This window comes from Eretmochelys imbricata, chromosome 14 (assembly GCF_965152235.1).
Source record: "Eretmochelys imbricata isolate rEreImb1 chromosome 14, rEreImb1.hap1, whole genome shotgun sequence".
In the NCBI taxonomy this organism is placed as follows: Eukaryota; Metazoa; Chordata; order Testudines; family Cheloniidae; genus Eretmochelys; species Eretmochelys imbricata.
This window is the reverse complement of record NC_135585.1, coordinates 14,654,350-14,756,370: the sequence shown is the minus strand read 5'-3', so window position 1 is coordinate 14,756,370 and position 102,021 is coordinate 14,654,350. Positions and strand designations below refer to the sequence as shown.

The following is a 102,021-nucleotide window of genomic DNA, read 5'->3' as shown; positions in this document are numbered from 1 at the left end:
TTGGGAAATTGTTAGATCCAGTAGGTATCACTAAGTGGGGGGAGGGGAACACCAGATGTTGTGAGAAGTAATTTCATCTCATCAGGATCACAGATGCTCTGGGGAAGAGGGTAGATCCACAGGGCACCGCATGGGAGCCAGTGGGGGATGAAATTGTTTTGTTGGGAAAAGGTTCCATCGACCAGGAATATCATGGGATCCGGTGGAAATTAACTGGCTGTTTTGGGGAAATTATTAGATCCACCGTGTGCTCACACAGCATCTAGTGGAGGGTGTGAACTGGAACAATCCGGAGCTGTTTTGATTCACAACGGGTTGTACAAGATCTGCAGGAGATACTACTGGACCAATGCCATGTTCATCTATCCAAGCAACAATGTCACAGGTTAGGGGGGAATGGGATGGTCAAAGCAGGATGACTGAATCCAGTGGGAGAAGTCCAGATCTGTTGAGGATTTCACAGAACCAGCTGAGGGAACTGAGTGGGAGATGGATGTCGAGATCTGGTAGGGATTTTCACAGGCATCTTTTGGTAGTCTTGAGATCTGCTTGGAAGGGGATCAAATTATTTACATTTCTTCAACCTACCTCATTGGATCTAGTAGGACCGGAACTACAAGCTACAGTCGCAGGAGCTGTGAATTCAGAGGTCCTGTTCAGGATTACTTTGAAGCAGGAATAACAGTGTTTAGTGAGAACTTTGGAGACTGTCTCCCCAAAAACATTCACTAGTGCATGTTCAAGTGATCTGAAGATCCAGGTGTCCTCTTTCCCAAATCCCAGGCTTCTAACTCTCCATACAGCTCCCATATCTCTAAACAAGTCCCTTAGAATCAATCCCCTATTCTAGCACCTCTGTGATGGGGTGTCTACTTAACAGAGGCGGGCTTGGGGGGCCAATTTATCCACCTGTTGCACATGGAGGGTGGGCCAGGCCTAATTAAAGATGAACCCCAGCTGGGTTAGAGCTGGATGCAGCTATAAAGAGAGGAAGCCTGGAGCAGACCAGGGCTATAGGAAGAGAGCGATAAACTCTGTAGCCATTCTTTTGGTAACAGAGCAGCCTGTGGGGAACAGAAAGGCTCCTGCAGGGAAAGGAAGAAGCCTAGGGAGGAAGATGTTGGATTAGAGCATGCTCCTGTGATTGACCCTGACACAAGGGTAAGAGCCAGACATCTGGTGCGAAGCCTTGGGAAGTGCTGCTTATTACAAAGAGTCTAGGAATTCGCTGGGGAAAAGACTGAAGAAAGGCCGGTAGTAGAAAAGTGTCCAAAGAGACAGTGTCTGATAAAGCAGACCTTGGCTGCCCATCCTAGGACCCATGAACTGGGACCCAGTGTAGAGCATGTGTTTGTGTTTCCCCACCAGTGAGGTGGCCTGAAGCCCCCCAAAATACAGGGCTGAGGATGATTTAAACCTTGAGGAAAGGGTAGCAGGCCCATGCAGCCAAGAGTTGGAGCTGAGAACCAGATGTAACGACTTTGGATTTTTGTTGTTGGATGTTCTGTTACCCCCGAAGGGCGTGGAACTACAAGTGACTGGGTGGGAGGAAGAAGTTGTGAGAAGAGAGACTCCCACAGGACCAAAACAACTGCTGGCCGAGGGTGCTAGAGCGGGAAAACCAGGAGGTGCCAGGGGTGAGTCCCCTCTTTTGCAATCTTATTCTATTGTTTACTCTGCTGTGCATGGTGAAATTTGTATGAACTACCCATTATGAAATGGTATTGCACAACACCGTGCATCTGATCAAGGGATAATCTACTTCAGTGCTCTGTCTCTGAGAGTAGCCGCTTCTGTATGTTTCAAAGGAGAATATAAAATCCCTATGCTGTCATCAGTAGAAACTTCTTCCTGATCCCAGGTGATACTCGTTTATGCCCTGAAGCAAGAGGATCGAGAGCCTATTTCACTTTACGTCAGCTGCAGATGCTGAATTCATTCATATGTGTCTGAAACTCTTCAGTAATATCATGTGGCAGTTAGTTCCAATGCTTACACCTTTATGTTGGGTAGAAAAAAAAAGTCTTGCTCCTTCTCCTACAGCAGAGTATCGCAGTGTGGGGGTGGTGGGAGTCAGGAAGAAACCAAGACCAAGGTCCTCAAAACTATTTTAGTGCCTAGTTCGCATTAAAATCATTTGTGCAATCACTGGAAGTTAGGTACCTAAATATTTTTGAGGATCTGGACCCAGGTGCTAAGCCAGAGCTGCAGGTTATCTGACACAGAGGTGATATGGCACTGAAGGGAGATGAAGTTTGATACCATGGTATTCATTGTAATTACGTGTCCTCACCCCTGGGACTGAGCTGTTTACTCCTCCACAGAACACTAATTGGATGTATAATCTGATATGACTTCTGGCTGCTCCTGGGCTGCAGTAACTAGACACCTCTCCCCAAAACAAGTTTCAGAGTAGCAGCCATGCTAGTCTGTATCCGCAAAAAGAAAAGGAGGACTTGTGGCACCTTAGAGGCTAACAAATTTATTTGAACATAAGCTTTCATGAGCTACAGCTCACTTCATCGGATGCATGCAGTGGAAAATACAGTGGGTAGATTTTATATACACAGAGAACATGAAATGATGGGTGTTACCATACATACTGTAACAAGAGTGATCAGGTAAGGTGAGCTATTACCAGCAGGAGAGAAAAAAAAACCCTTTTGTAGTGATAATCAAGGTGGGCCATTTCCAGCAGTTGACAAGAACATGTGAGGAACAGTGTGTGTGGGGGGAATAAACATGGGGAAATAGTTTTACTTTGTGTAATGACACATCCACTCCCAGTCTTTATTCAAGCCTAATTTAATGGTGTCCAGTTTGCAAATTAATTCCAATTCAGCAGTCTCTCACTGGAGTCTGTTTTTGAAGTTTTTTTGTTGAAGAATTGCAACTTTTAGGTCTGTAGTCGAGTGACCAGAGAGACTGAAGTGTTCTCCAACTGGTTTTTGAATATTATAATTCCTGACATCTGATTTGTGTCCATTTATTCTCTTAAGTAGAGACTGTCCAGTTTGGCCAGTGTACATGGCAGAGGGGCATTGCTGGCACATGATGGCATATATCACATTGGTAGATGTGCAGGTGAACGAGCCTCCGATAGTGTGGCTGATGTGATTAGGCCCTATGATGGTGTCCCCTGAATAGATATTTGGGCACAGTTGGCAACGGGCTTTGTTGCAAGGATAGGTTCCTGGGTTAGTGTTTTTGTTGTGTGGTGTGTGGTTGCTGGTGAGTATTTGCTTCAGGCTGGGGGGCTGTCTGTAAGCAAGGACTGGCCTGTTTCCCAAGATCTGTGAGAGTGATGGGTCGTCCTTCAGGATAGGTTGTAGATCCTTGATGATCCGCTGGAGAGGTTTTAGTTGGGGGCTGAAGGTGACGGCTAGTGGCGTTCTGTTACTTTCTTTGTTGGGCCTGTCCTGTAGTAGGTAACTTCTGGGTACTCTTCTGGGTCTGTCAATCTGTTTATTCACTTCAGCAGGTGGGTATTGTAGTTGTAAGAATGCTTGATAGAGATCTTATAGGTGTTTGTCTCTGTCTGAGGGGTTGGAGCAAATGCAGTTGTATCATAGAGCTTGGCTATGGACAAATGATCGTGTGGTGTGGTCTGGATGAAAGCTGGAGGCATGTAGGTAAGTATAGCAGTCAGTAGGTTTCCGGTATAGGGTGGTGGTTGTGACCATTGCTTATTAGCACTGTAGTGTCCAGGAAGTGGATCTCTTGTGTGGACTGGTCCAGGCTGAGGTTGATGATGGGATGGAAATTGTTGAAATCATGGTGGAATTCCTCAAGGACTTCTTTTCCACGGGTCCAGATGATGAAGATGTCATCAATGTAGCGCAAGTAGAGTAGGGGCATTAGGGGACGAGAGCTGAGGAAGCGTTGTTCTAAGTCAGCCATAAAAATGTTGGCATACTGTGGGGCCATGCGGGTACCCATAGCAGTGCTGCTGATTTGAAGGTATACATTGTCCCCAAATGTGAAATAGTTATGGGTTAGGACAAAGTCACAAAGTTCAGCCACCAGGTTTGCCGTGACATTATCAGGAATACTGTTCCTGATGGCTTGTAGTCCATCTTTGTGTGGAATGTTGGTGTAGAGGGCTTCTACATCCATAGTGGCTAGGATGGCGTTTTCAGGAAGATCACCAATGGATTGAAGTTTCCTCAGGAAGTGGATGGTGTCTCGAAGATAGCTGGGAGTGCTGGTAGCGTAGGGCCTGAGGAGGGAGTCTACATAGCCAGACAATCCTGCTGTCAGGGTGCCAATGCCTGAGATGATGGGGCATCCAAGATTTCCAGGTTTATGGATCTTGGGTAGCAGACAGAATACCCCTGCTCGGAGTTCTAGGGGTGTGTCTGTGCGGATTTGTTCTTGTGCTTTTTCAGGGAGTTTCTTGAGCAGATGGTGTAGTTTCTTTTGGTAACCCTCAGTGGGATCAGAATATGGCTTGTAGAAAGTGGTGTTGGAGAGCTGCCTAGCAGCCTCTTGTTCATATTCCGACCTATTCATGATGATGACAGCCCCTTCTTTGTCGGCCTCTTTGATTATGATGTCAGAGTTGTTTCTGAGGCTGTGGATGGCATTGTGTTCTGCATGGCTGAGGTTATGGGGTAAGTGATGTTGCTTTTCCACAATTTCAGCCCGTGCACATCGGCGGAAGCACTCTATGTAGAAGTCCAGTCTGTTGTTTCGACCTTCAGGAGGAGTCCACCCAGAATCCTTCTTTTTGTAGTGTTGGTAGGAAGGTCTCTGTGGGTTAGTATGCTGTTCAGAGGTGTGTTGGAAATATTCCTTGAGTCAGAGATGTCGAAAATAGGATTCTAGGTCACCACAGAACTGTATCATGTTCATGGGGGTGGAGGGGCAGAAGGAAAGGCCCCGAGATAGGACAGATTCTTCTGCTGGGCTAAGAGTATAGCTGCATAGATTAACAATATTGCTGGGTGGGTTAAGGGAACTACTGTGGCATGTAGTAGTTTTTCTTTTGTAGGGTCCTTCTCACATGAATGCCCAATGGATGCCCCACCCCACTCCACCCCCAAATACTCCAGTCCTAACCCCCCCCCCCAGCAGGAGTTGCTGTAGCAAAGAGTTCTGGCAGAGCTGGTTTTAGGGGAAGCTTGACCCATGTGGTCACACAGGGCACTTGGAAACCTGGCGCTGATGTGGGGAGAGGCATATGGGACTGTGGGGTGCTTCAGCGTCTGTCTACTGCAAGTGGATAGCTAGAAATGAGTCAAGCATGAAACTTGGGATGTGGGGTGGGAGGAGAGTGTGTGGGAGAGGAAGACAGGTAGGAGACCTTGAGGGAGAAACTGAAGTCTTCTGCTAGAGAAGGGTGAAATTGCAGGAAGGTGAAAAGCAATTGATGGAACAGGGGAAGGCGAGGGAAGGAAAGACTGGGGGAGGGTAGCTATGGAGAGAACATTTGTGAGAGGAAAGAACATAATGTAAGGAGAGGAAGGGGAGAGGTATGGAAGGAGAGACATTAAAAAGAAAGCAGAAGACACCCAGTTAAACAGTAGAGGGAGGGATATTATGTTACAAAACACGAACATACAAGTGTGTAAACCTGTCTGGCCATACACCTCACAACATTCTGCCATAACCGTGCCTCTAAGCATGTGTGTAATGAAAGGATATTTTATACAACCTGTCATAAATATAAAGGGAAGAGTAACCACCTTTCTGTATACAGTGCTATAAAATCCCTCCTGGCCAGAGGCAAAATCCTTTCTCCAGTAAAGGGTTAAGAAGCTAAGGTAACCACGCTGGCACCTGACCAAAATGACCAATGAGGGGACAAGATACTTTCAAATCTGGAAGGGTGTGGGGGGGGGGGGGGAGGCTTTTGTCTTTCTGTGTGATACCTTTGCCGGGAATAGATCAATGATGCAAGCCCTCCAACTCCTGTAAAGTTAGTATGCATTCTAGCTAGAAAATGTGTTAGGTTTTCTTTGTTTTGGCTTGTAAATTCACTGTGCTGGAGAGAATGTGTATTCCTGTTTGTGTCTTTTTGTAACTTAAGGTTTTACCTAGAGAGATTCTCTTTTTTGAATCTGCCTGCCTGTGAGATTATCTTCCATTCTAATCTTACAGAGTGTTTCTTTTATCTTTGTTTTGTTCTTCTAATAAAGTTCTGTTTTTTTTTAAGAATCTGATTGGGTTTTTAGGGTCCTAAGAAACCCAAGCTGGTCTGTGCTCAATTTGTTTATTCTCAAGCCTCCCCAGGAAAGGGGGTATAAGGGCTTGGGGGGATAGTTGGGGGAAGAGGAACTCCAAGTGGTCCTTTTCCCTGGTTCTTTGTTAAAGCACTTGGTGGTGGCAGCATACCCTAGTCCAAGGGCAAAGTGTTTGTGCCTTGAGGAAGCTTTTAACCTAAGCTGGTAGAAATAAGCTTAGGGGGTCTTTCATGCGGGTCCCCACATCTGTACCCTAGAGTTCAGAGTGGGGAAGGAACCTTGACACAACCATATGTGTAAAATATGCTGCATGCACACTCAAGTGTGTGTAAACTGAGAAGAACTGTAAAGTTGTCTGAAGGAGTGGCTAGCTTTGAGGTTGAGTGTTAAATCACCGTGTAATAATGCTCTGCCCTTCTCTGGTGCCTTCCCATTCTGAGCTCTCAAAACACTTCACAAACGCTAATGAAACAGTTCAACACTCGTATTATTAACAGATACGTATTATTATCGTCAACTGGCTTGTGCAACCTCACCCAGTGAGTCAGTGGTGAAGCCAAGTATAGAACCCAGCTCTCCTCACTCCCAGTCCTGTGTTGTGATCACTGGGGCCTGCTGTACAGTGCTGTACACAAATCACACCTTAAACTAACTTGATTTGTGTGTGAGTGACCGAGTTATTACTTAAACATTTTGCTGTGCACATGTAGATGGCAACCTGATTAAAATATGGTAGGAGTATGTGATTTATAGAGTCGTTAAATCCTGTTCTGAACCTACTTAACCACTCCTAGCAAGAGGCATGATTAAACAACTACTTTGGGGCTTAGAGGAACCCCCATTTAGGATCAATAGTTTATTTTGAGATAGTGCCTATTCCAGAACTGATGTGTAGTCTAATCACAGATGGCTTTAGAGAGAAACTAGTGAAATTGTGTCAGTGGCCTACATTAGTAAACTCTCCTTGGAGAAATGGAATCCAGTGATGAAACAATTTGTTCAATTACTTATTTTTTAAAAAAATCAAGGAAATAAATCATACCTCATCCTTCTGATTCCAAAATCACTTTATGAACTGCAAAAAGAAAAGGAGTACTTGTGGCACCTTAGAGACTAACCAATTTATTTGAGCATGAGCTTTCGTGAGCTACAGCTCACTTCATCAGATACATACCGTGGAAACTGCAGCAGACTTTATATATACACAGAGAATATGAAACAATACCTCCTCCCACCCCACTGTCCTGCTGGTAATAGCTTATCTAAAGTAATCGTCAGGTTAGGCCATTTCCAGCACAAATCCAGGTTTTCTCACCCTCCACCCCCCCACACAAATTCACTGAACTGCGTGTACACAAGCATCATATCAACCGACCATTGAAATGCAGTCTCCTCTGGGGTGGAATAAGGCAGCTGTTTAACAGGGCACAGCAAAAACCACACAACACTTCTGGACAGGAAGTGGAGGATGCAATATCCTAATGAAACTGCTTAGCAGAATTATCCCAGTTGCAATTTTAGTTAAGATACCTGTACTCCTATCAAAAGTACCATGGGATATTTGACAAGCACAGGTGGTCAGAAAGAAAGGTCCACTTTTTTATCTCTGTATGTGTGTAGCTGGCGTTAGAGAAGAACTAAGTGATAGGTGGAGGGAAGGAGGCTTCTAGATTCCAAGCTGCAGAATGCTGGATACAAAGGATACCTGTGTGCACCCCTGGCTTCTGTTGTGATAACTGGGCCTACACATTTACCCTAATTGTGAGTTTGAGTGAAAGTTCATAAAAATGTCGTCATACCCCCTCAACATTTGTTATAGGTTATGGCCATTGGAAATTAGGCCTAATTGGTGGTGGATAAAATAATTCCACCTATCGCTCCCTTTTGGAGTCCTTAAAGAAAGATATGGCGAAAAAGTGGCTCCTGGAGTGAGTTTCACCCGCCACCCATCTCTTGCAACCTTAAGACTACTTCATCCTGATTCTGAGCTGTCCAGACCAGATTGGTCATCTGAGTCCCTCTCTCTGGCCATCACCACCTCCACTGGCTTCAGCTGAATCCCAAATGCCCTCTGGGATGCCAGGCTTTGTCAGTTCTCCCCACTCCCCAGCATGTTCTTTTCCTTCCCCACCTTATTTCTTTTTCCTATCTCTCTCCTTTTGCTTCTGTTTAATAAGTATGGCTTAGCTGGCCAAGACTGCATATTTGCAACACTGCAGTAAGCCCGCAGCTAAAAGCAATACACTAAACCGCCCAACGCTGGTACAAGTTTGCCAGGTCTCGAGCTGACAAGACCGTGTGCTGTCAGGGTCGGATTAAGACCTTTAGAGGCCCTAAGCACTGAAAAGATAATGGTGCCCCCCCATATGTAATTCAAAATAAAAACAATAACTATACCGTAAAATTTTATTTTTCAAAATGACATAAAACTTATATGTATGCTGAAATTAAAATAGCTTCTTTCTAGATTTTCTGATTGCAAAATTCTGGATAAGTTAATTGAAACTGACTCGACGAACCATGTCCGCTTCCATACACAATAGGGAAAGTGAATCAAGTCTGTCCTGACACATTGTTGTTCTCTGAGGGTTTTTTATTCTTTTCAGCTGAGAAAAAGATCATTCTGTGGAGCAGTTAGTAATCATCAGTGTTAGAAAAATACGTAGTGCGATCTCTACATTTGGAAATACACATTGTATTCCGTCTTTCAATATTGTGTCATGAAGATCAATGTGCCTGAATTTCATTTTTCCTGTTTGATTAAACTTCGCGTGCATATAATAGTGGAATTGCTGTACTTCTCCACAGAGATTCATGTTCAAGTCAACAGAGTATGAGTCAACTAGCTTTTGGGAACCTTGTGAATACTGTTCGTCAGATAAGTCCATATTGTTTAGAAAAGAAAATCTACTTGATACTACTTTGTACACTTCACCTCTCCTCTTCATATGAGCTTCAAGTGTATCAATTATAGCATAGTATGTAGATACGTGAAATTACACAATGTACACTATTTTTGTGTGTGTGTGTATGTATAATATAATATGAAAGAAAACTAATCAAGTACGTATAACTCAGGAGAATAATAAAACATTATTTATCAATTTCAAAATTTATCAATAATAAAACAAATTTATTGCAATACATGACAGGATCTGATTTCCTCACATTATTTCGATCTACGTTAGTAGAATGCCCCATGGTTTAGGTGGGGATAAATAATAAAAAGAGAACAGAAAAATGGGGGAAGAGTGTGTAGTGGAGTGTAAGGAAGTCTAACAAAGTTCTGGTTTTTCCCACGATGACTACTTCAATGCTTTTTTTGAAATATCAAATATCCAATTTTTTTCAGAAAAATCTTTTTTTGGTGCCCCCTGCTTTGCTGGTGCCCTAAGCACGTGCTTAGTCTGCCTATTTGGTAATCCAGCCCTGCGTGCTGTGCCTGTGTTTGTCCAGAAGCGAGATTGCAAGTGAAAGTCAACACCAAAGAGAGAAACTGCATTTTCTGTCTTTGCTGTTCTTTTTTCCCCTTTCTGTGTGTCTTGTTTTGCCTCCTAGGAAATGAGATTGGATGTTAATAACAATGACTGCTCCAGCCCATCTTTCACTAATTTCTCTTTTCTCCCAAAAGACATTTAGTTATTACCACCTTTAATATCATGTAAAAGAGGGTCAAATAAGGGGGGTTTCCTTCTAAGGACTCCCTCCAGCTAAAGGGAACAAGGGATGTTGTTCAAATGAAAGCCTTACTTAATACTTTACATTTCAAATGCTTTAACAGTTCCCCCCCCCACCCCTTTTCTGTATCTTTAATGAAAGGTTAAAGGGACTTTTCATGATGTTTGCCATGACACTAAGCAGGCTGAGGTCTTCGTATATCAAATCCTGAACCTTGTTTAAAACTGTTTGGATGTTGGACAGTGACTGGGTTATGTTAACACCTTTTGGCTCTCCAGGCCCATATATTCCATCTAAATTAATACAGCAATTCTAACCGAAAGGGTTTTGAAAGGGTTTTGTGACTGAGTAGCAGACGTCACTCTGAAGGATCTGTAGAAGCAATGTTGTGAAGGAGAGTTTTCTCTGCATTTGCGCCCACCCCAAGCATTCAAAAACCATGAGTCAGGCTCCCCAAAATCATGATTGGTTTAAAGATCATGGCAGCTCCTTAAACTACAATTTTCCCTTCTGGTTTCTGAGCCTCTACGTGCCTTAAAATCACATTTTCCAGCTTTTCTCCATGACAATGAGGGTTGGAAACTTACTTTTCATTTAAAAATGACAGCTGAGATTCTCTCCTAATCGCATGATGCCAGCAGATGGGACACTAAGAAAAGCGACTCTCACAAATGTATCTAGTGCTATTCGGTGCAATGCTGCACCCGCAAGACTACCCCCTCCAGTAACACAGCGCTCTCCTGTAGCCAGGCTCAGTACCAATGCAGAATGCTGCCCACTGAATTCCCAGCCTCATTTCCTGCAGTGCTGGAACTTCCTTCCAAGTACTGATTAGACCATGTCCTACTTGGCTTGTGAAAATGGGAGGCAAAATAGCCTGAGGTAGGTGGGATGGGGGTGCAGAGAGAAATGAGAAAACATTTTCTTTTAAAGTGCCTGAAGACTAGGCCCGGGATAATGAGACATTAACTCAGGCCCACTTTGCAAAGCAGCCATAGAACTGCCTTGGGAGACAGCCACAGAGCTGCACTGGGATGCAGCCAGTGCTGTCATCCGAAGCAAACTGCCTGCACTCGCTGCCAACAAAGGAACAATTAACATTCAAAAGATCTTTGAAGTTAACTTGAATGTGCCTGTTAGGAGGCCATGGTGACATAGGTCTGGTGAAAAGCTAATTTAACCAGTACAGGGGCCACCTGACTATTGGTTAAAGACCACAGAGGAGCCTTTAAAGCTAGCCAAAAGATGTGGAACTTCATTCTGCTGTATGTTACACTAGTTCAATCCCCACTGAAGTCAGCGGGACCACCTGGGGACAACTGACTGAAGGATTCAACCCGCTGCTTTTGGGAAGAAACAAACTGTGACATGCTGTTTTCTCCATTTCTCTTGAGGTTTTTAATGAGACACACATTGGTGGAAGATTGCCAAAGACTGCAGGGCAAACTGAACTACTACCACAGTACAGAGAGGAAAACCTGGCTTGAGCGTGCTTCCTAATGGCTGACTTTTCCTGATGAATATAGATGCAAAAAAACATGAACACAAATTTTGGCCATGAGATAAGATGGCCTTCTCACTGAGGCTGTGGTTAGGGACCTAAGTGAGGTTCTTTGGAGGAAGAAGCTCTTCTGATCACTTGATATGTTTTATCTATCTGTTCAGTCCCCTTGAATCTCACTCAAGCCCTCATTCTATTTTTAGATGCTAAAGAAGGCATTTGACCAGGTTGAGAGGAACCTCTGTCACTTAAGACAGAGTGGGCAAGTAGCTTAGGTGCAGAACCAACAATCCTCCAGTGGCCAGGTCTAAGGCTACATTTATATCTCCAGATGAGTGCAGAGAAGCCTTAATGGAACACAGAATCCAGCCACAAGGAGGGAGAGAAATTGTGCAGGCTAGTAAAAAGGGAGCACAACTTGGAATAATGGGTTAATATTAAGAAAGGGAAAATCTAAGGTGAACAATGGGAAATACTTTGATAGATCAGTTGGCATATGGAATAATTTCCCAAGAGATGTGATGGTGCTGGAAATGCTGCCCCTTGGGATATTTCAATCTTGGCTTAACAAAAACATTAAATGTCAAATAGGGAACAATTTTGCATTGGCTGGAAGGTAGACTAGATTTCCTAGGCTCTTTAGTCAGCACGCAAACAGATGACACCAGCACTCTCACTGACACCAGTTCAAAGGGGTACAGCAGGATCTGTCTTGCCCTGTTATTTGTCCTGGTGATAAAACTTCTGGCACGCAAGATTAGAGGGAACCCTGGAATACCAGGGAGAGAACACAGTAGTGGAAAATGTAAAATCACCTTGTATGCAGAAGGCAACCTCATTACCAGTACACAATATTCATTCACAGTTACTTGAACAAAAAGCAAAAGATTCTGGGTCTGATCCATAGCTGGTGTAAATCTGTGTAGGTCTATTGACTTCAGTGGAACTAACTCAAATTTATAGCAGCTGAGGATATGGCCCATTGGTACTCCTGGACATTTCATAGACGCATAGAATATCAGGGTTGGAAGGGACCTCAGGGGGTCATCGAGTCCAACCCCCGAGAGATTTGGATGAGAGTTCTTCAGAAATGAGTTGTCAAAATGAAGGATATCCTTCTATTGGAAAAAAATCTGTTGTGTTTGAAAGGGGACACATGCCTTAGGGCCCCCAGACCCCACCCCACTCCTGACTTGGACAACCTCTGTTCAGACATGTTGAATGCAACCTGGAAATTGAGTGAAATCCTGGTTCCACTGAAGTCACCAGGAGTTTTGCCACTTGGGGTTAGGATTTCACCCAGTGTGGTCGGCACGTTTGATGCCAGATGATAAACCCATACTGCAAGGCACTGAATATATACCAGAGTTAAGTAACAGTGAGTTTGGGAACAATATAGCAGGCAAATTACACAGGAAGAGGCTTCACAAATGGATTTTGGTCCCTGTCTTTCTTTGTTCTGACTTGCGGTATTTGCTGTCAAGTGGTTTGCTCCATGCTGCCTTGCAAGCTTGTACTTAACTGACATCTTTTGTTGAATCTGGTATTTTGCTGAATCAATGTAACGGGAGGAAAAATTTATGAAGATAAAATGACTCTTCTGGAGCATCTTGCATCTGAAAAGCCTTCGTAAGCCCTGGGCTAAGGTTTTCAAAAGTACCAAAATTTCACCTGCCTCAATTTTTAGCACACTCAACTTTAGGCCGCTAAAAGGAGCCATTGTAACCCACATATCTTGTGGGTGTGGTGTTCTGTCCCATCTAGTGGCACTGAGACCACTTAGAGAGATAAAATGAGTCTGCTCTACAGCCTCAGCTATCAGCCAGCTCGCTTTTAGCTCATGCTGTAGAGGCTCATGCACTAAGCTCCAGAGATCCCTGGTTCAATCCCACCCACCAGGGTCTGTCGGTGTTACACCTGGTTTCGTTAAGGTGGGTGCACAGCACTTTCTGAAAATCAGGCCTCATTAAGGTGTCACTTGTTGTGGCACCCCAAATCACTAGTCACTTGAAAATCTTGGCCTACCTGAAGAAGCCTTGCTACCTCCTTGCAAAACACACATGTGTCACTGGTTTTACAGACGGGAGGGCAGGGGAGAAATGAGGCACAGAAAGGTTACATGACTTGCTCAATGTCACACAGTGAGTCAGTGGTAGAACAAGCAATAAAATCCAGGAGTCTTGGTTCCCAGCCTCTTCAGAATTACAAAGGTAATGGAACACCAGGGAGAAATGGTGCATAAAGGAAAGGCTGGTGTAAACAGGTGGATGATAGTCCCCTGTCACCTCCAGATGACCCTGAGTAGTGAAAAAACTTCTCCCAGGGGAATATCAAGTGTAAACACCATTTTGCATCACCTGCTTTTTTACCTGTAGCCAAGCAATTAAAAAAACCTACCTCTGCAGCCATAAGGTAGAAGTGAATTTTATTAGCAACAAAGAGCCCTTGTGGGCTACAGGGAGCAAGTCTGCCCTTACTGCTTCAAGGTAATGGATGCTGCTTCAAGGTAATGGAGCCGCCGCTGCTCACCATGACTGCAGGATACAGTGGCTCTGTGAACGTGGTCAGGAAGCGGTAGATGAGGTTCATGGTGTTGGTGACACCATAGAAAGTCAGGGAGCCAGCAGCATAGTCCAGGAAGACGCCGATGGTCTTGTAATAGCTGCCCTTCACCACGGTTTGGATGCTGTTGTGCCAGACGGAGAACTTCAAGGAGTCCCACTCCAAGCACCAGGAGGTATTGTTCCGGCCAATCAGGTAAAAGATACAGCTCTTCCCAGTCTTGTGCATATAACTGTAGGTTGCTCCCAAGCAGACCCATGAGTCTGAGACCTCGACTTCCCAGTAATGGCAGCTCTCACACAAGCTGCGGGTACACAAGACCTGTGGCCAGTGGTTGAATCCCTGGCAGGACCCAAAGAAAGACTCCATCAGGATGCCCATGTTCAGCACGGAGTGGGTCTCCTTGAACAGCAAGAGCTCCTCGCTGGCGGTGTTGGGATCGAAGTTCAGATTGCAGTAGTCTGTTTCACAGGAGGCAAAAGGAGATACAGCCAAAGTGAATCCACTCCTGACAGGTGTGGGGAGGGAGGCGTCAAACTGTGTCCTGCTCAGTCTAGTTCCATTCCCAGACCAGAAGGGTGGGGAACACTATGATGAAGGGACTGATATTAGCTATTCCTACCATGAAAGTGGCAAGTGGCTGTTTCCTCTCTCCACAGAGAGGATTTGCAGCTAGTGGTAAGAGAAGTGGTGGTCATGTAATGCACTAAAAAAAATCCAATACATGCCCAAGTTACTCTGGGAAGGACTATGGCAGATTTCGTCTCACCTACACTGGCATTACCCCAAGGTTATTCTGACTTCAGTGCTGTTAACGCCTGAGTTTTCCCTGGTGTGAATGAGAGAAAGCCACAAGGGCTGCTGCTCATGTCCTAGACAGCACTGAGCATCCTGTCAGTATTTAAAAACATACTACTGCTTGAGACACGTACAAGCTTCCCTTCTGGCACAGAAGTAGCCTGAAAGAGCAAGCACCATATGGAGCTCCAGATCAGAGCCTTAGCTGCAAATTCAAGTGGTCCATGTAGGTCATAGTGTATGGTCTCTTTTCCTTGTGCTCCCCCGTCTGTATCCACCTCTTCTTACCTTATGCTTAGATTGTAAGCTCCAAAGAGGTATGTCTGTTCTTTTTGTTCGGTTCATACAGTGGGAAACACAATGGGGACCTGGCCCATGACTAGGGCTCCTAGGTGCTATAATCATTCAAATAATACTATGAACATTTTTTATTACTCTTCTGTCCTGTGCTCTTAAAATGTAACGTGCTGTGTAGGTAAAAGTGTGCTTTTTTGCAAGAAAATGTCATATGTATCTAAAGTTAAAGGAAAAAACCCACATGGTGTAATATTGTATCTGAGAAATAACATATGACCACATACGTGTAGTACACTGCAAGGGAGAGGAGTCAAAATTGCGTCTACAACTGGCCTGTCCTATCTTCCAAATATTTAACTGTGCAGCCTTAATTGTCTCCTCCTTGGCTTTTATTAAAATAATAAAAAAAAAACAGTGAGGGGGAGAAGAGAGGGAAGAGGAAACCCCCCAGTAAAACAAAGCCACTTTCCTCTCCAGAACGTTTGAAACTCTCTGTTGGCCGACAAATTGGTTGTAACAAGTGTAAATTCCATAATATAAAATTATTTGGCTAGACACCTCTAGGAACACCCTATCCCAAGTAATTTAGGGGGAAGCTTCTCTACTGTGCAACTTAACTGGTGTATGGGAGACAACAACACTTCTCCTTCCAATTCCTAGAGTGAGTTACAGCAGGTGTCCCACCTGTGACCCTTAAAAGGTGAGTGGCAGCTCTCCCTGAGCTTGCCACACCTTCAGCATGCTGTTCACTCTTCTGCTAGTTTAGCCCCACGTGATGTACACAGGGCTTGCAGCCTTCCAGAACATCACTCGAGGTCTGATCCTGCTCCCATTCAAGTCAATAGGGATATGGTCATGTCCATCATTAGCCTAGTTAACCCCCCTCTGTAAGATGTCCTGGCTCACATGCACAGTACATTTTTTATTTTTTTTTATTTTTCAGTCAAAATAAGCCCAGTTTTCACTGAAGCACTTGGACTCTTCTCATTGAGGACTGTTGACACAGCAAAGCTCAGTTTCTATCCTGAGCTATTTTGGCTGTAGAGTGGCTTCAGAAACCTGCAAGATTATTTTTAATAAGTGTATTTTCCCCACTCTCCTGGTACGCCAACAAGCCAATCTGATTTTTTTGAACAAAATGGATCTTGAAGCCAAAACAATCTTTTTTCTAAATTTAATTTAGCTTGAAAGGAGAGCGTTTCAAGAAGTTCTGAATAACTATATAAATAGGGGTGTAGAATGGATACAGCAGCTTTAAGTATCGCAGTTGTCTCTTCATAACAAAATAATTTAAAAGTCCTATAAGATAAGACCCCCTTCTACCTTGTCTCTCTAATCAAGAAGTTATGCATATAGGGCCCAGTCCTTCTCTGAAGCCAGATGCAAAATTGGGCTTAGGTTTTTTTTTCTTTTCCCTCCAAAGACAACTCCCACCCAGAACTTTTCATTATTTATGCTGTGGGCTAACTTTTTGCTTCTAATTCAGCCAATGAAAATAATTCTAGTCAGTTTCACTCTCCAGGATAGTGCTGCAGGGTTTGGGTTGTTGGAGAAAATTTTAATTCAAACAAAACCCTTTTGATAATTAAGAAACTTAAAACATTTCCCTTCACTTTAGGGTTTGTATAGGAAAAATAATTGGTCTCAAAACTAACTTTAGTCTTAAATTCTCTTTTGTGCAATAGCTAACTTTAAATTTGTAACCAATACTAAGATTACTTCATATCACTTTTCCTCTTAACTCCTTTCTATTAAGACATGGTAGATCCAATTCGGGACAGATACAGAACACAAAATCCTAGTACTAAGTAGAAATGAATTGTGTTTTTTTTAAAGTACTTTCTCAGGTATTCTTCAAACTAGGCAGAGCTACCTGGCTTTGCTCTATTCTGAATATAAAGGAATACTTTTTTTTTTTATGAGCCTGAATCCAGCCTTAATTCTGCAAGCACAGTTTAGACCTACAATTAATTGCAGTTGCAAATGTTAGACTAGATCCAGTTACTTCATTGTGCCCACAAATCAAGTACTTAGGCTACTCAATTTTATCACTTGTGCCTGCAATTAGTTGCAATTGAAAAAAACCACAAACAGACAATTGTGTCTGCAAAATTAGAGATAATATTTCAAAAGCAGACCCATACTGTTAACAACATGATATCTCATCAAAAATACACTAACGATTAAAGGAACATTGTTAGTTTTTTTAAAAATACCCCTAATTTATATTACACAAACTTTAGATTATTACAACTGAAATAATTTTAAAAATCTAACTCACCTGTTACTATATTCATTTTATTTTTTGCATTTCTCTCAGCTTAGATAGTTGTCAATTTCACTTTTGTTCAGTCAGCTGCTAGTCTACTTCAAGCTGGGTTTTATCCCAGAATGCCTTGACACTTAGGTTTCAAGAACCAGGGAACCTGTTTCCATTAGAATTTCAAAACAAATCCATAGAAACATGGCTTTTGGTCTTGAGTTTCTGAAAAACTAATTTTTCTTAATTTTTTTACTAAACCTAAATTTTGGGTTAAACCTGACCTGATGGCATCCTCTGGGTCTATACTGAAATCTCTCCTGATATCAACAGTAAAACTACAGGTCAGGCAACCTTTGCTTTAGTCTGAAATTGTTTAAACAAGATGCAACTAGTAAACTGATTGGAAAGACGCCTATGCATTTCCTGCTTTGACAGACATAGGGTCCATGGTGAGGGCTTCTTTGGCCCCTGTCATAGTATGAGCCAAGGCAGCTCTAAACTCTAGCTGCAACAACCTCTGTGGATTATTGCTCCCCTGTAGTATAGCTGGGCTTCGAAACACCCCAGCACCACCTGGTGTCTTGGAGGTTCTGCAGGTAGGGGGTGGCTGCATAGAGGCAGATATTTTGGTCATGTGCCTGCCAGTAAAGCTCCCTACATAGAGGGGTTCTTTATTGCTGGTTTGCCAATGAATTTCCCGTAGGAACTGTGTGGAAGCGGGTACCAGGCATCATACTGTGTTCAAGTAAGTGATTAGAGATCCTCTGTTCTCATTAGACTGAATGGCACACCATGACTTTCGCCCATATTAAAAGTGGCACTTTGGATAGATAGTAGGGGGATGGGCTATATGTGTGTGTGTGTATGAACTTCATAGACATGAGGCTTTCATCCAAATAAAAGCCTCATGTCTATGAAGTTCATACACAAACACATAGCCTATCTCCCTACTATCTATCCAAAGTGTCACTTTAATATTACTTGGCACTTCTATAGAGCCTTTCATCTGAAGAGCCCCAAGCACTTCACGAAATCTTCACTAAAGAAGCCTGAAAACCTCCCTGTGAAGTAGGTAATGGCCACGGTCCAAATGGGTGAAGCTGACACTGGGGTCTTCCCAGGGTCACCCCAAAGAGTCGGTGTCAGAGCTGGGAACAAACCCCCGACCTCCTGACTCCCATTCTCTTCCCACGAAACAATGCTTCCTTTTCAACGGGAAGCGTTCTCTCCATTAAGGGCCAATCCTACCCTTGTTTAAATAACAGCAAAACTCCCATTTCCAGCAGTGCCGGGTTCAGGCCCTTCGATTACACGCTCTTTGGGGCAGGGACTTTTCAGTCCCGTTTGGACGGCACCAGCTACATATGGAGATCACATGACACACGGCCACTAGTCTGTTGCCCTGCAGATGACCATTGTGTCTAGAGTTCTGCTGCACTAGCCAAAGTGGCCCATGTCTGCTCCGCACAACTCACGTTGTTCTCGCAATAAACATTTTGCTGCATCTTTGGCTGGTCTGCCCAGTCTTGTGTCAAACTGTGGCAACTTCAGCTTGTTGAGCTCCCTCAGTTGAGGACACTCTCAACTCGAGCAGTTACCCTGCACCCTCCCCAGAAGCCAGAAAAAGAAGACTGGTGAAAAGGACAAATGTTGTACCAACACCTACATTTCAGGAGGCTCTTCCTGTCCATATCTGCTGGTATCACCTCATAGGGTTGCATTGTTATTCCTGTAAGATGAAAGAGACACAGCAGGGGCTTATGCTGCTTGGGAAGTGCAGGTGGATGTGTGAGCTCTGAATCAGATGGGTGGGGTGGGGGCAAAAAGCCACCACCTTTCACTGAGGACCTTTATCCCTCTCCCAAAGTGAAGTGTGCTACAGGCTGGAAAATGTTCAGTTAAGGTAACTGGCCCATTTTGACACATCTCTGCATTTGTGTGCTCCTGGCCAGAGCTGGACCCAGAAACCTTGAAATACCACAAGAGAAGCTGTTCTTACAGTATTTCCCAGCCTGGTCAGAAACCTTTTAAGTCTGTTCTCCTAAGATTTCTAGCAATAGGAGCTTGGACAAAGTACCTGACTTTGGATGTGTATTCAAACTGAAGCCTTGTGAAATTAATCCATCCCTATCATGTGTGACCCTGACTGGGTGCGCCTCTGTATTCATATCCTACACAGTTCTATAAAAATCTTTGCACAAAATATGCCTTGAGGTATCATTTGAAAACTAATCACTCAATGCTCAATAACCTCATGGTGAAATGTATGCAGCAACATTGCGTGTAAAAGTATGAAATCTCCCCTGTATAATGTTAAAGCACGTGTTCAAACTCACATAGCCCTGATTAGATAAAACTGGTCAAGCAGGTCTTAATCACAGGGGTGTGTATTTACCTCAATTTGCATGTATGCTGTATACAGTCCTCAGACAGTGAGAGGAAAAAGGAAGACCACAAAGAAAATCTGAATCTCAGCAAACAGAGGGGACAGAAGGAACCACATGAACCTCTTCCCACCCCCAAGACTCCATGTCTCCTTGCTCAGCTGGAAAGAACTTTATCTAGGGGTCACACTCAGGGAAATGCATTTCAAAGGGTGACTGTACTCTAAAAATGAGGGGCAGAAATACCCCAAGTTCTCTCCCTATCCATCTCTTTTCAACCTAAGAATGCAAAAGAAACAGCCTATGGACTTTGGGGGCAGATCCTGACCTGAAATTTGGTCAGCAGTGATACTGGGAACCTGTGGTAAGAACTTCACCTTGAACCACATCTAGTCTGTTTAGTACTAGGAAGTGTTTTATCTGTTTCTTGTAACCATTTTTGCCTTTAATGCCTTATTACTTGTACTCAAAGTCTACCTCTTTGTAGTTAAAGAAACATTTTTGTTCTTTAATCAAAATTAATCCAGTGTGGGTAATTCCATTTAAAAGGGGCAAGTTGTTGTATATTAGTCCCTTACAGGGACAACCAACCTTTGTTATCTGAACTGTCCAGGAGAGGACTGGACAATGCAGAACAAAATACACATTTTTGGGGAAGGGCTGAGATTGGGAGTGTGGTGGAGTCCCCCTACAAGTGATAATTAAGCCTGGTGGAAGCCAGCATGTGACTGAAGAGAGGCTGCAGTCACATACACATGCTCAGGGTTTTACCTGCATGCTGGCAGGCTGTTGGTGAGCTACCCAGGTGGGAGCTACAGAAGTAAAGCATTAAGAAGCCTCTAAAGTTGCAGGGCAGGGGTGACACAGCCCCGCCCCAGTCTGATTGCATCTCAAAATGCCATAGTGGCATAGTCAGCAGGATTTATACACTGCTCGCTATCTGAAATGAGATTCATACTTTAAGTACCCGGGTCACAGTTTTAAGTGGCTGGGAACAGTCAAAGGTTAGTTTTGTTGTTTTCTGTTTGCATATTTCAGGTAAGGGAACTAGAAACAGTAAAGCATAAACAGGAGTGAATACCAGCAAAGCATCGATAAAGCTAGGGCTGGCCAGGCTGGAGAAAACACCAGCTACCCCCAGGTTAGCTGATAGCCACTGGAGGATGATATGTAGAGGTAGTGGTGGGAATTGTCATAGACCCATTGAAGTGAATGGAGCTCTTCTGACCTATGACAGTCAAGGGTCTGGTCCTTGGTGACTGAACTGGAGGGACAGTCTGTTCTGACTGGAGCTAGAGGAGGGAGTCCCCACCGTGGACTCCAGCCCCCTTTTCTAGTGCCCCAATCGAGAAGTTAATGGGAAGACGCTGGTGGCTGATAGCACATTCTACGGGCAAAAGCATGAGCACTAAATGGGAAAGTGAGCTGGAGGAGACAGTAGGACTCAGTGTAGGAACAAGAGCCCAGAGATGAGACTTCACAGGCTCGGAGGTTCCTCAATAAAACCCTGTGACGGAAGTGGGAGGTTAGTACCCCTGAAACTGGATACATGAAATTATGAGGAACAAAGTTTTTCAAAGCCAGTGGGTGACTAGGTAGCTAAGCAATTCAAGAAACTATTCATCAGATGTATCTTCCAGTCTCTTGCTCCGTAAAGGGTCTCTACTTGGGCTCCCAATAGAAGGCTGGTGGTGCTAGATCCATAGATGCAATCTCTGAATGCTCTGCAAAGCAGCATCGAGGGAGTCAACCGACCTATTGTCTAGACCAGCCAGATATAAGTTCACAGTCATTCATGAGAGGAGGAGGAGTTCAAGGGAGGAAATGGTGACCACCCTAGACCGGAGAGGCAGAGGATATTTTGGAGTCCCGACCTGGTCTATAGTCCATGGCAAAACAGAATTCCCCACTGAAAACCTGGTGAGGGTGGGGTATTCCCTGTTTGAGCCACTAAAAATGTATATGCCATGGCCAGAATTCTGTACAGGGAGATCAGTAAGCAGGATGCTTTCCTAGCCATCCAAAGGAACTGGAACCTGGGAATGCATTGCACAGAAAATGCCCCCTTTGGGGGGAAAACATTCAGATCTCAAAGGAAGAAGCTCACTCACCTTTCATGAGGATTTTATTGATGAAGCAGAGGCCAACCATCGCTAGCTGAGCCTTCAGGTCACCCAGAGTCTGTCTAAGGCTGACAAAGCTCGAGCTCTCCTCGCACTTCAGACTGACGACGGGTTCAGTGCAGGCTCCCAACTTCTTGAGCTTTGGGAATTCCTAGCAGGACAGAAACCCTTTTTTTTTTTTTTTTTTTTTTTTTTTAAAAAGAAACCTCAGCGTTCATGGAAACCAGGCCACGGGACGAGATCTGATCCCCTTCCTTCCATGGACTCCACAGAGTGAAAGGGACTTCTTGGAGAGTAAGGAGACCCTAAACTGGGGTAAGCACACTGGAATCTGACCCATAATGAATTTTTCTAACTCAGCCCTCTCACCAATCTGCTCTGAAGAAGGATCCAGAGTGTAGGTATGAAGGGGTACATGTCAAGAGGACCCCCTGGCTTAAAGTGGTTTCCATCATATACAGGGTTTACAGTTTGGTTCAATGGCTCTCGGCACCCCCACTATACACATTGTTCCAGCACCCTGGGCTGGGTGACATTTGCCTCAGTGCAGAGACCTACTCTGCAGCCTATGCACCACTTAAGTTCCACTTATGCCCTCAAAATAGGGTTTAAGTAGTGCACAGGCCGTGGCACAGGGTGGAATTGCCCCTTTCTGAAGGACTTGTTTGGATGAAATAACAGACTTTATAGCCACTCGAACGGCCAGACAAGGTCCTTTCCTCCATTTTGCTGGAGTCTTTGTTATCCAAGTAAATCCTCTTGGATTTCACTGAAACATTGACTTCTTTTTTTGGTGTTAAGAAAAGTTCCCCGCTGCCTCAGAACAGAAGCATGCAGTCCAGAAAAAACAAACAGTTGCGCTTAAAGCAAGGATTAGTAGCATATGCAAGAAAGAACATTTAACAGCTCTATGTGGCTTCTGTGATGGTCCAATTTGTTACCATCTCACTGGACGATTTATTTCCAAAGCTAAAGAGGTTTTTTAAAAACAAAGTGAGTTTTAAGCCTCTTTCGATTTGGGAAATTTGGCCTCACTGTTAGCTTCCGAGGGGGGTGGGGGAGGCTATGTTGATTTACATTAGCCACGGGGCTGGCTTTTTGGCTCATTCAGTCTCAAGGTGGTTATGGTCCTGTTGCTTTGATTGTAGGAGGGTTCCAAAACTTCAAATGGAGTTGTGGGAAAAAATTCCCCCTACTTTGTACCCTATTAAATTCAGAACCAGGCAGATGTTTACCCAGCATGACATGGCTTAGCTTTCGAGTGCATAATATTCCTCATAAATGTTTGAATTAGAGGATTCCCATCTGTTGATTTCCATATAAAGCCTGCAGTAAAATATATTCAGTGTGTTTCTCTTGTCCCTACCTTCATCAGTCAGACAGAACCAGGTTTTTGCAGAGCAACTGGGATGATTTGTATTGGTTTCCTGTCTTTCTCTTGGCCAGACCAGAACCTGCTAATCTTAAACACGTTTAGTAATGAATTAAATATTTTGCATCCTTGGACTCCAGAGTTTTGGGTTCAATCTCTGCTGTACCACAGCCTCTGTGTGAATTTGGTCAAGTCATTTACACCCTCCATGCCTTGGTTTCCCATCTGTAAAATGGGGATAACTCCGAGACTATTTGGACTGTAAGTTTTCTGTGGCAGGGGCTGACACTTTCTATGTGTCTGGGGTGCTAGGTCCTGTACGATGACTCCCATCTTGGCTAGGGCTTCTAGGTGCTTCTCTAATAATAGATTCACAGATTAAAGTCAGAAGTGGGGGAGGGATAGCTTAGTGGTCTGAGCATTAGCCTGCTAAACCCAGGATTCTGAGTTCAATCCTTGAGGGGGCCACTTAGTGATCTGGGGCAAAAAATGGGATTGGTCCTGATTTGAGCAGGGGGTTGGATTAGACCTCCTGAGGTCCCTTCCAACCCTGATATTCTATGATTAAGGGGCATCTCTGGTGTCTAGTCTGACCTCTTGCATAACACAGGCCATAGAACTTTGCCCAGTAATTTCTGCCTCATGCCCCCACCTTCTGTTTGAGCAACAGCATCTCTTCTAGAAAGGTTTCAGAGTAACAGCCGTGTTAGTCTGTATTCGCAAAAAGAAAAGGAGTACTTGTGGCACCTTAGAGACTAACCAATTTATTTGAGCATGAGCTTTCGTGAGCTACAGCTCACTTCATCGGATGTGTTTCCACAGTATGCATCCGATGAAGTGAGCTGTAGCTCACGAAAGCTCATGCTCAAATAAATTGGTTAGTCTCTAAGGTGCCACAAGTACTCCTTTTCTCTTCTAGAAAGCTATCCCAGTCTTGATTTAAAGACTCTCAGTATAATAATCTGTCAGCCTTTAGCTAAAATAAAGCAAATGCAAATAGATGATCTTCGCATTTGAAGTTTATTTTACCCCTTCACATCAATCAGAGGGCAAAGATGATACTGTAACTGTTAGTTTGTGATTATAATGAATAACGGTTGCATGCCATAATATTCCCCCTTATGTTCCTTGTCCCCATGGTTCTGTTTCCTTGGCTGATAAAGTGAAAATGATCAATAAAAATCGGTGCAGTAGTGATGGCTACAGGGTGTTCATAACTACTCTAATCTGAGAGTACATCTGCACCTGGAGGTGGGGGTGTGATTCTCAGCTCAGAGGTGTACTTGTGCTAGCTCTCCTTGATCTAGCACGCTACAACTAGAGCAAAGTTGGGGCAGCATGAGTGGCAGGGATGGGCGTTGTGTACGTGCCCATCTGCGACCCTAGGTGTGTACGCAAGGTGGTGGGGCTTTATTAGCATGCCAACGCTCTTCAAGCTGCCCTGTGTATCCTCAAGCTGGGAATCCCACCCCAGCTTCTCCCTGCAGAAGGTGCTGTAAGGAATGATCCAGAAAAGCGGTCTGTGAGACCCTTCTCAGCTACTCCAGCCATAGCCTCTACTCACCAAAAGTTGGTATAGGAAATTCACCACTACTGTACTTCTTGCCTGTAGCTGAAGTAACTGCAGGGGGCAGTGGTTGATGATGTGGATGCTAAGCATCAGGCCAGACCTCTTACACAAGGACAACTGGGCCATACTGATGGGTGCAGTTTACTGTGGTCACAGGTTGGAGGGGTGAACTCTACCTGCAGGAACTGTTGGTCACTTGCATTGTCAAGGAGGTCTGTCAGCCAGAGGTTCTGCTTGTTGAGGTCAGCAAGCTTCCCTTGCTTTTGCTGAATGGAATTCCCCAGATGGATCAGGGCTGCTCTCTCCTCCTTGTCCAAAAACTCCAACACCTTCACCTGCATTCGTTTGATCTCCTTTATAATCTCTGCAAAGCTTTGGTTCACCTCGTCTCTTGAATTCTTGACCACTTTCTGGGTGGGAAGGAGACACACACACACACGCACTCCAGTCACTGCTCTTTGTAACGCACATGGATTCAAGACTTGATGTGCTGATGCGCTCCCAAAAAGGGCCTCCCTCACTCTCTCCGAGCAGGTTCTGGGCTATTGGCTCAGTAAATAGGATAACAAGAGGAAAAGGCCTCTGCCCTACAAGGATAGTTAAAGTACCTTTGGGCAGATTCTGCTGACCCTAGCTCATGCTGAGTAGTAGCTCACTCTGCAAGGGGATCGCTCCCACAGCTCCTCAGCATGTTAGGGGATCGGAATCTGACCCTCTTGAGGATCCTGCCTTGTAAGCTCCTTGGGACGGGGACGGTCTTTTGGTTGTGTTTGTACAGGCCCTAGTACAGTGGATGATGGGTTACTGTTGGGGCTACGGGGTGATACAAATGAACAATAATAAAAAAAGAGTAACTTTGTTCCTTCCTTGGAAAATCTTCCAATATTTTCTGTAATGTACACAAATGCCATTGAATTGAGGGTCTCTTTGCTTGCTCAGTTACAGGGAGAGACCCTAATACTAGGTACCTCTGAGGGTAGAGACCCGCCCCCCAAATCTCTGGATCTCATGTGATACAGTGGCTCTTGTTTTAAGATCCACCATATTAAAGACCCCCTGACAGTTTGCCGTTTGGGAAATAATTTGGTTCATGCTGAGTCTAATGTATTCAGAGTGGAAGCAGCAGTTTTACCGTGAGATAGATCACCCTCCCTTTGTGTTTGTGACTGTCTGATGCCATCATCAGGATCTGGTTTTCCACATTGGCTTGTATTCTCTTGGCCTCCACCTGGGAAAGGAAGAAACATAGGATCATAGAATATCAGGGTTGGAAGGGACCTCAGGAGGTCATCTAGTCCAACCCCTTGCTCAAAGCAGGCCCAATCCCTAATTTTTGCCCCAGATCCCTAAATGGCCCCCTCAAGGATTGAACTCACAACCCTGGGTTTAGCAGGCCAATGCTCAAACCACTGAGCTATCCCTTCCCCCCCCGTGAACATATTTACATTCACTGTAAATATATTCTCACCCTACATGTAGCATTCCATGACTACACAAATGCAAAATTCTCTGCAGAAGCCACAGGTCACTGAAGAATTGTGTTCCCGAATCTCAGCTTTCACTTAAAAAAAAAAAAAAAAAATTAAGTTCCGATGGTTGGGAAGACTTAGTAATTTGATGCAGTGTTGTCCTGAACCTGAGACAGCCTGTAACAATAGTTCTGAGTTGTCAGCTACTCCCATTCATCAAGGGAGTGTTCAATCTGAAACCTAAAGAGGATAATTTACATATCCATATTGTCAGTGAGTTATCTGCTAATCACTAATAAAAATATCCAGCTAATTGGCCAGTCCCTCAACAAATGTAAAGCAGCATAAGTCTATTAATACATATTTTCCATTTACATAGTGCTTCCATTTCAAAGCATTTTAGAAGCAGGAATCAGTAGGGCTCGTCAAAAATCTTCCATTAATTTTTTTTTATAGAGTGAAATGGGTTTTTTGACTTAAAAAAAAAAAAAAGCCAGCTTTCCATGGGAAAAATTGATTTTTCAATTTTAAAAAAATCAATGCTTGAAAACTGAAATATTTTTATTCAGATATGCTCCAGCCGTGCCTCAAGGAAGAGGTGGTTAGGTGCCTCATGCTACCATTATGCACCAGGGCCCAGGACTCCCACGATGCACTGCCTTCTCCTCAACATTGGGAAGACTGTGATGCATTAAGGGAAATGTAGTCTGCTTGGGAGCCTAGCCCATAGAAGAGAATTCAGACATGAAGTAACCAGACTACAACTCCCATGAAGCATTGCAGAATTTCCAAATTGAAATATTTTGGATTTTGATTTTTTTCACTGAAAAGTTGAAATTTCCTGGGGAAGCCCATTTTCTGGCCAGCTTGAAGGATCATTTAAGTGCCTTGTGTAGTGGAATGGGGCAGCTGTTTAACAGTGCACAGCTAACACTACACAACAGGTCAGGTAGGAAAATGAAAATTACCAGATCCACTTGAAACTGGAAAGGGTATTTAGATTGGCTGAATGTAACTGGTCAAAGAAAAAACCTGCCCAGGAGACAGGGGCTAATGTCCCTAACTCTTATCAAAAGAGGCCTTTCATGACCACAAGTGATCCTTGAATTTATATCTCATCAGAGAGGTGGTACTTTCAACAGCACAGTCCTACACACAAACACCTTCCTGGGATGTTGGTTCAGTAGTAACCATTAAGGAATGCCAGCTTCACAGCTTCTGGTAGCAGCCTGTGTTTCCTGGGTGGTCTCCCATCCAAGTGTGATTAACAGTAATAGTATAATAAATGTACCATAAATTCACACTGTGCTTTACAGAACATGGTCTCGTCCTGCAAAAAGCTCCTTGTACGCAGACCTCTTCACTCCCCCATACGGCCTTGAATTCAAAAGGTGCTCTACAGTAAGAGATGTTCTCTGCCTTCAAGAACGTATTGCCCGGGCCTCACCCTTCTTAGTCTGAGCTCTAACAAGCTCATAGCCCTGAGGAGCATGACCGCAGAAAAGCATCTGGCAATTTCTCGGCTCAGCTCCCTGCAGACTATCAAAACGCAGACTATCAAAAACCCAATGTTCCAACTGGCGCATCAGCCAAGCCTCTCCTAGGACACTATTACAAATGACAGATCCACTGCAAATTAACTTTATTCCAAAGGAGCAGATCAACAAATGGCCCTGCTTTGGCTTCAGCAGTTTCATTCTGTCTGTTTCTGCACTGATTGACTTCTAAACAACCAGAAATAGAACAGACAGAGGAATACCTGCATCTCAGGGAATACTGGGCTATTCATTGCTAAGCGCTCAGGACCAGCTCCTCGTCTGCTGCAAGTCAGCGGAGCTTCTCAGATGTCAGTGGAGCCGGGCTAATTTACACTAGCTGAGGCTCTTGGCCCACGATACAGATATAAAAGAGCAAAGGCATGATATCCGGAGTTACAATCGGTTTCTGCCACGTATTTATAGCTGAGCAAAAGCTCTTTCCTATTCTATGGGCTCTTCCTGGCGCCCATAACAGTGCTACGTGGGCATCAGTTCTATTAACCCTTCCCTCCAGCACTATCCGATTTCCGCAGAGAAGGCAACGACTGTCAGGAATCCGCTGTGCGCGGTTGCCGTTGTTCCATCACAAGATAAGCATGCTCAAATCTTGTGCTTCAGCATGGCAGCTGAACTCCTTGCTGAGTCCAGGAAGGCCAGTTCAACAGCCTCCATCCCTGTGTCTCTTTGCCTGGTTGGCCAGGTCCACTAAAGAGAGGTTTTTGCCTTCCTCTGAAGCATCAGGTGTGGCCACTGCCAGAGACAGGACCTTATGGGGAGTTGTTCAAGGGCATGTAGATGCCCGATTCCCATCGACTTTCAGAGCCTTTGAAAATCTCTGTTCCTAAATGTGAATCATGTCTCAGGACATTATAGTTAGATGTTATTTTTTTAAAATTAAAACTTGGCATTGAAGACATGGATACAGCAGGCAGGAAGCAATAGATGGGTAAAAGAAATGGGCACATGACAACCGGCATATGGGAGAGCTTTAAGCACACACTGTTGAAAAGAAAGGATGCTTCTGTGAGCTCTTTTCCAAAGCTCTCAGCAATGGCCTAATTCTGCTCTGACTGAACTCAATGGAAATTTTACTATGGACTTCAATGGGAGCAAAGAGAGAGGTCATCAGGGGGTGCTTCTGAAAATCCTATTCAACATATTTATACCAGGCTGCTGAATCTTAACCAGGTGCCTTTTTATGATTATTTCCCCTCTTTATAGTATTCTGAAGTACGGAAAAGATTTATTCCTTCCAATCCCTGCCCCCTCCCTTTTCCCTATTCTCTACTCCAAACTAATCAGGAAGTGACACGGCTGTTGGAGAACCCAATGGGATTACCTCCCACTGTAACCCATACACCTCCTGGGTGTGGTGCTCTGTCCCATCAAGTGGTACTGAGACCACTTAGGGAGAGATTAATGAGTTTGCTCTACAGCCTTAGCTAATGGCCATGTGGCTTTTAGCTCATGCCGTGGAGGCTCACGCATTTAGCTCCAGAGGTCCCAGGTTTGATCCCGCCCACCGATGACTGGGGTCTGTCAGTGTTACATCACTACCAAGAATGCAAAATTCCATTCAATGGTTTCCTCCTCGACGCTTCTTATGTTCACTTGCAGATGGGCCTGTCTTTAGGGCTCCCCCCCCCCAAGAGTTTAGCTTCCACCCTCATCAAGTTCAATTGTCTCAGAGGTCTTCATTTGTTCAGAGGATAAAGATGTGGGAGGCCAAGTGGAGGTGGAGTGCTTTGATCCAATTTAGTAAGAAGCATTACGTCCCCTTCAATAAGGCTGGGGAAAAAAGCATTTTCCTCACATCTGGTTGGTGGTGTAGCCGGGCATACATGTTCCCCAGTAGACAGAGGCATGGATTGATTAGATCAGTTTTTCCTAGGGAATATTTCAGGTCTCTGCATCCCAGATTTTTTTTTTTTTTAAATCTTGGGACAGATCCAAGCAGTTAGCAACTTGTTGCAGGCATTTTAGACAAGCTGCTCTGGAGTTAGGTACAAATTTACTTGTTCTCTCAAGAGAGCCACCTACTTTAATATCCCTGGAATTGCCTGCCCTGGAAGGAGACTGGGAATTGACTATACAGAGAGTGTGTCTCCACTAAAGGCCTGATCTAATTCTCCTTGAAATCAATGGACCAGACCCTCACATGTGGAAAATCAGCATAGCATCATTGATAGCTGATAATTACACCCATAGTCATCCCATGGATTCCAGTGGGTGTTGTATCACTCTGTGAGTGAAGAAACTATTGCAAAGTCATTAACTGCCGGGTTGGTTGTCCTTGCGATGGTCACACATCTGCATGGTGATGTGTTTGATTATTTTGGTGCATTACATGCACAGGGCACCTTACAACAGTGGTTGTACCAGTGCATTCTGGGGGATTCCTGAAACGCCTATCCCATAATGCACAGCACTGGCTGAAAACAAGAGCTTCTGGGTAATTTTCAAAAGTGAAGTACTCCACTGTAGGCTGGTGTTAGAACTCTCTGAACCAGGACAGCTTCCCATTCGTACTGGTTCAACCAGACTTCTGCTAAAGATCTGACATAGGTGTTGTAACTAATTATTATGACCAGAGGTCTGGGGTGGCTGGTTTGTGTGGGTGCAAGTCTTTGCACAGGTGTTGCAAGCACAAGGAGTTCCAAAGAATGGTTCCTTCCCATGCTTTTTATGCAGTGTAGGCAGGGCTTTATTTCAGATCTAGATAGCTGCTTTTCTAGATAACCCCACTCTTCTTCTTTATTAAACCCCCACCCCCCCCTTAGTCTGGGCTCAGAGGAAGAGAGACATCCATACTTACCACTTTCCTGGCTCTCTCCTCTTGTAGTGGGATTGCATCATGGTTCTTGTGTTCCTCTCGGATGCAGGTGTAGCAAACTAGCCCACCCTCTGTCCTACAGTACAGCTCCTGCAGCTTGTGGTGCTTCTGGCATAGTCTGGCTTTCAGGTCACCCATGGGTTCCAGCAGCTGGTGGTTCCTAAAAGTTTTGTCTTCATAGTGCAGCTGGGTATGGTTTTCACACAAGGAAGCCATGCACTGCAGGCAGGACTTGATGGACTTCACTTTCCTAGAGCAGCAAAGATCACAAGGGACGTCATTTGGACCCGCTATGGGAAGCTTGGCTGTCGCCTGAGCCTCCTCCCGGGTGAACTTTTCTGCTATTTCTCCAAGGCTTATATTTTTGCGGAGTCGAGGCCGTGAGCTGAAGGGTTCTCGGCACTGTGGACAGTAGGGACATTCCCCAATCACAGCTTGGTGGTCCCAGTAATCCTGCAAGCAGTCCATGCAGAAGTTGTGCCCACAGGCGGTGGTGACTGGGTCTGTGAACACCTCCAAGCAGATCGGGCACACGATATTGTCCTCAAGGAAAAAAAAATTTGTGTTGCTCATGGTGACAGAAGCCTCAGCTGGGACGCTCCCTCCCAGATCTGGGTATCTAGAGTTCTGGGAAACATGAACAGACACAGGTTTACTCATTGTATTCACCTTTCAAGACACTCTGTGGAAAGTGATTAATAGATTTGTATCATTTTTATGAAGCTAGATATTCTGATGTGAGAGATCATTAATAGATTTTTAAGGCAAGAAGGGACTGTTCTGATTTTCTAGTATGGCCTGGATAATTCAGGAGGTCAGTACTTCTGGTGGAACTCGGGCATATCAATTGATGGAGAATCCATAACATCCGTAGGTAACAGGTGCTGGAACTAGGAGTGCTGGGGGTTCTGCCACACCCCTTGGCTTGAAGTAGTTTCCATCGTATACAGGGTGTTAGGATATAGATATTCAGGCCTGTCTGTAAAGGCCTATAGGCTAAGAATTTAGGTGTATTCTTATCACTTGGCTAGTTCTAGAGGTATAAAAAAGAGAATCAAAATCACTGTCTGCTGGTGTAAGGGCCTTCTCTTACTGTGACAGTCTGAGGCCCTGTGCTTAGGCTAAGGCCTTTGGCTAAGCAACAGAGGCCGCCATAAGCTGGGAAGCGACCGGTCACATCCTCACATTCCAAACTAGTCACATTGAAATAAGGTGCTATTGGGCTGTTAGGCATTATCAGGACAGGATTGTGTTCCTATCGCCTCCAGAGAAAGGGAAGTGCCTAGAAGATGTAAAAGGAAACTTAGTTTGATAGCATCCTGTCTGGCAAGAACTCACTTATCAATAGCTGGGATGTGAAATCCTCATTTCTGTGTTTGTTCTATCACTGTAGTCCCCATTTCCCCATTGTTTGTCTGTATAATCTCTGTCTGGTTCTGTGATTGTTTCTGTCTGCTGTATAATTAATTTTGCTGGGTGTAAACTAATTAAGGTGGTGGGATATAATTGGTTACATAATCATGTTACAATATGTTAGGATTGGTTAGTTAAATTTCAGTAAAATGATTGGTTAAGATATAGCTAAGCAGAACTCAAGTTTTACTATATAGTCTGCAGTCAATCAAGGTGTGTGGATGTGTGTGGGGGAAATGGGAACAGGGAATGGGGGTGGGGAAATTGGAATCATGTTTGGCTAAGGGCAGGAATGGGAACAGGGACACAGGTGTAAGGCTCTGTGGTGCCAGAGCTGGGAAGGGGGACACTAAGGAAGGAAACTGGAATCATGCTTGCTGGAAGTTCACCCCAATAAACATCAAATTGTTTGCACCTTTGGACTTCGGGTATTGTTGCTCTCTGTTCATGCGAGAAGGACCAGGGAAGTAAGTGGGTGAAGGAATAAGCCCCCTGGTTCAATGGCTCTCAGCACTCCCACTATACAAATTGTTCCAGCGCCCCGTAGGTAAGTTGTTCTGATAGTTCCATTACCTTTACTGTCAAAAATGTGCACCTTATTTCCAGTGTGAATGTGTGTAGCTGCAGCTTCCAGCTGCTGGATCTCATTACTCCTTTATCTGCTAGGTTAGAGTCCTCTCATTTCAGTTATCTTGCACCCCCCACATGGGTGTGTATTCTTCTTCTTCTTTTTTTTTTTAAACAACAAACAAACCAACCATGTGGCCCTTCTCTAGTCCCTTTCATTTAAAGATCTCCATGCACTTCCCAGATGTTAATTAAGCTTCACAATCACTAAATAAAGTATTTGTCATTGTCTCCAGCTTACAGAAGTGGACACTGAGGCACAGAACAGTCAAGTGACTTTCTCACAGTCACTGAGAGTACGTCTACACAGCAGCTGGCCCACACTGCAGGGCTCAGTGTAGATATTTGGGCTGGAGTCTGGGTTCTGAGATCATGTGAGGGGAGAGGGTCTCAGAGCCTGGGCTCTAACCCAAATGTGAACATCAACATTGCTACTTTATAACCTGAGCCTGCATCAGCTGACCTGGGCTCTGAAATCAGTGCTGCAGGGTTTTTTTTTATCACAGTGTAGACATATGAGCTGGGAATGATAGTTGGGAGTCCTAGGTCCCATGTCCTACACTATCGATAGATGTACTTCTCTGTATCTAGGCAAATAAGCTTCTGCTTGAGCAGTTCCTTTCTGTGGATCAATCTGCCTGCATGGCTCTTTCCTTGCTTCCTAGCTTGGAGGGCCTGTGGGGACGGCATACTCTATTGCTGTGTGATAATAGTGAGGGAATAGTACAAGAACTCATAATGTTGAATCTTTGTTAGCTAGGAGAAGGATGGTCACAATAACAAGACCAGAGACACTAAGATCAGCATGAACAGTCATAGTTGGAGTTTTTCCCAGTAGCGCCACATAGAGGTTGGCTACTACAAGTCTATCTTTTTGGGGTATTGGCAGCCCACCAAAAAGACACAAGGGATCAGAGCAAGGGGAACATGAGGAAATGCAGGACCCCAACCCAGGTGTGGACTGTTCTCTAGCACAGTTGAGCAGGTGCAGAGACCATATGTCCCTTTCGAAAGCCTGAAGGACCACAAACAGGCTACTTTGGAGAGGGCAAGAGACAACCCTCCTCATTCAGCTGAGGTACTCAAATTCATTGGGCTGAAAGACTCTCAGGGAAGAACTATTTTTCCGGACAAATTCAGTTTTGGACTAAATGAGCTCATCTCCCATTGCAATCAACAGTGACTGGCTTATGGCAGGGCAGAATTTAGGCCATTCTCTTGACATGGCAAAAACCGCCTGTAGAAGATGATAGTTCATCATGTCATTACTATATTTTTAAAGACATGAAATCTTGTTAATTTCCTATAGAATATTCCAGTGGGTGGTAGGTGGTGACCAATCCAAAGATTTACAAAGTGAACGGATTTTATGGGCCTACCAATTCTGGGTCAGTGATCATTCTATTGCAAAACCAGACTGTGTCAAATGCCCCATACTTACCTGATCTATTTGGATATGAGGTCACTCATGCCTCCCCATGCCAATGAGGAAGCAGTTACATGGCAATACCAAAGGATATTCCCTGACAGTTGCCACTTAGACAGCCTGGCGCCCCTTCCAATGACAAGTCACTGATTGGTTTTTGTTCTCCCTGGCCCTTTAGCAGCTCCCCCTGAGGACTCCCTTCCAGTAGGCAGCCCTTCATGGGACAGCTAAGTCTTCTGGATGACCTCATAATCCAAACTCAAGCTTCACTGAATATTCCAATTATGATGCCATCAGACAGCGTGATCCACTGGAGAGGCTGACTTTACTCGTCCATTTCCTTGGAAGAAGGGTGCTGGAATGAACCTCAGAGGAGCTGCACAGGGAGTGGAGACACTAGACTAGCAGCAGGCACTGAAATGTGGCAGTGTTCCTTTCTTAAGAGTTCTGCTTCTTAAAAGCTCTTGGGCAAAGCTCCAGACTGTAACTGGAGGCCAGCTATGTTGCAACATGCAGCCCAACTATACTCCCTCCTTCAGGGTTCAAAAAAGAACTAGATACATTCATGGAGGATAGGTCCATCAATGGCTATTAGCCAGGATGGGCAGGGATGGTGTCCCTAACCTCTGCTTTCCAGAATCAGGGAATGGGCAACAGGATGGATCACTTGATGATTACCTGTTCTGTTCATTCCCTCTGAAGCACCTGGCATTGGCCACTGTCGGAAGACAGGATACTGGGCTAGATGAATCTTTAGTCTGACTCAGTGTGGCTGCTCTTATGTTCTCCCTCCCCTACTGCACTGGATCCGAACACTCCTGAATGTTAGAAAACTTCAGAGCCTATGCCCATGCAGAAATAGTAAGAGCTGTATGTATGTAGTAGTAAGAGCGGGTTTCTTCACATGGGTTCACTTTCATCTCGTGGTTAAAAAATAGCTCACAATAGATCTTGTAACATGCCTGCTGTGGGGAGCAAAGAAATGGCTTGAAAACACAGAGATAAATATTTGGAATAGCTCAAGTTTGAGGATAGTTAATATCATAAGGGACAGATTTCTTCCCCAGATTCCACCAAGTTGTGGTCTCCACAGCAACCCACCTAGTGACCATGTATTTTCAGTCTGATGCAGCCGTATTAAACTGTTAGTTGTGGAAAACCATCTACCTGGCTGACAAAGATTCTGAACTATTTTTCTGATACTGTACTCACACGAGTCAGAATCCGTAAACGCTTTAACAGGTTAAGCAGGCAAAAGCTGAGCAATTGAGGTGCAGTTATAAATGGACTTCCTATTTTGAAATGCTGCTTACAGGGCTTGCTTTGTTGTGAATGCCAATGAATGTACAGAGACAGGGTGGGTGAGGTAGTATCTTTTACTGGGCCAACTTCTGTTGGTGAAACACACAAGCTTTTGAGCATACACAGAGCTCTTCTGCAGGTAGCTCGAAAGCTTGTCTCTCTCACCAACAGAAGTTGGTCCAATAAAAGATATTCCATCGCTCATCCTGGGAGCAACACTGCATACAATGAATGTACATGCAGACACAACCCAACTTCCTATTCTGCCAAAGCAGTTGGCATTTTGAACCTGAAACTATTGCTAGCTGTGGTCTGTCACCTTCCGAGGTCAGGGGCTTGGGAAAAGCTTTTGAGTTCAGTTTGCCAACAGCTCCTGGACCATAATCGAAATAATTTAAGACGTCTAGTTTAAAGAGATCTTCATAACCAGAACCCCAACATAGATGACCTGATAGATGCTGCTAATGTTACGGTGATTAGACACTGTTAGGTAAGCGTTCAAAACTCCAGCAGTCCTCCTCCCTCTAAGGCTCCAAACATGCACCAGTGGAGGCAAACTTGGGGGGAGTCCCTACTGTGGCCAAGGCTTTGCCAGCTGCAGGAACAGAGTTGGTGGCAGATTACACACATGCTCAGAAATGGACCTTAAGAAGGAATATAGTTTTGTGGTTAGAGCAAGAGCCTAGCAGTTCCTTGTTCCTAGTTTCTTTTCCCAGCTTTGCTGATTCTCTGCATGATCTTGAGCAAATCACTTCTCCGTTCTGGTACTGATGGGAGGCTTATTTTACATTTAGTACTTTGAGATCCCAGCACAAGAATGAACATAGACAGAAGTTTTAAGACAGCCCCGAACTCCCACATGCTGATCTCCTGAAGCAAAAGCCATGAAAGGAAAAAAGGGGATAGTGACCTTGCTCTTGGAGGTAGGCTGTCACCAGAGCAGAGGTATTAGTGCTAAGCAGAGAGCCAGAGCAGCATCTGGAACAGATGTAGGAGGCAGCAACAGCTTGGCTCCAAAATTCAGACATTTATTTTCTGAGGGGCAGTTTCTGTTTGGAAACCTGAGACAAAACACACACTGGCTTTCAGGCTCACTACAGGCTGACTGAATTTTTAAAACTAATTTAGTTCCTTCCCTGCTCTCTCCCCCACTCAGATTGTCCATCTGTTGGTTCCTCTGTGTTTCAAGCCTTTCTGAAAATCAATCCCTGTAAACAGGAAACAAATTGAATCTCTACTAATCCATCAATCCTGCTTAAGAGACAAATCAGGAAAATGCTGGGTGCATTATGATAGGGGTAATGTAATAACTATTTAAAATACCTTCAAGAAGTAATGAAGACCATTTTTACTGTTAAACACTGATGTGTAATCTCTTTCCAAATGGACACTTGTAGATCACCACTTTTATGGGGCGGGGGGGGAGAAAGTGTTTTTAGTCTTTTGTGCTTCATGATGTACAGAGGTCTAAGAGGTGGTGGTGTTTGAGGGTTTTTTGGTCATTCTTCCCCTTTGCTTTTTACCATGTAACCTCTACAGCTGTGTACTGTGAGTTTACACCAAAGCATCCTTCCTTCCAAGTGTGTGTTAGGCAGTGGAGTAAAACAGGTGTTCAGAAAGTTCTCTGAAAAGACGACAGCCCAAGTTGAAAATTCCATACAAACAACGCAGCAGGACACAAGACATTAGGTCAAACTTCCAACCCATTTCAGAATCTTTATTGAAAAAAAAATTAATCACAGCATCTGAATCATTATTCAAACACATTTAATAAACAAAGAGAAACAGTAGCAAAGGGCACTGACATGTGACAAACTGTACAAAACCTCTGGGTTTGCAGGCAAAACCTGAGGGTGAGGAGCCCATGGCCAAGCTGCAGAGGTCTGAGGAGCTGGGCCCCCACCCCTGTGGCTAACCCCCCCACTTCCCCTCGGACCACTCAGTCACCCCTGAGAAGATTGATTTAAAAATGTGCAGAAACAAAGACACTTTCAGAGAAGGTTAATTCCAGTCTCCCCATAATGGAACGATTTAGGCCACTGGGAAATTAGATAAAACTCACTATCCGTTCCCAGTGCTAATGCTTTAAGTGAACCTTCCCAAGAGATACAAAACCCCACAGCTATCTATCAGACCTCCTACCACTGCTTCCCCCCTCCCACTCACCATAATATACTGCCCTCTAGGGTCAACAGGAGTGATTCGATGTGATCCCCCCCACCCCCGGCCAGTTTTAGTTTGAGGAGATAGTTGCGACTGAGCAAAAGGAACTGGAATGAAAAGCCCTGTCTCCAGCAGTGCAGTGATACAACTAGTTTGGAATGTGGAGACCAAGCGAGACCAGTTCTTCAGACTTTCATAGGGCTAAAGGTGACCTATGACAGACAGTAAAGAGGAGAAACTCCCAGCTAGGTGATCTGGGAAAGCATCCTGCTCTAGATGGACTGCAAGTCCTTGTACCTACAGGAGTCCATAGCCTCCCAGGAGACTAGAACAGTCCCTTTGTATCACCAAAGAACTTGAGATCCAGTGAGGATGCAAATGACAGGAATCATTTTCTACAAGATAACTCATTCCATTGGATTTAAGAAGAAGAAAAGGCAATTTGGGTTCCAGTGGGGCATTAAATCCACTGACAAGCTCTAACAATTCTCATTGGAGAGGGAAGTTGGGGAGAGAACAGGATTTAACTTTTATAGTCTGTTCCCCAGGTATCTGGCAGAAATGTTCAGTCCATTGCAACTTATACAGGACACACTGAACCGGTCTTGGCCTGTTGTAACTATCAGGTTCTTCTTCTGGTTTGTTTTACTGGAGCCGTTCTGGTGTGGAGAAGGTAGGGCGGTAATATTTTTCAAACTGCTATTCTGACAGCAGGCACCCCTCAAATGGGCTTCATGAGGCATGGTGTTTTGATGACCCAAAAAAAAAAAAAAAAAGCAATGAGGTATCATTCTGTCAACTCCCACTGTACTGGATAAAACATCACCCTCCAAGCAAACCTAGCACTGCTTCGTACCCACCAGCTTGAACAGCAAGTCAATTGGGCTTGTATTGACTGTGTCTGACAGGGCAGCTAAGTTACTCCTGCTATCATTAGTCTGATCTTTCTTGACTTTCCCAACTTCCCCTTCTCCCTGGGGGGGGTGGGGGAGAGGAAGATAGATGATGGTCTGAAGGCTAGTGTGATATGTGGCTTTTATGCTGCTAAACTGCATAATGCATTTTTTTATTTCTCAGCTGTGACCACAAACTGACAAAGGCTGGGGCTACAAGCTACCCATAGATAAGAGCTATATGTACACATCACAGTGTTGTTTAGGCCCAGCCAAGGCATCCAGTCCAATCACACTGACACCATTTCATCACATGACAGACCGGGAAAATGGGGGAGTAGGAGAGCTAGATTATTGAGTATGGTGCCACACCAACTGAATTTCAACAGTCCAAAACTGACACAATGTGAGTTCAAAGACATTTGGCACAGTCTGTTACCAAGACTAGGTACTACAGATAATCAACCCTCCTTCCTGAGAAAGAGGTGAAGACCCCACTGGAGGAGGTACACTGACAGCAGTGTGGGGAAAAGCCGGACTGGAGAGCATAGAGGGGTATCCCTCTGAATTTCTTTCCTGCACCTTGTTCATTGAAAAGGTCATCCATACCCTCAGAAGCCACTGCTTGCTGCCCTCTGCCCCAAATCAACAAGAAGACCGGATGGGAAACTTCCCTATGCACAAAACACTGACAAGACCACAGTGAGCCCAATTCCTTCAGGGAGAATCCCACACGCAACAATCCAAACAAGGAATTCTGTGCTCATGAGCCTAATCCAGGAACTTCCACGATGGCCTTGCCAATGCCAGCGAATTCCAGTGTACCTGGAACTTTGGTTCAACAGCAGTTTGGGACTCTACTCAACAGCCCAGGTGCCAGATCACTGGGCTACAAAGGACAAAGCCAGGACGAAGGGAAAAACATGCAGCAAACTCCTATGAAATTCCATTTACCAGATAGGAGGGACATGAAACTGCTTAGGGATGGCACCCATTCATTGAAGGGACCAGTGAGTCCAGTTTGGCTAAGATTAGAATTAAAGAGAGAGGCACAAACGAACATTTGCACGTCCATTCAAGGCATTCCAAAAAAAGTCACAAAAGTCGACACGTCACTTTGGACAAGAAACATTACAACACTTTGGCAACTTTCACCAAGCCCTCTGAAGTCTCTGCAATGCCCCTTGGTACTTTAGGCTGACCTACTGAAGGTGGAAAACTGAGAGGGCTGCAGATGTGGAATCGCCATATGTAAATAGGGGCTCTCCTCCCCAAACTGTCTGGATTTAAAACAAACCTACCTGCTTGCTACAGTACAAAATAAAGCCTCCCCTAACTGCTCCTGCTGGGAGAAGACAGCAGGAGATCAAGGGAGTCCATGCTGCTGGAGACAAACAAGGCAAAGCTGAACGTGGCAGCAACAAGTCCCTAACCTGGGTAAATCAAGTAACAACATCATGCCAGGCTAAGACAGAGCTGTGGCAAGGGACTGGAGGGGAAGTGGGACAGGATCCCTGTCACCACTCTCATCCAACCTGGAGAGAATAAAGGACAGAACCATTTACTGTGTCACTAGCATGGGCCAATGTAGATTTTTAAATATGCGCGAAGAGCACTGGGCTTTGGGATATGCCAAGATCCCATATATAATAGTGCTAGCAGTAAACCCCTCCCAAGGCCCACATTAGACAGAAACACAATTCCTCTCCCCACTAGGCTTATTTTGTATCTAACTCAGCTCTCAGGAACCTGACAAGTAACAAATACAAAGCAAGAATGAAAAAAGTTTCAGTATAAAAAAAAAAAAAACCAGAAGTTCTTGTTTTTGTCCCTCACTTCTAAACCCTTTTCACCTGATTTGTGTGTGGGGCCAACTGGTGGGGAGGAACGCTGCAGGATATCTCCAAGTTTTCTACTTGATAAACCTGGGTGCACAAAATGGCACAGCTCTAATACAAATCCTCTTTCACCCACTCCACCCCACGGGAGATTGGGCGGACTACACGGGCTCATGGACCTGAGCAACCCTCCCAAAGGCTCTGACTGGGAATCCGGCCCAGCCATTGTTGGAAAAATTCAATACAGCGCCGGCCAAGAAAACAAAAATAAACATTTGAAAAAGGGACTATCCAACTGGAAGAGTCTCTTCTTTCCTTTGTTTCCTGGGATTAGGGGGAAGCCTTTGGTTTTGACCAGAATTATTCTCTGTTGGCAGGACAGGCTCAGCTTTGCTTTGCGTTAGCTTGGTTATTGTACAAGAACAAGGCTGAACTGCGAAGAAACGCTCTGCCCAGCTAGATTGCCCTTTTGACATCTTGGAGTATAACAGAATCAGACACGTGGATCACATCCGGGATCCTCTCTCCTGAAGAATCTGAAAAGAGAAGGACCGGTGTAATAAAGGTTGAACTTGGACAAATTTGGATATTAGTTCTCATGTTTTGAAAAATGCTATTTGTGTCAATAGGGGAAGGAAAAATTGATGGAGGAGGGGAATGTACAAAGAATCATCCAGAGTGGCTGCTGGTTTTTACATAACTTTTATGAATGACTGATTTCCTTAGAAAAGACAGGCCTGTGATAAAAACATTTGGCTTTTGGTCACAGCAAGGCATAAAATTCTGCTGCACCTTGACAAAATCTTGTATTGTTTGAGGCTGTGTGATCTGTGCATGTTTAAAGATGCATAGTCTTGGTCCACAATGCAATTTTCAATTTTTCTACCCAGATACCTCACCCACTCAAATTCAACAGCATGAACTGTAGAAGGATTTTTAAAAAGCATATATTGTACTGCACAAATGTTAAGACTCTAATCCTAGTCACTTCTGTGAGGTAAGCATTATAACCATTTTATAGCTGGGAAAACAGAGGCACAGATTTTAAATGACCTGCTACCGAGCGTGTATGGCAGAGCTCAGAGTGGAGTCACTAGTTCTAAGGTCTGTACTCAAGACCACTATAACCTTTGAGCCTCCCTCAGAACCTTTAGAGAAACTGGAGATAAGAGATGATAAAGCCTCTTCTAGAGACAGGTCAGTTGCATGCAGGAAGTTCAGAAGGATAGTTTCATATTTTTAAGATCCTGATCAAAGGTTGATCAAAGTAAAACAAACAAACAACCTCCACTCTCTGCAATGGCTGTCAGCTAGGAAATGTGATCTGCTTCAGTCTTCCTAGTTGTGCTAACTCTTTCTTCCCTCCTTTTTACACATTTAAAAAAAACCAAAGTTCATCCCTTTTTCCCATATATCTATGGCTCAAGCTGAAATGTACAAAGAGCTTTGGATCTGGATAGATTTGCTGTAATGTCATCTAGTAAAACTGCAAATCTCACTGGAGGATGTGGGGGCGGAGGGAAAAGTGGAAGAGAATAAGTGTGTGCAATGAATTACTACTATCATCCTCATGGCATCATTAGAGCACAGAGGAATTTTTTTTTTCTGTGTACAGGGGCATTTAAAGACAACTCTCTTAACTAGGCTCCTCACCTTTGCCTTCTCACTAGGTTCGATGACAATGCCATTGGTAGAATTATTGAGCTCCCTTGAGACGACACAGAGGAATTCTGCCTGGTCCTCGTTTCCATAGTTATAGGAAGATCCAATACTGATTAACTGAAGAACAGGAAAATAACAGAGAGGATGTAAGGATTAATGCAGCAATAGCCAATGGATTTTGCTTTGTCCTTGTTATCACCTTGTGAGTGGCTGGTTGAACCCAGTCAGAACTAAAGTTTCAACAGGACAAATCTCTGGGGTATGAACTTGTGTAATAAGCTTTCCTGTCAAATAGTATGTACATTCTTGGTCCATGACTGGAAGTGCTACAGAGCCCCCTGGTGGTGGTTGAACTTGGAGAAAATTCCATGAAAAAGTAACATGGAAAGCTATGATCAATTTTCCAATTCATGAAAAAATTGAAAATATTGATCACATTTTGCAATACAAACCCTTAGCCAAATACTTCAGAGAATGGATATGCCAGGCAACGTAGGCTCTCAAGAAGGAGTCACTCCATCCAGACAATACACCTATTTAACGAAATTCTAGGAATACAGCTTCTGACTTTTTGATGCAGAAACACAGGACAGGCAATTTATTTGTCACAAAGGTAGAACAGCATATTCCAACAACTAAAGGACACCTGGTAAACCAGCACAATTCCTTGATAATTATTACATTAAAGTGACAGCCTGGAGTAAACAGCATAGCAGTAATTTGTATTTCTCAGCCCTGCTCTTCAGACCAGCCTTGGATTTCACATCCTGAAGAAAAACAGTATGAATCTTATGTGTATTTTAATGGATACACTAGTTCTGCACAAAGGATTTTAGAAAAGAGAACCTCACACTTATAACAAGGGATAGATGCAGATCACTGTCCCCTTAATATAATAATCATATTCATTATTCTGCAGGTCTGAAGGAGGATTAGCCAAGCTATAATAATGGAAATGGCTTGTACAATGAATGGTGGCATTGATTCACTACTGAGGACAAAAGACTTGGTTTTAGGATGTCAATGGATTGTGTTTTCCCTTTGTATTTTACCACTTGATTGTCTAAACTATAATGAACTTAAACAGCTGCACTTCAGACCACAAATCACTGTGGATACATAGAATGCATGTTAACTAGGAAAGATATATAGCTGCTATCTGTCCTACCTCAGCTACACTGCTATTTATACTCGCCCTAGCTCTCATTGAGCTAGTGGAGTATGTGTACATAAGCAGAGGAATCACAGCCCTAGCTCATAGCCATAGAGAGAACCTGTCAAGGTATGACAGGGGAATTGAATTCCTCACCCTAGTCAATCCTTGGTGTCTGTGTTAAGACTGCTAACAAAGAGTAAATAGTGCCAAATGTGATATGGATGCTTGTCCACTGGAAAATGGACACTGGACCATCACATTTCACAGTCTGCTAGCTGTGCAATGTCCAGTTACAGCTTTTGGTCACTGTTAAACTGGGCAGGATTTAAACAGATCTAGAACTGAAGGCTGTAACCTATTAGTCCTATGAGCCATTTGGTGTCATCATATTTCATTGCAAGCTGATGTTGCAGATCTATCTTGGCTACAGTTCAGGAACTGTCATGATATATAGACTAGCTTGGTGGCTTAAGTCCTTTGTACATCCACACAAGAGAACTGTTTGTGATTTCTGATACCAAAGTTGGTATCAGCTGATTTATGCCCTCGGCAACTCCCTTGAAACATGGCCAGCAAACTTGTGTTGTAAATGCAGCATGTTTTGCATTTGCAGGGAAAGGTATTTCTCATGTCTCTCAACACTTCTCTGTGAAGGGGTTGTGCTGGTGGGCTCTGAAGAAAGTAGTTTTCACTTCTCCTGGATCCCATTCATTCTCCTTGGATAAAAGCTCCACAGTGGGGCCAGGAAAAGTGGGAGGAGAGAAGAATTACTCAAGAGTCTGACAAGGATACAATAGATCTCAAGGAAACATTATTTCCTGTTCTGGGTTCAGTAAGCTACTGTTGTTCCCCTACCAGTTATTCCATATAAGGTGGACTGATCCTGGATACAGACTCCCCGCCCCCAACAGGGAGGAGTCGTAAGAGGGGTAGTTAAACAGAAATCTAAACTCATTCCATATGCTGTTCCCACATGGGGATCCCTTTCTTTGGATATAGGAATGGCAATCATTAGCAACAGTACCTGTTCAAATTTCCATCCATCAGACATAGTGGACACCATCTGTGTAAGCTCTTCCTCTTGGCACTGCAGAACTCTGTACACATGTTTCACAGGTCCCTAAAGCACCAAGGGGGGGAAAAAAACCAAAAAGCAGGAATTTTAAAATCAGGAGAGGGAGTTGGCTTAGCTGTGTTTGCTTTCAAACAAATACAGCTGAGGCTTTAGTGTCTTCTTGTAAGGAAACCTGATCTCTTTTGTGCCTTGAGGATTATAATAGAAGAGGAAGAGTGAGTTGCATAGACTTTCCCAAGCTAGTCTACATTATATAGTTGAATTTTTTTTCCTGCTGAGGGTAGTGAGGATTTTGAGGTGACATTGTCAAAAGCATGTAAATGATAGGAGCCCAAGTCCTCCAGGTATGTTTTGAAAATTTTACTTTTCTAGTATTGAGTCTACAAATTAAAAATAACAGTTCAGCAGCAAAAAGAATTGCAATAAAGAAATGCTGAGAGAAGATGCTGTTCTGAAAAGGCTTATATTTGATGGAAATATTAAAATTGTCTGGGAAGGACAAGACAAGCATACCCATAGAGCTCATTTTGTAAATATAATGGGAGAGAAAATCACCCAAGTTTCCTTTCTTAGGGTTGGCTTTAGGGAAAGAGCCACCCCCAATTCAGTAACGTCCCATACCAAGGAAAGGGAGATAGACTACACTAGGCACTCACACAAACTGTTTATGCAACTTAACAATTTCTGCCAAAATAGTATCACTGCACTTTTATTAACTGCCAATTTAATAAAACATATTAAAGCAACTCCCATTCTCTAAATGGGATGCATGGCCCACATACTCATAAGATCTTCTAGTAGGTCAGGTAGCTATTCTGCTTTTTGGATCCCAAAGTCCCATCTACTGCCTTTGAGTCCTCATTTTCATGCCTTGTTTCAACTGACCCTATTTCCAGCCCCCTTCTATTCAATTGCTCCTGACCTCTACCTGCAAATATTGCGGAGTAGATTTGAGAGCCTGTGCCAGTAGCCATGAAGGATGCGCGCTCTCGATGATATGTTGGATCCATCAGAAAGTAGGGACACACAACTACTTGAGAGACTAAACACCAAGTCTGCTGCCATATGTCTTGCCCTGCAGTGCATTGTCCCTCTGTCACACCTTTATAAATGACTGAATCCTGATGACTGAGTTTTTCTACTTAAGTTTTAACATGCATTACTTGAGAGGTTCTGTTTTCATTGTCCCGTATCCGCTCCTTCACCAGACGCACCAGGGATGCAATATTGTAAAACTCTGCTTCTTCCAGTACCCCTACAAAAATCCAAAGCAGAGGAAGGAATTCTGTTAATCAACAGAATAAGGACAATTTTATCAAAAGGATGCGGTGCATGGTATTGATTTGTAGTTAACTTTATATTTGCAATCTAGCCTGCATGTGGTACAATAAATGGATGCAGAATAGATAGTGGTATTGATCAAAGTCTGGAAGAAAATGCTGTACTCAGATGGTTATAGCCTCCTTATGTGAAAGCATATGCTATCTAACAGAAGCATACTCCCCCTTCTCTAGGATTATAGTAATCCACCAGCCTGTAATAGGGAAATACTACTCTTTTATTGGAGGCTTTTGGCAAAATAGGTTTAGCCATCTCAAATCAACCTGTTTCATTATCTCAGCATATTACAAAAAGCCATTAATGTCTCTGGACACACAGGACTGCAGTTTTTGAAAAGAGAGAACACTCTTAGAGAATGTCTCCTCTTTCTCAAAAAGTACAATTTGCTGTTCAAAGCCAATGAGTTAAGCATAGCAAGGATAGCCTGCATTACGATCTAGAGGTTTCTGCTTCCAGTATATATCGGCTTCATCTTATTCATGAGCGTCTTAGTGGGAATCTAAAAGAAAACACAGTATTATTGCAAAATGGAGCTTACGCACAAGGCACCATGTTAATGTATTAGGAAGCCTCCACACCCAGACTAGCTCTAGGTAATGACTGGCAAGTCAAACAATGCCAATGGGGCATTTACAGTTGTTCGCTCTGCAATAAATTTTCTTACCTTCTTCTGCCAATTCCTTGTTTATTATGAGTTTTCCATGTCGGAGGTAGTTCAGGATCGGACCAAAATAAGTGGGATCCCTGTCGATGAGATATGCCCCGGTCTCATCCTGTGAAACACACATGGGAGTCAAGCTAGATGCCCCCCTACACTGGGACTCCTAAAATTACTAACCCCCTGAAGCTGTATTGGTGTTAATGATGAGAAAACTTTGCAAAATGTCTGTAGTGTAGACAGGCCCATGTTTGCAATATTGAGTAGTGTTCAGGGTGGAGAAGGTCTGAATGTACAGTATGGCAAGTGAGCCTGTCTATACTAATTTTCTTTCTGCAACTTCTGATGCAGCATGAGTACCTGTTAAAGTGAACCAGAGAAGTTGGTGTGTGGGAGCAATAGCATGAAATAGATCATCCTGATCACAGGAATTGGGTTTTCTTTCATGTAAAAAGAGGCAACTCCAATTTTTTTTTAATATCCTTCTGTTTATATGTAAATACCAATCTCAAAACCTTATACTAACTCCTAAATGCCATTTCATTTATCTGAAAATTACACCAAGGCTAAAGGACGCTTTGGGAATCAGGCAATCTCCACAATGCAAATTAGCATCAGCTCTAAAATTCAACTACTCTGAAATGGCTCTTGTTCCATAAAATATATCTTTTGAACAAAACTTCCTTGAACACAGTCCAAATCTCAGCTTATCACTCAAGATACAGATTTAACATTTTACTAATTTCTCTCTCTAAATCATATTTCCATAGACAGACAGTCCTTGTTAATCTTTATTTCAAATCTCTATCTTTACATACCATGCTGGATTCAGCATGCCTGTATGTACCAATTAATCTCTTAGATGCGACTACTGGCACAAATATCTTTTCCTAAAGCACCAAATGCTACTGATGAGGTTTAGAAATAAATAATATTTCTACTGTCCTTTACAGACAAATAAGATAGTCTGTGACCTGAATATATTACAACTTTAGAACATAATCTTGCAAACTCTATCTCAAGGGAGGCAATGGGGACTACTCTTATGAATATTTGCTGGAGTGGGCCCAATAATTAGACATAATGTGATAACAGACAGCAATAAACAATTAGTAGGATTCGGGGCAGGGTTACAATAAGGTAACATGTTTGTCTTGGTGGTTCCAATATTTATTGATGTTGAAATTTTAAAAATATTTGACTGTTTATGTACTAAGCCCCAAATCCTATAACTGGATCCATGCAGCAGGCATGAAACCTAGGCACCTTAAAGGATAAATGTTTTTTCCTGTAAGTCAAAATAAATAAAAATATAGGTCAGATTAGCACTTACGCAGCACTGTGACAACAGGGACAAACGTTATTGCTCCTACAAAAACTGCAGTCTTTTTATGTCAGTCTGCTTTTTGTTTCTGTGACTTGTTCAATCAGAAAACAAAACAATGTTTCTGAGGAAATTAAAGAAAAATAAAAGACACATACAACCCAGGCTTCACTGAAAATTATTAATGGTTTGCATCTCCTCTGGACACGTTGATTTCTAAACTATGCAATAGGTGCTTCGAGCATCTCCTTATTTTTCCACTTCTTAAAATCAACATTGCAATAATAAGTTAGATCTATGTTGGGCCTTTCCCAGTGCACAACATTATAAAATTATCAACAATTAACAGGTGAAAAAAACATTTCTTGAACCAAGCTTAACGTGTTGACACACAATAACAGCACAGACCTTTTTGAAATACACTTTGATGCAGCAAGCATTCATGATCATTACAAGTAGGGCACAGTCCTGTTTTTAAACACCACAGACTGGTTCAACTTATTTTGTTCATTGAGCAAATTAGGTGCTACTGAGATTGGGGCAGTCTGCTTTACAGCAGAATAAATGTGTGTCCCCCCACCCCCAAAGCCCCTTCTTACTCTCAAAAAGAAAAGGAGTACTTGTGGCATCTTAGAGACTAACAAATTTAACCTTCTTACTCTGTACTGAGATACTAAGGTAATGGGAGCTATTATAATAATAATTATAATAAATATAACAATTAATAAACAGATTATTTGACAGGCAGGAATTTTAACTCCTGATTAATCTTGTAGTTGGGAAGGAGTGTTTTTTAATTCTGTATCTAATCTCTCTCTAAAGTGTTTTGTGAGAATTATATAAAGAATATGATAGAAAATAAAGATTGCGGTTCCCAACATAATGAAATTTGTGAATTATTTGTGAAATTCCCAGCAGGGGTGAGAGGTTGAAATCTGAGTTTTCAAAGCCACAGACCAAAGTAAATAGATATATAATACACTTAGTAAGTAATAAAGCAAACCACAGATGAATATAAAGAAAAGGAGAAATGACAAATATATTCCTAGGCTGAGAAAAGTTACTAAATACTTGATCCAGAGAACAGACAAGTGTTTTATAATAGATGAGGACTTACCTAAACTCATTAGTCCTTATAAATAAGTCATTGTTTAGGTGGCAGCCTAAAGGATTTGGGGGCATTTGATACAAACTTATCTGTGCTGAGTATAGGAGGGTGTGGGAAAAAAAGCTGGTAGTTAGCTTTGTGATGTGGGTATAGCTGCAGTGGAATAGTACAGGGGACAGTAATAGGTTGTGTCTATGTCTATCTCCTTTTATGACAGGAGATGTAGCAGAGGAAAGATTTATGCTCACAGCAGATGATCTGGATGAGAGGGGTACGGTTGGTTATGCTGGGTGAATAAATGCCCACAGCTTCAACCCCCTTAAACTGTCTGATCAGAGCTAGGTCCCCTCCCACCAGCAGAAGTAGCACAAAGCCTAGACTGGTGTGTGTGCCTGAGAGGAGCCTGCTGTGAATGGAAGGGGCGTTAGAGTCTGTAGGGAGACGCTGCCCCCCACTATTTGGGCGTGCTGGTGGTTATGGCTCACACGGGTTAAGGGTGGTTTTGTATGTATGTATGTAGTTTTGTCCTGCTATTTCCTGGCGGAAGGGGAGGCACGGACCCCTCTGGATCTCTAGCGGGGGGCAGGTGAGTCGGGTCGGGGGAGGGATGAAGCGTCCGTGAGGGTGCGATGGGGAGTTTAGTCTCCATATGAGTTTACACGGCGTCGGGGGTTTCTACGGCGCCCGTTGCCCGCCCCGCGCAGCCCCTCACCTTGTCCGAGCTCAGCTCGGGCCCGTCCTGGCAGCAGAGGCGGCACAGGAAGGACTTGGGCTCCCGACACAGGGTCTGCCGGGTGCTCACGAAGTATGTGCCGCCCACATTGAGCCGGACCCACTTGGAGCCGGACCCAGGCTTGTCCGGGACGGGCGGCTCGGAGCTACGCGGAGACAGCCCCCCTGCGGAACAGGCAGGCCCGGTGAGGCGAGGGCTCGGCGGCCCGGGAGGAACCGGGATGCCCCCCAGCACCGGGCTGGGCGTACGGCCCCGGGCCGGCCCATCCCCCGCCGCCATCAGCTCTGCCATCCTGGACCGTGACTTCCTGGGGAGTCCCAGGCGAGGGCGGCCACCCTCGCTCAGCGCTGGGGGGAGAGTTGGGTCCGGCACCCGGCAGCCATCGCTCCCCTCACAACTGCCCCTCTCCCCCTCCCAGGAAGAGCCGGACTTGACTTCCGGGTCACCAGCGGCCTCCGAGTCACACCAAATTCCTCACGCGTCGCACGTAACCCAACGGCTATTCTGTGCTAAGGGGGGAGTCCCCAGGCGCAAGGCAGTAAAGAAAAACACAGGAATACAATATCCTGGGCAACCTATGAGGAACAGTGGAATATTACTTCCGGAGCAACCGGAAGTGAATGGGGGAACATGTCCCTGGAAAACGGGGAATTTTGGAGGCTGGCGGTTGAAATGAAGAGTAAACAGGAGGGGAAGAATTTTTTAAATTGCATTGGTGTTGAAAGAGCCGTTGATAATCATTTCCGGGTTGTCTAAGGCGGGGTGGGAGGAGAGTGCGGGAGAGTCCTTCCGGGGCCACTGGGCTATGATTGGTTGGCGTCGGACGGGGTTTCCGGAGGTTGCCTAGCAGGAGGGTGGTGGTGGTTGCGGTCGCTGAAGGTGAGACCAACCTGGGTGGTTTGGGTTGGGACGGAGACCCCGGCGCGGGCGGGCGGGCTCTGCCCAGCAAGGTGATGTCTCCCGCTGGCCTTGCGTGGTGAGGCGGGCGGGGATCCCTATGGTCCGCTAACGGTGGGGGTGGCATCCTCCTCCTCGCAGCGGGCGCTCGCATCCCGTCACCTCCCCCGTGCTATGCCGGGTTATGGGGGACGCGTGCCTGGGGGGGAGGGGTGAGTCGAGGAGCAATTTGTCCCCCGAGTCAAACCTCCGATGATGTCCTAGCTTGGCGTTAGAGGTGACTTCGTGGGGCTGGACTTGGTGGTCTGTTGTGGCCCCTTCCAGCCCTTGATCTGTATGATAATTCTGTTAAATCAATGTAGGGATCAGGAACAATCCAAGTTCCCATACCAAGAGCAGGGTGATGTCTGGAGCCTGACTCTGTGGCTAGGTAACCACACATGGGTGGTTATAATTCCAGTAACTGGGTGGAGTAGCCTTTACTTCGTCTTAAACAGTTTGATAGCGTTGCTGGGTGCTGCCATGATCCACTCTGGGGCTGAATGCATTTGAGTCCTGTTGAAACGAACTCTATATATCTTATCTAGCTAAGCGAAGTACTGTGGTGCTCAGTTATTGCTTGTAAAGTGCTTCCCTCTTCTCAGCAACATGAGGAATGTGAAGTGTTGTTATAAGCATTACTCTTGGTGTGCTAGTTAGTAGAATGAGTGCAATTGCAGCAAAGAGATAGCTGAAGTGAAGTTTCAGTTGATGAAATACCCAGACTTTTACATTGATAAAAATAAACGTGCCTGTTCTTCAGAATTCCTCTTAAAATTTAAGTTTCTCTGCTGTTTTATTTTTCTAGAACACAAAAATGGCAGGTCGAAGGGCTACTCTGAAAGCGATTGACTGGATGGCATTTGCAGAGAGAGTGCCTCCCAATCAGAGAGCTATGTTTAATGCCCTGAAAACACGCAGCGATGCACTTTCAGCCAAGTGAGTATATTTCAGTGTGAAAAGGTTGCTCTGGTGAGAAGGCAGTGGCATTAGCAATTCAGCACTGGCAGTCGGTGTGTAAAGTGGCATTCTCATAACTGTGTGCCTGCCATAAGGATGTTAAAATGAGTCTTAATTCCTCACGATAAAGCCTGCCTTTTTTTTTTTTTTTTTTAACAGCCAAATTCTGCTCTTTCTTGATCTTCTCCATAGTGCTACAGTCAACTATAATGTTAGTGGGAGTTCTGAGAGAGGTTACATTTGGTCTGATCAAAAAAGTCTTTTAAAAAGTGTTCGATTAGCAAGATTTGGCAGCAATAAACAATAGTGAATCCTATTGGACATTAGATTTGCTATTGCTTGATGCACATGTTGTTTGCCATGGCAGCTAAGACTTTGGCCTACACTTAAAATTTATACCTGCATTGTTATGTCGTTCAGGCATGTGAAAAATACACCACCCCCAATGACATAGCTAGGCTGACAAAACCCTCAGTGTAGATACAGCTATGCTGACTGAAGAGGCCTTTTGTCAGCATTGCTAGCATCGCTGTGGGAGGTGTGTTCCTGTGCTGGCAAAAAAACCTTCTTTTGTTTGTGTATATTGTGTTTACACTGGTCTATGCCAGAAGTGTTGTGCCCGCACAGGTTCTGTAGTGCTAGGTGGCGAGTTCTATGATCCCCCTCCCTCCACAGCCCTTCCTGTCCCCAAACTTCATTCCAGAGCCCGCAGCCCCCACCCCCTCCTGCACACCCACCCCCTATTCCAGCCCGGAGCCTGCACCCAGCACCCAAACTCCATCCTAGAACTTGTACCCCCACCCCGTTCCCACACACCCTCTCCAGCCCCCAAACTGCCTCCCAGAGCCTTAGGCAGATGGGGGGCAGAGTTTGGGGGGGCAGGCTCTGGGCGTTCTGGGCACCACCAACATTTCTACAAACTGTTACCCCTCTCTGTAGTGTAGATACAGCTAAAATACCATTGCTTTTTTTTTTTTAAACCCTTTGTCGGCCTTACAAAACTATAATGAAAACTAACCATCCCATTCACAAACTCTCCTTGCCTGCTTGTTCATGATGAAAAAACTGAGAGTATTGTACTTGCCAATCCACCAAAGTGCGTGTGTGTGTGGGGGGGGAGGGCAAATGTAGGCATGTAGAATTTTGTGTGGCTGCTTTATTGCCTTTCCATGTTAATGATGAGTCTGAAAATATTGGCAACTAAAATTAGCATAGTTGCTACCCTGGGGCCTGATAATGGGCGGGGCAATGGAGACTGCAGAGTTGCTCGGTGTGGAACTTGCTATCAGCTGTTCTGCTCCACCTGTACAGGTTGACCTCCTTGCCAGAGAAGCCCCCCGCTATTGACTGGGTTTATTACAAGACTGCAGTTGCTAAGGCTGGCATGGTGGATGAGTTTGAAAAGAAGGTGAGATTCTCGTCCTCAATTAGATGTTGCTGCTGATTTGAAATCCAAGTGGAGGCTGCTCATATCTGATGTACAAGACATAGAACTCTGAACTTTTCCTCTAGCAGGCTGGTAGGTGAGATTATTAGGAGGTATTGGCCCAGATCCTGTGCTGTGGTGTGCAGCTGCTTTGCATCACACTGCTAGCACAAAGCAGCCCAAAAGCTAGCATAACTAAAAATAGGAAGGGTCATTTTAGAGGAGGGGGATCCTCCAGTGGTATAAAGCTAATGCTTTTTCTCTTGCAGCCTGCATAGGTTTTCCTGGCTGTAGGTGTAGAAGTGGCCAGAGGAAAGAGTATATGGTCAGAATTTCCCTATTCTCTGCTGATTCCCAACTGCTGTATTAGCCTCTTGAGACTTTTAGTAGTCTGCATAATTTAGAGCAGTGTGATGTATGCTCTGATACTTGCCTGCATGCAGCTGCTCCAGTATCAGGAGTGAAAAGGGCCACCTTTGTACACCTCCATTACATTCTGAGCTGTGCTGTGTTCTCCTTGGCTGTAGCCAAGGACCTGGTCCAGAAGCCTACTGGAGTAAAATTTTGCAAATACTATTGAATCACGTGTGATGGCTTGAGAAATAACTCTGTGCTGTCTGGGGAGAGACTGTTCAAACATCCCTTCAACCCTTGCCACTGAAGGGCAGGAAGTAAAAAGCACTGTTAACACCCCGAAGTGGTGTGGTAATAACAATAATCCTTTGAAGTTAACCTTTTTTTATAAATGGGCATTGGGCAAATAATCAATAATCACATAGGGGATTGGTGTCCGAGCTGGAATTAGAATGTAGCAGTTCTTAGCTTCTGGTCCTGTGCTCAGTCCATAAGGACCCACTGACCTTTAGAGGAATTCGGGAGCTTCTTTTACATCTGTATAACTTGACTTGGTTTGTGGGACAAGATAGTAACCCTTTGGCATTAGATTGTTGGTGCTGTATGGAAGCATTAACATGTTTTGGCTTTGTACAAGACTACGACAGTGACAATGCAGTGCTGAGTATGTTATGTACATATGAGAGCCAGCTAACGCTATTTGTGAAGCTGGCATCAAGTTGAGTTGATAGGTGTTGATTCCTACTACAGGAAGCCAGTTCACTTGGAAGGGTCTGAGAGTGTTTTTGGGGAGACCAAAGAGCACTAGTCTGGCTACTGGGGAAATATTAGCTCTGGGAGCATGCAGAGCTTTTAATAGTATTGAGAGGCAACACGTTTAGAATTTATTTTTTGAATTTACAGTACAGTGCACTAAAGGTTCCTGAGCCTGTGGACACACAAACAGACAAGATAAATGCCCAGGAACAGGAAGCTGTAAGTATTTAAAAACTCTTCCCTGCCACATAGTTTCTCTTTAATCTTTGTAGTGGTGTAGAATAATTCTGACTTGGAGTCTGCTGGTGGATAGTTGTGCTGAGGTACAGGAGCTGCAAGTCTGGGTTTGTGCATATAGGCATCTTTTGAGCATGAATAGGTTCTCTCTACCTATACATGGCCACACTTGGGGATTTAGAGTCTGGAACTGGATTGCAGTTCAGCTTGCTCTTCTGGTGTAATAAACTTGAAATTAGTGTAAGACAAAGGCAGCCAAACTCTGATCAACTGAGGAGCATATTGGCATCTTGTCAGCAGCCCAAAGGATGCACCTAAATTGCATAAAATAGGCCTGACTCCTTTTTAATGTGCAGTTGGAGTTCTTGGAGACTGCAGCGGTTAAGATGGAGCATTGCACAGTGTCACTTCAATTCTGTGGGTTCCTCCTCTGTCTGAAAGAGGAGGGTGGGTGTAACAAACTCCAGGGGTTGTACTCAGGTCATTGATGTTGTCTTTAGCCAGAGAATTTGTCAGCCTCAAGCTCCTTGTGGCTTCCTCTGTTACAGAATGTGTCTGCTTAAAAACTTCTAGATCACTAGAGTCTTGTAAACCCGCTGTTCAAAACAAGTTTGAACAAAGTGGCTTATATTAATTTTTTTAACACTTAGCAGCAGAGGCTGAAGCCTATGGCTTTGGGAGTTTACCTGACTTCAGATTCTCACTGCAATCCCTTTAAAAAGTGTTTGAATCTACATCCTAACCGATCAGTGCAACAAAGAATGGTAACTTCAAACCTCTCTCCATCTTTGCAGGCTTTGGGGGGCAAAATCACTTGTCTAGAAAATTACTTAGTAGGTGTTACTTGTAACAACTACTGATAACTAGCTTTTTTCTTTTGTAATAAAAAAACAATCTGTTTCTTCAGTTTCTTTTGTGCTTTTGAAAATACTTTGGGGAAATGATTAAACTGACTATGCACTTAGTCAATTTCCCTCTTATATCTCACATAGCAACAGGGGACAGAGAACTTGTATTAGAAAACAAACATTTATTGTAAACCCACAAAAATGGCAAGGAGAATCAGGGGCAGATAAAGGGCTTGACATTACTTTTACCTGTTTTATTTAAAGCAGATGCTATTTTAAAGTCAGTGTCTCTTTAAGGAAGAGGTAAGACGAGAATGGTGACTCCCTTTCCCTGGCTAAAGTGAAATGGGATGAGAGTCACAGCTTCACTGCAGGAAACAATCTAGGATTAATGTGCTCACCAAATCCTTTGTTCTCTTGCAGGCTAAGAGTGCTGCTGAATATGTGCAGGCCTCTAAATCCCGTATTGTCCAGTATGAGAAACAGGTAAGTTTGGTGGGTTCTACCCTGTGAATTTCATGTTTAAGGCAGCTTGGTATGAAACCTTGTTTTAATTTTCTAATTGTACATCTAGTTTAATTTGAATGCTTGCTTACAACTGACTTTAACATTTTCTGGTCTCTCCTCCCACTTCAAGCTTGAGAAGTTCAGAACCATGATTCCATTTGATCAGATGACATTTGAGGACTTGAATGAGGTCTTCCCTGAAACCAAATTGGACAAGGAGAAATATCCATACTGGCCACACAAACCTATTGAAGACCTGTAAATCTGTCCAAAAGCAGTTTCTGGTGACTGTCAAATTCTCTAGAATCTTTTAAATAAAGTAATTGTAGAGGGCTTCACAAAAGTGTCTTTGTCTTGATCTCAAAACTAAACATTAAATCCACTAGGAGTTTTGGGTTTTTTTAAGTGAGTGATGAATGCTGTGAAGTAAGCAGGCAATTGGTTTTGGAGGCTCTGCACTCTTTACAGGGTGAGGATAGTTCCTGAAGGGGGACAGGATTGAGTCTTCCAAGCAGGATGCCAAGGGTTAGTGATTGTAGAATACTCTCCCTGTTCTTGCCGTTCAGATTAAACTTAAGGTTGTTCGGGTGACTGAGATCAACAGTTCAGCGAACCAAATGAGCAGCCCAGTATAAATTTCATCATTTTTCTGTATTACAAGCACAAGCATTTCTCTGTAACCTGTCCATGATACGCTCATTGGACCTGGTTAATGGTAGCCTGGACTCCTGTCACAGTTGGAGGAGCCTGTCTCATCCCATCAAGACCAGCACTAATCTAGTCCATTGTGTTATTTCATCTTTGCTTTGTTCCCCCCAGATCTCCATGTGTAGTTCAGCACTTTTGAGAGGTACAGCTAAGATGACTTACACCTACTCCAAAAATTCCCTGTCAGCTGGAACATTAGTTCCATGAATGTATTTTATTCAGGTAACTTATTTGCTGATGGGATGCCCTAGGTGTACACATTGCTTTACAAAGCACATGCAAGAACAAGGCTCCTGCCCTGCAGAGCTTGCACTGTTATTCAGACATGCAGTATACAGCTTAATTCAAGCATAAGAAGCAGGAAAACCTTCTTAGGGAGGTGGTTGAAGCAAGTATTAGAAAAGGCAATTAGCCCACATTTAACCACTCCATTGTACAATAATAATGATGATAAACAGTAGTGATAAAAGCAAATGACTGCAGAAAAACATCTTCTCCAGAGCTGACTCATACTCCTGTAGCTCTGCCTGGGTCCCAATTCGCTGCCCTTCCTCATTGATTCTTCCCGTAAGCATGGGTAGTTCTATATTTCCCTTTCCAAGTGGGTTTGAATCCCTCCTCTCCTCTTGTCCCATGGCCATCTCAGTCAGCGAATCTCCTACAATGGGCAGAACAGCAGCCAAAAGTAAATATACATAAGGGTAAATTGTGGACAAGAGCTGAGGCCTGCATGATGCTAAACTTGACTTTATTTGCTTGATAGTTTTTATTAAAATTTCATACATTTTTCCATCAGAAAATCTCAGGGACTGTTCTTGCTGAATGGGCTTGTGGGGCTGGCCAGAGTTGATGGACTCTGTGTGGGGCTAGGTTTACAGCTGAGCCTCCATAAATAACAAAGGTGCAGCTCTTTTGTGTGTATGTAAATATATTTCATTAGTATAATATATGCACCTTGATGACATTGAGAGGTAGGTATCTTAACTGTGTGTGAATGTATAATCAAATGTGGCCTGAAACACAATGGACTTGGGTTCTAAGCCTGCTAGCATGATTGATTTCCAGAGATAAGGGGCTCCATACTGACAGAACCCTGACACTGGATACGGATATTCAAATGGAGGTAACCAAACACCAACCCTGCTTGCTTAGGAGCTTTCTGGATGATGTTCTATCTTGCTCGTGGCATCTCAGCAGTTTCATAGCCTTGAGGAAAGGGTGGAGGGGTTTCTTCTTCAGCTGCATTAATAGGCAGGTCTCCAATACACCCATAATCATTAGGACAAAGACACCTATGAAAAACATCACTGCAAAACAAGACCAAGACAATGTGCTTGATAAACTCTCTGCCTTTCCTTCCTCTAGATCCATGGTTCTTTCTACTGTGGGCTTCTGTTCAAAGAAGAAATATAGTGCCCCAAGTCTAGAAACTGCTCTGAATAGGGACTTATAGTATTACAGCTCTACTGCAGTGGCTACGTGTTCCTCTTCTTACTATCTCTGAATAGGTGGCATGTTTGTATTCTGCTCTCTTCCTTATATCCAGTGCATGTCGAATATAAAGTGACTTTTACTCAATAAAGACAAGTACCTATTATGGGTGGGTCATCGGAAGAAGTGGGAAGAATGTCCTTAAGAATCAGAGCTAACACAGACTCTCCAATGATGAGTGACAGCTGGAAGCTGATCTTGTCCCCAAAAGAGCTCGCACTGAACAAAATAGTCATATCCAGTAAGTAGAGAGCACATGTTGGGAAGATAAGGTTCAAAACGTATAAAATGGGTCGTCTTTTCATGGAGATCTGGAGGGAACAAGGCAAACATGAAATAACAGAATGGCCTGGATTAGTGCTGGTTTTGATGGGATAAGACAGATGCCTCTAACTGTGAAGATAAGAATGGTCGTAGTGGGTCAGACCAAAGGACCATCTAGCCCCCCATATCCTGTCTTCTGACAGTGGCCAGTGCCAGGTGCCCCAGAGGGAATGACAGAACAGGTAATCATCAAGTGATCCATCCCCTGTTGCCCATTCCCAGCTTCTGGCAAACAGAGGCTAGGGACACCATCCCTGCCCATCCTGGCTAATAGCCATTGATGGACCTAGTCTACATTATCTTATCTATTTTTTTTAACTGTGTTATGGTCTTGGCCTTCACAACATCCCCTGGCAAGGAGTTTTTCACAGGTTGACTGTGCGCTGTGTGAAAAAATACTTCCTCTTGTTTGTTTTAAACCTGCTGTTTCATTGGGTGACCCCTAGTTCTTGTTATGAGAAGGAGTAAAGAACACTTCCTAATTTACTTTCTCCACACCAGTCATGGTTTTATAGACCTGTATCATATTCCCCCCTTAGTCGTCTCTTTTCCAAACTGGAAAGTCCCAGCCTTATTAATCTCTCCCCACATGGAAGCCGTTCCATGCCCCTAATCATTTTGTTGCCCTCTGAACGTTTTCCAATTCCAATATATCTTTTTTGAGATGGAGTGACCACATCTTCACGCAGTATTTAAGACGGAGGTGAGCAAACTACGGCCCATGGGACAATCCTGCCCGGCCCATGGGACAACCCTGCCCGGCCCTTGAGCTCCCAGCCGGGGAGGCTAGTTCCTGGCCCCTCCCCTGCTCGCCCCCGCAGTCTCAGCTCGCAGTGCTGCCAGCGTGGGAGGGGGCTGCACTGCAGGGGAGAGCAGGAAGGGAGGCTCGCCTGCAGCCACAGGGGAGCAGGCGGGTGGCGAGGGCGAAGCACCGGGCAGCTGTGCAGCCAGCTGGAGAGAAGCGGCACTTTGAAGGGGAAACTGCCACTTCTCTCCGGCTGTGTGGCTGCCCTTGCTCCTCCTGAGTCCTCCGCCCATGTTTGCAGGGCTGCATTCTGAAAGGGGCTTTAGAGGGGGGCCTGTCAGGGGGTGGGGGTGTGGATAGGGGTCAGGGAAGTCAGGGGATGGAGCAAGGGGGGTTGGATGGGGGTGGGGTCCTGGGGGAGTGGTTAGGGGCAGGGGGTCCCAGGAGGGGGTGGTCAGGGGACAAGGAGTTGGGGGGGTTGGGTGGGTCAGGGTTCTGAGGGGGGCAGTCAGGGGGTGGGAAGTGGGACAGGATGGATAGGGTTAGGGTTTGGGGAGGCACAGCCTTCCCTACCCGGCCCTCTATACCATTTTGGAACCCCGATGTGGCCCTCAGGCCAAAAAGTTTGCCCACCCCTGATTTAAGATGTGGGCAAACCATGGATTTATATAGAGGCAATATGATATTTTCTGTCTTGTCTTATCTATCCCTTGCTTAATGATTTCCCAACATTCTGTTCGCTTTTTGAACTGCTGATGCCCATTGAATGGATGTTTTCAGAGAACTATCCACAATGACTCCAAGATCTTTCTTGAGTGGTAACAGCTAATTTAGACCCCATCATTTTATATGTATAATTGGGATTGTTTTCCAATGTGCATTACTTTGCATTTGTCAACATTGAATTTCATCTGCCATTTTGTTGCCCAGTCACCCTGTTTTGTGAGATCCTTTTCTAGTTCTTTGAACTCTGCTTGGAACTTAACTATCTTGAGTAGTTGGTATCATCTGCAAATTTTGCCACCTCACTGTTTACCCCTTTTTTCAGATCATATATGAATATGTTGAATAGGACTGGTCTCAGTACAGATTCCTGGGGGACACCTCAATTTACCTCTCTCCATTCTGAAAACTGACCCTTTATTCCTAACCTTTGTGTCCTATCTTTTAACCAGTTACTAGTCCATGAGGGGACCTTCCCTCTTATCCCATGACAGCTTAACTCTCTAACTGTGGTTGGAATCCAGGCTACCACTATCAACTCAAAGGAGGGAAGAGGCCCCAGTGGGCTTCCCATCCTCTAGTGCAGCCCAAGTTTCAAATGCCAGCCTTAAACACTTGCCCTCATCCTGTCCCCGGCTTTCTTTCCTTCCTTGCTTACCTTCATTTCCTCCTTGCTAACCCCAATTTCCCCTCCGCTCATAGTCTGACCCTTCTTCCACCTGTCCTGTTAGCTCTTCCTTACCTGCCCATCTCTTTCTACCACCTACTTCCAGCCACTTCACCTAACCCCCTTTGCCCTCATTTTGGGTCGAGCCCTTGGTTCTTCTCTTGCTCCACTCTTGCTATTTTCCTGCTGGTATTCTCTGTATGAATATTCATGCACATGTGCCCATTGAATACCTATGCCCTCACATGTCTGGTTTTTTTTCTTCTACTCCCCTAAACACACACGCTAAAACTGGAGCGGACAAAAAGGTCCATCTAGTGCAGTGAGCTGTCTTAGAGTGGCCTATAGTAGATCTCACAGGAAGAGGAAACTGCCTTAGACCACATCCTCAGCTGGTATAAATCAGGGTAGCTCCATTGATGTCAGTGGAGCTATAGCAGTTTGTACCTACTGAGGATCTGGCCCCAGGATTGTGGTGTTCTATAGCATGAAAATATGTTTTTGTTACCAGCTATGAAGGAATCCAGTGACTTGCCAGCATTAGTGTCTGACCCCATATGCTCCTATGAGAGCTGTACTGTAAAGCATGATCTGGCTTTGGTTCCACCCTCTTTTTGGCCTTGTCTCCTGCACTGTTAGGTGAGAGATGCTAGGAATGTGGCAGTGGAACTAGCATGAGTTGTCTTGGGCACATGTGCTTCTGGATTTGTGAGACTGCTGTAGTTCTCCCATTTAGACATGGGAGTTATGTATCTCCCCCATGAACTCCTTGTAGAATGCAGCACTTGGCATGAGCAGCAAATTCAGCTCTTTCTTGATTTAGCTCAACAGATCTACATTGTAGGGTTCAGGCAGGCCTGGCACAATACTCTGACCCTGCAGAGGTGCCACATTCTGAGACCTCCATTTAGAGGTACAGTAAGTAACTTTCATTTTTATCAGATCATTGTGTTTTGAGATTTTAAACTCTCACAAAGTTGCTAAGGTAGCAATACTAAGCCTTGGACATAAGTAAATAATCTGTATTTTGCTGGACCTTTTGTTAAAATACCTATAATTTATAAAGCTCTTTGCCTGGTGAGGGAAATGTGTATTTGTAATTGTGGGGGTTAGTCCTTTAAAGATGACTAGATTTTGCTTGGGTTGTGTTTTTAGTTTTTGTAGGTGAGCCCTGATGTTCTGAAGGGTGTGTTTTTGGTAAGTCAATGAATGAATGAAATATATAGTGTGTGAAATGCACTGATGATGCAATACCTCATAGGTGATCACAGCAAACTCCTCCTCCTCCAATGACTCTGTGTGTTGTATGATGTTTATGTTCATGAACTTCCATTCTCCATTGGTCAGGTGATAAAGTTGGCTTTGTTTATTCGCCTCTTCTGTTGTCTGACTGGACAGGAGTATAATGTCTGTTTCTGTTTGAAGAAAGAAAATGAGGACAGAGTGGTTTAAAGGTGGTTCCTTTCTCAGTGCAGGGAGTTCAGATCTGCTGCCATAGTCCAGGTGTGTATTCAGAAGAAGGGAAGAGAAGGTTAAGATCCCCCTGGTGGGAAAATTATATCTCTTGCCCAAAACAGAACTAGTCATGTACTTGGAGCTTGATTCTTACTCCAGGATAAACTGGCAATAACTTCATTGAAATCAATGGACTTATATCAGTCTGAGATCAGAATCTGGCCCAGTGGTCACTACTTAAATGGGAACAAATGTCTGCTGACAGTAGGAGTTTCATAACTCCATTGGTCTTGGATACTTGGTTGAATTCTGTCTCCCATCTTATGGCCTGGATCCAAATCCTATTGAAGTCAGTGGGAGTCTTTCCACTGACTTCAGTGAGCTTTAGATCAAGCATTTGGAGGAGCAGTTGGCAGTGTCTGTCTCTTCCCTGTGCTTCCATAAATACTTAGGAGTAGCTACTATCTGGCCCTCTTCTGCACAGACTCACTATTGCAAGCACATTCCTTTAGCTACAGAAGGATGATCCTTAAGGTGGCAATTGTGCAAATGGAGCATTTTCTTGGGAAAAATATCGAGGTCTCGATACCGACATGACTAGCCCCCTTCCCTGGAATGTTTTACTCCCAGATGTGAACTGGGCGTGTTTACTACTTGCATTCCTAGCAAAGAATTTCCTCTTCCAATTGCGACTGGCTGACTTTCTGGAAGAGCTGCTTTAGCCAAACACAAGTTATTGGGCTCAATTCAGGGGTAACCGGGTGACATTTAATGGCCTGTGATACACAGAAGGTCAGATTAGATGATCTAATGATCCCTTCTGGCTTTAAAGTCTAGGAATGTCATGAAACATTTGATACCTTACTTTAACTAAGCTAATTGCTTTTCAAGTGAAACTGAGTTATTAGAATATTTGTAGCTAAATGGAAACCTGTGCTATGCAAACAATAAAAGATCATGCCTGAAAATAAGTCTTGCCTCTCCATTTCTGCGACTACCATGGGGATAAAATAAGAAAGAATGCAGCAGTCCAGACCCTAGATCTCTAGCCTGGAGCTCAGAGCTCTAAGTCTGGGTCCCATCCTGCAGCCCTTTCTCAGTCATGTGATTAGTCCTCTCAACTTCAGCCTCTGGAGTTCTATTTTTAATCTAGACCCTCATGCACATTTTAAGGACTAGACCTTGCAAACTCTTATACAAGTAATCCCTACTGCAGTCAGTGGGACTAATCATTTGACTAGATGACCACTCCTGGGAATAAAGGGTTTGCAGGGGCAGGTCCTGGATTCTTCCAGACATATATATATATATGAGACTCCATAGTGGGAGATCATGCTATGGCCCTGTTTTCACCTTGCGCCATAATTTTTTTTAACACAATGTACACTGTTGAGTAGTGAACATAAAAATGTCAATAGTCGCTCAGACCTGTGATCCATCTAGTCCATTGTCTAACTGGGGACAGGGGCCAGCACCAGTCAATCCAGTCTAGTTGTAAAAAAGTGAATAAGAATGGACATACCTGAATTCATAAATGAGGATATGCTCATGTTGCACGTTTGGGTGTCAAATGGAAACTGGTGCATCTCCAAGCTGCACGTTATGGTGACCTGTTGCTGTCGGGTTTTGCTAACGATGCCGTTGTGAGTGATGGACAGAAAGGGCCTGCTGAGCGATTTCTCTTCATCCACTCTGAAGGAACCAATGATTCAACAACAATGAAAAGTAAAATGACAAAACACTTGTTGCAGATCGAAGACAATATTTTATTTGCAAACTCGCTGTTAGTCTGACTTTGAATGGTCAGTGAACCTTACTACACACACAACAGGAAACAGAAGAGAAAGGATGAGTGACAGCGAGTAACAAGGGATGAGAGATTTAAAATAAACAGGAGAGGACAAAAAAGCTGTGGGAGGAGATAGGAGAGACGGGAAGAGAGAAAACAAACAGAGAAAGTCTGGGGCGCAGAGAAGGGCTGATAACCCCAATCTACACCAAGATTTGTAGTGCACCCCATTAGCGGGCTAGATGAGACAGAAAATACATTCAAGCATATATGAACCTCTTGCCCCATTGGACCAGGGACTGTTGGCCTAATTCTGATCTCACACAGCTTCTACCCCCTAACTATTGACGTTAGCTGAATTACTCCTGATTTCCACCATGTAAGTAAGAGCAGAATCAGGCCCTATGTCTTTATTTGTATCTTGTGCAGTGCTGAGCACACAGCTGCTTCTTAACAAATAATCATGAATAATTAACCATTTAGGGACAATACCAAATATCATAGTACAGTGGGCATCTCCTGGACTTCCAGAATAAAAAGTAACAGGAGCCTCTAAGATATACTGTTGGAGTCTGTCTCCTTTTGATTGGCTTCCCTGTCTGTCAGATTGTGCAGCCTATGGGAAAACTTTCTCTACTAGTGCCCCCTTGCTTCGGGACTAAAAATCCCCGTTTTATGTAATGAATGTTTTCTTACTGTAGCATGAGATCAGTTAATTGATTCTTAGCTATTTCGCACACCCCCACACACATACAATTCACCCAGCAAAACCTTTCCTTGTGTGAATAATCCTCACTCAGATGAGTTAGTCGCATTGATTTCAGTGGCTCCCATCATGTCCCTCATAATTACCCTTCTTACAGAAGCAAGTTGAAATCGGCCAAGGGGAGTCTTACTGTTCATAAATGATGATATATGGGGACCAAAATGTATCCACTGGCAGAACGAGGTTGGAAATGTTACAGAAATCCTGAGGATTCCAAGTCACAAAGACATTTTTCCACTTCTAGAGGAAAGAAAAATCACGGAATGGAAACAATTTCTGGACTCACAGCACACAGGAAATAGCTTTGATTTTACAGAAAAAAAATCTCTTACCATGGTCACTAAGAAATAGACAGTGACAGTTTGTAGCTTTTCAGTCTAGAGAAACGAAATGGGAAAGTGATTATCATGATTTCCTTAACTAAGGTAGGTACGGAGTTTGGGGGCTGTTCAGAAGGGTGTCAGAGATATGAGAAAATCAGGTCAAGCCAATAACTTACTGTTGTTGGTCTTACAAACTGGGGAGTAGATTGGGATGGTAAGATTCAATGTTTGGAAAAAATAGTTGCCTGATAGAGTACACCTCTCTATGCAAATCTGCGCTAGGAGAGGATCCAGAGCAGTAGAATGGGAGAAAAATTACAACATGGCTCAGGGAAATAGAGTCTTCAGACTCTGATCATAAGAATGACCCTACTGGGTCAGACCAAAGGTCCATCTAGCCCAGTATCCTGTCCTCCAACAGTGGCCAGTGCCAGGTGCCCCAGAGGGAATGAACAGAGCAGGTAATCATCAAGTGATCCATCCCCTGTCGCTCATTCCCAGCTTCTGACAAACAGGTTCTTGGTATATAAGGAGGGAAAAACCAAACAAGAACTGCACAAGTCCTTACTGACTCTCCCCGCTCCCCCCAACTCCACTTTGCTGTAACATCAGATAATAATGTGTGTTTCCTTCACCCAGGCTAAGCAGAGGGCGGTGTTTCCCTGGTAAGAGGTGCTTTTTATGCGTGTGCAGGAAACAGAAAAAGAAAGACGTTTTGATGAAATCCAAATCAAGGATCAAGTTCCTGAGTATTCTTGGACAACTTTGCATTACTTTGGCAACACAGTGTAGCTTAACAGGTCAATTAAAAAGTGGATAAGAGGCTGCTATAGAAATGAATCTTGCCCTGGACTTTGATCTTTTAGAGCTCATTTTAATGTGACACCTGTTCAACATGTTATCACTAAAACAGTTTTAAACAACTCTCACATTTGTGCGGATGTGACAAACTATTTTACACCTGGCACCTCCAAACATTGCTCTGGATTCTACTTTCAAACCACAGCCATGAAGTCTGGAGAAGGTCAGAAGAAGACCTAAGGTTTGGGTTCTACCTTTTCAGATCAGTAACAGTAACTGGGGTTACTCCTGATTTGTGCTGGTATGAGTGAGAGAAGTCATTCACTCACTTTAGGATCATCAGCTGCCTCAGTTTTTCAATCTCCACAATATTTCCTACTATACAGAATAATAAAGAGGTTTGTTTCCTTACCACTGAGAGGATGGACATCAATATAAATTGTACCTCCACTTTCAACGGCTCTTCCCAATTTTCCTTCGGTATTGTATGTAGTGCGGGTGCCTTTTCAGAGGAGATATTCAGGTACTGAAGAACGTCGTCGTATTTACAGAGCTGTTCTGGGGCAGCACCTGTGGAAATAAAATGAGTCTGGTTATGTCCAAATCATTTTATCAGAGCAATACTGGGCAGGATCTCAGCATACACCACGCAGCCAGCTTATGGAATAGGAATGCATCAGAGGATTAAAAGACATTGGGCTGTAGCTGCTAGAAAACCACTGTCAGATCTTTGTCCCCTTTCACACTGGCAGGACTAGGGTGCCCGTTTTAATCTTCCTCATACATGTATGAGAATATAAATTACTCAGGGGTTTTCCCCTGGTCCTACTATAATTTGACTTACCTGTTGCCAAAGGCAACGTGAGAATAGCTAAGAATGCTTCCCACATTGTTCCCCTTTTCCTAATGAGGCAAATGGTGAAGCTGAAGCTACAGCTAGTTGCCAGTGGCTATCAGCTGATATGCAGCTGGTGATTTGACATTAATCGGTGTAGGGAGGAAGCTTATGTAATTGAAGCCTTGTTTTTTTTATGAAAAATTCAGTGATAATGGCACAATGTACTCAGCTGGCTCTTGGGATCAGCTCGTCAAATTATTGTTAATGAATTGATGTTATGGGGCCAATGCTGTGGTAGGAATAATTTGCTTTAACCCCATCATATCACATCGTGTTCCCATTATGTCTCTGGCATTTAGGGCAGCAACGAAGCTCCTCCACTCCTGTCTGTTTCTGGCAAGTCTTTCAGTGGTTCCTCAGTTGTGCCCCAGGTTTCTCAGTCCAACTGCCACAGCTCTCTGCCATGTTGTTTTCGGGAGGCCTCGTTTTCGCTTTCCTTCAGGTGTCCATCTTAATGCTATTCTGGTGATGCAATCAGTTTCCATCCGAAGCACATGACCGATCCATCTCCAATGACTCCTAGCAATGATGGTGCTCAGATCCCCTTGGCTGCACTGAGTGAACAGGTCTTGGTTTGAGATTGTTCGGGGCCAAAAGATACGACGGATTTTTCTGAGGCGGGTTGTATGGAATGAAGATAGTTTGGACATGTCATGCTTTCTCATTCCCTAGCATTCTGCACTGTAAAGTAGTGTTGAAAGTACACAGCTCTGATAAATCTTGAGTTTGGTTTTGGTGTTGTATTTTGATGATTTCCAGACTGTATTTAAGCTCCTGAAGGTGTTCCTGACTATTGATTTTGTTTTGGATGTCATCGCTTGTTCCACCATCCTGGCTGATGGCGCTATCCAAGTATGTGAATGTTTCTACACTGGTGAGAACATGATCCTCTATCTGTACTGGTGATAGTGAGGTAATGTTAAAGGTCATGACAGCTGTCTCATTGCTGTTGATTTTCAATCCAATTTGCTGGCTGAACATGTTGAATCGAGTTGTTTTTTCTTGTATAGGGTGTTGGGTATGTGTTAGGAGAGCGAGATCATCTGCAAAGTCCAGGTCTTCAGGGGATGAGAAGGGTGTCCATTTAATACCTCTTGTCATGTTACTGTTGTATGCCACCTTACCCAGTCAATGGCAATGTTGGAGAGGCTTGTAGACATGATACACCCTTGATGTACTCCTGTTTTGACTTCAGAACTGATCAACGCTGTATGTAAAGTTGGAATAGAAGCTTTTGATTAAGTTGAGTTTACAGAGAGGGCTCCCATATGCTCACAGAATGTACCATAGGCTAGAGCTGTGAATGCTGTCAAAAGCCCACTCAGTCTATGAAGTTTATGTAGAGTTGCCGTTGCCATTCTAAGCATTGTTCTATTATGTTTCATAGAGTGAAGATCTGCTCTGTGCATCCACGCCCTTTCCGAAAACCGGCTTGCTCTTTTCTTAGAATGCTATCAATTGCCTCTGATATACACTGGACTATGAACTTGCACAATATCTTGCTTGGCACAGATAAGTGTGATACCAAGCCAGTTATTACAATCACTGAGAATTCCTTCCTTTGGTATCTTCACTATAACCCCACTGGTCCACACATCTGGCACTTTTCCCCCTTTCTGATGTAAATAGAGGGGCCAGGATAGATGCTGCTAACTCAGGGCATGGCTATACTGGAAACTTCAAAGCGCTGTCACGGGAATGCTTCCGCAGCAGCGCTTTGAAGTGCAAGTGTGATCGCACGCGAGCGCTAGGAGAGAGCTCTCCCAGCGCCCCGGTACTCCACCTCCACGAGGGGATTAGCTCCGAGCTCTCGGAGCCTGTTTACACTAGCGCTTTAAAGTACTCTGACTTGCTGCGCTCAGGGGGGTGATTTTTCACACCCCTGAGCCAGCAAGTTATAGCGCTATAAAATATAAGTGTAGCCAAGCCCTCAGGATTTACCTTGAACACTTCTGCATTCAAGTTATCCTTGCCAGGAGCTTTCCCATTTTTTAAGGATTTGATGGCTTGAATGATCTCTTCCTTAGTTGTGGTGTTGTGTTGATATCAAGAACTTCTTCTGCCTCCCGGATGTTTGTTTCCTCTTTAGGTGGCTCCCTGTTCAGCAATTCTCTGAAATGTTCTGTCCAGCGCATTTCTTGTTCTTTTTCTGTTGTCAGTAGGTGGCCTTGTTTGTCCCTGATGAGAGTGTTTGTTGGTCTCTATCATTTACCACTGATAAGCTGCATCATTTTGTAGACAGTTCCTTGTTCACCATGAGAAGCTGCATCCTCTGCTTGTGTTGCCAGCTGATCAATATAATGTCATTTCTCTGCTCCCACAAGGCCTTTGACCACCCAGTGTGCCTGGCTATACTGCTTGTGGTATTTATCCTTTAGCTTCTGGGATTTTGTGTCTAAAACTTTTTTCTTCAGAGCTCATCTGGTTTCTATGGCATTCCAAGTGCTGGGTGTAATCCACTCCTTTCTTCTCTTCTGCCTGTTGCCTAGACAGGCTTCACTGCTCTGTTTATAGATTGTTGTTACTTTGTCCCAGTTCTTGCTGATCTCCTTGTGATGTTACATCCCATATTCTTCATGGAAATATTGTTGTGATATGAACATGGCATAACTGAGATATGTTTTATGCACGATGGGTCATGTAAGGTATCTTTGGAAAGGTTATGATTTGCTGAATGTGATTATCCAATTTGTAAAAAGAAAAGGAGTACTTGTGGCACCTTAGAGACTAACCAATTTATTTGAGCATAAGCTTTCGTGAGCTACAGCTCACTTCATCGGATGCATACTGTGGAAAGTGTAGAAGATCTTTTTATATACACACAAAGCATGAAAAAATACCTCCTCCCACCCCACTCTCTTGCTGCTAATAGCTTATCTAAAGTGATTACTCTCCTTACAATGTGTATGATAATCAAGTTGGGCCATTTCCAGCACAAATCCAGGTTTTCTCACCCCCCCCCCCCCCGCCACACAAACCCACTCTCCTGCTGGTAATAGCTTATCTAAAGTGACCACTCTCCTTACAATGTGTATGATAATCAAGGTGGGCCATTTCCAGCACAAATCCAGGGTTTAACAAGAATGTTCGGGGGGGGGGGGGAGGAAAAAAACAAGGGGAAATAGGTTACCTATTTCCCCTTGTTTTTTTCCTACCTCCCCCCCCAGACTTTAGATAAGCTATTACCAGCAGGAGAGTGGGTTTGTGTGTGTGTAGGGGGGTGTGTGTGAGAAAACCTGGATTTGTGCTGGAAATGGCCCAGCTTGATTATCATACACATTGTAAGGAGAGTAATCACTTTAGATAAGCTATTAGCAGCAGGAGAGTGGGGTAGGAGGAGGTATTTTTTCATGCTTTGTGTGTATATAAAAAGATCTTCTACACTTTCCACAGTATGCATCCGATGAAGTGAGCTGTAGCTCACGAAAGCTTATGCTCAAATAAATTGGTTAGTCTCTAAGATGCCACAAGTACTCCTTTTCTTTTTGCGAATACAGACTAACACAGCTGTTACTCTGAAACCTATCCAATTTGTATACATGTATCATGTCTGTATCTGAATATTGACTATGTAACAGTTACAACTGTGTGTGTATTTGTGGGAACGCCCACCAGACAGCAGCCTCAATGGGCCATTAAGAAGAACAATAAGACTTGGCAGTTCCCCGGGGTTGCTGCTTTGACCGTACAGGGTCAGGTGATTGTGTCACCAGGTACTAGACACCCATCTTGGGCTTTCAGTGTTTTTCCATTAAGATGGGATGGGGGATCAGACTGGGAAACAAAAGATTCCCACCTTATGTTTAAGGCTGGGGAGTAAGTCAATCAGGACTCTTCTCCATTGCCTCCCCATCCAAGAAGGAAGATTGCTAAAAACACCTGAAGGGAAAGGCAGGATTAAGTCCAGGCTGAGATAGGGCTCCAGTCTGTAAAGACAAATAACTGGAACTCTAAGCTACAGAAACTCTGCAACCTGCCTAAAACAACATTTAGGGTGAGAAATTACATTTTGTAACCTGTTTCTTGAGTGTATTAAGCTTAGTTTCTGTGTTTTGTTTTATTTGCTCAGTAATCTGCTTTGTTCTGTTTGCTATCCCTTATAATCACTTAAAATTTACCTTTTGTAGTTAAACTTATTTCTTGTTTAGTTCAAAACCCATTTTGTGCAATTCATATCATGGGGAGACAAAAAAGCTGTGCATATCTCTTTCCACATTGAGGGAGAGGGCAAACTTTTATGAGCTTGTACTGTGCAGATCTTTCTATACAGAGCAAGACAATATTATTTTGGGTTTTATACCCCAAAGGAGGTGTGCACGTGAGTGCTGGCCATTCCCCTAGCTAAGCCCTCCCACACACAGCTGATTTCAGTCTGTGTCGGCAGCTGGGTGTGGCCTTACCTGTGTGTGTGCTGGAGAAGGCTTGAGAGCCTAGCACAGCAAGAACAGGGTGAGGAAACCCAGGCTGATGGAAAGGGCAGGCTCAGTGAGACCCCAGCACATCAGATGGCACCCCGAAAAGGGGGAGTCTAACCCGTGACCCTCCTCATCTGCATTCCCCTCCTCTTCATCAAGGTCTGCAAACACCTGAGACCTGTTCTTTAACTACAGAATGAAGGCTTTCTGTATTTTGGGGGACTTGAGCTTGACAACGTCATAACATCTATGTCCTTCTTCTGGTGGACCCACACATCTCAGTTTTAGCTTGATGGAATCTGTCACAAGGTGGTGGTCACTGCCAACATCTGCTCCCCTTTTCACTTTCACATCTGTCAGTGAGTGTCGCCATTTGTCATTGATCATCATATGGTCTCTTATGTCTGCCATTTGGGGAACACCATGTCAGCTTGTGAATTTCACGATGTTGAATTAGGGTTCTGCTGATGACTAGGTTGTTCATATTGCCTCTCTCTGTTTTCATTCATGGTGCCACACCCATGTCTTCCATTGCTCTGTTGTTGTTTGTGTTGTCCTTATCGACCTTGGCACTCAGGTCCGCCATGATGCTAGTTAGGTTGTGGCATGGTACTCTCTCTAACTCTGCCTGTAATGTAAGGTAGAATTTGTCTTTGCTTCTTCATCACTGTCATTTGTCAGAGCATAGCACTGAATCAGGGCAATATTATTGTGTTTCCCTTTCAGTTTGGCTCTCATAAGTCTGCTACTGATGGACTTCCACTCAAGCAGGGACTGCTTCACTCTCTTCTTCAAAAGGATGGCAACACCCTCATGGCGTTGTCTATCATCCCGTCCAGAATACAGCAAAGTTTCTCCGGAGGCTGTTGTTAATCTTCCTGATCCCGTCTATCTGCTCTTGCTGACAGCTGTAGATGTGTCAGCTGTAGAGTCTCATCTTGCTGTGACCTGAGCTAGCTTCCCTATTTCATACAATGTCCGTAAGTTCCAAAACCCAAGTTTGATTTTTGTCTTGGTGTTGAGCACTTCAGTCTTCATGCTAGTGGCTTCCTTTCGACTTTCACCACTAATCCCATAGCCCCCAGGCAAAAAGCAAAAAACCCTTATGCAGAGAGAAAAAAGGAAGGATTCAGCCTCACAAAGTGTAATGCTAAAAGCTTTAGTCCTTTAAGGGCCAAATCTTGTGCATTTTTATGTGTCGGGTTTAAATCTGATCCCCCTCCACTGACCTGCATGGGTTTTCTCTGGAAATGGAGTCCCTCTAAGTTTTCACTGGTCTGACAGAGCATCGTTTGGGGCTACACAGCCCAGTTAAGATTCTCTTTTCTCTCTCTGCATTCCTGTCCCCATATGTAGGCTGCTTGGGTCGGGGTGGGGGGGAATGAGTGACTCTGTGGTAGAAATTCTCCATTTTCTAAACCATCAGTCCTTTTACACATTCACTCCACCCTTATCTCTTTTACATTTTGTGGGGTGAACAGACAATTTCAGCACCTAGACATCATTCCCTAAAACTTCCTAGCCCTAATTCCCAGTGCGGGTTTGTCACTTCCCTTTATGTCACTTTCTTTATTTAAAAAATCCATCTAACTTCTACATGTCTACTGTGGTTGACCCCTGGGAGACTTTGGCAAGAGCTGGAGAAGCAACAGCAGGATATAGTTTCATCTCCGAAAGCGTTTAAGTCCATGGAGTTACATTAGGGGTGATTTGGCCGATGCATTATGTAGCCAATTAGTTCATTGTATCATTTAACTGTGTTATCTATTGTCATGGCAAACTCTTCTGTTAGTCCATACGTAATCAATGTGTGATAAACAGATATAGGTTGTAGGTATAGGTAGAGATACAAGTAAGATAGCATCATAGGAGTGTGAGACTGATAAGCAGTTAAGTGTGATAAGTGCAGGCCCATTGATATGGGGGGGGGGCAAAGGGGGCTATTGGCCAGGGGCCCAGGTGATTTAAAAGGGCTCAGAGGTCCCTGGCCTCTGCTGTGGTAGCCCCAGGCCCTTTTAAGTCGCCTAGGTGGGCCGCAGGGCACATAGGTATGTGAGACCACTCCGGGCCCCATGTTTTGGGGGGCCTCACGGACCTGCGTGGTGGTCCCGGAAGTGACTTGGGCCCCGCCCCACCTAGGTACGGCTCTGGCCCTGGGGCCCGGAATTTCTGTTGGTAGGCCTGGATGAGTGTGTATTGCGTATATAAGTAAAGCAAGGCTGTAATATGCAAGGCCTACAGGCTAAGGTTTGTAAGAGTTTAGCTTAACCATGCTAGGCCTCAGACTTAAGGAGGCATGATATAAAGGTGACCTAGGACTAACCCTTTGCCAGTCAAGTTACAAGATTATGTAAAGAATGTGCGAATAGGTGACGGTCAGGGAAATATGCTGCCTGTACCTGTCTAGACCACAAGACACCTGACTGTAGCATTATGGAAAGTTCTTCTCTTACTGAAAGTATCTAGGTAAACACGTTTACCTAGATACTAAGGAGATGCTAATGAGACAAAGGGGGCAACCTATGAAAAGTGGAGCACCCCAAAATGTATGGGGTGTGAAAGTACAGAGGATGTAATGTTGTGAAGCTCTTTTCAAACCAGGAGCAAGGGAAAGAGAGCTGGCTGGCCGCCTGGGCTGTCAATCGCACAAAGAGACACTGGAGGGACTTTCTTTCCCTGCAAAGCGTCCTGGGTAGGGAAGCCCTTTATAAATCAGCTTCCAGTTGAGAGTGAGAGAATTGCAGGAGGGAAGATCTGGTGGTGCACTCTAGGCTTGTTGGAGGTGTGTCATAGAAGGTATTCCTTGCTGGTGGGATTTATTTACTTAAAATAAATCCAGGCTTTTTTGTTTTTAAATTTGTCCAAAGTTGGTCTTGCTGCTGCACGCTGCCACAGGGGAATTGACCCCTGGTCTTCCATATCTCCGGTAAGTGCCCCAAGAACTAAGGATGGCTGTCTTTTGGCAGTCTTGTGACTGTAGCTCTTTGAAAACACTTGGGAACAAAATGTTCTGGGTTAAACATGTTTTGTTTGAGCTGAAATAAAATTTTTTGATTCACTGACATTTTTCATGACTTTTGGATTTTGTTGTGAAAAGATAAAGTGCTGAAAAGATAACGTGTTTTCCACCCCCATCCCCCAATCTCTTGCTGTAACAACATCACCTAGCTCTAAAGTAGTATGAAGTTAACAGACTACCCTCCTGGTAAGAAAGTTACATGGTCTCTCAGTGCTGGCAGTTTATCCACCTTAGCTGCCTCTGCTTAAAGTGCCAGATGTGTCCTGACGTCCATTCTTCACCACCCGTCCGCTCCCTGCACTGTTTAGATTCCAGAGGCTTTGTGCCTTCACAACTGCCCGGCCCCGCTTCACTCGGTGCTGCTCTAACACACCCTTCCTGACGTACGATTCTCTGCATCCCCAATCCTTTGCAGGCTAAGCAAAGCTTAGAAACCCCAGAGGCTCATGACCCCAGATCCCTCTTATAAAACACACCCATCCAATACTAAAAAGGCCTGTGGAGGGGAGCTCTTCCTTAGGGGCTGTGGAGGGAGAGGATAGACTGGTCGTTAGTGAGACTTTGCAAAGCTCTCATGTGCCTGCCATGGTCCCCCTGACTATCTCTGCATTCTCTGGTTTGTTGTTTGATGTGGACGATCCTTCCATGCTGGACACGGCTGTTCCTTCACTTGTTTATTGGCCGGCAAACACAACTGGCTCATATGCCTGTATGTCTGAGGTGTATGTCTGAGGTTCAACTGGGGATGTGTGTCTATATGTATGTAAATAGGCTCATACCCCACACTGTGTTATACCAATAAATTAAAAACCAGCAGGATCTTATTAAAGGGAAAAAGGCAAAATACCACATTTATTGTGAATACAGAAAGAATCATAGTAAGCAGTTAGTTATAGCTATAACATTCCATTCAATCTCATATTCATTCACACATTCATTCATACAAACACACACACACAGGTTCTGCAAGGTTGTTATCATAGTTACCAGCCTTAGAGTTGCTCATGCCAAACCACTGGCCAGGTGGCCTGGACATGAGGAGGGAGCAGGGCCTTGTCAGATGCTCATCTGATGCTCCTGGAAGTTGGTTTGCAGAATCAGAACCCAAAGTTCTCACTTTTTAGAGTCTATTTTTATAGGAATTTCTTCCTATGCCAGTCTATGGGAATTGCTTCATCATGCTGTTGCTGAATCAATCAGCAGATAGCACATTCCTGAGGGCTCCGTGCTGCTAGATGTTATCTTGTTCTTTGGTTCTCCCATTCTTGAGGCTGTTGGGTGGATTCCAATCTGCCCCCTGGGGGTCCTCTGGTTATTTCCACTTGACGCCTTCTTTAGCCGATGGACACTGGATTCTTAGGCGGCACCTCCCTGATCATTCAGTTATTATCCTCACCAAGCATCCATCCACATACATCCTCTATCTCTATTTTAATCACAATTGTTAATACAACAAAAGGGGGGGGGAGTCTCTGGGTGCTGTTTCTGTTGTTAGAGTATTGCTTTGGGTCTCTCTCTCTCTCTGTGAATTGCTTTGAGAACAGACTCTGCAAGTTTCACACATAGAGGGAGAGAAACAGTATCAAAAACCAAGAGACCTCTTAATTAGTAATTCCCTGGAATTTAAACTATGGGGAATCAAACTCATTTGTGATTTTAATACAGAACTTCTTTAATACGATCCAACAACCGGTGTATATAGAGAGAGTAACGGCCACCACAGTGGAGCCAGGCTCTACGGCAGCCTCTGTAGCATTGCCCACCACCCAATCCTTTGCTTCTGTAGCCTATGGAGCCAAATCCTGCTCCTGTTAGGTCCTGGCAGAGCTCCCCAAGGGCGGGGACTCCACCCCCAGAATGACCATGTCTCTAACCCAGCTAGATCTTAGATGCTGAACTCCCTCGGTCAGCCCAGACCAGCGGGGGGGGGGGGGGGAGGGTTCCACGTCTCAGCCCCTCACCGTGCTGCATGGCCAGCCAGTGTGGGGATGAGCCTTGGTGCCCAGCCAGGGGTGTCTTTCCCCCATGGAGGCTGATCTAAAGGAATGGGAGCTGGGACTAGCCTTTTCTACTCTCCCCCATGGCCTGTGTGCCTTGGAAAAATGAAACTAGACAAACAGCCCATGCATGGCTGAGCTTAAACTGAGAGCAGATGGAAAGGAGGGTGAGTCCCAGGAGCACCATAAACTGGTACATCATGAGCCAAATTCCACCCCAGTGCATTCCCCTCCCCTCCTTCAGGGAGTCAGTGTGGTAACAACCAAGGCATGAATTCGCTGGGTTAGGATGGTGCAACCTCACCCAGAAGAATCAAACCTCCCAGGGTGCATGTGTTGAATACCGACCCCCAGCTCCCAACAGCTGTATGGTGAACAAACCCTCAGCCATGTGGCTAAAAGGACAGATTGGCTTTCAGAGCTTCTGGATGTCTGGTACACATGTGCTGGAACTAGGGGTGCTCCTACACCCCCTGGCTTGAAGTGGTTTCCATGTTTATTATCTATCTTTTTTTTTTTTTAAACCCTTTGTCAGGCTTGCAAATCTGTAATGAAAACTAACCACCGCATTCACAAACTCTCGTTGTCTGCGCCTACCAGTGTTCATGATGAAAAAACTGAGTATTGCACTTGCCCATCCAGCCAAAAAAAGAGAGAACCAAAAGTAGGCGTGTAGAATTTTGTGTGGCTGCTTTATTGCCATTTCCCCGTTAATGAGCAGACTGAAAATACTGGCAACTAAAATGAGCATAGTTACTACCCTGTGGCCTGATGATGGGCGGGGCAGTGGATACTGCAGAGTTGCCTGGTGTGGAACTGGGAGTTCTCTGAAATTCCTGGGGGTTGTTCTATCAGCTGTTCTGCTCCACCTGTACTGGTTGATGTCCTTGCCAGAGAAGCCCCCGGCTATTGACTGGGTTTATTACAAGGCTGCAGTTGCTAAGGCTGGCATGGTGGATGAGTTTGAAAAGAAGGTGAGATTCTCGTCCTCAATTAGATGTTGCTGCTGATTTGAAATCCAAGTGGAGGCTGCTCATGTCTGATGCACAAGACCCAGAACTGTGAACTTTTCCTCGAGCAGGCTGCTAGGTGAGGAAAGAGTATATGGTCAGAGCTTTCCTATTCTCTCCTGATTCCCAATATCCAAAGAGCACTAGTCTGGCTACTGGGGAAATATTAGCTCTGGGAGCATGCAGGGCTTCAACAGAATTGAGAGGCAACATGTTTAGAATTTATTTTTTGAATTTACAGTACAATGCTCTAAAGGTTCCTGAGCCTGTGGACACACAAACAGACAAGATAAATGCCCAGGAACAGGAAGCTGTAAGTATTTAAAAACTCTTCCCTGCCACATGGTTTCTCTTTGATCTTTGTAGTGGAATAGAATAATTCTGACTTGGAGTCTGCTGGTGGGTAATTAATTGTGCTGAGGTACAGGAGCTGCAAAGTCTGGGTTTGTGCATACATGCAGCTTTTGAGCAAGAATAGGTTCTCTCTACCTATACATGACCACACTTGGGGATTTAGGGTCTGGGACTCGATTGCAGTTCAGCTTGCTCTTCTGGTGTAATAAACTTGAAATTAGTGTAAGACAAAGGCTGCCAAACTGATCCACTGAGGATCTTACTGGCATCTTGTCAGCAGCCCAAAGGATGCACCTAAGTTGCATAAAATAGGCATGACTCCTTTTTAATGTGGAGCTGGAGTTCTTGGAGATTGCATGGGTCAAGATGGAGCATTGCATAGTGTGACTTCTATTCTATGGGCTCCTCCTCTGTGCAAAAGAGGAGGGTGGGTGTAACATAAACTCCAGGGGTTGTACTCAGGTATTCAGGCTGGCAAATTCTCTGGCTAAAGACGTCAAGAGCTTGTACCTGTTTTATTTAAAGCAGATACTATTTTAAGGTCAGTGTCTCTTTAAGGAAGAGGTAAGATGAGAATGGTGACTCTCTTTTGATGGCTAAAGTGAAATAGCCTGAGAGTCACAGCTTCACTGCATTAAACAATCTAGGATTAATGGGCTCACCAAACCCTTTGTTCTCTTGCAGACTAAGAGTGCTGCTGAATATGTGCAGGCTTCTAAATCCCGTATTGTCCAGCATGAGAAACAGGCAGGTTTGACGGGTTCTACCCTGTGAATTTCATGTTTAAGGCAAAAAGAAAAGGAGTACTTGTGGCACCTTAGAGACTAACCAATTTATTTGAGCATGAGCTTTCGTGAGCTACAGCTCACTTCATCAGATGCATACCGTGGAAACTGCAGCAGACTTTATATATACACAGAGAATATGAAACAATACCTCCTCCCACCCCACTGTCCTGCTGGTAATAGCTTATCTAAAGTAATCTTCAGGTTAGGCCATTTCCAGCACAAATCCAGGTTTTCTCACCCTCCACCCCCCCCACACAAATTCACTCTCCTGCTGGTGATAGCCCATCCAAAGTGACAACTCTTTACACAATGTGCATGATAATGAAGTTAGGCCATTTCCTGCACAAATCCAGGTTCTCTCACTCCCTCACCCCCCTCCAAAAACCCACCCCCATACACACACAAACTCACTCTCCTGCTGGTAATAGCTCATCCAAACTGACCACTCTCCAAGTTTAAATCCAAGTTAAACCAGAACATCTGGGGGGGGGGGGGTAGGAAAAAACAAGAGGAAATAGGCTACCTTGCATAATGACTTAGCCACTCCCAGTCTCTATTTAAGCCTAAATTAATAGTATCCAATTTGCAAATGAATTCCAATTCAGCAGTTTCTCGCTGGAGTCTGGATTTGAAGTTTTTTTGTTTTAAGATAGCGACCTTCATGTCTGTGATTGCATGACCAGAGAGATTGAAGTGTTCTCCGACTGGTTTATGAATGTTATAATTCTTGACATCTGATTTGTGTCCATTTATTCTTTTACGTAGAGACTGTCCAGTTTGACCAATGTACATGGCAGAGGGGCACTGCTGGCACATGATGGCATAAATCACATTGGTGGATGTGCAGGTGAACGAGCCTCTGATAGTGTGGCTGATGTTATTAGGCCCTGTGATGGTGTCCCCTGAATAGATATGTGGGCACAATTGGCAACGGGCTTTGTTGCAAGGATAAGTTCCTGGGTTAGTGGTTCTGTTGTGTGGTATGTGGTTGTTGGTGAGTATTTGCTTCAGGTTGCGGGGCTGTCTGTAGGCAAGGACTGGCCTGTCTCCCAAGATTTGTGAGAGTGTTGGGTCATCCTTTAGGATAGGTTGTAGATCCTTAATAATGCGTTGGAGGGGTTTTAGTTTAAGGCAGTTTGGTATGAAACCTTGTTTTAATTTCTAATTGTACATCTAGTTTAATTTGAATGCTGGCTTACATCTGACTTTAACATTTTCTTGTCTCTCCTCCCACTCCAAGCTTGAGAAGTTCAGAACCATGATTCCATTTGATCAGATGACTTTTGAGGAGTTGAATGAGGTCTTCCCTGAAACCAAACTGGACAAGGAGAAGTATCCATACTGGCCTATTGAAGACCTGTAAATCTGTCTGAAAGCAGTTTCTGGTGACTGTCAAAGTCTCTAGAATCTTTTAAATAAAGTAATTGTACAGGGCTTCAGCAATGTGTCTCATCTTGGTCTCAAAACTAAAAGATTAAATCCACTAGGAGTTTTTGGATTTTTTTAAGTGGGTGATGAATGCTGTGAAATAAGCAGGCAATTGGTTTTGGAGGCTCTGCACTCTTTACAGGGTGGGGATAGTTCCTGAAGGAGGACAGGATTGAGTCTTCCAAGCAGGATGCCAAGGTTAGTGTTTGTAGAATACTCTCCTTGTTCTTGCTGTTCAGGTTAAACCCAAGGTTGTTCGGGTGACTGAGATAACAGTTCAGCGAACCAAATGACCAGCCCAGTTTCACTTTCAGCCCTTTTCTGTATTACAAGCGCAAGCATCTCTCTCTAACCTGTTCATGAGACACTCATTGGACCTGGTTACAAACCTGGCAAAACCTTACAAACCTCCACCAGCTTTTTTCCCCCACAGCCTCAGTGTGCCAGATGGGCTTGTGCCTCAGCACCTCTTATGCAGCTGTGCAATTAGCCCATGCTGCCTCAGCACGGCGTAGGAGAGGGCCACCCTGGCTGTAGAGGCAGGGATGTGGGAGGGCTTTTCCATCGCACGGCCAGATGAATATTAGGGACTGGTTACATGAACCCATCCAAGAACAGGCAGACATGCTGCTCTTGATCTAAAGGTCATGTGTAGCATTCAGGAATGTAGGTAAATGAATAGGACAGCAGCTTCACAACACGCGCCTTCTGAGAGGAGTGTAAGATTCTACTTGGTAGGTTTCACCTTCAGCCAAAGCCGTGACCATTCTGGCGTTTGTTATTTCTGGGTGATCCAGGTCTCCCGTTAGTAATGTGCAGTACTAATAAGGCAAACACTTCCAGTGGTCTGCAAAAATCAGATACATGGTATGTTTATGTAAGACAGCATGTCTTGTGACCAGCACTAACTGGTTGGGATTTTTGCTATGGTAAATATACCTTTTCCTCTGGAGCTCATTATTTTCCTTTAAACTTGAATCCTGGGCTGTAGTTGGGGGTAGGAAGCCCTCCCTGTCCTGTTCCCTCCTTTGAGTTGATAGTGGTAGCCTGGACTCCAATGACAGTTGGAGGAACCTGTCTCATCCCATCAAGACCCGCACTAATCTAGTCCATTGTGTTATTTCATGTTTGCTTTGTTCCCCCCAGATCTCCACGTGTAGTTCAGCACTTTTGAGAGGTACAGCTAAGATGACTTACACCTCCTCCAGTAATTCCCTGTCAGCTGGAACTGGCTCCATGAATGTATTTTATTCAGGTAACTTATTTGCTGATGGGACGCCCTAGGTGTACACATTGCTTTACAAAGCACTTGCAAGAACAAGGCTCCTGCCCTGCAGAGCTTGCACTGTTATTCAGACATGCAGTATACAGCTTAATTAAAGCATAAGAAGCAGGAAAACCTTTTTAGGGAGGAGGTTGAGGCAAGCAAGTATTAGAAAAGGCAATTAGCCCACATTTAACCACTCCATTGTACAATAATGATGATGATAAACAGAAGTGACAAAAGCAAATGACTGCAAAAAAGCACCTTATCCAGAACTAGCAGAGCTGACTCATACTCATGTAGCTCTGCCTGGGTCCCACTTCTCTGCCCTTCTGCATTGATTCTTCCCGTAAGCATGGGTAGTTCTATATTTCCCTTTCCAAGTGGGTTTGAATCCCTCCTCTCCTCTTGTCCCATGGCCATCTCAGTCAGCGAATCTCCTACAATGGGCAGAACAGCAGCCAAAAGTAAATATACATTAGGGGAAATTGTGGACAAGAGCTGAGGCCTGCATGATACTAAACTTCACCTTATTTGCTTGATAGTTTTTATTAAAATTTCATACACTTTTCCATCAAAAAATCTCAGGGACTGTTCTCGCTGAATGGGCTTGTGGGGCTGGCCAGAGTTGTTGGAATCTGTGTAGGGCTGGGTTTACAGCTGAGCCTCCATAAATAACAAAGGTGCAGCTCTTTTGTAGATATATGTTGCCTATATATATTTGATTCGTATAATATTTGCACCATAATGATATTGAGAGGTAGGTATCTTAACTGTGTGTGAATGTATGATCAGATGTGGCCTGAAACACAATGGACTTGGGTTCTAAGCCTGCTAGCATGATTGATTTCCAGAGATAAGGGGCTCTCTACTGACAGAACCCTGACACTGGATACGGATATTCAGATGGAAGTAACCAAACACCAACCCTGCTTGCTTAGGAGGTTTCCGGATGTTGTTCTAGCTTGCTCGCGGCATCTCAGCAGTTTCATAGTCTTGAGGAAAGGGTGGAGGGGTTTCTTCTTCAGCTGCATTAATAGGCAGGTCTCCAATACACCCATAATCATTAGGACAAAGACACCTATGAAAAACATCACTGCAAAACAAGACCAAGACAATGTGCTTGATAAACTCTCTGCCTTTCCTTCCTCTAGATCCATGGTTCTTTCTACTGTGGGCTTCTGTTCATAGAAGAAATATAGTGCCCCAAGTCCAGAAACTGCTCTGAATAGGGACTTATAGTATTACAGCTCTACTGCAGTGGCTACGTGTTCCTCTTCTTACTATCTCTGAATAGGTGGCATGTTTGTATTCTGCTCTCTTCCTTATATCCAGTGCATGTCGAATATAAAGTGACTTTTACTCAATAAAGACAAGTACCTATTATGGGTGGGTCATCGGAAGAAGTGGGAAGAATGTCCTTAAGAATCAGAGCTAACACAGACTCTCCAATGATGAGTGACAGCTGGAAGCTGATGTTGTCCTCATAAGAGCTGCTGCTGAACAAAATAGTCATATCCAATAAGTAGAGAGCACATGTTGGGAAGATAAGGTTCAAAACGTATAAAATGGGTCGTCTCTTCATGGAGATCTGGAGGGAACAAGACAAACATGAAATAACTGAATGGGCTGGAAAAGTGCTGATCTCAATGGGATAAGACAGACTCTTCCTCCCTTGTTTGGAGGTCAAGCTATCAACTCAAAGGAGGGAACTGGCCCCAGTGGACTTCCTATCCTCTGGTGTAGTCCATGCTTCAAGTGCCAGCCATAAATACTTGCCTTGATCCTATCCCCAGCTTTCTTTCCTTGCTCCCTTACCTTCATTTCCTACTTGCTTCCTGCCCTCTAACCCCAATTTCCCCTCCTTTCATAATCTGACCCTTCTTCCACCTGTCCTGCAAACTCTTCCTTACCTGCCCATCTCTTTCTATCACCTACTTGCAGCCACTTCACCTAACCCCCTTTGCCCTCATTTTGGCTCGAGTCCTGTGTTCTTCTACCCACTCTTGCAATTTTCCTGCTGGTATTTTCTGTATGAATATTCATGCACATGTGCCCACTGAATACATAGGCCCTCACTTGTCTGGTTTTTTTTCTTCTACTCCTCTAAACACGCACATTGAAACTGGAGTGGACAAAAAGGTCCATCTAGTGCAGTGAGCTGTCTCAGAGTGGCCTATACTAGATCTCAAAGGAAGATGAAACCGCCTTAGACCACATCCTCAGCTGGTATAAATCAGGGTAGCTCCACTGATATCACTGCAGCTATAACAATTTGTACCTACTGAGGATCTGGATCCATAACTGTGTAGTTCTATGTCATGAAGAATGTTTTTTGTTACCGGCTATGAAGGAATCCAGCGACTTGCCAGCATTAGTATCTGACCCTATATGCTCCTATGAGAGCTGTACGGTCAAAGGTCATTTTGCTAAAGCATGATCTGGCTTGCACCGTAGACTGCTTTGGTTCCACCCTCTTTTGGCCTTCTCTCCTGCATTGTTAGGCGAGAGATGCTAGGAATGTGGCAATGGAACTAGCATGAGTTGTCTTGGGCACATGTGCTGCTGGATTTGTGAGACTGCTGTAATTCTCCCATTTAGACATGGGAGTTGCCTATTTTCCCCTATGAACTCCTTGTAGAACACAGCACTTGGTATGAGCAGTAGATCGTGGTCTTTCTTGATTTCGCTCTACAGATCTACATTGTAGGGGTCAGGCAGACGCTGCAGAGGTGACACATTCTGAGACCTCCATTTAGAGGTATGTAACTTTCATTTTTATCAGATCATTCTGTTTTGAGATTTCAGACTCCCACAAAGTTGCTAAGATAGCAATACTAACTCTTGGATGTAAGCAAATAATATACATCTCCCTGGACCTTTTGTTAAAATACCTGTACTTTATAAAGTGCTTTGCCTGGTGGGGAATGTATATTTGTAATTGTGGGAGTTAGTCCTTTTAAAGATGACTAGATTTTCCTTGGGTTATGTTTTTAGTTTTTGTAGCTGAGCCCTGATGTTCTGAAGGGTGTGTTTATGATAAATCAATGAATGAAATATATATTGTGTGAAATACAACTGATGATGAAGTACCTCATAGATGATCCCAGTAAAGACTTCTTCCTCATCCTCTAGTCTGTATGGTATAATGTTTATGTTTGTGAACTTCCATTCTCCATTGGTCAAGTGATAAAGTTTGCTTTTTTTATTCACCTCATCTGTTGTCTGATTGGACCGGAGAATAACGTCTGTTGCTGTTTGAGCAAAGAAAGTGAGGACAGAGTGGTTTAAAGGGGTTCCTTTCTTCATACAGGGAGTTCAAATCTGTTGTCATAGTCCAGGTGTGTATTCAGAAGGAAGGAAGAGAAGGTTAAGATCACCCACCCACCCCCCCTTGGTGGGAAAATTGCATCTCTTGCCCAAAACAGAACTAGTTGTGTACTTGGAGCTTGAGTCTTACTCCAGGATAAACTGGCAATAACTTAATTGAAATCAACGGAGTTATACCAGTATGAGATCAGAATCCAGCCCAAAGGTCACTGCTTAATGGGAACAAATGTCTGCTGACAGTAGGAATTTCATAACTCTATTGGTCTTGAATACTTGGTTAAATTCTGTCTCCCATCTTATGGCCTGGATCCAGATCCTATTGAAGTCAGTGGGAGTCTTTCCACTGATGCCAGTGAGCTTCAGATCAAGCACTGAGGGCTAGTCTACACTAAAGTCTATGCTAAAGCGCTGCTGTGGCAGCACTTTAATGGCCTTGTGTTGTTGCGGCGTCGTGCTGGGAGACCTCTCCCGGCGATCCAAAAAAGTCACCTCAGTGAGGTGGGGCACTGTTTACACTGGTGCTTTACAGCACTGAAACTTGCCGCGCTCAGGCGGGGGGAGGGGTCACTCCCCGTAGCGAGAAAGCTGCAGCGCTGTTAATTGCCAGTGTAGACAAGCACATAGAGGAGCAGTTGGCAGTGGCTGTCTCTTTCCTGTGCTTCCATAAACACTTGGGAGTAGCTACTCTCTGGCCCTCTTCTGCACAGACTCACTACGGTGGGTGCAAATGGAGCATTTTCTTGGGAAAAATATCAAGGTCTTGATACTGAGATGGCTAGCCCCCTTCCCTGGAATGTTTCACTCCCGGATGTGAACTGGGCAGGGTTACTACTTGCAAAGAGTTTCCTCTTCAAATCGAGGCTGGCTGACTTTCTGGAAGAGCTGTTTTAGCCGAACACAAGTTATTGGGCTCAATTCAGGGGTAAGTGGGTGACATTTAATGGCCTGTGACAGAAGGTCAGACTAGATGATCTAATGGTCCCTTCTGGCTTTAAAGTCTAGGAATGTCATGAAACATTTGATACCTTACTTTAACTAAACCAATTGCTTTTCAAGTGAAACTGAATTATTAGAATAGTTGTAGCTAAATGGAAACCTGTGCTATGCAAACAATAAAAGATCATACTTCAAAGTAAGTCTTGCCTCTCCGTTTCTGTGACTACCATAGGGATAAAATAAGAAAGCATGCAGCAGTTGAAAACTAGATCTAGTCTGGAACTCAAATCTCTGGGTAAGTCTGGATCCCATCCTGCAGCCCTTTCTCAGTCATGTGATTAGTCCTCTCAACTTCATCTCTTGGAGTTCTATTTTTAATCTAGATCCTCATGAACGTTTTAAGGACAAGACCTTGCAAACTCAAGTAATCCTTATTGCAGTCAGTGGGACTAGTCATTTGACTAAGTTGACCACTCCTGGGAATAAAGGCTTTACAGAGGCAGATCCTGGATGCTTCCAGAGATATACATACAGGAGACTCCACAGCGGGAGATGGTTCCATAGCCCACTTTCCCTCTTACATTGTAATTTTTTAAAAAAAACACAATGGACACTATTGAGTAGTGAACATAAAAATTCAATAGCCGAACAGACCTGTGATCCATCTAGTCCATTGACTAGTTGGGGACAGGGGCCAGCACCAGCCAATCCAGTCTAGTTGTGAATAAGAATGGAAATACCTGGATGATTAAATGAGAAGAGGCTTATGCTGCACATCTGGGTGTCAAATGGAAACTTGTGCATCTCCAGGTTGCACGTTATGGTCACCTGGTGCTGTTGGGTTGTGCTAATGATGCCGTTGTGAGTGATGGACAGAAAGGGTCTGCTGAGCGATTTCTCTTCATCCACTCTGAAGGAACCAATGATTCAACAACAATGAAAAGTAAAATGACAAAACACTTATTGCAGTTCGAAGACAATATTTTTTTGCAAACTTGCTGTTAGTCTGACTTTGAATGGTCAGTGAATCTTACTACATACAACAGGAAACAGAAGAGAGAGGGTGAGTGACAGCGAGTAACAAGGGATGAGAGTTTTAAAACAAACAGGGGAGGACAAAAAGGCTGTGGGAGGAGACAGAAGAGACGGGAAGAGAGAAAGCAAGCAGAGAAAGTCTGGGGCGCAGAGAAGGGCTGATAACCCCCATCTACACTAAGACTTGTAGTGGACCCCATTAGCATGCTAGATGAGACAGGAAAGACATTCAAGGACATATGAACCACTTGCCACATTGGACCAGGAACTGTTGGCCTAATTCTGATCTCACACAGCTTCCACCCCCTAACTTTGACTTTAGCTGAATTACTCCTGATTTCCACCATGTAAGTAAGAGCAGAATCAGGCCCTATGTCTTTATTTGTATCTTGTGCAGTGCTGAGCACACAGCTGCTTCTTAACAAATAATCATGAATAATTAACCATTTAGGGACAATACCAAATATCATAGTACAGTGGGCATCTCCTGGACCTCCAGATTAAAAAGTGACAGGAGCCTCTAAAATATACTTTTGGAGTCTGTCTCCTTTTGATTGGCTTCCCTGCCTGTCAGATAGTTTGTCAATACCCTGCACATGTTCTCCTAGTGCCCCCTCACTTAGGGACTAAAAAACCCTGTTTTATTTAATGAATGTTTTCTTATTGTCATGAGATCAGTTAATTGATTCTTAGCTATTCCATCCCCCACCACCCAATTCATCCTGCAAAACCTTTGCTTATGGAGTAATCCTCACTCAGATGAGTTAGTCGCATTGATTTCAGTGGCTCCCATCATGTCCCTCATAATTACCCTTCTTACAGAAGCAAGTTGAAATCGGCCAAGGGGAGTCTTACTGTTCATAAATGATGATATATGGGGACCAAAATGTATCCACTGGCAGAACGAGGTTGGAAATGTTACAGAAATCCTGAGGATTCCAAGTCATAAAGACATTTTTCCACTTCTAGAGGAAAGAAAAATCACAAAATGGAAACAATTTCTGGACTCACAGCACACAGGAAATAGCTTTGATTTTACAGAAAAAAATCTCTTACCATGGTCACTAAGAAATAGACAGTGACAGTTTGTAGCTTTTCAGTCTAGAGAAACGAAATGGGAAAGTGATTATCATGATTTCATTAACTAAGGCAGGTACCGAGCTTGGAGGCTGTTCAGCGTTTTTCTTATAATGATGGCGTGATGGGTGTCAGAGATATGAGAAAATCAGGGCAGGCCATTCACGTACTTTTCTTGGTCTTACAAACTCAGGAGTAGACTGGAAGGGTCAAGTTCAATGTTTGGAAAAAAAGAGTTGCCTGATAGAATACACCTGGCTATGCAAATCTGTGCTGGGACAGGATCCAGAGCAGTAGAATGAGACAAAAATTGCAACACGGCTCAGGGAAATTGAGCCTACAGAACTGATCCGTGATGTATAAGGAGGGCAAAACCAAACAAGAATTACCAAGTCTCTCCTCACTCTCCCCCCAACTCCACTTTGCTGTAACACCGGCTAATATCGTGGGTTCCCTTTACCCAGGCTAAGCAGAGCTGTTTCCTTTGTAAGAGGCTTTTTTTGGAGGAAACAGAAAAAGAGAGAAGTTCAGATGAAATGCAAATCAAGGGCCAAATTCCTGAGTATTCTTGGACAACTTTGTAGTGCTTTGGCAACACAGTGCAGCTTAACAGGCCAATTAAAAAGTGGATAGGAGGCTGCTAGGGAAATTAATCTTGCCCTGGACTTTGATCTTTTAGAGCTCATTTTAATGTGACCCCGTTCAACATGGGATGAGGACTAAAGCAATTTTAAATAACCCTCTCATTTGTGCAGATGTGACAAGCTATTTTCTCCTGGCACCTCCAACAAACATTGCTCTGGATTCTACTTTCAAACCACAGCCATAAAGGCTGGAGAAGAAGACCTTCACATCAGCAGCAGTAACAGTGGAGTTACTCCCGATTTGTGCTGGTATGAGTGAGAGAAGTCATTCACTCACTTTAGGATCATCAGCTGCCTCAGCTTTTCAATCTCCACAATATTTCCTACTATACAGAATAATAAAGAGTTTGTTTCCTTACCACTGAGAGGATGGACATCAATATAAATTGTACCTCCACTTTCAACGGCTCTTCCCAATTTTCCTTGGGTATTGTATGTAGTGCGGGTGTCTTTTCAGAGGAGATATTCAGATACTGAATAACATTATCGTACTTACAGAGCTGTTCTGGGGCAGCACCTGTGGAAATAAAATGAAAGTCTGGTTATGTCCAAATCATTTTATCAGAGCAATACTGAGCAGGATCTCAGCATACACCACACAGCCAGCTTATGGAATGGGAATGCATCAGAGGATTAAAAGACATTGGGCTGTAGCTGCTAGAAAACCACTGTCAGATCTTTGTCCCCTTTCACACTGGCAGGACTAGGGTGCCCGTCTTAATCTTCCTCATACATGTATGAGAATATAAATTACTCAGCGGTTTTCCCCTGGTCCTACTCCAATTTAACTTACCTGTTGCCAAAGACAAAGTGAGAATAGTTAAGAATGCGTCCCACATCGTTCCCCTTTTCCTAATGAGGCAAATGATACAGCTGATGCTACAGCTAGTTGCCAGTGGCTAGCAGCTGAGGTGCCGGATGTGATTTGATATTAATCGGTGTAGGGAGGAAGCTTATATAAGTGAAGGCTTTTTTTTCTTTTTATGAAGAATTCCGTGATAATGGCTCAATGCACTCAGATGGCTCTGGGGATCAGCTCATGAAATTACCATTAATGGATCTGATATTACGGGACCAATGCTGTGGTAGAAATAGTTTGCTTTAACCCCATAGTCCCTCATGGAAGGTATTGCTTGTTGTTGGGATTTATTTATTCAAAACAAATTGAGGCTTTTTTGTTTTTAAATTTGTCCAAAGTGGGTCTTGCTGCTTATTGGACAGACTTGCCGCTGCACTCTTCCACAAGGGAACTGAGCCCTGGTCTTCCATATCTCAGGCAAATTCCCTAAGAACTAAGGATGGCTGTCTTTTGGCAGTCTTGTGAATGTAGCCCTTTGAAAATGCTTGGGAACAAAATGTTCTGGGTTAAACATATTTTGTTTGATCTGAAATAAACTTTTTTGATTCACTGAAATTTTTCCTGACTTTCAGATTGTTTTGAGGAAAAAAGCCCATTTTATCTTTTCAGCACTGCCAGCCAGCCGAAAAGTCAATCACTTTTAAAAACATCACCTACCTCTAAAGTTGTATGAAGTTAACAAACTACCTTCCTGGTAAGAAAGTTACATGGTCTCTCACTGCTGGCAGTGTATCCACCTTAGTTCCCTCTGCTTAAAGTGCCAGCCATATCCTGATGTCCATTCTTCACCGTTCTCTGCACTGTTTAGGCTCCATAGACTTGGCGCCTTCACGGCTGCCCAGCCCTGCTTTATCTGGTGCAGCTCTAAAGCTCAATCTTCCTGACTTCAGATTCCCTGCATCCCCAACTTCTGTGCTTCACAGCCTATACAAAGCATAGGAACCCCAGAGGCTCATGACTCCAGATCCCTCTTATAAAACACACCCTTTCAAAAACTAAAAAGGCATGAGAAGAGGAGCTCTTAGGTGTTGTGGAGAGAGAGGCTAAAGTGGTAGTTAGTGAGACTTCGTGTCCAGCCAGGGCTGTCTTCCCCTGTAGAGGCTGATCTAAAGCGGGGGAGATGGGATCAGCCTTTTCTGCTCTCCACCATGGCCTGGGTGCCTTGAAAAGATGAAACTAGCCAAACAGCCCATGCATGGCTGAGGTTAAACTGAGCGCTGCTGGAAAGGAGGGTGAGTCCCAGGAGCACCATAAGGGCTGGTGCAAGGATGTTTTGTGCCCTAGGCGAAACTTCCACCTTGCGCACCACGCCCTCGGCCTGGGGAGCCATGCAGCAGCTCCCCGCCCCAGCTCACCTCTGCTCTGCCTCCTCCCCTGAGCACGCCACCCTGCTCTGCTTTTCTCCCTCCCAGATTTGTGGCGCCAAACAGCTGATTGACGCCGCAAGCCTGGGGGGCGGGAGAAATGGAGCGGAGGCGGCATGCTCGGGGAGGAGGCGGAGCAGAGGTGAGCTGGGGTGGGAAGCGGTTCTCCTGCACGCCACCCCCCCCTCAGTTACTTGCTGCAGGCGGCCCTCCCCGTGCCCCGCTGCCCCAGCTCACCTCCGCTCCACCTCCTCCCCGGAGTGCGCTTTTGGCCACCCCCAACCACTTGGTGTCCTAGGCGGCCACCTAGTTTGCCTAGTGGTTGCACTGGCCCCACATAAACCGGAACATCATGGGCCAAATTCCACCCCAGTGCATTCCCCTCCCCCCCCCTCCAGGGAGTCAGTGTGGTAACAACCAAGGTGTGAATTCGCTGGGCTAGGATGGGGCAACCTCACCCAGCAGAGATGCTGGCAAAAGCCCACCCAGCAGAATCAAACCTCCCGGGGTGCATGTCTTGAATAGCAATATCCACCCCCTCCAACTGCCTTGTGGTGAACAAACCCTGAGCCATGTGGCTAAAAGGGCAGATTGGCTTTCAGAGCCTCTGGTTGCCTGCTCCATAGGTGCGGAACGAGGGGTGCTGCTGCACCCCCTGGCTTGAAGTGGTTTCCATGTTTATTATCTTTCTTTTTATTTTTTTTAAACCCTTTGTCAGGCTTGCAAAACTATAAAGAAAACTAACCATCCCATTCACAAACTCACGGTGTCTGTGCCTACCAGTGTTCATGATGAAAAAACGGAGAGTATTGTACTTGCCCATCCACCCACCCCCCGCCGCCCCAAAAAGGCAAATGTAGGCGTGTAGAATTTTGTGTGGCTGCTTTATTGCCATTTCCCCGTTAATGAGCAGACTGAAAATACTGGCAACTAAAATGAGCATAGTTGCTACCCTGTGGCCTGATGATGGGCGGGGCAGTGGATACTGCAGAGTTGCCTGGTGTGGAACTGGGAGTTCTCTGAAATTCCTGGGGGTTGTTCTATCAGCTGTTCTGCTCCACCTGTACTGGTTGTTGTCCTTGCCAGAAAAGCCCCCGGCTATTGACTGGGTTTATTACAAGGCTGCAGTTGCTAAGGCTGGCATGGTGGATGAGTTTGAAAAGAAGGTGAGATTCTCGTCTTCAATTAGATGTTGCTGCTGTTTTGAAATCCAAGTGGAGGCTGCTCATGTCTGATGCACAAGACCCAGAACTGTGAACTTTTCCTCGAGCAGGCTGCTGAGTGAGATTATTAGGAGGTATTGGCCCAGGTCCTGTGCTGTGGTGTGCAGCTGCTTTGCATCACACTGCTAGCACAAAGCAGCCCAAAAGCTGGCATAGCTAACGATAGGAAGGGTCATTTTAGTGGACGGGGATCCTCCAGTGGCATAAAGCTAATGCTTTTTTCTCTTACAGCCTGCATAGGTTTTCCCAGCTGTCGGTGTAGAAGTGGCCTGAGGAAAGAGTATATGGTCAGAGCTTTCCTTTTCTCTGCTGATTCCCAACATCCAAAGAGCACTAGTCTGGCTACTGGGGAAATATTGTTGCATCAACCAGGCAAGGTACTAACAAGCTTCAACAGGACTTTATTTTCAAAGTGGAAACCTCTTTACCAAGCTGCTGCTGCACCCTCTGTAACTTTCTCCAAGCCTCTCAACTCCTCCCCCCTCCTTCCTGTTTCCTGTCCTTTCAGACTCCCAACAGCTAGTGCTCCCAATTCTAATAATTACAAGCAACTTCTAAACACCACATTCCCTCCTCTCTTAAGAAATTCTCCCAATTAAAATAAACATCATTGTTCTAACCACAGGAACAAATATGAAATGTTGGCAGAAATATTACACTGAAAACACTGTAGATACTACATAACATAGTCTCTAGTCCAGACAGGTGGTCGTCTGGGTCTGACAGACCGTCTCTTAAGCCCTGGTTCCAGTGCAATGTCTTGTTGTGTTGGTACCACGGTGAAGTCATCCAATGCAGACTGGGTGTTGGCATGATCTCCTCTTGGTGCATAGGCAGGTGCAAGATAAGACGCATTCCATACCCGCCCATCAGAAAGTTGACAGGTGTAAGGTCCCTTTTTCTCTATGATTTTAAGAGGAGCTGTGAATTTATGGTCCCCTTTGCATAAAATTCCAGGTTTTCATATTCTAACGAAGCAACCACTCAAACTTTGGTGCCTTAGCACCCCGCCGCTTGTCTGTGAAAGCCTTAGACTTTGCTTGGTTCTGTTCAACTGTTTTTCTCACATCATCCTCGTTTGGGGCATCAGGTCGTGCCTTCAACAATCCAGCAATGTTCAGTTTAGTATTCATCTGTTTCCCATACAGTAACTCTGCGGGTGATCTTTGCGTTGTGGCATGTCATGTAGCCTGGTATGCTTGCAAGAAATCAGTAGTGAAGGGTATCCACAATAGCCCTTCCAGTTTAGCCATTTACAAACTCTCTTTCAAACTTCTGTTAAACTGTTTGATTTCCCCATTGGCTTGAGGGTAATGTAGGGATGACCTTCTGTGTAAAATGTTCCTCTGTGCTAGAAAAGTTTCAAACTCCAGGGAAGTAAATTGACTACCATTATCTGAAACCAGTTCTTTGGGGTTACCTTCCCTGCTGAAAACTGAAGAGAGGAACTTAATTACTGTAGCAGAAGAGAATTGCTATGTAAACGCTACCTCAAGCCATTTACTGAAATAGTCTATTAAAGTGATGGCATAACGGCAGTCAATTGGAGCAGTATCAAAGGGTCCTCCAATGTCAATCGCCACTTTTTCCCCATGCAGATTCAGGAAGAGGAACAGGCTGTAATGGAGGGGTACATGTCACTGCTGTCTTATCATGCATTTGGCAAGTGACACAAGATTTTATGAGTGCTTCAGTTTGAGAGTCCATCCCTGGACACCAATACAGATCCCGTGGTCGCTGTTTGGTTCGGACAATTCCTTGATGGGTATCGTGTGCCAGGTGTATGAGTTTTGCCTGTAATTCTTCTGGCACAAGGAGCTGGTGTGTACCTCATAGCACACAGCCATCTAACAAAGAAAGTTCATCCCGAACTCTAAAATAAGGCAGCAAAACTGGGTCAAGGTTTTTAGGGTGACTGGGCCATCTCTTTGTCAGAAATTCCCGTAGTTTTTGTTGAATTGGACACGCTGCACAAGCAGCTTGAAATTGTTCTCTTGTAACTGCAGTGAGAGTGCTTATAATAAGCGCAACCACGACATCCTCATCCTCCGATGGACCATCTGGTGAAGGCAAAGGCAGGCGAGAAAGACAATCAACGACCACATTTTGGTTTCCAGGCTTATATTCCAGTTCATAATTGAAAGAGAGTCGTCTTGCAGACCATCGAGCAATACGGTATCCTGCTCTTCCCAGTCCTTCCGCGGTGAGCGACGTCGTCAAAGGGCTGTGGTCTGTGTGCAACTTGAACGTGCGGCCCCACAGGTAAGTTCTCCATTTTTCAGTAGCCCAGACACAAGCAAGTGCTTCTTTTTCGACTGTAGAATATTTTCTCTCAGCATTACTTAGTGTCCTTGAAGCAAATGCATCAGTCCTCTCTGTGTTGTCCTCATGCAGTTGTGTGAGAACAGCCCCAAGTCCATAATCAGAAACATCAGTAGTTACAATTGTGGGCAATGCAGGACTGAATAGTGCAAGTACTGGACTATGTACAATCAAGTCTTTCACCATTTCGAAACTAGCTTGTGCATCCGTTGTCCACACTAAGGTTGAACTTCTCTGTAGTAATTCCCATAATGGTTCAATGACAGAAGCATAATTGGGAATGAATTTTGCATACCAGGAGGTAAGACCCAAGAAGGAACGTAAGGTTTGCAAACCTGTTGGAGGAGGAGCATTTGAAATTGCCAGGGTATGATCTGGATCAGGTTTTAGTCCAGCCTGTGAAATTGTATGCCCCAGAAAGGAGAGTTCAGTTTGTCTAAATTTGCATTTGGACCTCTTGAGCTGGAGGCCTGCTGTGCTGATGCAGTTTAGTACACACTGCAGGTTATTGTCATGCTCCTCAGAAGTATTTCCAAACATGATAATATCATCCAGATAGCACTGACCTCCATGTAGATTCTTCAGAATCAATACATCATTTTTTGAAAGGCACTTGGGGCAGATGCGAGACCGTATGGAACACATTTAAAACGAAATAGTCCCTCATGTGTAATAAATGCTGTGAGGTCTCTGCTCTCTTCATGCAACATAACCTGGTGGTGTGCGCTCTGCAAATCAAGAGTAGAAAACATCTTTGCTCCATGGAGTTCTGCAAATACTTCTTCTATGTGAGGAACAGGATGGCTGTCAATCGCAATAGCTTTATTTGGTTCCCTTAAGTCCACACAAAGGCGAATGTCTCCACCCTTCTTCTGTATCACTACTATAGGTGAAACGCATTCCAAGGAGTCGATCTCTTCAATAATGTCCTTTTGAACAAGTTTTCTAAGTTCCTCTGAAACAGCTTCCCTGACTGAAAATGGTAAGCGCCGTAACTTCTGTTGTACAGGCATCACATTATTCTGCATTTTAACTTTATGCAGAAACCCATAAGCACAGCCGAGTTTCTCCTCAACTTGGTGTTGGGTTCCAGCTGAAACTGGTGTGTGTACTGCAAGAGTGCTTTGCTGAGGAAGATCAATTAATCCATTAACTACCCTGAGATTTAAAGCAGCCAATAAATCTCTGCCAAGGATAGGAGTGCCTTTGTGGACAATGTAGAACTCTGCAGTTCATAGATATTTAGGTCAGAAGGGACCATTATGATCATCTAGTCTGACCTCCTGCACAACGCAGGCCACAGAATTTCACCCACCACTCCTGCAAAAAACCTCACACCTATATCTGTGCTATTGAAATCCTCAAATCGTAGTTTAAAGACTTCAAGGAGCAGAGAATCCTCCAGCAAGTGACCCAGGCCCCATGCTACAGAGGAAGGTGAAAAACCTCCAGGGCCTCTTCCAATCTGCCCTGGAGGGAAATTCCTTCCCGACCCCAAATATGGCGATCAGCTAAACCCTGAGCATATGGGCAAGATTCATCAGCCATCTGTTACACAGCAATCACCAAAAGTAACTGTTACTGGAAGGTAGCCATGTACTGGAATATGGTTTTTCAAATAGCACACCAGGTGAAGTTTGGGTTCAGTAAGAGGCACATCTTTAAAGTAATGCAGATAGATGGAATCAGGTAGTATAGATTCTGCTGAGCCAGTGCCCAACATTAGCTGAATAGAGTGTGGTTTGCCTGAGGGTATGGCTGAAATGTTTACAGTGCACTTTATCTGTTCTGGAATATGTACAGTAGTGATTTTGTCCACAGCGACATCTGATATTGTAACTGCATGCACCTGTTGATTGAACTGGCTCCTGCGACATACTTTAGCAAAATGTCCCATCTTTTTGCAATGATTGCACTGAGCTACTTTTGCTGGACATCCTGTGTAGCTTGCAAGGTGTTGTGGGGATCCACAGCAAAAACATGCTCTTACTGTATTTTGAATTTGCTGATTCGGTGGTTTTTCATTAGTTTTCCTCTTGCAATTGCGTGTCTGCAGTGGTAGTGAACTTTTCTACAAAGAAGTCACAGCCTGGACTGTGCCTCCTGTACCCATGCTCATTATTTTGGCTTCAGCTGTAGCTGACTCAGTCTGAGTAGCAATGGTTATTACTTTTTCTAGTGTAAGTTGTGGTTCTAGAAGTAAGCGTTCTCTTACATGAAGCATAGTTGTTTTCTCAATGAGCTGGTCTCTAATCATCTCATCTGCCATATTCCCAAAGTCACAAATTACAATCAGCAATATACTGCATTATAGTTTTCCCTGGTTTCTGTTCACACTGGCAAAATCTGTAGCGATTAGCTACTACATTCACTTTTGGCACAAAAAAATTCTTTAATGCAGTGTGTGCAGTCTCATATTTATCATCTGCAAGGGGAAAAGGGCAAAATATACGCTGAGGAGCATACTGGCACCTTGTCAGGAGCCCAAAGGATGCACCTAAATTGTATAAAATAGGCCTGACTCCTTTTTAATGTGCAGTTGGAGTTCTTGGAGCCTGCGTGGGTCAAGATGGAGCATTTCATAGTGGGACTTCTATTTTATGGGCTCCCCCTCTGTGCGAAAGAAGAGGGTGGATATAACATAAACTCCAGGGCTTGTACTCTGGTCATTGATGTTGTCTTTAGCCAGAGAATTTGTCAGAATTTGTACCTATTTTATTTAAAGCAGATGCTATTTTAAGGTCAGTGCCTCTTTAAGGAAGAGGTAAGATGAGAATGGTTAAAGTGAAATAGGATGAGAGTCACAGCTTCACTGCAGGAAACAATCTAGAATTAATGGGCTCACCAAATCCTTTGTTCTCTTGCAGACTAAGAGTGCTGCTGAATATGTGCAGGCTTCTAAATCCCGTATTGTCCAGCATGAGAAACAGGTAGGTTTGGTGGGTTCTATCCTGTGAATTTCATGTTTAAGGCAGTTTGGTATGAAACCTTGTTTTAATTTCTAATTGTACATCTAGTTTAATTTGAATGCTGGCTTACATCTGACTTTAACATTTTCTTGTCTCTCCTCCCACTCCAAGCTTGAGAAGTTCAGAACCATGATTCCATTTGATCAGATGACTTTTGAGGAGTTGAATGAGGTCTTCCCTGAAACCAAACTGGACAAGGAGAAGTATCCATACTGGCCTATTGAAGACCTGCAAATCTGTCTGAAAGCAGTTTCTGGTGACTGTCAAAGTCTCTAGAATCTTTTAAATAAAGTAATTGTACAGGGCTTCAGCAATGTGTCTCATCTTGGTCTCAAAACTAAAAGATTAAATCCACTAGGAGTTTTTGGATTTTTTTAAGTGGGTGATGAATGCTGTGAAATAAGCAGGCAATTGGTTTTGGAGGCTCTGCACTCTTTACAGGGTGGGGATAGTTCCTGAAGGAGGACAGGATTGAGTCTTCCAAGCAGGATGCCAAGGTTAGTGTTTGTAGAATACTCTCCTTGTTCTTGCCGTTCAGGTTAAACCCAAGGTTGTTCGGGTGACTGAGATAACAGTTCAGCGAACCAAATGACCAGCCCAGTTTCACTTTCAGCCCTTGTCTGTATTACAAGCGCAAGCATCTCTCTGTAACCTGTTCATGAGACACTCATTGGACCTGGTTACAAACCTGGCAAAACCTTACAAACCTCCACCAGCTTTTTTCCCCCACAGCCTCAGTGTGCCAGATGGGCTTGTGCCTCAGCACCTCTTATGCAGCTGTGCAATTAGCCCATGCTGCCTCAGCACGGCGTAGGAGAGGGCCACCCTGGCTGTAGAGGCAGGGATGTGGGAGGGCTTTTCCATCGCACGGCCAGATGAATATTAGGGACTGGTTACATGAACCCATCCAAGAACAGGCAGACATGCTGCTCTTGATCAAAAAGTCATGTGTAGCATTCAGGAATGTAGGTAAATGAATAGGAGAGCAGCTTCACAACACGCGCCTTCTGAGAGGAGTGTAAGATTCTACTTGGTAGGTTTCACCTTCAGCCAAAGCCGTGACCATTCTGGCGTTTGTTATTTCTGGGTGATCCAGGTCTCCCGTTAGTAATGTGCAGTACTAATAAGGCAAACACTTCCAGTGGTCTGCAAAAATCAGATACATGGTATGTTTATGTAAGACAGCATGTCTTGTGACCAGCACTAACTGGTTGGGATTTTTGCTATGGTAAATATACCTTTTCCTCTGGAGCTCATTATTTTCCTTTAAACTTGAATCCTGGGCTGTAGTTGGGGGTAGGAAGCCCTCCCTGTCCTGTTCCCTCCTTTGAGTTGATAGTGGTAGCTTGGTCTCCAATGACAGTTGGAGGAGCCTGTCTCATCCCATCAAGACCCGCACTAATCTAGTCCATTGTGCTTTGTTCCCCCCAGATCCCCACGGGTAGTTCAGCACTTCTGAGAAGTACAGCTAAGATGACTTGCATCTCCTCCGTAATTCCCTGTCAGCTGGAACACTGGCTCCATGAATGTATTTTATTCAGGTAACTTATTTGCTGACGGGATGCCCTAGGTGTACACATTGCTTTACAAAGCACTTGCAAAAAAAGGCTCCTGCCCTGCAGAGCTTGCACTGTTATTCAGACATGCAGTACACTGCTTAATTCAAGCATAAGAAGCAGGAAAACCTTTTTAGGGAGGAGGATGAGGCAAGCATTAGAAAAGGCAGTTAGCCCACATTTAACCGCTCCATTGTACAATAATGATGATGCTAAACAGTAGTGATAAAAGCAGGTGCAGCTCTTTTGTAGACATATGTTTCCTATATATATATTTGATTCGTATAATATATGCACCATAATGATGTTGAGAGGTAGGTGTCTTAACTATGTGCAAATGTATGATCAAATGTGGCCTGAAACACAATGGACTTGGGTTCCAAGCCTGCTAGCATGATTGATTTCCAGAGATAAGGGGCTCCCTACTGACAGAACCCTGACACTGGATACAGATATTCAAATGGAGGTAATCAAACACCAACCCTGTTTGCTTAGGAGGTTTCCGGATGTTGTTCCAGCTTGCTCACGGCATCTCAGCAGTTTCATAGCCTTGAGGAAAGGGTGGAGGGGTTTCTTCTTCAGCTGCATTAATAGGCAGGTCTCCAATACACCCATAATCATTAGGACAAAGACACCTATGAAAAACATCACTGCAAAACAAGACCAAGACAATGTGCTTGATAAACTCTCTGCCTTTCCTTCCTCTAGATCCATGGTTCTTTCTACTGTGGGCTTCTGTTCATAGAAGAAATATAGTGCCCCAAGTCCAGAAACTGCTCTGAATAGGGACTTATAGTATTACAGCTCTACTGCAGTGGCTACGCATTCCTCTTCTTACTATCTCTGAATAGGTGGCATGTTTGTATTCTGCTCTCTTCCTTATATCCAGTGCATGTCGAATATAAAGTGACTTTTACTCAATAAAGACAAGTACCTATTATGGGTGGGTCATCGGAAGAAGTGGGAAGAATGTCTTTAAGAATCAGAGCCAACACAGACTCTCCAATGATGAGTGACAGCTGGAAGCTGATGTTGTCCTCATAAGAGCTGCTGCTGAACAAAATAGTCATATCCAATAAGTAGAGAGCACATGTTGGGAAGATAAGGTTCAAAACATATAAAATGGGTCGTCTCTTCATGGAGATCTGGAGGGAACAAGACAAACATGAAATAACTGAATGGGCTGGATAAGTGCTGATCTCAATGGGATGAGACAGACTCTTCCTCCCTTGGTTGGAGTCCAAGCTATCAACTCAAAGGAGAAAACAGGCCCCAGTGGGCTTCCTATCCTCTGGTGCAGTCCATGCTTCAAGTGCCAGCCATAAATACTTGCCTTGATCCTATCCCCAGCTTTCTTTCCTTGCTTGCTTACCTTCATTTCCTACTTGCTCCCTGCCCTCTAACCCCAACTTCCCCTCCTTTCATAATCTGACCCTTCTTCCACCTGTCCTGCTAACTCTTCCTTACCTGCCCATCTCTTTCTACCACCTACTTGCAGCCACATCACCTAACCCCCTTTGCCCTCATTTGGGTCGAGCCCTGTGTTATTCTACCCACTCTTGCTATTTTCCTGCTGGTATTCTCTTTATGAATATTCATGCACATGTGCCCACTGAATACATAGACCCTCACTTGTCTGGTTTTTTCTTCTACTCCCCTAAAGACGCACATTGAAACTGGAGCGGACAAAAAGGTCCATCTAGTGCAGTGAGCTGTCTCAGAGTGGCCTATACTAGATCTCAAAGGAAGATGAAACTGCCTTAGACCACATCCTCAGCTGGTATAATCAGGGTAGCTCCATTTATGTCAGTGGAGCTATAGCAATTTGTACCTACTGAGGATCTGGACCCATAACTGTGTAGTTCTATATCATGAAGAATTCCTTTTTGGTACCAGTCATGAAGGACTCCAGCGACTTGCCAGCATTAGTATCTAATTCCATATGCTCCTATAAGAGCTGTACTGTCAAAGGTCATTTTGCTAAAGCATGATCTGGCTTGCACCGTAGATTGCTTTGGTTCCACTCTCTTGTTGGCCTTCTCTCCTGCATTGTCAGGTGAGAGATGCTAGGAATGTGGCAATGGAACTAGCATGAGTTGTCTTGGGCACATGTGTTGCTGGATTTGTGAGACTGCTGTAATTCTCCCATTTAGACATGGGAGTTGCCTATTTTCCCCTATGAACTCCTTGTAGAACACAGCACTTGGTATGAGCAGTAGATCGTGCTCTTTCTTGATTTCGCTCTACAGATCTACATTGTAGGGGTCAGGCAGACGCTGCAGAGGTGACACACTCTGAGACCTCCATTTAGAGGTATGTAACTTTCATTTTTATCAGATCATTCTGTTTTGAGATTTCAGACTCCCACAAAGTTGCTAAGATAGCAATACTAACTCTTGGATGTAAGCAAATAATATACATCTCCCTGGACCTTTTGTTAAAATACCTGTACTTTATGAAGTGCTTTGCCTGGTGGGGAATGTATATTTGTAATTGTGGGAGTTAGTCCTTTTAAAGATGACTAGATTTTCCTTGGGTTATGTTTTTAGTTTTTGTAGCTGAGCCCTGATGTTCTGAAGGGTGTGTTTATGATAAATCAATGAATGAAATCCAGTATATAGTGTGTGCAATACACTAATGATGCAATACCTCATAGATGATCCCAGTAAAGACTTCCTCCTCATCCTCTAATCTGTATAGTATAAATGTTTATGTTTGTGAACTTCCATTCTCCATTGGTCAAGTGATAAAGTTTGCTTTTTTTATTCACCTCATCTGTTGTCTGATTGGACTGGAGAATTAGGTCTGTGCTGTTTGAGGAAAGAAAGTGAAGACAGAGTGGTTTAAAGGTTGTTCCTTTCTCCGTACAGGGATTTCAAATCTTTTGCCATAGTCCAGGTATGTATTCAGAAGGAGGGAAGAGAAGGTCAAGATCACCCACCCCCCCTTGGTGGGAAAATTGCATCTCTTGCCCAAAACAGAACTAGTTGTATACTTGGAGCTTGAGTCTTACTCCAGGGTAAACTGGGAATAACTTCATTGAAATCAATGGAGTTATACCAGTCTGAGATCAGAATCCAGCCCAAAGGTCACTGCTTAATGGGAACAAATGTCTGCTGACAGTAGGAGTTTCATAACTCCATTGGTCTTGGATATTTGGTTAAATTCTGTCTCCCATCTTATGGCCTGGATCCAAATCCTATTGAAGTCAGTGGGAGTCTTTCCACTGATGCCAGTGAGCTTTAAATTAGGCACTTAGAGGAGCAGTTGGCAGTGGCTGTCTCTTTCCTGTGCTTCCATAAATACTTGGGAGTAGCTACTATCTGGCCCTCATCTGCACAGACTCACTATGGTGGCAATTGTGCAAATGGAGCACACTGGTTGTTAGTGAGACTTTGCAAAGCTCTCACGTGCCTGCCATGGTCCCTCTGACTGTCTCTGCATTCTCTGGTTTGTTGTTTCATGTGGAAGATCCTTCCATGCTGAACACGGCTGCTCCTTCACTAGTTTATTGTCTCGCAAACACAGCTGCCTCATATGCCTGTATGTCTGAGGTTCAATTGGATATGTGTGTCTATATGTAAATATACAGTGTGTGGGGTATAAGTGCCACAGTGGAGCCAGGCTGTAGTGCAGCCTCTGTAGCATTTCCCCCCGCCCCGTCTCCCCGAAATCTTCAGTATTTGTAACCCATGGAGCCAAATCCTGCTTCTGTTAGGTCTTGGCAGAGCTCCCCAATGGGGGACCCCACGCCCAGAATGCCCACGTCTCTGTCCCAGCTAGATCTTGGAGGCTGAACTTCCTCACTCCTCCCAGCTGCAGCAAAGGAGGGGTACAGATCACCGGGGGTTCCATGGCTTGATCCCTCTCCGCGCTGCGCGGCCAGCCTTCCATGGGCTGGGAGCGGGATGAGAAGGTGCCCAGCCAGGAGTGTCTTCCCCTGTAGAGGCTGATCTAAAGGAGAAGCAGTTGGGACGAGCCTTTTCTGCTCTCCCCCTCGCCTGGGTGCCTTGGAAAGATTAAACTAGCCAAACAGCCCACGCATGGCCAAGGTTAAACTGAGTGCTGCTGGAAAGGAGGGTGAGTCCTAGGAGGACCATAAACTGGTACATAATGGGCCAGATTCCATCCCCCAAGCCCGGGAGTCAGTGTCCTAAAAACCAAGGCGTGAATTCGCTGGGCTAGGATGGGGCAACCTCACCCAGCAGAGATGCTGGCAAAAAGCCCACCCAGCAGAATCAAACCTCCCGGGGTGCATGTGTTGAATACCAACACCCCCACAACAGCTGTGCAGTGAAAAAACCCTAAGTCATGTGACTAAAAGGCTGGATTGGCTTTCACAGCTTCTGGTTGCCTGGTGCATAGGCGAAGTTGTTTTCATCATATGCAGCAGTGGTTCTCAAACTTTTTTTCCCCGTGGACCAC

General features: G+C 44.3%; 7 protein-coding genes across 8 annotated transcripts; 3 read left to right on the top strand and 4 right to left on the bottom strand.

The window, feature by feature from the left end:
- Positions 1-13,845: 13,845 nt before the first annotated feature.
- On the bottom strand, positions 13,846-31,146 carry LOC144274917 (E3 ubiquitin/ISG15 ligase TRIM25-like). The gene is made up of 6 exons (XM_077834014.1): positions 30,556-31,146; positions 25,866-25,961; positions 24,910-25,143; positions 21,780-21,942; positions 18,951-19,013; positions 13,846-14,387 (listed from the first exon to the last, which is right to left on the bottom strand). The coding sequence occupies exons 1-6, from the start codon at positions 31,144-31,146 to the stop codon at positions 13,846-13,848; spliced, it is 1,689 nt and encodes a 562-aa protein (XP_077690140.1).
- A 5,880-nt stretch (positions 31,147-37,026) lies between these two features.
- Positions 37,027-49,849, bottom strand: KCTD2 (potassium channel tetramerization domain containing 2). The gene is made up of 6 exons (XM_077833070.1): positions 49,272-49,849; positions 46,134-46,242; positions 45,292-45,383; positions 44,078-44,173; positions 41,889-42,014; positions 37,027-40,771 (listed from the first exon to the last, which is right to left on the bottom strand). The coding sequence occupies exons 1-6, from the start codon at positions 49,581-49,583 to the stop codon at positions 40,742-40,744; spliced, it is 765 nt and encodes a 254-aa protein (XP_077689196.1). The 5' UTR covers positions 49,584-49,849; the 3' UTR covers positions 37,027-40,741.
- A 200-nt stretch (positions 49,850-50,049) lies between these two features.
- ATP5PD (ATP synthase peripheral stalk subunit d) lies at positions 50,050-55,659 on the top strand. 2 transcript variants are annotated; one of them, XM_077833992.1, is made up of 6 exons: positions 50,050-50,171; positions 51,037-51,167; positions 52,500-52,596; positions 53,872-53,943; positions 55,233-55,295; positions 55,447-55,659. In XM_077833992.1, exons 2-6 carry the CDS (start codon positions 51,046-51,048, stop codon positions 55,576-55,578), a joined length of 486 nt encoding a protein of 161 aa, XP_077690118.1. In that variant the 5' UTR covers positions 50,050-50,171; positions 51,037-51,045; the 3' UTR covers positions 55,579-55,659. The 2 variants fall into 2 exon arrangements, with proteins under 2 accessions (XP_077690118.1, XP_077690119.1); XM_077833993.1 differs by having other exon boundaries at positions 50,131-50,242.
- A 660-nt stretch (positions 55,660-56,319) lies between these two features.
- LOC144274830 (5-hydroxytryptamine receptor 3A-like) lies at positions 56,320-65,538 on the bottom strand. Its single transcript, XM_077833925.1, has 8 exons — positions 65,521-65,538; positions 64,317-64,361; positions 64,115-64,224; positions 62,952-63,121; positions 61,229-61,389; positions 57,616-57,826; positions 57,164-57,331; positions 56,320-56,682 (listed from the first exon to the last, which is right to left on the bottom strand). Exons 1-8 carry the CDS (start codon positions 65,536-65,538, stop codon positions 56,444-56,446), a joined length of 1,122 nt encoding a protein of 373 aa, XP_077690051.1. The 3' UTR covers positions 56,320-56,443.
- Positions 65,539-76,238: 10,700 nt separating this feature from the next.
- On the top strand, positions 76,239-78,952 carry LOC144274806 (ATP synthase peripheral stalk subunit d, mitochondrial-like). Its single transcript, XM_077833901.1, has 4 exons — positions 76,239-76,411; positions 76,689-76,760; positions 77,486-77,548; positions 78,830-78,952. The coding sequence occupies exons 1-4, from the start codon at positions 76,319-76,321 to the stop codon at positions 78,950-78,952; spliced, it is 351 nt and encodes a 116-aa protein (XP_077690027.1). The 5' UTR covers positions 76,239-76,318.
- A 1,521-nt stretch (positions 78,953-80,473) lies between these two features.
- Positions 80,474-87,680, bottom strand: LOC144274325 (5-hydroxytryptamine receptor 3A-like). The gene is made up of 8 exons (XM_077833067.1): positions 87,663-87,680; positions 86,639-86,683; positions 86,438-86,547; positions 85,288-85,457; positions 83,375-83,535; positions 81,662-81,872; positions 81,210-81,377; positions 80,474-80,721 (listed from the first exon to the last, which is right to left on the bottom strand). The coding sequence occupies exons 1-8, from the start codon at positions 87,678-87,680 to the stop codon at positions 80,474-80,476; spliced, it is 1,131 nt and encodes a 376-aa protein (XP_077689193.1).
- Positions 87,681-89,310: 1,630 nt separating this feature from the next.
- On the top strand, positions 89,311-96,316 carry LOC144274916 (ATP synthase peripheral stalk subunit d, mitochondrial-like). The gene is made up of 5 exons (XM_077834013.1): positions 89,311-89,319; positions 89,575-89,668; positions 90,574-90,692; positions 95,939-96,001; positions 96,152-96,316. The coding sequence occupies exons 1-5, from the start codon at positions 89,311-89,313 to the stop codon at positions 96,314-96,316; spliced, it is 450 nt and encodes a 149-aa protein (XP_077690139.1).
- Positions 96,317-102,021: the final 5,705 nt, after the last annotated feature.

Bases quoted from the DNA above. Each gene is read 5' to 3' on its own strand.
- LOC144274917 (XM_077834014.1), bottom strand. From the start codon at position 31,146: ATGAGCAACACAAATTTTTTTTTCCTTGAGGACAATATCGTGTGCCCG. The intron at 25,962-30,555 runs GTAAGTATGGAT...TTCCTTTCCCAG, and splicing joins AGGAGAGAGCCAGGAAAGTG to GTGGAGGCCAAGAGAATACA. The intron at 21,943-24,909 runs GTAGAGTTCACC...CTGTCCTGCTAG, and splicing joins GTGACCAACAGTTCCTGCAG to GAATTCCCAAAGCTCAAGAA.
- KCTD2 (XM_077833070.1), bottom strand. From the start codon at position 49,583: ATGGCAGAGCTGATGGCGGCGGGGGATGGGCCGGCCCGGGGCCGTACG. The intron at 46,243-49,271 runs GTGAGGGGCTGC...TGTGTTTCACAG, and splicing joins CCGAGCTGAGCTCGGACAAG to GATGAGACCGGGGCATATCT. The intron at 40,772-41,888 runs GTGAGGAGCCTA...TTCTCTTTTCAG, and splicing joins AACCTAGTGAGAAGGCAAAG to ATTCTTCAGGAGAGAGGATC.
- ATP5PD (XM_077833992.1), top strand. From the start codon at position 51,046: ATGGCAGGTCGAAGGGCTACTCTGAAAGCGATTGACTGGATGGCATTT. The intron at 52,597-53,871 runs GTGAGATTCTCG...TTGAATTTACAG, and splicing joins TGGATGAGTTTGAAAAGAAG to TACAGTGCACTAAAGGTTCC. The intron at 53,944-55,232 runs GTAAGTATTTAA...GTTCTCTTGCAG, and splicing joins ATGCCCAGGAACAGGAAGCT to GCTAAGAGTGCTGCTGAATA.
- LOC144274830 (XM_077833925.1), bottom strand. The intron at 57,827-61,228 runs GTATTGCATCAT...TGTTCCCTCCAG, and splicing joins TTGCTGTGATCACCTATGAG to ATCTCCATGAAAAGACGACC. The intron at 56,683-57,163 runs GTTGGTGTTTGG...TGCCCATTGTAG, and splicing joins AAAGCTCCTAAGCAAGCAGG to GAGATTCGCTGACTGAGATG.
- LOC144274806 (XM_077833901.1), top strand. From the start codon at position 76,319: ATGTCCTTGCCAGAGAAGCCCCCGGCTATTGACTGGGTTTATTACAAG. The intron at 76,761-77,485 runs GTAAGTATTTAA...GTTCTCTTGCAG, and splicing joins ATGCCCAGGAACAGGAAGCT to ACTAAGAGTGCTGCTGAATA. The intron at 77,549-78,829 runs GCAGGTTTGACG...TCCCACTCCAAG, and splicing joins TTGTCCAGCATGAGAAACAG to CTTGAGAAGTTCAGAACCAT.
- LOC144274325 (XM_077833067.1), bottom strand. The intron at 86,548-86,638 runs GTAAGAGATTTT...TCTTTCCTCTAG, and splicing joins TCTATTTCTTAGTGACCATG to AAGTGGAAAAATGTCTTTAT. The intron at 81,378-81,661 runs GTACTTGTCTTT...CTTGTTTTGCAG, and splicing joins CGATGACCCACCCATAATAG to TGATGTTTTTCATAGGTGTC.
- LOC144274916 (XM_077834013.1), top strand. The intron at 90,693-95,938 runs GTGAGATTCTCG...GTTCTCTTGCAG, and splicing joins TGGATGAGTTTGAAAAGAAG to ACTAAGAGTGCTGCTGAATA. The intron at 96,002-96,151 runs GTAGGTTTGGTG...TCCCACTCCAAG, and splicing joins TTGTCCAGCATGAGAAACAG to CTTGAGAAGTTCAGAACCAT.